The sequence below is a fragment of the Lissotriton helveticus genome, chromosome 6, assembly GCF_964261635.1.
Source record: "Lissotriton helveticus chromosome 6, aLisHel1.1, whole genome shotgun sequence".
NCBI lineage: Eukaryota > Metazoa > Chordata > Amphibia > Caudata > Salamandridae > Lissotriton > Lissotriton helveticus.
In genome coordinates this window covers 1,987,400,553-1,987,544,731 of record NC_136067.1, presented here as the reverse complement: position 1 = coordinate 1,987,544,731, position 144,179 = coordinate 1,987,400,553, and positions in this window count along the sequence as shown.

Here is a 144,179-nt window from a genome sequence, read left to right as displayed (position 1 = left end):
AAGCACACACCATTATTTCCTTGTCATAAATTTTAAAAGCATTCCTTTTCCTCAAAAACGATTTTCAATTCATAATTTGAAAACACTGCACATGGGGAAATGACTTAAAATGTCCTTAAGACACATGAAAGTGTTTTTTGATTGCCTTTGCAGCAATTTTGGGTCATTTTTAACATGGCTATGTAACTCAAAGAATCAAAATCTAAATTTGCCAAGCACAGATGAGAGCATATTTACAAGGAACTTGCCCCACGGAGAAAGGTCTTAAATTAAAATGGGAAAAATAACATCAGAGACACTCAAATGCCTTATAAAGAAGCAGACACCATTATTTCCTTGTCATAAATTTTAAAAGCATTCCTTTTCCTCAAAAACGATTTTCAAGTCAGAATTTGAAAACACTGCACAGCTCCTATGCACAAAAACACCGTCAGTACTAATACTTCACATTTTCTCCAATTACAATTTCTCAAAGAAACAAAATCTATTTGTAAAACACTTGAGACAAAGCAACATTTTAAAAACACAACTTTCTTCATAATTTTCTCCTTAAAGCACACTATTCTCTATCTAAATAAAATACATCTTTTCTCACCTTAGCAAATACTTTATGAGTTTCAAAACAGTCTCAGAAATACACCAATTTGTCTTCAGCAGAACAAAAGGTATGCACTCCAGAGGCTGCAGCTATAGAAAGCACGGAAATGCTGTAATTCATCACACATGTCACCCAATCAAAACTCTTCCCTCACTTTTTTCAAATCAAAACCCTTCCCCCCTCTGCCCTGTCTGCCTTTTTTGCATAGCAACCACCTCCTGGAAGACCTCTGGTGTTTGCAAGTTCACACAACAATGTTTCAATTGAACTCTGAACTCTCAGTGCACCTGCATATCCAGTGCAATCTTTCATTTAATGATTTTTTTTTTGACCATTCAAAATACATCTTTCAAAGAACTCATCCATGCACCCTAACTTTCTGTTTTCAGCAATCAAAATCCACCAATCACTGTTACTGCTTCATTAACACAGAAACTCCACAGTTTTTTCCATTTTAAACTCTTATTGATCATCTGATCACTCACAATTATTTTTTTACTCTAACTTTTTTCACTAATTTTCAACAAAGTACGCTCCCCGGAGCGCTACCCGGTACGCGAACCGGAAGCTAACCGCGTGAAATTTAAAAAAAAAATGTTTTTTCCCCGCACATATGGGCCTCCTCAGCCACCCTCAGAAAACCTAGGGGGTCAAGATACGTCTACCGTACCCCCTTCTACCCATTCTGAACATTATTTGCCCTCCATCTTGTATCTTAATTCAACCGAAACACAAAATGGTGGACTCCCGTAACGCTTCAGGTTCGCGTACCGGGGCGCTCGCCAGTTCGCGTACCGGGGCGCTCCCCGGGAAGCGCTCCATCAAAAAAGGTGGGAAAGTAATTTACAGAAAAACGACTGGAGACACTTTCACCAAATATAGATTAGCTCATACTACATACCAATCCCTACCATTTTCACAAATTTGATTGAAATTCCATTTAGCCATTTAGCCTGTAGACCTCTCTAAATACCGTGAGGTAAATTACTTCACAAAACACATCTGAAGTGTTGGAATTGACAACCAATGAAAATGTTACTTTCATTTTCTACTTTTTTTACCTGACATTTGATTGGTTATATACCTGAATATATATAAAGGAAGAGAAGGAAACACAGCCATTTTGACTACTACTTCCTGGTGTGCATTTCAATAGGATTTTCACTAATCACTTCAACTTCTTTGTAAAGGTAAGTTGTTATTTTAAAAACTGAAGTATATTGTGCACTATAAGTTAATATGGCAAACTTTTTCTGATAGTTATATACTATCCCTCTGTAGTAGTTATAGATTTAGATAGACTTCTCTGTTATAGTTATGGATGGAGTTAGGTTTCTCTTGTATAATTATGAATTTACTTACGTTAAATCACATACACTTTTTTATATTCCTACTTCCACTCCGATACTATACACTGCCCAAAGATAAATTCACATATAAAAACTGCCTATCTAAAATTAATCCCATCAGTGCCCTATCTGTACTAATATATTTTTTTTTTATCCAAATTTCAGGCAAAATGGAAGGCGAACAGAAAGTTTCATTTCAAATTGTCCTGCAAGAGAACAACCAAGAAATAATTGATCCAAATTATATAGAATTTATGGATGAAACTTGGGACCAAGAACTACTGCAATGTGTGGAAGCAGTAGATGTCCTCCTTGAAAATGAGGACATTTTACACACTCAAACATTACAAGCAATGTTCAATGAAAATAACGACATTTCAGACAGTGAAATGTTAGACATTTTATTAAAATTTGAAACACAATCACAATAATAAATAATTGCTTAAAAAATAAAGAAATTAAAAAATAATCAACAAAACAAACAATCAATTAACATACAATATTAGAAAAGTCTATCATTCTTTTTTCCTTTTAGTACGCTCCCCAGAACGCTTCCCGGTTCGCGGAATTTGAGATGTCATCAGTGATGTCATCAGTGATGTCATTTGAGATTTCATCAGTGATGTCATCAGTGATGTCACTGACCATGTCATGAATGATGTAATATGTGACATGATCAGCAGTGGATTGCGGGTGCGCTATATATAGTTAGTGCAACTAACTATATATGGAATTTCAATGGTTTTGTGTGAGTAAAATAAGGTTTTGTAAATGCTCATTCCTAACTATATATGGTCTATAACACATGGTTTTTTCAGTGAATTTTCAAGGTTTTGTAAATGCTAATTCCTAACTATATATGGTCTATAACCTATGGTTTTTTCAGTGAATTTCATTGGTTTTTTAAAAGCTAATATCTATAGCTGTAAAACGTATTCTTCTTTAAATCAAAAAATATATTTTATATGTTTATTAATAAAAAACATTTTTATTATTATGTTTTGGTTCGCTCCCGGTTCGCGAACCGGGTAGCTTCCCGTTAGCTCAATTTGGTGCCGCGACTCGGTACGCGAACCGGTAAACGTTCCGTTTGCGCAAATGGCGCGTTAGAAATCAACATCGTGACGCGTCGCGGAAGCGCGATGTATCGCGTTGTCGCGTAATGCGTCTTGTGACGCGCCGCGTTAGCGCACCCAGAAGTGCTCCGGTACGCGAACCGAGGCGCGAAGCGCAGCTCCCCGGAAGCGATCCGGGGCGCATTGCGTAAGCGCGACGTATCGCGTTGCCGCGTAATGCGTCTTATGACGCGCCGCGTTAGCGCACCCGGAAGTGCTCCGGAGCGCGAACCGGAAGCGATCCGGGGCGCGGCCCGCAGCGCGTAACATAAGCGTAACAGGTCATGTGACTTGTTAATAAAACTTTTCATTGGTTCATTTCACTTTTGGTTTCCTAATGATGTAAGGCTAGGTCATGTGACCTAAAAATAACACTTTTCATTGGTTTAGAACTATTTTTTTTCCAAAATGATGAAAGCCCCCACCTTTTTTCTCACCCTGACTTTCAACTTTGTGAAAGGAAGGCCTATTTTGCTGAGTAGAAAATGGCTTCAGTAGTAGCTGCAGCTGGTGCACCCCCACCACCACCACCACCACCAAGTAAGAGAGGACCACCTCCACAGTTCCTTCCCAACACAGAGGAGGAAGAGGACCAAGAAGAGGAAGAGGAAGTACAGCCAAGCCAGTTTTTACGTGAGGAGCCCCGGATATCTCACCGCAAAAATAGTTTTATTTGGCAGTTTTTTTCTTTTCCTCAAGGACCAAAAAAAGTGAATGCTCGCTATGTGACATGCCTCATATGCAAAGAAGATTTATCTAGAGGCACAGATAAGAAGTATAGTTACGGCAACTATGCTATGCATCGTCATATGCAGAGGTGGCATCCACTAAATTACAGCAGGGCAGAGATGCGTGACCTCCAAGACAACCCCCCAACTCCTGTGGCCAGGACATCGGCACAGGTAACTCTGTCGGGGCCAGAGGCTCGGGAAACAGTGCTAAACATTCAAGAAAATTTTGTGCACATGAAAATAGTGTGTATCTATTGTGGTAGCCTACTCTCATGTGCCAATATGAGTATTCATTTGATAAACAGAGCATATGAAAACCACAAGTGCACAAAACGCCCCCCCAAAAATTTTTTTTTTGCTCCTGTTGAGCCCTTTCTGATTTCTGTTTTTCGTTGTTTCCCCCCAAAAAAACAAAAAAAAACATAAAATTGTTCAAAAAACACAAAAAAAACAAAAAATGTTCAGAAAAAAATATATATAAAACAACAAAAACATTAAAAAAAGTTATTTTCAGAACTACCTCCCCTTTATAAAAAAATTGCTAGAATGTTTAGCACTCTGGCAACCTCTATTTCTTTTGGTTCGCTTCCCGGTTCGCTCCCCGGTACGCGAACCGGGAGCGAACCAAAACATTTAAAAAAAAAAAAGAAGAGTAAGTATAAGGGAAGTAAACAGAGAGTAATGTTAAAAGAAAGACAGCTATAAGGACTAAACCAGAGATACTGTTTAATAGATCTATTTACCGAAGAAAAGATGGAAGAGGGTATAATTGTGAAAAACAAAATAGATAAGGAAGTGAAAGAAAAAAAGGAGAGTAGAAGAATAACAAAGAAGAGTTTCTTAGAGAATATGAGTGAATGTTCAAAATAAGATTAAAAAATGTGGAATAACAGAGAGAAAAAACAGAAAGCAGAAAAGAAGAAGTAACAGAAAAGGAATAATTGAAACAGCAAAGAAATGTAAATAACATAGGGGCATATTATCAACATAGGCAATAAAAGTTTTGCAGCTTTTATCGGCAGAAATGTGTCGCTAAAGCCGCTTTTGCGGCAGAAAACTGCCGCTAAAACCGCTTTTGCAGCAGTTTTCTGCCGATAAAAACAGCAATAATTTTATTGGCTGTGTTCATAATATGCCCCTTAGTGTGCTTCAACTACACAGAGAAAGCATAATGAACAAGTAGTGAAAGAGTGATCAGTCAGAGACAGTGAGAGTAATAGAGACGGAGTGAGTGAACAAGAGTGAGGAACTATGAGAAGAGAGGGACTGAGAAAAGGAGTGGAAGGAGTAGAGTAAGTAAGTAAGTAATAGATAAAGGAATGAGGGAAGTAGCAAAGGCAGGAAAGTGAGGGTTAAACAAATGAAGCAGTGGAACTAATAGTAGTTAAATGTGATAGAAATGTAATGAAAAGAGTACAAAACATTTACCTTATAATTGTCGTTAACTTAGTCACTTGTTATTTTTATACTTTCAATCTGTGAAAGAGAGAACAAACATTTGAAAAATATTAAAACATGTATTTAAAAATTAGAAAAGACAAGGGAAAAGATTGGAGGACAAATAGTTTTTCAACAACTTTGACACTTACAGAAGCCTCTGCTTCTCCAGGCCCCCTACACAGTCCTAAAGGTATACATTTTAAACTAACAGTATCTTGATGCAGATGAAGTGAGGCTTATCTTGGAACATGGTGCATCTTTTGCACTGCTGTTGTCTCACAAAAGTGACGCAATGGCAGCGCAAAAGAGGTGCACAATCATCATAAAACTGTTCCTAACATTTTAAATGATTGTTTCAGGATGGCAATAAGGTGTGTCCTATCCAGACGTTGGTTTCAGGTGAGGCCTACTCAGGGTTGCAGATGAAATTTAGGCTTGTTGAAGAGTACAGAGGAGATAATACATGTGCAGGCCTACCAATAAAGTTCAGACCTCCTCTGTTTCCCTGGACAGGCCTAAACTTCATCTGCACAATGTGATTCGTAATGTTAGGAACACAGGTAATGTATTTGAAAAACGTGCAATTTCTTTTGCTCATTTCACAATCACATCACTTGAATTTCCTTTGGTTAGGTATCTCATTGTGCAGATGTAGTCCAGCATATGAAAGAGTACGCACTGCATGCAACAACTTTGACACTTACTGAAGCCTCAGCTTCTCCATGCCCCCTACACAGTCCTAATTATATACATTTTAAACTGACGGTATCTTGCTGGAAATGAACTGAGGCCTATCTTGCAACATGGTGGATCTTTTACACAAAAGTGACGGAACAGCGGCGCAAAAGAGGCACACAGCCTTCATAAAACTGCCCTTAACATTTTAAATGATTGTTTCTAGATGCTGATAAGGTGTAACCTATCCACAGATTTGTTTCAGGTAAGTCCTACTCAGGGTTGCAGATGAAATTTAGGCTTGTTGAAGAGTATAGAGGAGATAATACATGTGCAGGCCTACCAACGAAGTGAGTCATGTCCACTGCACTCTTGAACAAATGTCAGACCTCCTCTGTCTCCTGGAACAGGCCTAAACCTCATCTACACAATGTGATGTGTAATGTTAGGAAACACAGGTAATGTAATTGAAAAACGTGCAATTTTTTTTGCTCATTCCACAATCACATCACCTGTGTTTCCTTTGCTTAGGTATCTCATTGTGGAAATGTAGTCTATCATATGAAAGACTACGTAGAATGTGAGCACTGTATGCAACAACTTTGACACTTACAGAAGCCTCAGCTTCTCCATACCTCCTACACAGTTCTAAATGTACATCATAAATACAAAAAGTACAGAATTAATTATACATGTTAAATGGTTTATTTTTGCTGTTCTCAGAATGTATCAAATTTCACTAAAAACAGTGACTTGAAGGTATTCACCATATAACAGCGGGAAAAAAAAACACAATCAAAATGATTGTCTTTAAAAAACCCATATAACATAACCAATCAGAAATCAGAACTCCTCAAAAGTAACTTACTTTCCATGACGTCGAAAGATGTCCTATGAACAGCTTACACTCGGTTGTGCTGTTTTTATTTTCAGCCCGCCACTTTCTGAAAGAAAACCTCCATCGTTTTGAAAAATATGTTACATACAATAAATGACTTCTCGCTCTCTACCACACGTTTCCACAAGGCCAAATCATGTAAGAGCCATTTATAACTCTTGGAATTCTTGTAAGCAAATCCCGTCATTTTGTATTTCCGCAACTTTCAGAAAGAAAACGTTCAAGATCACTTTCACAATCCTGGACTAGTAATATCTTACCCTTCTTGCTCACTCATGTTCTACATTTCCTATGACACTGATACTGCTTACTATGAAGCAGACTTACACTACCTCTATGACTACTACAATTATTTAATTCTCTACATCACTTTTAATCACAAAGCAATATAAAACAGTAGATAACATTATATCAACCCCTAGAATCATTATACGACAGTTACCTACCCTAAATTCTCTTTTCTGAAAACAGAAAGTAAGAATATTTTTAAGTAAAAAGGCAACATTGTATCGTAGTCAAATGGGAATAATTTCCGAAACAGCAAATTTTTTTACATTTTCAATAAGCTGTGTAATAAGCGGATCTTGTCAAATGACCATCATGCCATATAATAGCTGCAGTTACAAATGTTCTTCCTAAAATCAACGACTGTGTAGCCACAACATTTGTAATTAAAGTTGAAGACTTACTTTCATCAGGTTTATATAGTTGGATTTTTAAAATGACATTATAATCAAAAGTTTGGACAAATAATCTAGACAGCATTGCAGACTTACATTACCTCTACTCCATGTTTTGATTGGCTGCTTGAATTAGCTTATAAAAAGAAACAGTTTTTCTGAACTCATTCAAAGTGCAGTTATTTTTCCATGACGTCAAGTGTTATGGTAAGAACACCGTTTGCTTTGGGAAATACTCTGTTGTCCTTCAACTAATCTGTGCCCACCACTTTCTGTAAGAAAATCTTCTTTTTTTCCAGGAACTATTTAAAACTCAAAAATAACTTTTGACTCTGTACTACACTTATCCTCAAGGCCAAATCGTGTAGGAGCCATTAATACCTCTTGAAATTCCTCAGAGCAAATCCCGAGATTCCTTCTCTAAAATTTTGGTTTTAAAAACATCAGGTAAGAATTTTTAAGGTCAAAAGGCAATTTTTTTTTTAAAGGTAAAACAGAATCCTTGCAGAATGACTTTAAATAATCTGTGTAATGTCCTGATGTTATTGAAGGACCGTCATGATATATAATTGCTGCAGTTACATAAGTCCTTCCTGATATTGACAACTGCAAAGCCACAACATTTTTAATTAAAGTTGTCAATTTTGTTCCATCAGGCCTACATCGTTGGAACATTAAAATGACATACTGGCCATATGTTCGTATAAATAATGTTGACATAATTTCAGATTTACATTGGCTACACTCCATGTTGTGATCAGCTGCTTTTACTAGCTTATTAAAGGACACTGATTTACTGTCTGGCAAAGTTAAATATATAAATCTTTCTGAGTCTACACTAGTAGTACTTGATACCCTACAGTTCTCGCAGTCATGCTGCCATTGATAAGAAAGCCCAAACAGGTGATCTACATCTACACCTTCAGCATGCAATACATCAAGCATATACATTAAAAACTCCTGACAATCTTGCTGAATATTTTGAGAGAATTGTGTTTGACCTGAACATCTGTCTAACAGATTTCGAATTTCAGACACACTTTCTATTTTTGTTCTATCAGTGCTACATTTCTCTAACACAGAATTTAACAAACTGCAAAATCTTTGATCCGAATTGACCACAATCTCTTCTTTTACATTTTCTAGAGAAAACAAAACATTAACCACTACATTAGCATAGCAGTTGACACCAGAACTGTTTTCAAATTGAAAACCAACAACATCTTCAACAGAATCCTTTTTCTTTCTGCTTATAATTTCAGGTTCATCGACTTTTCGTCTTTTTGCTACAACCTCCCTAGTATTGGTCACATTTCTTCGTTTCCGGCCTACCACACGTTTCTCAAACAAAGGATATTGAGGCAAATGTGGCGCATACTCTCTTCTTAACCTATTGTATTCCTTAACACAATCTAGATCAGCACAAATGTTTGTGACATCACACTCAATCAAGTACAATCCCGATAAAGTTCTAACTCGTGACAATGCCACATATGCCATACCCTCCTTGAACACAGAACTGCCAATATTCACCATTGCACTGTCTACACTTAAACCTTGCGATTTATGGATTGTCACCGCATATGCCAAGCAAACAGGAAACTGCTTACGGCGAGCATATACGTCTTTTACAAGCAAAAATCTAGCAGAACAACGACCAATTAGCTGTACTTCCTCAATGCCATCAAATTTAATTTTTAAAAATTCAATTCCATCTCTATTTCTGTATTTCACAAAATCAACAACATTACCCATTGATCCATTTACCAGACCTCTTTCAACATGTAAATTCCTTCTTAAAATTATACGGCAATTTAAGCACACATTCAGAGTCTTTTCAAAACCTGCAGTTTTAGATATAGTCTTCTCTAATGAATCCAATTTTGTTTTCAAATTCTCAGACAAAATAATTGTTTATTCAATATGCTCTACTCTGTCAATAGCTTCCAGTTTCACAATCTCTTGGTTTTCTAAATGCAACATTTTGTTGTTGAAGATGGCACATTCTGCAAGAGTTGGCATCAAACATATTCCAGATTTCTTCTCAGTAATTTTCTGAAAAATATTCTCAGGCACAACGTCTTGTTCTGGATATAAATTTGACAGTAATCGTGCATTTAAAGCTTCTTTCCCATGCTCGGTCACTTTTCCAATTCTAACATCTTGTAGAATATTCTTGTAATCTTCATCCTTCGCCTGACGCATATTTTCATGCAGTTCAGCATAATTGAAGTTTAACCATATATTGACGTTGCCAATGCTCCCTAGGCACTTCCTGGTATCTTCATGCGTGAGCATTTTGAACACAGGTTGTCCTTTCACTGGTGTCAGCTGCAGAAGATCTCCGAAAACAATGATATGTTTGCCACCAAATACCACATCATACTCTGTTTTAAGAACTTCTTGCATTCTCAAATGCACAAAGGCAAGCATGACATTGGAAATCATGCTTACTTCGTCAATGATAAGAAGTTTCATTTTCCTCAAGACTCTTGAAACTTCACAACAAGCATCTCCAGATAACTTGTGGTATTGTAATTTGTTATCATGCTCCACTGGCAGCATCAGTAGACGATGCGAAGTAATACCTTTAATGTTATGTGCTGCCAGTCCAGTTGGAGCGGTGACAACACAAGACAGCGATGACTCAGTCCTTTTCTGCAAATAACATGAAATTGCTTTAATGAGGAAACTTTTTCCAGTTCCCGCTTCTCCACTCATGTACAGTCGGACAGGCTTCAACGACGTACATGAGCACTCTTTCTTCTCATGACTTAATCCATGATCAATTTGGTTGGTAACCTCGTCATATATTTTCCTCTGCTCAACGTTGAGTTGTCTTTCCAAGTCTTCTAAGTTAACCGCATCCTCCTGAGCAGCTGCCATGGCTCTTTCCACTTCATTCATTGCAGTGGCAGCTTCATTTTCGATAACAGGTCCTCCTAGTGGATCCTGACTCAATGAAATAGAACTCTGACTGTCCTGAGAACTGTCTCTGGCAATCTCGGCTGCAATCGTTGCTTCCTGCTCGATTTCCGCATTCAACATTTCTAGATATTTGGGAAAAACAGGACATTCTATGGTCTCCTTGGCGGCAGTGAAAGAGTCTTCGTAACAGAGGAAATCTCCAAGCAGTTCCTCTTCTGCACGCCAAGGCTTAAAAAGTTGCAAAAGTGCTAAATAGAAAAACTCCTTTTTTTCAGGAGATTCGCCACTCAATTTTCGATGGTTTACCAAGTGGCATTTTCTTTGCTTGACCAGACATCCCTCACTTCCAATTACAGCATACACTCCTTTATCAATATCTTCTTTGATGTTCCTCTTGAATATGTAATTTTATAGAACCTCATACAGACAAACATTCTCGAGGTGACTGCTTCGATTTGGATAATATGTATCCAACATGTTGGTCTTCAAAATATCGGTACTGTTCGGCTTTTTTTCTGCCAAATACTCAATTTCCCGCACAGGTTTCAGAACTCGATTACGCGTTGCAGCAAGACCAAGACTCGCCCAAATGATACTCCTGGATTTGGCATAGAGACTTGCTTAAGACAACCGGTCAGAACATTCGTAAGCTCCGATTTCTCGATGTGACAACATCTTCAGACTGAAACTGTACAACTTCTTGCTGAGGCTCTTTTCATGGGAAATGTCCTCCCACATATCCTTCAATTCTGTCTTTTCTTTTTTGGTGATGTAAGATGTCACATACCGAGCCACAGCCATACAGTTATCAGCCACAAACTGTATATCCATGTTAGCATTCCACATGGACAAAACCACTGTGTTGTAGTCGTTGATGTACTTGGACTCTTCGTTCCTTTTCAAATTGTATGTGTTTTAAGTGATTTCTTCATCACATTATGTCGCAGCGAAGACATCAAACTGTTTACTCTTCCTTTAGAAATCACCGGTCGTGGAAAGCCGAAACGACATTTGGTGTAGAACTGGTCCTTTTTTTCTGAATTTACGACGACAGTACTTTCCACAACGATGGCTTTGGAAACGTAGAACTTGTTCTCTTAGGCTTTTCTTCTCCTTTGCGTTTGGAAAAGCACACGTAGAATACTGTTGTATGAAACTCATCACTAAGTCTTCTGGATCTGTTCGAAATTTAGGTGCATCCTTGATCCACAGCAGCATATGTATATGAGGAGCACCTCTTGCTTGGTACTCCTTTCTCCAGAAGAAATCCAACACCTCTCCAAGAGGTGGATTCTTCTTATTCATGATGAGAGACATCATAGCTTCAAATCTATGATTGAAGTACCTGCATACATTCACTGGATCCAAAGAACACAGTTCTCCGGGTGTCTTGAATTCGATATTTTCAATGTTTCCATTTGCCTCTCGTAGAAATTCAAGTAAGTCTTCCCAGCCATACTCGGCACAGCTCAGAGTGAGGAACCATGTGGGAGTTCCTAAGTATACATTTTAAATCACCATGACGACGGTACCAGTACTCATTAGTACCATGCTGACACGCCATGAGATTAATCATGTGACAATCCAAAATACTGTCTTGCACATTGACTTTATCCATAAAGTCACTTGCAGAGATGTTTTGCATCTGTATACAACTTTTCAAGATGTGGTTCACTGCATATGACAGTCCAGACAGATCGCTTTCAAACAGGAGATGAAACAACTAGGGAATGCATTGTCGAAACCTAGCATCTTCTGCATACAATCGTAAAGTCCGGTATTCAGAAGCAGGAATTTGATGAGGTCGCTCATCATATCTTCCTCCTTGACCTGTTGGAAATAGCTGTGGGAAACACCAAGCTTCCAAACTTTCCTCCCAAACACTAATGGGACTCCCTTTGGCTTGTTTCATTTGAAACAACTCAATAGCATTCCCCATGACTTCCTTGGAATGCAAAGGATGAACACTATAATGTTCATATATTTCTTCACTTTTAGAGGGTTCTACTTCCTCAATTTGACCAGCACACAAATTGCTATCCTCTTCTTCACTTACTTCCTCTTCTGTAATATATACATTCTTATAGTACTTATTATTTTTTTTCAAATACAATGTTGCCTTTTTGACTTTCCTAACATCCACTAAATCTTGCCATATTTTCTTACTCTTTGTCGGAACCCCATTAACTAAGATAACCAGAGGTTCCTCTTCCACTTTTTCTACTCCAATTGTATTAATGTTTTTCTTCAAATCTAGAGGCAAATAAACAACTCTTCCCTTTAATCCTCTCTGTAAATCTGAAGGAGGCAATTTCCCTGTCTTTGGCTCCATTCTTACAATAGCCTGAAAGGGATGGATACTTTGAATCAAAATAGATTCATAAGTATTTAAATCCTTCAATTCAGAAGGAATCTCAACCAATTCCAGATTATTATGAACCGCTCTAGCAGGCATCTGGTTTTGATTTAATTTGTTACAACAATAAGTACACACACGTTGATCTGATCCCAAATCAAAACAATTTTTTACCATCAAGTATGTTGCAAAATCCTTCCATTCACTATTATTTTCCCTTTCACTTTTTGCATATAAATCCACTAACTTAGTCTGATTCTTATAATACGTGCGTCGACAACACAGACAAGTGAAATTATGCCTCTCACTTGATTTCACCTGAAACGTGGCAATTTCCTTCTGAAAATTATCTGTACTGGAAACCTGTACACTGTCTTCCACATTACCCTCTTCTTCTGGGTCAATTTCAACATTCTCCTCTTTACTTCCAAAGTAACAAAACTCAATTTCTTCACAAATATTCTTCACATCTATTTCAGAACCATGCAAAAGAGCAGCGCATAATGTTTTAAGCATAATTGCTGGACTCTTAGCATAATACAACATTCTAACTAATTTCCTCACTTTATTATGATGCACTGCTAGCATCCTGAAATGATGAAAAACACTCTGGCATACTCTCCTGGAAAGACAAGCCAGTGAATGACCATGCAAACCTGTCACTTCTCTCACTCTGCAAGGATCTAATTCTTGCAACAACATCATTTTCTGCTTCAAACTTTTCTTATTAAATGTCCGTACAAAATCACAAAGCAAATTGATGGAATCCTGTCGTACACTGCAAATACTACTACACTTCCAGGTGTACACAGGACCCTTAGGACGTCTTCCTAAAACCTCATTACCTAACACCTCTTCTGTCTCTGTTGTCACAAGTTTTTCTTTTTCAACTGGACAACCATCTTTCACCTCATAAGCTCGACCACTGGTGTCAACTGCATGCACCAAATCATTATCCTGGAAATAACTCTCGTCATTAAAAAATGCCTCACAACTTGAACTATGCATCCATTCTCCGGAAAAAACTTCACAAAAATTACTACGATTAACTATTCTCTTCCATCTACTATTTCTTTTGAAATCATAAATTGCCTTGTTTAGCTTCCTAATTCTATTGATTATCAAAATAAATAACTTTCGTTTAATTTCAAATGCCTGATCAATAACTTTCTCAACTTATTTTTTTTCTCTCATAAAAAAACACTTTCTGTTGACCTTTCTTAATATTTTTTAACAAATTGCCAATTATCCGGTTGCGGAACATTCGTTTACGAATGTCCCTAAACTGTTGTTTCCTTCTACTATCATGCACAGAGTTATCTCTTGCTCTAGCAGTAACATTTTTGATTGGCCTTTCCTTTCCGTTTAAATTGCTTCTCTTTTTATGGACTGAAACATTTTCTGTAGTAATACTTTTTTTTCTACAAATGTTTCTTATGAATGATTTAGTTGTCTTACCCGGTGCTTTCTTGGTGACTTGACGATTTTTTATTGTAGAGGACTGCTGCAATAATTGATGAACCTGCTGTCTTTGACGTTTTGTAGCCTTTCTGATTCTATCCTTAGACGGCATTCTCTACTTTTGAAATGATCTGCAGTTGAATCTGTGGTAAAATATAATAAAAAATGTTATTAACCACTATTACCAAACAGTAAATCAATAACAGTCGTCAAAAACTTAACACACTAATTGTCATTTTCACTTAGAATAATTTTTAGTGCATAGGCAAATTTAGTATTCACAAATAGTAGCAAAGAAATGGAATGCTTCTACATTTTACCTGTGCTGTTTTATATGTGAATCTGATCTAATTTTATGAGCATATTATACTATTTTATTAAAGACACTACACATAACCTGTTTTTGAAGTTGTGTTTCATTTTAAATGAAACAGTTTACATTTTTACTTTTTATTTCCGTTAAATTTTAAAAATAAATGTTTATAGTTCCATAGGCTCAAGCAGGTCAGCTTCCCACCCTATGTCATACAATTCTGACAAATCGGCATCCTCATCATGTTCTTCATCATCCTCAGGATTTAAATCATCTAAGGGATCTACTTCCACTGACGTTTCAATGACAAGTTCAACGATAAGATCGAGATCAACTGATTGCTCATTATCACTCATGCTTGATGTTGTCGTTATCTTTAAAAAAAGAGAACAACAATGAGATGTTGCAGAGTAAGACACAAATCTCAGAGACTATAATAGTAAAATTGTTTAACAAGAGTAACATTTTGCAGCTATTATTTAGCCATATCCAGCGATGCTGAGGAGGTGAGGCCTATGTCCAAGTTTTCAGTGAACAGGACTCATCTCTTCTTAACCTTGGATAAGCCTCACCGACTCTGTGTCCCCTGCACATACTTAAATGTAAAGGGGCAGATTTATGTTAACTGGCACATCCCCAGGGATTCACCAGTTAACGTGCACCGCTGCTCTGCCACCCATGGTGTGCCGCATTTACAATGTGGAGCACCATTGAGTAAAAACAGCACAGATGCGTCACGCATCTGTGCCGCAAAAGCAGCACATTGCAGGAATCACGTCCTAAGCACGACATATCTACTGCAATGCACAGGAGGAAGCCACACATTGCATGGTGCATCACTCCTTAGGCTATTTCAAACAGGCATAAGGATTTGATTCAGCAATGCTATAAAGCTGACTCAGTGAAATCTTCTAAATTTCACTGTGTTAGTTTTACAGGGCTTTCATGCAAATGAATGCCCACCCTGCAACAAAACACCTATATGAAACCTGACGCAGGTTTCATGTGGCACAGGACTTTACAGCATAACACATCTGCCTAGATGCATCAAGTTGTAAATAAGTCACAACATAGCAAATGTTTTGCACCGGCGCAGCATCACAAAAGAGGCACACACCTATCATAAATCTGTCCCTAACATTTTAAATGATTGATTCAGGATGACGATAAGGTGTAGCCTATCCAGAGGTTTGTTTGAGGTGAGGCCTACTCAGGGTTGCAGATGAAATTTATGCTTGTTGAAGAGTACAGAGGAGATAATACATGTGAAGGCCTACCAATGAAATAAGTCATGTCCACTTCACTCTTGAACAAAGGCCAGACCTCTTCTGTGTCCGTGGACAGTCCTAAACTTCATCTGCACAATGTCATTCGTAAACTTAGAAAACACAGGTGATGTAATTGAAAAATGTGGAGTTTCTTTTCCTCATTTCACAATCACATCACCTGTGTTTCCTTTGCTTAGGTATCTCATAGTGCAGATGGAGTCTAGCATATCAAAGAGTACACAGAAGTTCAGCAGTGTATACAACAATTTTGACATTTACAGAAAATTCAGCTTCTTATCTTGTTGGAGATGAAGTGAGGCCTGTCTTGCAACATGGTGCATCTTTAGCATCACTGCTGCATCGGTTTCATGTGGCTCAGGACTTTACAGCATGACACATCTGCTTAGATGCATCAAGTTGTAAATGTGTCACAACATAGCAAATCTTTTGCACCGCCGCTGCGTCACAAAAATGACGCACAGAGACGCAAAAGAGGCACACACCTATCATAAATCTGTCCCTAACATTTTAAATGATTGATTCAGGATGACGATAAGCTGTCGCCTATCCAGAGGTTTGTTTGAGGTGAGGCCTACTCAGGGTTGCAGATGAAATTTATGCTTGTTGAAGAGTACAGAGGAGATAATACATGTGAAGGCCTACCAATGAAGTAAGTCATGTCCACTTCACTCTTGAACAAAGGCCAGACCTCTTCTGTGTCCGTGGACAGTCCTAAACTTCATCTGCACAATGTCATTCGTAAACTTAGGAAACACAGGTGATGTAATTGAAAAATGTGGAGTTTCTTTTCCTCATTTCACAATCACATCACCTGTGTTTCCTTTGCTTAGGTATCTCATAGTGCAGATGGAGTCTAGCATATCAAAGAGTACACAGAAGTTCAGCAGTGTATACAACAATTTTGACATTTACAGAAGATTCAGCTTCTTATCTTGTTGGAGATGAAGTGAGGCCTGTCTTGCAACATGGTGCATCTTTTCCATCACTGCTGCATCAGTTTCATGTGGCACGGGCCTTCACAGCATGACACATCTGCCTAGATGCATCAAGTTGTAAATATGTCGCCACATAGCAAATCTTTTGCACCGCCGCTGCGTCACAAAAATGACGCACAGCGGAACAAAAGAGGCACACACCTATCATAAATCTGTCCCTAACATTTTAAATGATTGATTCAGGATGACGATAAGGTGTAGCCTATCCAGAGGTTTGTTTGAGGTGAGGCCTACTCAGGGTTGCAGATGAAATTTATGCTTGTTGAAGAGTACAGAGGAGATAATACATGTGAAGGCCTACCAATGAAGTAAGTCATGTCCACTTCACTCTTGAACAAAGGCCAGACCTCTTCTGTGTCCGTGGACAGTCCTAAACTTCATCTGCACAATGTCATTCGTAAACTTAGGAAACACAGGTGATGTAATTGAAAAATGTGGAGTTTCTTTTCCTCATTTCACAATCACATCACCTGTGTTTCCTTTGCTTAGGTATCTCATAGTGCAGATGGAGTCTAGCATATCAAAGAGTACACAGAAGTTCAGCAGTGTATACAACAATTTTGACATTTACAGAAGATTCAGCTTCTTATCTTGTTGGAGATGAAGTGAGGCCTGTCTTGCAACATGGTGCATCTTTTCCATCACTGCTGCATCAGTTTCATGTGGCACGGGCCTTCACAGCATGACACATCTGCCTAGATGCATCAAGTTGTAAATATGTCGCCACATAGCAAATCTTTTGCACCGCCGCTGCGTCACAAAAATGACGCACAGCGGCACAAAAGAGGCACACACCTATCATAAATCTGTCCCTAACATTTTAAATGATTGATTCAGGATGACGATAAGGTGTAGCCTATCCAGAGGTTTGTTTGAGGTGAGGCCTACTCAGGGTTGCAGATGAAATTTAGGGTTGTTGAAGAATACAGAAGAGATAATACATGTGCAGGCCTACCAATGAAGTGAGTCATATCCACTTCACTCTTGAACAAAGGCCAGACCTCTTCTGTGTCCGTGGACAGACCTAAACCTTATCTGCACAATGTCATTCGTAAACTTAGGAAACACAGGTGATGTAATTGAAAAATGTGGAGTTTCTTTTCCTCATTTCACAATCACATCACCTGTGTTTCCTTTGCTTAGGTATCTCATAGTGCAGATGGAGTCTAGCATATCAAAGAGTACACAGAAGTTCAGCAGTGTATACAACAATTTTGACATTTACAGAAAATTCAGCTTCTCATCTTGTTGGAGATGAAGTGAGGCCTGTCTTGCAACATGGTGCATCTTTAGCATCACTGCTGCATCGGTTTCATGTGGCACGGGACTTTACAGCATGACACATCTGCTTAGATGCATCAAGTTGTAAATATGTCACAACATAGCAAATCTTTTGCACCGCCGCTGCGTCACAAAAGTGACGCACAGCGGCGCAAAAGATGCACACACCTATCATAAATCTGTCCCTAACATTTTAAATGATTGATTCAGGATGACGATAAGGTGTCGCCTATCCAGAGGTTTGTTTGAGGTGAGGCCTACTCAGGGTTGCAGATGAAATTTATTCTTGTTGAAGAGTACAGAGGAGATAATACATGTGAAGGCCTACCAATGAAGTAAGTCATGTCCACTTCACTCTTGAACAAAGGCCAGACCTCTTCTGTGTCCGTGGACAGTCCTAAACTTCATCTGCACAATGTCATTCGTAAACTTAGAAAACACAGGTGATGTAATTGAAAAATTTGGAGTTTCTTTTCCTCATTTCACAATCACATCACCTGTGTTTCCTTTGCTTAGGTATCTCATAGTGCAGATGGAGTCTAGCATATCAAAGAGTACACAGAAATTCAGCAGTGTATACAACAATTTTGACATTTACAGAAGATTCAGCTTCTTATCTTGTTGGAGATGAAGTGAGGCCTGTCTTGCAACATGGTGCATCTTTTCCATCACTGCTGCATCGGTTTCATGTGGCACGGGACTTTACAGCATGACACATCTGCCTAGATGCATCAAGTTGTAAATATGTCGCCACATAGCAAATCTTTTGCACCGCCGCTGCGTCACAAAAATGACGCACAGAGACGCAAAAGAGGCATACACCTATCATAAATCTGTTCCTAACATTTTAAATGATTGATTCAGGATGACGATAAGGTGTCGCCTATCCAGAGGTTTGTTTGAGGTGAGGCCTACTCAGGGTTGCAGATGAAATTTATGCTTGTTGAAGAGTACAGAGGAGATAATACATGTGAAGGCCTACCAATGAAGTAAGTCATGTCCACTTCACTCTTGAACATAGGCCAGACCTCTTCTGTGTCCGTGGACAGGCCTAAACCTCATCTGCACAATGTCATTCGTAAACTTAGGAAACACAGGTGATGTAATTGAAAAATGTGGAGTTTCTTTTCCTCATTTCACAATCACATCACCTGTGTTTCCTTTGCTTAGGTATCTCATAGTGCAGATGGAGTCTAGCATATCAAAGAGTACTCAGAAGTTCAGCAGTGTATACAACAATTTTGACATTTACAGAAGATTCAGCTTCTTATCTTGTTGGGGATGAAGTGAGGCCTGTCTTGCAACATGGTGCATATTTTCCATCACTGCTGCATCGGTTTCATGTGGCACGGGACTTTACAGCATGACACATCTGCCTAGATGCATCAAGTTGTAAATATGTCGCCACATAGCAAATCTTTTGCACCACGGCTGCGTCACAAAAAAGACACACAGAGACGCAAAAGAGGCATACACCTATTATAAATCTGTCCCTAAAATTTTAAATGATTGATTCAGGATGACAATAAGGTGTGGCCTATCCAGAGGTTTGTTTAAGGTGAGGCCTACTCAGGGTTGCAGATGAAATTTACGCTTGTTGAAGAGTACAGAGGAGATAATATATGTGAAGGTCTACCAATGAAGTAAGTCATATCCACTTCACTCTTGAACAAAGGCCAGACCTCTTCTGTGTCCGTGGACAGACCTAAACCTCATCTGCACAATGTCATTCGTAAACTTAGGAAACACAGGTGATGTAATTGAAAAATGTGGAGTTTATTTTCCTCATTTCACAATCACATCACCTGTGTTTCCTTTGCTTAGGTATCTCATAGTGCAGATGGAGTCTAGCATATCAAAGACTACGCAGAAGGTGAGAACTGTATGGAACATGGCTATGTAAGTCAAATAATCAAAATCTAAATTTGCCAAGCACACATGGGGGTGTATTTACAAGGACCTTCCACCACGAGGAAATGTCTTTAATTAAAATGAGAAAAATAACATCAAAGGGACTCAAATGCCTTTTAAATATACCCAAAGCAACCTATGAAACTGTAGCACTACATATCAAGAAACCTAATTGATTTCAAAAATCGTTTTTAAACACATCATCTAAATCAATTATATACCTACATTCAAGGGGAAATGACTTAAAATGGCCTAAGACACATGAAAGCGTTTTTTTAAGGCCCTTGCACCATTTTTGGGTCGCTTTTAACATGGCTATGTTAGTCAAAGAATTAAAATCTAAATTTGCCAAGCACAGATGGGGGCATATTTACAAGGACCTTGCACCACGGGGAAAGGTCTTAAATTAAAATGGGAAAAATAACATCAGAGAGACTCAAATGCCTTATAAATATGCCCCAAGCAACCTATGAAACTCTAGCACTACATATCCAGAAACCTAATTGATGTCCAAAAACGTTTTAAAACACATCATCTAAATCAATTATATACCTACATTCATCAGGAAGTGACTTAAAATGCCCTAAGACACATGAAAGCGTTTTTTTAAACCCTTGCTCCATTTTTAGATCACTTTTAACATGGCTATGTAAGTCAAATAATCAAGATCTAAATTTGCCAAGCACAGATGGGGGCGTATTTACAAGGACCTTGCACCACAGGGAAAGGTCTTAAATTAAAATGGTAAAAATAACATCAGAGAGACTCAAAGGCCTTATAAATATGCCCCAAGCAACCTATGAAGCTCTAGCAGTACATATCAAGAAACCTAATTGTTTTCATAAATCGTTTTTAAACACATCATCTAAATCAATTATATACCTACATTCAAGGGGAAATGACTTAAAATGGCCTAAGACACATGAAAGCGTTTTTTTTAAGGCCCTTGCAACATTTTTGGGTCACTTTTAACATGGCTATGTTACTCAAAGAATTAAAATCTAAATTTGCCAAGCACAAATGGGGGCATATTTACAAGGAGCTTGCACCACGGGGAAAGGTCTTAAATTAAAATGGGAACAATTACATCAAAGGAACTCAAAAGCCTTGAAAATATGCCCCAAGCAACCTATGAAACTCTAGCAGTACATATCAAGAAACCTAATTGATTTCAAAAAACGTTTTTAAACACATCTTATAAACAAATTATAATCATACATTCATGGGGAAGTGAGTTAAAATACCCTAAGACACATGAAAGCATTTTAGTAAGACCATTGCACTATTTTTGCGTCACTTTTAACATGGCTATGTAACACAAAGAAACAACATCTATTTGTAAAACACTTGACACAAAGCAACATTTTAAATACACAACTTTCTTCATAATTTTCTCCCTAAAGCATGCTATTCTCTATCTAAATTAAATGAATCTTTTCTCACCTTAGCAAATACTTTATGAGTTTCAAAACAGTCTCAGAAACACACCAATTTGTCTTTAGCAGAGCAAAAGGTATGCACTCCAGAGTCTGCAGCCATAAAAAGCACAGAAAAGCTGTAATTCATCACACATATCTCTCATGTCACCCAATCAAAACTCTTCCCTCACTTTTTTCAAATCAACACCCTTCCCCCCTCTGCCCTTTCTGCCTTTTTTGCATAGCAACCACCTCCTGAAAGACCTCTGATGTTTGCAAGTTCACACAACAATGTTTCAATTGAACTCTGAACTCTCAGTGCACCTGCATATCCAGTGCAATCTTTCATAAAATGATTTTTTCTTGACCATTCAAATTACATCTTTCAAAGAACTCATCTATGCACCCTAACTTTCTGTTTTCAGCAATCAAAATCCACCAATCACTGCTACTGCTTCCTTAACACAGAAACTCCACAGTTTTTTTCATTTTAAACTCTTATTTTTTCAACTGCCATTTCATTGCCACACTTCATCTGACTGCAGCAGAACCTTCTCTCACCATGTTTTCTGTCTGGATTGTTGGACATAGTTACATCTACTGGGCTCAGAGGTATGCTGATAACAGAAATTTACCTAACCTCAATTTACAAAATGTGGAAAATAAGGGGATTGGCAACAGAGGATTAAAATGTCACCAATTGATACCATTGGTGAAAACCTTTATGCATTTGCCTAAACCTGACCTGTTAATTTTGCACTGTGGAGGTAATGACTTGGGCACTTTGACTGGGGTAGGTCTGGAAATGCTTTTAAAGGACACCTTTGAGCAATTGATGGCACTTTTTCCTCAAACTGCCTTGGTATATTCAAATATATGCCAAAGACAGAAATGGAGGTGGTCGAACCAATTTTGTCCACAAATTGAGAAGTCGAGGAAGCATGTAAACAAATCTGTTTCAGCTTACATGAGAGACCATGAAATAGGCTCCATGTACAACAATAACTTGCGTTACTACATGCAAGATATCTACAGAGGAGATGGAGTTCACTTCTCAGATGAAGGGAACAGAATTTTCATTTTGAATTTAAGACTGTGCATTGGTACCTACTTATAAGTACCTAAATGTACCATAAACCCAAAAGCTGTTCTCAGAGCTACCCTACATCTGATCACTCACAATTATTATTTTTCTCTAACTTTTTTCACTAATTTTCAACAAAGTACGCTCCCCAGACCTACACCAGTCAAAGTGCCCAAGTCATTACCTCCACAGTGCACAATTAACAGGTCAGGTTTTGGCAAATGCATAAAGGTTTTCACCAATGGTATCAATTGGTGACATTTTAATCCTCTCTGGCCAAACCACTTAATTTCCACATCTTGTAAATTGAGGTTAGGTAAATTCCTGCTTTCAACGTACCTTTGAGCCCAGTGAATATAACTATGACCAACAATCCAGACAGAAAACATGGTGAGAGAAGGTTCTCCTGCAGTCAGATGAAGTGTGGCAATGAAATGGCAGTTGAAAAAATGTGAGTTTGAAATGAAAAAAACTGTGGAGTTTCTGTGTTCATGAAGTAGTAACAGTGATTGGTGGATTTTGATTGATGAAAACAGAAAGTTAGGGTGTAGAGATGTGTTCTTTGAAAGATGTATTTTGAGTGGTCAATAAAAAATCATTAAATGAAAGAAAGCACTGGATATGCAGGTGCACTGAGAGTTCAGAGTTCAATTGCAACATTGTTGTGTGAATTTGCAAACACCAGAGTTTCTCCAAGAGGTGGTTGCTATGGAAAATAGGCAGAAAGGGCAGAGGGGGAAGGGTTTTCATTTGAAAAAAAGTGAGGGAAGAGTTTTGATTGGGTGACATGAGAAATATGTGTGAAGAATTACACCATTTCTGTGCTTTTGATAGCTGCAGACTCTGGAGTGCATACCTTTTGCTCTGCTGAAGACAAATTGGTGTGTTTCTGAGACTGTTTTCAAACTCAAAGTATTTGCTAAGGTGAGAAAATATTTCTTTACTTTAGATAGAGAATAGTGTGCTTTAAGGAGAAAATTATGATTTATGTGGCGCAATTTGCTAGTAAATATGCTCTCACATGTGCATGGAAATTTTTGATTTTGAATGTTTTTGTTATATAGCCATGTTAAAAGTGACGCAACCATGCTGGAAAGCCAATCAAAAAATGCTTTCATGTGTTTTAATGACATTTTAAGTCATTTTCTGATGTGCAGTGTTTAGAAATTATGATTTGAAAATCGTTTTTGTGGAAAAGGAATTGTTTTTAAATTCATGACAAGGATATAATGGTGTATGGTTATTTATAAGGCAATTGACTGTCCTTGATGTTATTTTTCTCATTTTAGTGTAAGACCTTTCTCTGTGGCGCAAATTGCTTGTAAATATGCTCTTACATGTGCATGAAAATTTTAATTATCAATGTTTGTGTTACATAGCCATGATAAAAGTGAACCAACCATGCAGGAAAGCCAATAAAAAAACGCTTTCATGTGTTTCAATGACATTTTAAGTCATTTTCTCATGTGCAGTTTTTTGAAATTATGATCTGAAAATCGTTTTTGGGAAAAAGGAATTGTTTTTAAATTCATGAGAAGGACATAATGGTGTATGGTTCTTTATAAGGCAATTGACTGTCCCTGATGTTATTTTTCCCATTTTAATGTCAGACCTTTCTTTGTGGCGCAAATTGCTTGTAAATATGCTCCCACCTGTACATTGAAAATTTTGATTTTGAATGTTTATGTTACATAGCCATGTTAAAAGTGACCCTACCATGCAGGAAAGCCAATCAAAATACGCTTTTATGTGTCTTAAGGACAATTTAAGTAATTTTCCCATGTGTAGTGTTTTGAAGTTATGATTTGAAAATCGTTTTTGAGGTAAAGGAATGTTGTTAAAATTTATGTTCGCCATATGCCCCCAAATTTCTTTCTCAGGGTTGCAGCAGGGTGTTCTTGAGACACCCCTGCACTTTTGGAATAAATTCCTAATTTGTGATGAGCTAATTGTTAATCGCAAATTGCACCTTCATTTATATGAGCCTCCTAGCCCATGGAAATGAATGGGTAATTTGCAATTAGCAATTTTCTCATCGCAAATTTGGAATGGTAAAGAATCGCTATTTATTCCTTAAAATTCGCTTTTTTGGAAATGCAAAATAGTTATATGATACATATGGCGGTTGATGTCTAACAAGATAAGAAGCTTATGGATACATTTATGATGACTGGTGCAATGAAGTAGAAATCACTTACTTCATTGGTAGGCCTTTACAATAAATTATCTCCTCTGTATTCTTCATCAAGCATAACTTTAATCTGCAATCCTGAGTAGGCCTCACCTTAAACAAACCTCTGGATAGGCCACATCTTATTGTCATCCTGATTTAATCATTTATAATTCTAGGGACAGATTTATGATAGGTGTATACCTCTTTTGTGCCACTTAGAAAACATTGTCCATGGGGAAATGACTTAAAATGTCATTAAGACACATGAATGTTTTTTTTTTAAACGTTTGCAATTTTTTTGGGTCACTTTCAACATGGCTATGTGTCTGAAACAGTCAAAATCTAAATTTGCAATGCACTGGTGGGAGCATATTTACAAGGAATGTGCTTCATGGGGAAAGGTCTTATAATGTAATATGGGAAAAATGACATTAGAGATACTGAAATGCCTTATAGAGAAGCATACACCATTATGTCCTTGTCATAAATTTGCAAACCATTACTTTTCCCCAAAAACGATTTTCAAATTATATTTAGAAAACAGTGCACATGTGGAAATTACTTAAAATGTCAATAATTCAAAATTTGTGATTCCTTAAATGCAATGTATAAAAAAAAAATATGTAAAAAATGATATTAAGGATTTGGAAACTACCACCAACTTGTAGTTTGTGGTAATTTGCGAATTCTTTTCAAAAAGCATTTTTTTTTTTAAAAAAAAAAGGTCCCATATGACGCCCATACATGCCATTAGGGCATGTAGGTGTGCCATGTGCTCCCAAATTTCTTTTTCAGGGGTGCAGCAGGGTGTTCTTGAGATACCCCTGCACGCTTGAAAAAAATCCTATTTTGTGATGAGCTAATTGCTAATCACAACTTGCAACATTAATTCCTATGAGCCTCCTAGCCTATGGAAATGAATGGGTAATTTGCAATTAGCAATTTGCTCATTGCAAATTAGGAATAGTAAAGAATCGCTATTTATTCCTTAAAATTTGCTATTTATAATATGTAAAATATTTTGATGATACATATGGCAGTTCATCTGTAACAAGATAAGAAGCTTAGGGATAGATTTATGATGAGTGGCGCATCCCGAGGGATGTGACAGTCATCCTGCGCCACTGTTCCGCCACCCATGGTGTGCTGCATTTACAATGCGGCGCAGCATGGGGCAAAAAAGGCACAGATGCGTGACGCATCTGTGCTGTAAAGGTGGCGCATTGCTGGAGTTGTATCGTAAGTGCGATGCAGCTCCAGCAAGGATCAGGGGTGCCCCATCTATACAATGCTGCGTCAAGACCTATGCCAGCTTCAAGCAGGCACAGGGTTTTGAAGCAGCTTTCTCCTATCTGATTGTAAATGCGGCACACCATGGGTGGTAAAGCAGTGGTGCACATTAACTGGTGCATGCCTGGGGATGTGCCATTTAATATAAATCTGCACTTTAACATTTGAGTATGTGCAGGGGACACAGAGTCGTTGAGGCTTATCCAAGGTTAAGAACAGATGAGTCCTGTTCAGTGAAAAATTAGACATAGGCTTCACCTGCTCAGCATCGCTGGACATGGCTAAATAATAGCTGCAAAATGTTACTCTTGTTAAATAATTTTACTATTATAATCTGTGAGATTTGTCTCTTACTCTGCAACATCTCATTGTTGTTGTCTTTCTTTAAAGATAAAGACAACCTCAACATGAGCGACAATCTGCAATCAGTTGATTTTGACCTCATCATTGAACTTGTAATTGAAACATCAGTGGATGTTGATCCATTGGATGATTTAAATCCTGAGGATGAAGAAGAGCGTGATGAGGATGCAGATTTGTCCGAATTATATGATATAGGATGGGAAGCTGACCTGCTTGAGCCTTTGGAATTATAAACATTTATTTTTAAAATTTATAATCAATAAAAAGTAAAAAGGTAAACCGTTTAATTTAAAAATAAAGACACCTTCAAAAACAGGTTATGTGTAGTGTCTTCAATAAAATATTAAAATATGCTCATAAAATTAGATCAGATTCACATATAAAATAGCATAGGTAACATAAATATAAATCTCATTTCTTTTCTGCTATTTCTGTATTGTAAATTTGCAAGGACTAAAAAATCTTCTATTTAAAATGTCAAGTAGTGTGTTATGTTTTTGATCACTATTACTGATTTACTGTTTGATAATAATGTTTAATAACATTTTTATTATATTTTTCCTCAGATTCAACTATGCCTACAAAAATAAGAGAGATGAAGGCTGCAAAACGTCAAAGACAGCAGGAGAAAAAAAAAATGCAGCAGTCCTCTAACAAAAAGATTTCTCAAGCGATGAAGAAAGCACCGGGTAAGAGCTCTAAATATTTCATAAAAAATATTTCTAATAAAAAAAATATTAGTACAGAAAATGTTTCAATCCATAACAACACAAGTAAATCAAATGGAAAGAAAAGGACAAATGAAAATGTTACTGCTAGAGCAAGAGATAAATCTGTGCATGATAGTAGAAGGAAACAACAGTTTACGGAGATTCGTAAACGAATGTTCCGTAACAGGATAATTGGCAATTTGTTAAAAAATATTAAGAAAGGTCAACAGAAATTAGTTTTTTATAGGAGAAAAAAAAAAGTTGAGAAAGTTATTGATCAGGCTTTTGAAATTAAACGTAAGTTATTTATTTTGATAATCAATAGAATTAGGAAGCTAAACAAGGCAATTTTTGATTTCAAAAGAAATAGTAGATGGAAGAGAATAGTTAATCGTAGTAATTTTTGTGAAGTTTTTTCTGGAGAATGGATACATAGTTCAAGCTGTGAGGCATTTTTTAATGAAGAGAGTTATTTCCAGGATAATGATTTGGTGCATGCAGTTGACATCAGTGGTCGTGCTTATGAAGTGAAAGATGGTTGTCCAGTTGAAAAAGAAAAACTTGTGACAACAGAGGCAGAAGAGTTGTTAGGTAATGAGGTTTTAGGAAGACGTGCTAAGGGTCCTGTGTACACCTGGAAGTGTAGTAGTATTTGCAGTGTGCGACAGGATTCCATCAATTTGCTTTGTGATTTTGTACGGTCATTTAACAAGAAAAGTTTGAAGCAGAAAATGAGGTTGTTGCAAGAATTAGATCCTTGCAGAGTGAGAGAAGTGACAGGTTTGCATGGTCATTCACTGGCTTGTCTTTCCAGGAGAGTATGCCAGAGTGTTTTTCATCATTTCAGGATGCTAGCAGTGCATCATAACAAAGTGAGGAAGTTAGTTAGACTGTTGTATTATGCTAAGAGTCCAGCAATTATGCTGAAACAATTATGCGCTGCTCTTTTGCATGGTTCTGAAATAGATGTGAGGAATATATGTGAAGAAATTGAGTTTTGTTACTTTGGAAGTAAAGAGGAGAATGTTGAAATTGAGCAAGAAATAGAGGGTCATTTGGAAGATACTGTACATGTTTCCAGTACAGATAATTTCCAGAGGGAAATTGCGACGTTTGACATGAAATCAAGTGAGAGGCCTAATTTCACTTGTGTGTGTTGTCGACGCACTTATTATAAGAATCAGACTAAGTTAGTGGATTTATATGCAAAAAGTGAAAGGGAAAATAATAGTGAATGGAAGGATTTTGCAACATACTTGATGGTAGAAAATTGTTTTGATTTGGGATTGGATCAACGTGTGTGTACTTATTGTTGTAACAAATTAAAACAAAACCAGATGCCTGCTAGAGCAGTTCATAATAATCTGGAATTGGTTGAGATTCCTTCTGAATTGAAGGATTTAAATACTTATGAATCTATTTTGATTCAAAGTATCCATCCCTTTCAGGCTATTGTAAGAATGGAGCCAAAGACAGGGAAATTGCCTCCATCAGATTTACAGAGCGGATTAAAGGGAAGAGTTGTTTATTTGCCTCTAGATTTGAAGAAAAACATTAACACAATTGGAGTAGAAAAAGTGGAAGAGGAACCTCTGGTTATCTTAGTTAATGGGGTTCCGACAAAGAATAAGAAAATATGGCAAGATTTAGTAGATGTTAGGAAAGTTAAAAAGGCAACATTGTATTTGAAAAAAAATAATAAATACTATAAGAATGTATATGTTGCAGAAGAGGAAGTAAGTGAGGAAGAGGATAGCGATTTGTGTGCTGGTCAAATTGAGAAAGTAGAACCCTCTACTAGTGAGGAAATATATGAACATTATAGTGTTCATCCTTTGCATTCAAAGGAAGTCATGGGGAATGCTATTGAGTTGTTTCAAATGAAACAAGCCAAAGGGAGTCCCATTAGTGTTTGGGAGGAAAGTTTGGAAGCTCGGTGTTTCCCACAGCTTTTTCCAACAGGTCAGGGAGGAAGATATGATGAGCGACCTCATCAAATTCCTGCTTCTGAATACCGGACTTTGCGATTGTATGCAGGAGATGCTAGGTTTCGACAATGCATTCCTTATTTGTTTCATCTCCTGTTTGAAAGCGATCTGTCTGGACTGTCATATGCAGTGAACCACATCTTGAAAAGTGGTATACACATGCAAAACATCTCGGCAAGTGATTTTATGGATAAAGTGAATGTCCAAGATAGTATTTTGGATTCTCACCTGATTAATCTCATGGCGTGTCAGCGTGGTACTAATGAGTACTGGTACCGTCGTCATGGTGATTTAAAATGTATGCTGAGGAACTTAGGTACTCCCACATGGTTCCTCACTCTGAGCTGTGCCGAGTATGGCTGGGAAGACTTACATGAATTTCTACGAGAGGCAAATGCTAACGTAGAAAACATCGAATTCAAGACACCCGGAGAACTGTGCTCTTTGGATCCAGTCAATGTATGTAGGTACTTCAATCATAGATTTGAAGCTATGATGTCTTTCATCATGAATAAGAAGAATCCACCTCTTGGAGAGGTGTTGGATTTCTTCTGGAGAAAGGAGTACCAAGCAAGAGGTGCTCCTCATATACATATGTTGCTGTGGATCAAGGATGCACCTAAATTTGGAACGGATCCAGATGACTCAGTGATGAGTTTCATCCAACAGTATTCTACGTGTGCTGTTCCAAACGCAAAGGAGAAGAAAAGCCTAAGAGAAAAAGTTCTGCGTTTCCAAAGCCATCGATGTGGAAAGTACTGCCGTCGTAAATTCCGAAACAAGGACAAGTTCTACACTAAATGTCGTTTCGGCTTTCCACGACCGGTGATTTCTAAAGGAAGAGTAAACAGTTTGATGTCTTCGCTGCGACACAATGTCATGAAGAAATCACCTAAAAACACTTACAATTTGAAGAGGAACGAAGAGTCCAAGTACATCAACGACTACAACCCGGTGATTTTGTCCATGTGGAATGCTAACATGGATATACAGTTTGTGGCTGATAACTGTATGGCTGTGGCTCGGTATGTGACGTCTTACATCACCAAAAAAGAGAAGACAGAATTGAAGGATATGTGGGAGGACATTTCCCATGAAAAGAGCCTCAGCAAGAAGTTGTACAGTTTCAGTCTGAAGATGTTGTTGCATCGAGAAATCGGAGCGTACGAATGTTCTGACCGGTTGTCTTCAGCAAGTCTCTATGCCAAGTCCAGGAGTATCGTTTGGGCGAGTCTTGGTCTTGCTGCAACGCGTAATCGAGTTCTCAAACCTGTGCGGGAAATTGAGTATTTGGCGGAAAAGGAGCCAAACAGTACCGACATTTTGAAGACAAACATGTTGGATACATATTATCCAAATCGAAGCAGTCACCTAGAGAATGTTTGTCTGTATGAGGTTCTGCAAAATTACATGTTCAAGAGGAACATCAAAGAAGATACTGAGAAAGGAGTGTATGCTGTAATAGGAAGTGAGGGATGTCTGGTGAAGCAAAGAAAATGCCACTTGATAAACCATCGAAAATTGAGTGGCAAATCTCCTGAAAAAAAGGAGTTTTTCTATTTAGCACTTTTGCAACTTTTCAAGCCTTGGCGTGCAGAAGAGGAACTGCTTGGAGATTTCCTCTGTTATGAAGACTCTTTCAATGCCGCCAAGGAGACCATAGAATGTCCTGCTTTTCCCAAATATGTAGAAATGTTGAATGCGGAAATTGAGCAGGAAGCAACGATTGCAGCCGAGATTGCCAGAGACAGTTCTCAGGACAGTCAGAGTTCTGCTTCATTGAGTCAGGATCCACTAGGAGGACCTCTTATTGAAAATGAAGCTGCCACTGCTATGAATGAGGTGGAAAGAGCCATGGCACATGCTCAAGAGGATGCGGTTAACTTAGAAGAGTTGGAAAGGCAACTCAACGTTGAGCAGAGGAAAATATATGACGAAGTTACCATGCAAATTGATCATGGATTAAGTCATGATAAGAAAGAGTGCTCATGTACGTCGTTGAAGCCTGTCCGACTGTACGTGAGTGGAGAAGCGGGAACTGGAAAAAGTTTCCTCATTAAAGCAATTTCATGCTATTTGCAGGAAAGGACAGAGTCATCGCTGTCTTGTGTTGTCACTGCTCCAACTGGACTGGCAGCACATAATATTAAAGGGATTACTTTACATCGTTTACTGATGCTGCCAGTGGAGCATGACAACAAATTAGAATATCACAAGCTATCTGGAGATGCTTGTTTTGAAGTTTCAAGAATCTTGAGGAAAATGAAACTTCTTATCATTGACGAAGTAAGCATGGTTTCCAATGTCATGCTTGCCTTTGTGCATTTGAGGATGCAAGAAGTTCTCAAAACAGAGTATGATGTGTTATTTGGTGGCAAACACATCATTGTTTTCGGAGATCTTCTGCAGCTGACACCAGTGAAAGGGCAACCTGTGTTCAAAATGCTCACGCATGAAGATACCAGGAAGTGTCTAGGCAGCATTGGCAACGTCAATATATGGTTAAACTTCAATTATGCTGAACTGCATGAAAATATGCGTCAGGCAAAGGATGAAGTTTACAAGACTATTCTACAAGATGTTAGAATTGGAAAAGTGACCGAGCATGGGAAAGAAGCTTTACATGCACGATTACTGTCAAATTTATATCCAGAACAAGATGTTGTGCCTGAGAATATTTTTCAGAAAATTACTGATAAGAAATCTGGAATATGTTTGATGCCAACTCTTGCAGAATGTGCCAAATTTAACAACAAAATGTTGCATTTAGAAAAGCAAGAGATTGTGAAAGTGGAAGCTATTGATAGAGTAGAGCATATGGGATCAACAATTATTTTGTCTGAGAATCTGAAATCAAAATTGGATTCATTAGAGAAGACTATATCTAAAACTGCAGGTTTTGAAAAGACTCTGAATGTGTGCTTGAACTGCCGTATAATTTTAAGAAGGAATTTACATGTTGAAAGAGGTCTGGTAAATGGATCAATGGGTAATGTTGTTGATTTTGTGAAATACAGAAATAGAGATGGAATTGAATTTTTAAAAATTAAATTTGATGGCATTGAGGAAGTACAGCTAATTGCTCGTTGTTCTGCTAGATTTTTGCTTGTAAAAGACTTATATGTTCGCCGTATGCAGTTCCCTGTTTGCTTGGCATATGCGGTGACAATTCATAAATCGCAAGGTTTAAGTGTAGACACTGCATTGGTGAATATTGGCAGTTCTGTGTTCAAGGAGGGTATGGCATATGTGGCATTGTCACGAGTTAGAACTTTATCGGGATTGTACTTGATTGAGTGTGATGTCAGAAACATTTGTGCAGATCTAGATTGTGTTAAGGAATACAATAGGTTAAGAAGAGAGTATGCGCCACATTTGCCTCAGTTTCCTTTGTTTGAGAAACGTCTGGTAGGCCGGAAACGAAGAAATGAGAACAATACTGGGGAGGTTGTAGCAAAAAGACAAAAAGTGAATGAACCTAAAATTACAAGCAGAAACAAAGAGGATTCTGTTGAAGATGTTGTTGGTTTTCAGTTTGAAAACAGTTCTGGTGTCAACTGCTATGCTAATGTAGTAATGAATGTTTTGTTTTCTCTAAAAAATGTAAAAGAAGAGATTGTGGTCAATTCTGATCAAAGATTTTGCAGTTTGTTGAATTCTGTGTTAGAGAAATGTAGCACAGATAGAACAAAAATAGAAAGTGTGTCTGAAATTCGAAACCTGTTAGACAGATGTTCAGGGCAAACACAATTCTCTCAAAATATTCAGCAAGATTGTCAGGAGTTTTTAATGTATATGCTTGATGTATTACATGCTGAAGGTGTAGATGTAGATCAGCTGTTTGGGCTTTCTTATCAATGGCAGCATGACTGCGAGAACTGTATGGTATCAAGTACTACTAGTGTAGACTCAGAAAGATTTATATATTTAACTTTGCCAGACAGTAAATCAGTCTCCTTTAATAAGCTAGTAAAAGCTGCTAATCACAGCATGGAGTGTAGCCAATGTAAATCTGAAATGATGTCCACATTATTTATACGAACATATGGCCAGTACGTCATTTTAATGTTCCAACGATGTAGGCCTGATGGAACAAAATTGACAACTTTAATAAAAAATTTTGTAGCTTCGCAGTTGTCAATATCAGGAAGGACTTTTGTAACTACAGCAATTATATATCATGACGGCCCTTCAATATCATCAGGACATTACACAGCTTATTTAAAGTCTAGAAATGGCTGGTCATTCTGCAATGATTCTGTTTTAATTTTCAAAAAAAAATTGCCGTATGACCTTAAAAACTCTTACCTGGTGTTTTTAAAACCAACATTTTAGGAAAATAATCTCGGGATATGATCTGTGGAATTTCAAGAAGTTCTAATGGCTCCTACACAATTTGGCCTTGAGGATAAGTGTAGTTCAGAGACATAACTTCTAATCAAAGGATTGGACATCATGGAGATGTATGTGCACTTTAAATGAGTTCAGAAAAACTGTTTCTTTTCATAAGCTAATTGAAGCAGCCAATCAAAACATGGAGTAGAGGGAATGTAAGTCTGCAATGCTGTCTACTGTTTTACATTGCTTTGTGATTAAAAGTGATGTAGAGAATTAAATAATTGTAGTACTCATAGAGGTAGTGTAAGTCTGCTTCATATTAAGCAGTATCAGTGTCATAGGAAATGTAGAACATGACTGACCAAGAAGGGGAAGATATTACTATTCCAGGATTGTGAAAATGATCTTCAACATTTTAATTCTGAAAGTTGCGGAAATGCCAAATGATGGGATTGGCTTACAAGAAATCCAAGAGTTATAAATATCTCTGACTAGATTTGGCCTTGTGGAAAATAGTGGTAGAGAGCAAGAAGTCATTTATTGCATGTAACGTGTTTTTAAAAACGATGGAGGTTTTCTTTCAGAAAGTGGCGGGCTGAAAGTAATAACAGCACAAAAGAGTGTAAGCTGTTCATAGGACATCCTTGGACGTCATGGAAAGTAAGTTAACTTTAAGGAGTTCTGAATTTTATTTTCTGATGTTGTATGGGTTTTTTAAACACAATCATTTTGATTGTGTTTTTTTTTCCCCGCTGTTACATGATGAATACCTTCAAGTCACTGTTTTTAGTGAATTTTGATACATTCTGAGAACAGCAAAAATAAACCATTTAACATGTATAATTAATTCTGTACTGTTTGCATTTATGATGTATATGTAGAACTGTGTAGGAGGCATGGAGAAGGTGAGTTTTCTGTAAGTGTTAAATTTATTGTATGCAGTGCTGCACTTCTACGTATTCTTTCATATGCTGGACTACATCTGCACAATGAGATACCTAAGCAAAGGAAACACAAGTGATGTGATTGTGAAATGAGCAAAATAAATTGCACATATTTCAATTACATCACCTGAGTTTCCTATCATTACGAATCACATTGTGCAGATCAAGTTTAGGTCTGTCCAGGGAAACATAGGAGGTTTCTACTTTGTTGAAGAGTGCAGTGGACATGACTCACTTCATTAGTAGACTTTCACAGATATTATCTCCTCTGTACACTTCAACAAGTGTAAATCTCATCTTGAACTCTGAGTAGGCCTCACCTCAAACAAATCTCTGGATAGGAGACATGTTATTGGCATACTGAAGCGACACTTTTCTGAAACAAGAGCAATGCAAAAGATGCACCATGTTTTAAGATAGGCCTCACTTCATCTGCATCAAGATACTGTTAGTTTAAAATGTATATCTTTAGCATTGTGTAGAGGACCTGGAGAAGCAGAAGCTTCTGTCAGTGTCAAAGTTGTTGAAAAACTATTTGTCCTTCAATATTTTCCCTTGTCTTTTGTAATTTTTAAATACATATTTTAATTTTTTTCAAATGTTGGTTCTCTCTTTCACAGATTGAAAGTATAGAAATAAAATGTGATTAATTTAACGGCAATTACAAGGTAAATAGTTGTACTCTTTTCGTTACATTTCTATCACATTCACCTACTATTAGATCCACTGCTTCACTTCTTTAATCCTCAGTTTCCTGCCTTTGCTACTTTCCTCATTCCTTTCTCTATTACCTATTTACTCAACTCCTTCCACTCTTTTTCTCAGTCCCTCTGTTCTCATAGTTCCTCAGTCTTGTTCACTCACTCCATCTCTATTACTCTTAGTGTCTGTGAATTACTTTCCCAACTTTTTTTTTTTTGGGACCGCTTCCTGGGAAGTTGCCCGGTTCGCAAACCAGCAGCGTTATGGCAGTCCACCATTTTGTGTTTCGTTCGAATCAAGATACAAGATGGAGGGCAAATAATGTTCAGAATAGGTAGAAGGGGGCACGGTAGATGTATCTTGACCCCCTTGGTTTTCTGAGGGTGGCTGAGGAGGACCATAGTTCTTCACTCTTGTTCACTCTCTCTGTTTCTATTAATGTCACTGTTTATGACTGATCAAAAAAATGTTTTTTAAAAAAGAACAGTAACTATAAGGGAAGGAAATAGACAGTTATGTTAAAAGAAAGACAGCTATAGGGAGTAAACTAACGATACTGTTACCTACAATCCACTGCTGTTGATGTTACTGACCATGTCATGAATGATGTAATATGTGAAATCATCAACAGTGGATTGTAGGTAACAGTATCCTTAGTTTACTCCCTAGAGCTGTCTTTCTTTTAACATAACTGTGTATTTCCTTCCCTTATAGTTACTGTTTTTTTAAAAAAAATATTTTTTTGGTTAGCTTCCGGTACGCGTACCGGGTAGCGCTCCGGGAGCGAACTAAGAGAAATACAGGTTGGCAGAGTTCCAAATATTCTACCAATTTTTTTATAATGGGGAGTTAGTTCTGAAAAGAACTTTTTTTTTTATGTTTTTGTTGTTTTATATTTTTTTTAGTATTTTTTGAACATTTTTTTACTTTTTTTGTATTTTCTGAACGTTTTTAAAAAATTTTTGGTTTTTTTGGGGGGGGGGAAACAAAAACGATCCATTATAAAGGGCTCAACAGGAGCAAAAAAAAAAAAAGAATTTATTTTTTGGTGCGTCTTGTGCAAACATTAATATGATTTTGAATTGCTCGCAAAATCAAAGTGATGCTACTTTCTCTGTAGCAGATGAAAGCGCCACATTCCACGCACACTTGTTTTACGTGCCCAAACAACATTTGGATGTTTGCAATCACCTCCCTCGCCTCTGGTCCCGACACCTCTGGAACCACCGATCTTCTTGCCATTTGGAGGGGATTTTGTTGTTGGTCACGTAGCTGGGCAGCACTATAGTTATTTGGGTGCCACCTACTCATATGCCGATGCATAGTATGATTGCCATAACTATATTTTTTATCAGTGCCCCTTGACAATCTGTCACCGCATATGCGGCAAAACACGTAACGAGCATTCACTTTCTTTTGCCCCTCAGGAATTCTGTAGAATTGCCAGATATAATTCTCCTGTCGATTGTACCTCCTGGGCTCCTCTGGCAAAAACTCATGCTCTTCCTCCTCTTCCTCCTCTTCCTGTTCTTCCTCTTCTTGCAGAATTACTTCTGCAGGTGGTCCTCTCTTTCTTGGATTTGGTGGAGGTGGTGGGCTAGCACCAGCTGAAGCTACTAATGAAGCCATCACAAAGTCTCAATAAAGGGTCTTTCTCTCACCAAGATGAAAGTCAGAGTGATGAAAGAAGGAGGGGTTTTCATCATTTGGGAAAAACAAAAGTTCTAAACCAATGAAAAGTGTCCATTTTAGATCACATGACCTTGTATTACATCATTAGGAAACCAAAAGTGAAATGAACCAATGAAAAGTGTTATTATCGAGTCACATGACCTGCTATGTTTACATTACGCGGTCGGCGCCGCGCCGCGGATCGCTTCCGGTTCGCGTACCGCTGCGCTTCCGGGTACGCGAACGTAGCACGTAATATGACGTATTACGCGAGAACGCGAAACGTCATGCTGACGCGAAGCGTCGCGATGTTGTTTTGTAACGCGAGAGGTGCGCTAAAGGAACGTTTACCAGTTCGCGTACCGGGTCGCGCCTCCGGATTGAGCTAACGGGAAGCTAACCGGTACGCGTACTGGGAGCGAAACAAAAAAAAATGCAAAAAAAATTGTATAAAAAACATGTAAAAAATATTTTTCTTTTTAAAGAATAATACATTGTAAAGGTTTTGATATTAGCTATTAAAAAACCAATGAAATTCACTGAAAAAACCATAGGTTATAGACCATATATAGTTAGGAATTAGCATTTACAAAACCTTAAAAATTCACTGAAAAAACCATAGGTTATAGACCATATATAGTTAGGGATTAGCATTTAAAAAACCTTATTTTACTCACACAAAACCATTGAAATTCCATATATAGTTAGTTGTACTAACTATATATCACGCACCCGCAATCCACTGCTGATGATGTCACATATTACATCATTCATGACATGGTCAGTGACATCACTGATGACATCACTGATGACATCTCAAATGACATCACTGATGACATCACTGATGACATCTCAAATGACATCACTGATGACATCACTGATGACATCTCAAATGACATTACTGATGACATCACTGTTGTGATAATACGATGAACCTCTTCAGACTCTAATATAACCTTAGATACACTCAGTGTAAACACAGACTCACAGATTGTCACTCATCCATGAAGTTACACACACACCTAGACAGTCATGCAAACAATCAATCACACCTCCATTTCCTTAACTATACAGTTAAACACACCTTACTTACTTATTCAAACAAATACTAAAACATATTTACTCACTTATACAATCCTGGATACAAGTTCACAATGATCCATACAGCCACTCACACATTCACTGGCTCTTATGCACAGTTATTTATATATGTCAACTCTCACATGTACTGTATTTTACATATGTACTTAATTTGACATGTAGCACTGAGATATCTATTCACTCACCAATACAGTCATGCACACAGTCAACCGCCCATACAGCTGTTTCCAACATGCACTTTTGAACCCATACATCTATGCACAGAGTCATACACTTCCCAGCCACCCACACACACACTCAGTCTCCCATACAAATGCTTGGGCAACCAATCAATAACCCATATAGTTACTCATATAGCTACTGATCAACACATGCAGCAGTTTACAGAACAACAGACATAATGATGCACAAATTAAGACAGTTTAGTCACTAACCCATGCACTCAGTGAGACACATTTAATCATTCACTCATACATTCAGTCATGCACCTACTAAATCCTTCGTCCAGACACTTATACATCGACTCATTCATAAATATGTAAGACATATTTTAACTTTACAGAAAAATACAGTCACTGGATTTTGTCATCAGTGATGTCATCAGTGATGTCATTTGAGATGTCATCAGTGATGTCATCAGTGATGTCACTGACCATGTCATGAATGATGTAATATGTGACATCATCAGCAGTGGATTGCGGGTGCGTGATATATAGTTAGTACAACTAACTATATATGGAATTTCAATGGTTTTGTGTGAGTAAAATAAGGTTTTTTAAATGCTAATCCCTAACTATATATGGTCTATAACCTATGGTTTTTTCAGTGAATATATTACCTACTGGCGGTCGCCAGTAGGTATATATAGTTAGGATTTTTTCTCTATGGGTTTTTTGAAAATTCTATGTCTAATAACTTTGGCGTTTGTGGACGGAATCGGCTGAAATTTTCAGGAAAATGGCACATTTTGTTTCTGAGCAGCCCTTGAAAATTTGGGGGGGGTTCGTCCAGTGGGGGCCGAGAAAAAAGGGGGGTCCCAAAACGTGTTTTTAACATTGAGTTTTCCATAGGGCGGTTGGCCTCACTTTTAGCCCGAACGGCTGAATGGATTTGCACGAAACTTGGCAAAATTGTAGGGACTGGTAGCCCGATGTGCCTTTTGTAGGTCTCAATATATGTGCTCCAGTGGATTTTGAGAAATTAACGTTTAAAAAAAGATATATATCTGTAACAGCGGACCGGTTAGCGCTCTGGTTCGCGGACTTTTCGCGCAACGGAGCTTTGTGAAGCGAAGCTGATTGGTTCTCCGGCGTCTGTCAACATTCCAAACAGTCCGTAGCGGCCGCCATCTTGTCTCTCGGTAGGATCGAGAGACAAGAGGAGGTCAAAACAAAGGGGGAAATAACTATAAGGGGGCATAGTAGATCCTCGCTGACCCCCTAGGTTTGATGTGGAGGTTTTAAAAGGGCCCCGCGGGGCAAAAAAAAATAATAATAATAATAATCGAACGGCTGAATGGATTTGCACGAAACTTGGCAAAATTGTAGGGACTGGTAGCCCGATGTGCCTTTGCTAGGTCTCAATATATGTGCTTCAGTGGATTTTGAGAAATTAACGTTCAAAAAAAGATATATATCTGTAACAGCGCACCGCTTCGCGTACTTTTCGCGTTACGGAGCTTTGCGAAGCGAAGCTGATTGGCTCTCCGGTGTCTGTAAACATTCCAAACAGTACGTAGCGGCCGCCATCTTGTCTCTCGGTAGGATCGAGAGACAAGAGGAGGCCAAAGCGAAGGGGCAAATGACCATAAGGGGGCATAGTAGATCCTCGCTGACCCCCTAGGTTTGATGTGGAGGTTTTAAAAGGGCCCCGCGGGGCAAAAAAAAAAATAATAATAATAATCGAACGGCTGATGACCATAAGGGGGCATAGTAGATCCTCGCTGACCCCCTAGGTTTGATGTGGAGGTTTTAAAAGGGCCCCGCGGGGCAAAAAAAAATAATAATAATAATAATCGAACGGCTGAATGGATTTGCACGAAACTTGGTAAAATATTAGGGACTGGTAGCCCGATGTGCCTTTGCTATGTCTCAATATATGTGCTTCAGTGCATTTTGAGAAATTAACGTTCAAAAACAAGATATATATCTGTAACAGCGCTCCGCTTCGCGGAGATAAAATTATATGTGTATTACCTAGCTGTTGCTAACACCAGTTAGCGACGGCTAGTAGGAGATAGCGACCATCTTGGGTCCCACTTTGCATGTGAGTGATATTTATCACTAATGACATGCAAAGTGGGCATGCCAAGATGTTAGCGACTGGAAACAGTCGCTAACATCGCTATCTCCTATTATCAACTTTTGGAAATATTCGAGATAAGCGCGAATATCTCCAAAAAGTAACAGCTGCCCTGAGCAGTTCTTAGCCATGTTATCCAATGGGAGGTGGATAACATGGCTAAGAGCATTAGCTCGGTAATGCATGAATATCGCGGAGTTTTCAGCGACATTAATGCATTGCGCTCGTTTTTTATCGTATTTGCGATAAACCTTGATAATAGCAAGGTTTATCTGCGATAATTTCTGACGGTAAAAAAATCGTTGCTAAGCATCGTTAGGGATAAATATCGCTTAACCTTGGTAATATGCCCCAACGTCTGTTAACGTTCGATTCGAAGGAAATCAGGAATTGTTGAAAAACATTGTGTGCGCCATCTTGTCTTTTTTCAAATGCCACACTTTTGTCGTGCACGGCAGCCATTTTAGATGCCTTGACCAGATCCACTCTGTGAACGCTGTCGATCCTTAGCATGGCTCCCCACCCTCGCAAGCATCTCCCCCAGGCAGTGGTCACCCCCGCTCTCTGTTTTATGCATGGGTAATAAACCTCCCCCCATCTGCGCTGTTCTTCCCTGAGAATCACACCCTGTGCCCGCCCGACACCTCCCTTTCGCCCTATTCACTACCGCACCCTCTGACACTCCTTTTCCTCTGTGTCCGATTGTCCAGGCCGGTCCTAGGCTATCAGCTAGCCCTGCAGATGTAGTTTATGGCCACAGCTGTAAAGAATCACCCGTCTTCAAAGGAGTTATAGTAGATCAAGGCCCACACTCGATGAGATCCGTCACAGCAGAAGCGTTGCTATTATCTGAAAACCATTCTGTATTGTGATTGGGGAGGGGACCGAGCGTGAAGCGGAAGATTCCAGGGATGACTCTTTGTACATCAAAGTTTTTACAATTATGTGTCATATTAAAAATATATAGCACTCCGACAAAGTAGTAAGATTATAAAACTTTAATAATTTATAAATATATACAAGAAAACAAAAATAGTAATAACATATAAACATTTTTAGAGAAAAACAACGAAGTAGCGGTCGGCTGTGCGAATAGTCCCAACGCAGCACAACGTCCAGATTTCCGGCGTGGGGCGTCGCGGGGGGTGGGTGATCAGTAGCAAACTGTTGTGCGAATAGTTCCAAGGCAGCAGAACGCGCCGAAATCTAGATGACACAAAAGTGATGTCTAGTAAGTTGCCACCCAGCAAATAACGGCGTGGGGCGTCGCGGGGGGTGGGTCATCAGTAGCAAACTGTTGTGCGAATAGTTCCAAGGCAGCAGAACGATGGCACCAAGGTGATGTCCAGTAAGTTGCCGCACTGGTTTTGGTATCCTACAATGCTGCTCCGAATAACGGCGTGGGGCGCCCCGGGGGAGGCGGCGTGAACGGGCCTCTCCAGGTGGAGTCTCGTCTGTTGTAGTGGGGCGCCCCTTTACCGTTTCAGTTGCCATTCCGTCCGCTTTTGGTCCACTGTGTCAAAATCCGCCATTCAGCTGAGTTGCGCCCACTCTTGCGGTGCAGCGATAGGCGGCTGTCACAGGACTCTCAAAATGGCGGCAGGCTGTTTCCTTTTTGGGCCTGGTCCACTGAAATGGCCCTGGGACACCTTGGAAATCGGACGCTTGTCTGCTAGGTCTTGGACCCCATTCTCGAAAGCGTCCCCTCCGCCTTGAGAATTCATCAAAAGTTTTGGGGGCCCCGACTCCTGCAGGCTTCTGGTGGGGAGCGGCTGCCATGATTGCTCGCGGAATGACCACGACGGAGCTACGAGATGGTGGTGCTCTCATGGTGACGCCAGCTTCAGTCTGAAACATCCAGAAACAAGGTGGGGCTTTCATCGTTTGGGGGAAAAAAAAAGTTTTCATCCAATGAAAAGTGTTGTTTTTAGGTCATATGATCAAGCCTTCCATCATTAGGAAACCAAAAGTAAAATGAACCAATGAAAAGTTTTATAAACAAGTCACATGACCTGTTATGCGGCATAGGGTATAAAATGCGGAGAAAATACGTTGGCACGTGAGGCGGCGTCAGTAGCGGACCGATGTGCGAATAGGCCGAAGGCAATACAACGCGCCAAGATCCGGATGGCATCGAGGTGGTGTCATAGTTGAGAGTTCTGAGCAGCGGTTGTAACACTGTCTGAAGCTTATTTGCAGCTGCTGCAGCTTCACTACGCGCCAAGATCCGGATGGCACCGAGGTGGTGTGTAGGAAGTTGCCGCACTGGTGTGGCCATCCTACAATGCTGAAAGTCGGCGTGGGGCGCCCCGTTGGCCTGTGAGTTTGCGTCAGTAGCGGACCGATGTGCGAATAGGCCGAAGGCAGCACAACGCGCCAAGATCCGGATGGCACCGAGGTGGTGTCTAGTAAGTTGTCGCACTTCTGTGGCCATCCTACAATGTTGAAAGTCGGCGTGGGGCGCCCCGTTGGCCTGTGAGATGGTGTCAGTAGCGGACTGATGTGTGAATGGGGCCAAAGGCAGCGCAACAATATTTTCTACTATATTTCCGGTGTAGAAGAGACCACAAGGCGCTGAGATGCCAAGATCCGGATGGCACCGAGGTGGTGTCTTGCAAGTTGTGGTACTGGTGTGGCCATCCTACAATGCTGAAAGTCGGCGTGGGGCGCCCCGTTGGCCTGTGAGATGGCGTCAGTAGCGGACCGATGTGCGAATAGGCCGAAGGCAGCACAACAATATTTTCTGACTGACACCACAAGGCGCTGAGATGCCAAGATCCGGATGGCACCGAGGTGATGTCTAAGTTGCGGACTGATGTGCGAATGGGGCCAAAGGCAGCGTAACAATATTTTTTGTATGGAAGATACCACTAGGCGTTGAGATGCCAAGATTCGGATGGCACTGAGGTGATGTCTAGCAAGTTGGTGTGGTCATCCTACAATGCTGAAACTCGGCGTGGGTCACCCCATTAGCCTGTGAGATGGCGTCAGTAGCGGACCGATGTGCGAATAGGCCGAAGGCAGCACAACGCGCCAAGATCCGGATGTCACCGTGGTGGTTTCATAGTTGAGAGGCACTTCATCTGCAGTGGGGCGCCGAGATCCGGATGGCACCGAGGTGATGTCTAGCAAGTTGCTGTACTGGTGTGGTCATCCTACAATGCTGAAACTCGGCGTGGGTCGCCCCATTAGCCTGTGAGATGGCGTCAGTAGCGGACCGATGTGCGAATAGGCCGAAGGCAGCACAACGCGCCAAGATCCGGATGTCACCGTGGTGGTTTCATAGTTGAGAGGCACTTCATCTGCAGTGGGGCGCCGAGATCCGGATGGCACCGAGGTGATGTCTAGCAAGTTGCTGTACTGGTGTGGTCATCCTACAATGCTGAAACTCGGCGTGGGTCGCCCCATTAGCCTGTGAGATGGCGTCAGTAGCGGACCGATGTGCGAATAGGCCGAAGGCAGCACAACGCGCCAAGATCCGGATGTCACCGTGGTGGTTTCATAGTTGAGAGGCACTTCATCTGCAGTGGGGCGCCGAGATCCGGATGGCACCGAGGTGATGTCTAGCAAGTTGCTGTACTTGTGTGGTCATCCTACAATGCTGAAACTCGGCGTGGGTCGCCCCATTAGCCTGTGAGATAGCAGTTCTTTGGATTTGGGCCTGGCTCGTCTGCTGTAGTGGGGCGCCCCTTTACCGTTTCAGTTGCCATTCAGCTGAGTTTCGGCTGCTCTTGATGCTACAGCGACAGGCGGCTGCAACAGGACTCTCAAAATGGCGGCCTGTTCTTTGGATTTGGGCCTGGTCCACTAAAATGGCCCTGGGACACCTTAGAACTCGGACGCTCGATTTTTTTTTCCTTTCCTGTACATGCAAAAAAAGGTAAATGCCCGGTACGTTACACGCTTCATCTGCCACGATGAACTCTCTAGAGGAACCGAAAAAAAATATAGTTGTGGTAACTATACCATGCATTGTCATATGGAGAGGTGGCACCAATTAATTATAGTGCTGCATAAAAGAGAGATTTGGAGGAGAACCCCTGACCTGCTAGTACATTCATCAAAGAAGTGGCACTGAGAGCTTCAGAGGCAAGGGAAACGGTCCCAAATATTTAGAAGAACTTTGGAAAGATTAAAATGACATGTTTAGATTGTGGCAAATTTATTTCATGTGGACATCTGAGTGTTACTCTAATAAATACAGCATATGAACATCATCATAGTCGATGGTTGGTAGAGACATTTTGACTATATCCTGGACCTGCCCGTCCTCGCCCAAAATGGCGCCAGAATAAATGGGACTCGTAACTCCTTGTTGTGTACTGGTTGCAGAACCTTGAAATCACGAGATACGTATGCAGTTTTGAAGCACATGGCGGGCGGGGACGAGAATTGATTGAATATTTCGACATCCCTATTGATATTAAGTTCTGATGTGTTATTGATTACTGTACTGTTGAAAGTTCGAATTAACGTCACCCATGGTACTTGCCCGCAAATGTATATCTAGATAATTTTATTGTAACTGGCCCTGTCGTATTTTAATTATAAAATGTACGTCCACCGATTCCGTAACTGTTAGACACCTTAGTTCTTGCAACCTAATGGCCCGCCCGTTACGTTCCTCTACAGTGTAAATGTCTATTTATCATATACGATTACAGTTTGCTCCGTGGCCGGCCCACGTGGTTATAGGCTCGTATTTGTATAATGAAATTTTCACAATAAAGGTTTTTAAAAGAAAACATGGTAGTAGTATATACATTGGTAAAGTTTTTAATAATAGTCACTGTTTTAGAATCATTAAAAGGCAAGTGAAATAAAGCAGACCAATTACATGAAGGGTAAAAGGTATAATACGAAGGAACGCAGTAAAGATAAATGGTCAAGGGCTGTTGTGTTTTCTATTCCTGCAACATAAAGTGATCGATAAGAATCTCATATTCAGGCGTATCGGCGACTAAGACAGCAGGTCGACCCTCTTTTGCTCAACGGCTCCGTCATGGGACGAAGAAACGCTCTTTTTCTCGAAAAAAGAATATATTTTACTTGCAGGACAGTTGTAAAATTTCCGGGAAAGTACATTAGCCTGGAACATTATAACATATATTTAAGAAAAAATAATGTTCGGAAGTAATGAAAAGCGTAATTTTTAGGTCATATGACCAAGCCTTTCATCATTACAATAAGAAAAGTAAAATGAACCAATGAAAAGTTTTATTAACAAGTCACATGACTTGTTATGCTTACGTTACGCGCTGCGCGCCCCGGATGACTTCCGGATGCGCTAACGCGGCGCGTCATATGACGCATTACGCGACAACGCAGGTACAGAATATAGTCAAAATGTCTCCACCAACCAGCGGTCGGAACACAACCCCTTTCAGCAGGCTAAATAGTTCTGTTCAATGACAACAGAAGGGACAGGCAACAAGAACCATCAGTCAAAGAGGGGAGGGCTAGTTCTTCTCTACCGGGTTACATTGGGGCGCTACCGGAACTGATCGAATTGGTAGTCTACAGTGTTTCTGGATGTTTCAGACTGAAGCTGGGGTTAGCATGAGAGCAGCACCATTTCGTAGCTCCGTCGTGGTCATTCCGCAACCAATCATGGCAGCCGTTCTTTATCGTTATTTTGGGCGGGGTGGGTGGCGGAGCAGAGCTGTTTTGCAGCCATCATTGTGTGGAGTTCAGTTCATCTCACTAGTTTTGTATTTGTCATGAGGGGTTGTTCCTAATGTTTCTATTTTAGCGAGGTCAAAAAGAGATCCCATTAGTGGCCTACTGATTTTGCTCGATTCCTTTTCTTTTTTTTTACACGATTTTTCGTTATCTGCAAAGACTAAACAGAGTATTGCGACTCTGTGTTTGTTTGTAAATAGAGAATGAACCAAAGAGAACTAATTCTAAAACAGTAAATACTTGGATAACAATGAATCAAATGGAGAGAGAAGCAGGCACGACGGATTACAATGGGGGCAAAGACCTGCGTTAACTACCTTTCACTATCTGCAAAGAGAGAGTACTCCTAATAGAAATGAGGGGGGGGGGCACCATTCAAAGCAGATCAGTGTGCATAAACACGAAAATGTTTTCACTTACCACGTACTTGACATTCGACAGCTTATGATATTTGCTATTAAAAAACCATTGAAATTCACTGAAAAAACCATAGGTTATAGACCATATATAGTTAGGAATTAGCATTTACAAAACCTTGAAAATTCACTGAAAAAACCATAGGTTATAGACCATATATAGTTAGGAATTAGCATTTAGAAAACCTTATTTTACTCACACAAAACCATTGAAATTCCATATATAGTTAGTTGCACTAACTATATATCGCGCACCTGCAATCCACTGCTGATGATGTCACATATTACATCATTCATGACATGGTCAGTGACATCACTGATGACATCACTGATGACATCTCAAATTACATCACTGATGACATCACTGATGACAACATCCAGTGACTGTATGTTTCTGTAAAGTTAAAATGTGTCTTACATATTGAAGAATGAGTGGAAGTATAAGTGTCTGGACAAAGGATTTAGTAGGTGCATGACTGAATGCATGAGTGAGTGATTAAATGTGTCTCACTGAGTGCATGGGTTAGTGACTAAAGTGTCTTAATTTGTGCATCATTATGTCTGTTGTTCTGTAAACTGCTGCATGTTTTGATCAGTAGCTATATGATTAACTATATGGGTTACTGATTGATTGTCCAAGTATTTGTATGGGAGACTGAGTGTGTGTGTGGCTGGCTGGGAGGTGTGTGACTCTGTGCAGATCAATGTGTACTTGTATCAATGATTGTATAACAAGGTAAGTATGTGTTAGTATATGTTTGAAAATGTAAGGTGCTCTATGTTTAACTGTATAGACAAGAAAATGGAAGTGTCATTGATTCTTTACAGGACTGACTAGGTGTGTGAGTAACTCCATGGATGAGTGGCAGACTGTGAGTGTCTGTATAGGTGTATGAGTGCATATGATAGTGTTGTAAAGATGAGTGATTGTATGTATGAATGATAGTATGGGTGAATGAGTGAAGGTGTGTGTAGACGTAGGAATCAGTGAGTGCGTATGTAGTAACTAGTATTGGTGTGTCAATGGTTTCAAAAATTATATTCTGTATTTAACACTGGGTGAAACAGAGGTTATATTAAAATGTGAGGAGATGCATTGTATTGTCACATGAATGATATCATCAGTGATGTGGTCATTGATGTCAAATGAGATGTCATCAGTGATGTCATCAGTGATGTCATTTGAGATGTCATCAGTGATGTCATCAGTGATGTCACTGACCATGTCATGAATGATGTAATATGTGACATCATCAGCAGTGGATTGCAGGTGCGCGATATATAGTTAGTGCAACTAACTATATATGGAATTTCAATGGTTTTGTGTGAGTAAAATAAGGTTTTCTAAATGCTAATTCCTAACTATATATGGTCTATAACCTATGGTTTTTTCAGTGAATTTTCAAGGTTTTGTAAATGCTAATTCCTAACTATATATGGTCTATAACCTATGGTTTTTTCAGTGAATATATATATATATACATATATATATATATATACATATATATATGTATATATATTACCTACTGGCGGTCGCCAGTAGGTATATATAGTTATGATTTTTTCTCTATGGGATTTTTGAAAATTCTATGTCTAATAACTTTGGCGTTTGTGGACGGAATTGGCTGAAATTTTCAGGAAAATTGCACATTTTGTTTCTGAGCAGCCCTTGAAAATTTGGGGGGGGTTCATCAAGGGGGGGCCGAGAAAAAAGGGGGGTCCCAAAACGTGTTTTTAACATTGAGTTTTCCATAGGGCGGTTGGCCTCACTTTTAGCCCGAACGGCTGAATGGATTTGCACGAAACTTGGCAAAATTGTAGGGACTGGTAGCCCGATGTGCCTTTTGTAGGTCTCAATATATGTGCTCCTGTGGATTTTGAGAAATTAACGTTTAAAAAAAGATATATATCTGTAACAGCGGACCTGGCAGCGTCCCAGGACGCGTACTTTTCGCGCAACGGAGCTTTGTGAAGCGAAGCTGATTGGTTCTCCGGCGTCTGTCAACATTCCAAAAAGTCCGTAGCGGCCGCCATCTTGTCTCTCGGTAGGATCGAGAGACAAGAGGAGGTCAAAACAAAGGGGGAAATAACTATAAGGGGGCATAGTAGATCCTCGCTGACCCCCTAGGTTTGATGTGGAGGTTTTAAAAGGGCCCCGCGGGGCAAAAAAAACCCAAAATAATAATAATCGAACGGCTGAATGGATTTGCACGAAACTTGGCAAAATATTAGGGACTGGTAGCCCGATGTGCCTTTGCTAGGTCTCAATATATGTGCTCCAGTGGATTTTGAGAAATTAACGTTCAAAAAAAGATATATATCTGTAACAGCGCTCCGCTTCGCGTACTTTTCGCGTTACGGAGCTTTGCGAAGCTGATTGGTTCTCCGGCGTCTGTCAACATTCCAAACAGTCCGTAGCGGCCGCCATCTTGTCTCTCGGTAGGATTGAGAGACAAGAGGAGGCCAAAGCGAAGGGGGAAATGACCATATGGGGGCATAGTAGATCCTTCCTGACCTCTAAGGTTTGATGTACCATTTTGCCAAGTTTGGTGTAATTCCGTTCAGCCATTCAGGCTGTAGACGTATGTAAATGTCCTATGGAAAATTGCATGGGGAAAACACATTTGAAAGTGTTGAAATTTAGAACCAATTAAAATGTTACTTTGGTTTTGTATTTGTGTGTGATGAAAGTTAATTGGTTATGTATATATGTCAAATGAGAGGAAACCACAGCCATTTTGTGATACTACTGTCTGAGGTACATTTGTGAGGAATTTTTGGTGGTGAATTTCTGGTGTTTGATTTACACAGTACTAACACTTCTGCTACTTTTAAAAAGGTGAGTTGTTAATTTGTAAGGGGAACTATGTTGTACACTTGAAGATAATTTGAAAAATGTTTTCTGTTATTTATTTGCAGTCCTTCTGTTATACTAAATACTTGATAAAGTTAGTTTTATATTATGTATTACTAAAAACGATAAATGAAAGTGATTATTTTTTTCTGCAATTTACAGCAAGCAATTTCAAAATAAAATGGCTCACAATGAAGAGACCGTGGCAATTTCTTTTGAATTGTCCACTACATTGATTGAAATTGAGAGCACCAATAATGAAATATTGTCACAAGGAGGACATGACTTGTATGATTCCATTAGATTGATTGAAATGGACAGCACCAAGAATGAAATATTGTCACAAGGAGATGACTTGAATGATTCCACTACATTGATTGAAATTGAGAGCACCAATAATGAAATATTGTCACAAGGAGGAGATGACTTGTATGATTCCATTAGATTGATTGAAATGGACAGCACCAATAATGAAATATTGTCACAAGGAGGAGATGACTTGAATGATTCCACTACATTGATTGAAATTGAGAGCACCAATAATGAAATATTGTCACGAGGAGATGACTTGAATGATTCCACTACATTGATTGAAATTGACAGCACCAATAATGAAATATTGTCACAAGGAGGAGATGACTTGAATGATTTTTTTGATCAATCTCTTGATGGCGAATATATCGAGTGTTTGGAGACCATAGAGTTACAAGAATCATCATTGGAGACTTTTAATGAGGACATTGCTGATGAGGACATGTTACTAGTTCTTTCAAATTTAGAAAATTCTGAAGAATAAATTTATATTTAGAAATCAAAAATTGTTTGAGACATTATTCATTTTTATTTTTAATTTATGAGGTTGTAGCGAAGTGATTGTAGTATAAAATGAGACTTATAGTATAGAGTGCAACATTTTTATGTTACATGGTAAGTTTACTCATATTTACTTCCCAGCTGCCACTATATTATCTCCAATGTGTATTTGACATCTCTTCTTCATCTCCGGCCTCCTTTCTCTCACTGTGTGTCTCCGATGCATCTTATCGCTGCTATTTTGTGTAATTACAGAAGAGAGTAAAATAAAATAGTTCGGAACGTGAAAAGGGGGCAAAGTAGAGTACTCCTCACCCCCTAGGCCTTTTTAGGCGGTCCCAAAAGGATCAGTTTCTGCTTTCCTGAGAGATTATGGTATGAGTTCCATATACCACAATAACTTGCATTACAACATGCAAGATATCTATCTCCTATTACCAACTTTTGGAGATATTCGCGCTAAGCGCGAATATCTCCAAAAAGTAACACCTGCCCTGAGCAGTTCTTAGGCATGTTATCCAATGGGAGGTGGATAACATGGCTAAGAGCATTAGCTCGGTAATGCATGAATATCGCTGAGTTTTTAGCGATATTCATGCATTGCGGCCGTTTATTATCGCATTTGCGATAAACCTTGATAATAGCAAGGTTTATCTTCGATAATTTCTGACGATGCTTAGTGGTAAAACATTGGTTGGTAAGCATCGTTAGCGATAAATATCGCTTAACTTTGGTAATATGCCCCAACGTCTGTTAACGTTCGATTCGAAGGAAATGAGGAAGTGTTGAAAAACATTGTCTGCGCCATCTTGCCTTTTTTGAAATGCCACACTTTTGTCGTGCACGGCAGCCATTTTAGATGTCTTGACCAGACCCACTCTCTGCACGCTGTCGATTCGTAGCATGGCTCCTCACCCACGCAAGCATCTTCCCTAGGCACTGGTCACCACCGCTCTCTGTCTTATGCATGGGCAATAAACCTTCCCCCATCTGCGCTGCTCTTCCCTGAGAATCACACTCTGTGCCCGCCCGACACCTCCCTTTCGCCCTATTCACTACCGCACCCTCTGACACTCCTCTTCCTCTGTGTCCGAATGTCCAGGCCGGTCCTAGGCTATCAGCTAGCCCTGCAGATGTAGTTTATGGCCCCAGCTGTAAAGAATCACCCCTCTTCAAAGGAGTTATAGTAGATCAAGGCCCACACCCGATGAGATCCGTCACACCACACGTGTTCCTACTATCTGAAAACCATCCTGTATTGTGATTGGGGAGGGGACCGAGCCTGAAGCGGAAGATTCCAGGAATGACTCTTTGTACATCAAAGTTTTTACAATTATGTGTCACATTAAAAATATATAGCACTCCAACAAAGTAGTAGGAATATAAAACTTTAATAACATATAAATATATACAAGAAAACAAAAACAGTAAAAACATTTAAACAACGAAGAGACCGTGGCAATTTCTTTTGAATTATCCAATAGATTTATTGAAATTGACAGCACCAATAATGAAATATTCTTGTCAGTAGCGGTCTGTTGTGCGAATAGTTCCAAGGCAGCAGAACGCGCTGAAATCTAGATGGCACGAAAGTGATGTCTAGTAAGTTGCCGCCCAGCAAAAAACGGCGTGGGGCGCCGCGGGGGTGAGTGAGTCCAGTAGGCACCACAGCTATTCTTACCGGCATTGCAGAATTACTGCTGGGGACAATGCCTGTGCTGTAGCAGGGTCACAGCAGAAACAAAAAGGATTCTGCTGAAGATGTTGTTGGTTTTCAATTTGAAAACAGTTCTGGTGTCAACTGCTATGCTAATGTAGTGGTTAATGTTTTGTTTTCTCTAGAAAATGTAAAAGAGGGGGAGGCAGTCCAAAGTTCCGTTAAAAGGGCAAAGGAAAGGATCGGTGGTTTGAACTATCAGTCAAAAAGGGGAGGGGGTGCAATAATTTTTCCTACCGGGTCACACTGTGCTTTCACCGGAAGTGAGGTCTGCAGGATTCTAGTAATTCAAAGTGAGGCTGGCGCCAGCATGGGAGCGCCGACGTCCCGCGGATACAGTTTCGTCACTCCACGGGCGATCATGGCAGTCATTCCCCATCGGGGGTCGGAGACTCCCGCGGCTCCTCTAGAATCTTCAAGGTCGTGGAGGACTACGGTGGTGGAGTCAACCAGTGACCGGGCCATTTCTTTATGCTGGGCCCGCTCTTGCCAGGTCGACCGCCATTTTGAGAGTTCGGCAGCTACCGGCGATCGCGGGGTCACATGAGCGGACGGGCTCCACCCTGCCGGGCGAGACGTTGCAGCATGGCCACAGTGGAAGAACCCTTTTCCGGGCGCCTGGAGCGCTGAGGGTGCAGCTGGGAAGCCTCCACCTGGGGAGGCGGGAGAGGCCTGTTCGCACCGTCTCTCCCTCCCAGTGCACCCCACGGCGTCTCGCTTGAGATTTGTTATGGCCGGACCAGGCGATGAGGACGAGGGGGGGGGTCGGAGGCATGTGCAAGACATCCCCCCCCAGTGTTGTCGCAGCCATTATAAAAGAAAGAAGTGTCCCGTCCGTCTTCGGGCCGGGCTTCCGGTGGATGTCGGCCGGACGCCCCTGGCTCTGGCCCCATGAACGGGTTTCTTGGTTTATCGGCTGCAGCCGGATCCCGTCGGCCTCGGCCCCCCGACCGTTGGTGGTCGGACCGGAAGAGCATGTGGCGGGACTACCTGCAACTCTCAAGGGCCACCGCGGCCGGACTGGGAGAGAGAGGGGAGGGTCGAGGAGACCATCCCCCCCTGCAACTGTTCAGCGTTGTAAAGGCAATCCCCTGGCCGGGTCCCGCTGGCCTCGGCCTCTCCTCCGGCTACACCCTACGTTAGGATCTCCTGGCCAAGGCGTGGCAGCAGGACCTGCCTTATATGGGCTGCTCCCGGCTGGGCGTAGCCGGAACCCTGCCCCACCTTGGAAGTTTCCAGAGTGGGGGTGGATGTTCTACTGACTTGCATTTTCCCTAGTCTATCGATTTTTTTGGCGTGGCAGGCGGTGGGACAGCGAGGGGTGATTTGGTTTCTCTTACTGTTTTTCTGGTCTCTCACCACTGGCATATTTTAACGTTTTCTTGTTTCTAGGACATTAATAGGTTTTATCATTACGTTATGTTATCGTTTCTTTGTTCGTTGTTTAATAAAAGTTCATGTTCATCAGTGGCCTACTGATTTTCGTTTTCCTATTTTTTTCTTTCCAGGTTGTTTCATGGTAAAGTTTCTGTTAACAGGATACAGTGATCACTTCGTTATTATTGCATATGTCCTTTTCACTAGGGGTGCTCTCTGGTCGGGCCAGATGACGTATCTCTAGTAAATGGTCCGGGTGAAAAAGGTGCATCAATCAGTGGGGAGTAGATAGGCATGACAGATTACAACGGGGGAGAACGGTCCGCATTACGTACCCTTTCACTACTTGCAAAGATTTTCCTACGTTTATTTGCAAACAGGGAATACCTCCAAAAAGAACTAATTCCCAAACAGTCAATGTTCGGACAATCAATCAATCAATGAGGAATGAAATAGGTACGACGTGTTAAAGGCTTGCGTTACCTACCCTTCACTATCTGCAAAGGGAGAGAGAATATTCCTATTCTTCCTCGTTTGCAGGTAGAGAAGATCCTTAAGAGAATTAACTTCGAACAATTCAATGCTCGATTGAAACAATCAACAAGGGGTACTGTGAACACAAAAGAACGCCGCTTATATGCATACGCATTGCTATTTTCAACAGGTTGTTCCTAATGTTTCTATTTTAGCGAGGTCAAAAAGAGATCCCATTAGTGGCCTACTGATTTTGCTCGATTCCTTTTGTTTTTTACACGATTTTTCGCTATCTGCAAAGACTAAACAGAGTATTGCGACTCTGTGCTTGTTTGTAAATAGAGAATGAACCAAAGAGAACAATCAATCAAATGGAGAGAGAAGCAGGCACGACGGATTACAAAGGGGGCAAAGGGCTGCGTTAACTACCCTTCACTATCTGCAAAGAGAGAGTACTCCTAATAGAAATGAGGGGTGGGGGGCAGCATTCAAAGCAGATCAGTGTGCATAAACACGAAAATGTTTTTACTTACCACGTACTTGACATTCGACAGCTTATGATATTTGCTATTAAAAAAACATTGAAATTCACTGAAAAAACCATAGGTTATAGACCATATATAGTTAGGAATTAGCATTTACAAAACCTTGAAAATTCACTGAAAAAACCATAGGTTATACACCATATATAGTTAGGAATTAGCATTTAAAAACCTTATTTTACTCACACAAAACCATTGAAATTCCATATATAGTTAGTTGCACTAACTATATATCGCGCACCCGCAATCCACTGCTGATCATGTCACATATTACATCATTCATGACATGGTCAGTGACATCACTGATGACATCACTGATGACATCTCAAATGACATCACTGATGAGATCACTGATGACATCATCCATTGACTGTGTGTTTCTGTAAAGTTTAAATATGTTTTACATATTGAAGAATGAGTAGATGTATAAGTGTCTGGACGAAGGATTTAGTAGGTGCATGACTGAATGTATGAGTGAGTGATTAAATGTGTCTCACTGAGTGCATGGGTTAGTGACTAAACTGTCTTAATTTGTGCATCATTATGTCTGTTGTTCTGTAAACTGCTGCATGTGTTGATCAGTAGCTATATGATTAACTATATGGGTTATTGATTGATTGTCCAAGTATTTGTATAGGAGACTGAGTGTGTGTGTGGCTGGCTGGGAGGTGTGTGACTCTGTGCAGATCAATGTGTACTTGTATCAATGATTGTATAAGAAAGTAAGTATGTGTTAGTATATGTTTGAAAATGTAAGGTGCTCTATGTTTAACTGTATAGACAAGAAAATGGAAGTGTGATTGATTCTTTACAGGACTGACTAGGTGTGTGAGTAACTCCATGGATGAGTGGCAGAGTGTAAGTGTCTGTATAGGTGTATGAGTGCATATGATAGTGTTGTAAAGATGAGTGATTGTATGTATGAATGATTGTATGGGTGAATGAGTGAATGTGTGTGTAGACGTAGGAATCAGTGAGTACGTATGTAGTAACTAGTATTGGTGTGTCAATGGTTTCAAAAATTATACTCTGTATTTAACACTGGGTGAAACAGAGGTTATATTAAAACGTGAGGAGATGCATTGTATTGTCACATGAATGATATCATCAGTGATGTGGTCATTGATGTCAAATGAGATGTCATCAGTGATCTCATCAGTGATGTCATTTGAGATGTCATCAGTGATGTCATCAGTGATGTCACTGACCATGTCATGAATGATGTAATATGTGACATGATCAGCAGTGGATTGCGGGTGCGCGATATATAGTTAGTGCAACTAACTATATATGGAATTTCAATGGTTTTGTGTGAGTAAAATAAGGTTTTTTAAATGCTAATTCCTAACTATATATGGTGTATAACCTATGGTTTTTTCAGTGAATTTTCAAGGTTTTGTAAATGCTAATTCCTAACTATATATGGTATATAACCTATGTTTTTTTCAGTGAATATATATATATATATATATTCACTGAAAAAAACATAGGTTATAGACCATATATAGTTAGGAATTAGCATTTAAAAAACCTTATTTTACTCACACAAAACCATTGAAATTCCATATATAGTTAGTTGCACTAACTATATATTGCGCACCCGCAATCCACTGCTGATGATGTCACATATTACATCATTCATGACATGGTCAGTGACATCACTGATGACATCACTGATGACATCTCAAATGACATCACTGATGACATCACTGATGACATCTCATTTGACATCAATGACCACATCACTGATGATATCATTCATGTGACAATACAATGCATCTCCTCACATTTTAATATAACCTCTGTTTCACCCAGTGTTAAAAACAGAGTATAATTTTTGAAACCATTGACACACCAATACTAGTTACTACATACGTACTCACTGATTCCTACGTCTACACACACATTCACTCATTCACCCATACAATCATTCATACATACAATCACTCATGTTTACAACACAATCATATGCACTCATACACCTATACAGACACTCACACTCTGCCACTCATCCATGGAGTTACTCACACACCTAGTCAGTCCTGTAAAGAATCAATCACACTTCCATTTTCTACTCTATACAGTTAAACATAGAGCACCTTACGTTTTCAACCATATACTAACACATACTTACTCTCTTATACAATCATTGATACAAGTACACATTGATCTGTACAGAGTCACACACCTCCCATCCAGCCACACACACACTCAGTCTCCCATGCAAATACTTGGGCAATCAATCAATAACCCATATAGTTACTCATATAGCTACTGATCAACACATGCAGCAGTTTACAGAACAACAGACATAATGATGCACAAATTAAGACAGTTTAGTCACTAACCCATGCACTCAGTGAGACACATTTAATCACTCACTCATACATTCAGTCATGCACCTACTAAATCCTTCGTCCAGACACTTATACATCCACTCATTCTTCAATATGTAAGACATATTTTAACTTTACAGAAACATAGTCACTGGATGTTGTCATCAGTGATGTCATCAGTGATGTCATTTGAGATGTCATCAGTGATGTCATCAGTGATGTCACTGACCATGTCATGAATGATGTAATATGTGACATCATCAGCAGTGGATTGCGGGTGCGCAATATATAGTTAGTGCAACTAACTATATATGGAATTTCAATGGTTTTGTGTGAGTAAAATAAGGTTTTTTAAATGCTAATTCCTAACTATATATGGTCTATAACCTATGGTTTTTTCAGTGAATTTTCAAGGTTTTGTAAATGCTAATTCCTAACTATATATGGTCTATAACCTATGGTTTTTTCAGTGAATTTCAATGGTTTTTTAATAGCAAATATCATAAGCTGTCGAATGTCAAGTACGTGGTAAGATTTTTTTTTTTCGTGTTTATGCACACTGATCTGCTTTGATTGCTGCCCCCCACCCCTCATTTCTATTAGGAGTACTCTCTCTTTGCAGATAGTGAAGGGTAGTTAACGCAGCCCTTTCCCCCTTTGTAATCCGTCGTGCCTGCTTCTCTCTCCATTTGATTGATTGTTCTCTTTGGTTCATTCTCTATTTACAAACAAGCACAGAGTCGCAATACTCTGTTTAGTCTTTGCAGATAGCGAAAAATCGTGTAAAAAAACAAAAGGAATCGAGCAAAATCAGTAGGCCATTAATGGGATCTCTTTTGACCTCGCTAAAATAGAAACATTAGGAACAACCTGTTGAAAATAGCAATGCGTATGTATATAAACGGCGTTCATTTGTGTTCACAGTACCCCTTGTTGATTGTTTCAATCGAGCATTGAATTGTTCGAAGTTAATTCTCTTAACGATCTTCTCTACCTGCAAACGAGGAAGAATAGGAATATTCTATCTCCCTTTGCAGATAGTGAAGGGTAGGTAACGCAAGCCTTTAACACGTCGTACCTATTTCATTCCTCATTGATTGATTGATTGTCCGAACATTGACTGTTTGGGAATTAGTTCTTTTTGGAGGTATTCCCTGTTTGCAAATAAACGTAGGAAAATCTTTGCAAGTAGTGAAAGGGTACGTAATGCGGACCGTTCTTCCCCGTTGTAATCTGTCATGCCTATCTACTCCCCACTGATTGATGCACCTTTTTCACCCGGACCATTTACTAGAGATACGTCATCTGGCCCGACCAGAGAGCACCCCTAGTGAAAAGGACATATGCAATAATAACGAAGTGATCACTGTATCCTGTTAACAGAAACTTTACCATGAAACAACCTGGAAAGAAAAAAATAGGAAAACGAAAATCAGTAGGCCACTGATGAACATGAACTTTTATTAAACAACGAACAAAGAAACGATAACATAACGTAATGATAAAACCTATTAATGTCCTAGAAACAAGAAAACGTTAAAATATGCCAGTGGTGAGAGACCAGAAAAACAGTAAGAGAAACCAAATCACCCCTCGCTGTCCCACCGCCTTCCACGCCAAAAAAATCGATAGACTAGGGAAAATGCAAGTCAGTAGAACATCCACCCCCACTCTGGAAACTTCCAAGGTGGGGCAGGGTTCCGGCTACGCCCAGCCGGGAGCAGCCCATATAAGGCCTGCTGCCACGCCTCGGCCAGGAGATCCTAACGTAGGGTGTAGCCGGAGGAGAGGCCGAGACCAGCGGGACCCGGCCAGGGGATTGCCTTTACAACACTGAACAATTGCAGGGGGGGGGAATGTCTCCTCGACCCTCCCCTCTCTCTCCCAGTCCGGCCGCGGTGGCCCTTGAGAGTTGCAGGTAGTCCCGCCACATGCTCTTCCGGTCCGACCACCAACGGTCGGGGGGCCGAGGCCGACGGGATCCGGCTGCAGCCGATAAACCAAGAAACCCGTTCATGGGGCCAGAGCCAGGGGCGTCCGGCCGACATCCACCGGAAGCCCGGCCCGAAGACGGACGGGACACTTCTTTCTTTTATAATGGCTGCGACAACACTGGAGGGGGATGTCTTGCACATGCCTCCGACCCCCCCCTCGTCCTCATCGCCTGGTCCGGCCATAACAAATCTCAAGCGAGACGCCGTGGGGTGCACTGGGAGGGAGAGACGGTGCGAACAGGCCTCTCCCGCCTCCCCAGGTGGAGGCTTCCCAGCTGCACCCTCAGCGCTCCAGGCGGTGGCATCCTAACAACTACAGTGCTGCACAGTTTCGGAACGACCTAGATAACGGTTCTTCCACTGTGGCCATGCTGCAACGTCTCGCCCGGCAGGGTGGAGCCCGTCCGCTCATGTGACCCCGCGATCGCCGGTAGCTGCCGAACTCTCAAAATGGCGGTCGACCTGGCAAGAGCGGGCCCAACATAAAGAAATGGCCCGGTCACTGGTTGACTCCACCACCGTAGTCCTCCACGACCTTGAAGATTCTAGAGGAGCCGCGGGAGTCTCCGACCCCCGATGGGGAATGACTGCCATGATCGCCCGTGGAGTGACGAAACTGTATCCGCGGGACGTCGGCGCTCCCATGCTGGCGCCAGCCTCACTTTGAATTACTACAATCCTGCAGACCTCACTTCCGGTGAAAGCACAGTGTGACCCGGTAGGAAAAATTATTGCACCCCCTCCCCTTTTTGACTGATAGTTCAAACCACCGATCCTTTCCTTTGCCCTTTTAACGGAACTTTGGACTGCCTCCCCCTCTTTTACATTTTCTAGAGAAAACAAAACATTAACCACTACATTAGCATAGCAGTTGACACCAGAACTGTTTTCAAATTGAAAACCAACAACATCTTCAACAGAATCCTTTTTGTTTCTGCTGTGACCCTGCTACAGCACAGGCATTGTCCCCAGCAGTAATTCTGCAATGCCGGTAAGAATAGCTGTGGTGCCTACTGGACTCACTCACCCCCGCGGCGCCCCACGCCGTTTTTTGCTGGGCGGCAACTTACTAGACATCACTTTCGTGCCATCTAGATTTCAGCGCGTTCTGCTGCCTTGGAACTATTCGCACAACAGACCGCTACTGACAAGAATATTTCATTATTGGTGCTGTCAATTTCAATAAATCTATTGGATAATTAAAAAGAAATCGCCACGGTCTCTTCGTTGTTTAAATGTTCTTACTGTTTTTGTTTTGTTGTATATATTTATATGTTATTAAAGTTTTATATTCCTACTACTTTGTTGGAGTGCTATATATTTTTAATGTGACACATAATTGTAAAAACTTTGATGTACAAAGAGTCATTCCTGGAATCTTCCGCTTCAGGCTCGGTCCCCTCCCCAATCACAATACAGGATGGTTTTCAGATAGTAGGAACGCGTGTGCTGTGACGGATCACATCGGGTGTGGGCCTTGATCTACTATAACTCCTTTGAAGAGGGGTGATTCTTTACAGCTGGGGCCATAAACTACATCTGCAGGGCTAGCTGATAGCCTAGGACCGGCCTGGACATTCGGACACAGAGGAAGAGGAGTGTCAGAGGGTGCGGTAGTGAATAGGGCGAAAGGGAGGTGTCGGGCGGGCACAGAGTGTAATTCTCAGGGAAGAGCAGCGCAGATGGGGGAAGGTTTATTGCCCATGCATAAGACAGAGAGCGGTGGTGACCAGTGCCTGGGGGAGATGCTTACGAGGGTGAGGAGCCATGCTACGAATCGACAGCGTGCAGAGAGTGGGTCTGGTCAAGACATCTAAAATGGCTGCCGTGCACGACAAAAGTGTGGCATTTCAAAAAAGGCAAGATGGCGCAGACAATGTTTTTCAACACTTCCTCATTTCCTTCGAATCGAACGTTAACAGACGTTGGGGCATATTACCAAAGTTAAGCGATATTTATCGCTAACGATGCTTACCAACCAATTTTTTACCACTAAGCATCGTCAGAAATTATCGAAGATAAACCTTACTATTATCAAGGTTTATCGCAAATGCGATAATAAACGGCCGCAATGCATGAATATCGCTAAAAACTCAGCGATATTCATGCATTACCGAGCTAATACTCTTAGCCATGTTATCCACCTCCCATTGGATAACATGGCTAAGAACTGCTCAGGGCAGGTGTTACTTTTTGGAGATATTCGCGCTTAGCGTGAATATCTCCAAAAGTTGGTAATAGGAGATAGATATCTTGCATGTTGTAATGCAAGTTATTGTGGTATATGGAACTCATACCATAATCTCTCAGGAAAGCAGAAACTGATCCTTTTGGGACCGCCTAAAAAGGCCTAGGGGGTGAGGAGTACTCTACTTTGCCCCCTTTTCACGTTCCGAACTATTTTATTTTACTCTCTTCTGTAATTACACAAAATACCAGCGATAAGATGCATCGGAGACACACACTGAGAGAAAGGAGGCCGGAGATGAAGAAGACATGTCAAATACACATTGGAGATAATATAGTGGCAGAAGGGAAGTAAATATGAGTAAACTTACCATGTAACATAAAAATGTTGCACTCTATACTATAAGTCTCATTTTATACTACAATCACTTCGCTACAACCTCATAAATTAAAAATAAAAATAAATAATGTCTCAAACAATTTTTGATTTCTAAATATAAATTTATTCTTCAGAATTTTCTAAATTTGAAACAACTAGTAACATGTCCTCATCAGTAATTTCCTCTTCAATCATCTCATCTGGAATCTCCTCATTAAAAGTCTGCAATGATGATTCTTGTAACTCTATGGTCTCCAAACACTCGATAAATTCGCCATCAAGAGATTGATCAAAAAAATCATTCAAGTCATCTCCTCCTTCTGACAATATTTCATTATTGGTGCTGTCCATTTCAATCAATGTAGTGGAATCATTCAAGTCATCTCCTCGTGACAATATTTCATTATTGGTGCTCTCAATTTCAATCAATGTAGTGGAATCATTCAAGTCATCTCCTCCTTGTGACAATATTTCATTATTGGTGCTGTCCATTTCAATCAATCTAATGGAATCATACAAGCCATCTCCTCCTTGTGACAATATTTCATTATTGGTGCTCTCAATTTCAATCAATGTAGTGGAATCATTCAAGTCATCTCCTTGTGACAATATTTCATTCTTGGTGCTGTCCATTTCAATCAATCTAATGGAATCATACAAGTCATGTCCTCCTTGTGACAATATTTCATTATTGGTGCTCTCAATTTCAATCAATGTAGTGGACAATTCAAAAGAAATTGCCACGGTCTCTTCATTGTGAGCCATTTTATTTTGAAATTGCTTGCTGTAAATTGCAGAAAAAAATAATCACTTTCATTTATCGTTTTTAGTAATACATAATATAAAACTAACTTCATCAAGTATTTAGTATAACAGAAGGACTGCAAATAAATAACAGAAAACATTTTTCAAATTATCTTCAAGTGTACAACATAGTTCCCCTTACAAATTAACAACTCACCTTTTTAAAAGTAGCAGAAGTGTTAGTACTGTGTAAATCAAACACCAGAAATTCACCACCAAAAATTCCTCACAAATGTACCTCAGACAGTAATATCACAAAATGGCTGTGGTTTCCTCTCATTTGACATATATACATAACCAATTAACTTTCATCACACACAAATACAAAACCAAAGTAACATTTTAATTGGTTCTAAATTTCAACACTTTCAAATGTGTTTTCCCCATGCAATTTTCCATAGGACATTTACATACGTCTACAGCCTGAATGGCTGAACGGAATTACACCAAACTTGGCAAAATGGTACATCAAACCTAAGAGGTCAGGAAGGATCTACTATGCCCCCTTATGGTCATTTCCCCCTTCGCTTTGGCCTCCTCTTGTCTCTCAATCCTACCGAGGGACAAGATGGCGGCCGCTACGGACTGTTTGGAATGTTGACAGACGCCGGAGAACCAATCAGCTTCGCAAAGCTCCGTAACGCGAAAAGTACGCGAAGCGGAGCGCTGTTACAGATATATATCTTTTTTTCAACGTTAATTTCTCAAAATCCACTGGAGCACATATATTGAGACCTAGCAAAGGCACATCGGGCTACCAGTCCCTAATATTTTGCCAAGTTTCGTGCAAATCCATTCAGCCGTTCGATTATTATTATTTTATTTTTTTTTTGCCCCGCGGGGCCCTTTTAAAACCTCCACATCAAACCTAGGGGGTCAGCGAGGATCTACTATGCCCCCTTATAGTTATTTCCCCCTTTGTTTTGACCTCCTCTTGTCTCTCGATCCTACCGAGAGACAAGATGGCGGCCGCTACGGACTGTTTGGAATGTTGACAGACGCCGGAGAACCAATCAGCTTCGCTTCACAAAGCTCCGTTGCGCGAAAAGTCCGCGAACCAGAGCGCTAACCGGTCCGCTGTTACAGATATATATCTTTTTTTAAACGTTAATTTCTCAAAATCCACTGGAGCACATATATTGAGACCTAGCAAAGGCACATCGGGCTACCAGTCCCTACAATTTTGCCAAGTTTCGTGCAAATCCATTCAGCCGTTCGGGCTAAAAGTGAGGCCAACCGCCCTATGGAAAACTCAATGTTAAAAACACGTTTTGGGACCCCCCTTTTTTCTCGGCCCCCACTGGACGAACCCCCCCCAAATTTTCAAGGGCTGCTCAGAAACAAAATGTGCCATTTTCCTGAAAATTTCAGCCGATTCCGTCCACAAACGCCAAAGTTATTAGACATAGAATTTTCAAAAAACCCATAGAGAAAAAATCCTAACTATATATACCTACTGGCGACCGCCAGTAGGTAATATATATTACCTACTGGCGGTCGCCAGTAGGTAGTTATAGTTAGGACCTAGTTTCCATAGGAAATCCACAACATTCTATTTGGAATAACTTTGACGCCGGTGGACGAATCTTCATGAATTTCACCAAGAAAATGGCCTGCTCAGTTCTGCTCCTTCCCTAAGTTTGGGGGTGATTCATCAAGTGGGGGCCAAGAAAAAAGGGGGGTTCCAAAACGTGTTTTCCCCATGCAATTTTCCATAGGGACCTCTAGCCAGGGCTACAGCCCGAACGGCTGAACGGAATTACACGAAATTTGGCAGAGAGGTAGAGTTCAGTTCGTAGATTGTGCTTTTTGTTAAATGGTGTAAATCCGTTCAGTAGTTTTTGAGAAAATTCATAGCGATATCTAGAGTCGGAGTTCAGTACGCGTACTGAAATCTGTTCAATTACGAGCGCTAGCTGCATGCTGATTGGCTGTGAACTGTCTGTCAACACTCAAAACCAGGAGGTGTTGGTGGCCATCTTGTGCCTCGCTAGAACCGAGTCACAAGAAAACAGTAAAACAAAGTTGAGAAATAAGGGAAGGGGGTAGGGTAGAGACATTTTGACCCTCTAGGCTTGCTCAGGGGTCGTACATTGATGATTAGGCTCTATTTTTTATTTTATTTTTTTAAAGCAAAATCGCGGCGTACGCGTATGTAAATACATACAATTTCAAGCAGGAGCCGCATGCTGATTGGCTGTCAATACTCCAAACCAGGAAGTGTTGGCAGTCATGTTGTTTGCCGGGAGAGCAGAGTCACAAGAAAACAGTAAAACAAAGTTGAGAAATAAGGAAGGGTGCAGGGTAGAAACATTCTGAGCATATAGTCTTGGCCAGGGGGTGGTACATGGATCTTTAGGCTCAATTTTTATTTTATTTTTTATTAAAAATGGCGGGGTACTCGTGCAGTACTTGTACGCGGGGGCAAATTATGGGGGCAATTTTTCTGCATAATGGTGGCTTGTCCGGTGCCCCGAGCACTGGGGAAGAGCACTCCTCAGGATTTTTTTTGAAGTATGTGGGGGGGTTATGGTCCTACTCCCTGTAGTCTCAGTGAGCGGCAACCCTGGGGTCTTTTAAAAAAAATTAATATATGTTTTGAGCTCTCTCTCTCTCCCCGTACACGTCGCGGGGAACGCCACCTTTCTGGGGCAGTGATATGTAAAATGACCTTCCAGCTCCGGGTACCTGCATTGTCTGGAGTTTTTTATTAATGTTGGGAGGGTGGGCTTGATAATATGTCCTTGTAAATTCCCATAGAAGCCTATGTTCTGGTGTCAACATGGGCTTCTATGGGAAAAACCAAGGCCGTATTATGAAGCTCATTATCGCCGTTTTATCGGCAGTTTCTTTCCAATAAAACAGCAATCATTTTAACACCGGTGGTTGATGCTATGCAGCTAAGTTTACTGGTCAAAAAAAAGAGTAATGGGCCATATTATCAAGAAATTGCGATACATTATCGCTGTTTTTATCAGCAGGAAACTGTCGAGAAAGCGGCGATAATGGGCTTGATAATATATCCATGTGAATTGCCATAGAAGCTCATGTTGACACTAGAACCTGGGCTGCTATGGGAATTTACAAGGGCCTAATATCAAGCCCATTATCAGCTCTTTAGCGGCAGTTTTCTGCCGATAAAAGCAGCGATAATGTATCGCCTTTTAGTGATGATATGGCACTGACGGGCATATTATCAAGGACCGGTGTTAAAATTTTCGTTGTTTTATGGGCATGAAAGTGGCGATTAAACGGCGAAAATGGTCTTGATAAAACGCCTTTGTTAATTCCCATAGAAGCCCATGTTCTGGTGTTAACAAGGGCTTCTATGGGAATTAACAAGGGCCTATTATGAAGGCCATTATTGCCGTTTTTATTGGCAGTTACTGGCGATAAAAGCGGTGGTAATGTATCGCCTTTTGTTTATAATATGCCCCTTCATTTCTATGATAGTATGTAAAACTTTCCTTTTTTTGTATAGCAGTTGTACTCTCGTTTTTTTCTTTTTCTTCAAGTTCAACAAACAAAGCTTTCTTTATTTCAGGTATTGCAATTGGAGCTTTGTTTTTTTGGGACGAGTGTGTCATCCGCTGCTGTACTTTTGTAATATATTAATAATCGTATTTTATCTTAATTTATTTGGAATGTAGTGCCGAGGCGCCAAACGTTGATCACGTACTTCATCCACCGCCATTTTAGTAGTTTTTCAACGTTGTTTTTATTACATCTGTTACTTTCATTTTATCGTCCTCCTATTTTCTTTGTGATCGACGATATTTCGAGGCACAGACACTACGGTGTTTGTCCTTAAACTCTGATGTTATCAGATTTGGTCACACGTATACCTAAAAACTAATTTGAAGGACGTACGTCACAGCCATTGCAATACGTGTTCGTCAACAGAAAGACATTATTAAGATTATTGCCGGTTTTATCGGCAGGGCTTGATAATAGGCCCTTGTGAATTCCCATAACAGCCCAAAGTTAACACCAGAACCTGGGCTGCAATGGGAATTTCCAAGGCCCTATTACCAACCCATTATCGCCGTTTTAGCTGAATTTTTGCTGCCGATAAAAGCAGCGATAATTTATCGCCTTTTGTTGCTAATATGCGACTTAGTTCCGTGCCATGCATCGCATTTTGCGATGCAGAGTGCAGGATACACAATTAATTTTATTCATGTATTTGTTTACTTTCCTGCAATTATCCAGATTCCTCTGTTTATAACCCCCCACCCTGCCCCTCCCCCGCCCCATTTGCCTACCTCACCACAACTCCCTCCACGGGCCGTGGCTGAATCAGTTACTTGTACTTACCTTAAGCATAATAAATAATAAAAAAAGTATATATTGTAAAATTGTCACCTGTGGATGATACAAAAAAACACAGTTACTAGATATATTTTACAACACAAAATAAGTTGTAAAACATTTCATTTGCCTTTTTTGCTGTTCTCAAAATATATTGAATTTCACTACAAACAGTGAGTTCAATAGTACTCATCACATAACAGCGGGCAAAAAAAGACAATCATAAGGATATCTTAAAAAAAACAGTCAACATTGTCAATAACAATATAAAAAATAAACAATAGAAAAAATAGAAATAAAATATATCTTAAATGTTTTTTTCTAAGAGCAATTTCTAACGTAAATATAACATATCTCAAGCAATCATAAAATAACAATATATTCTGATTAGTTTTCTTACACTGTAAATAATGTTACTTACCAGTAGATGCTGACAAAATACACAGCAAAAAGTCCTTAATGGTTTCGCACACTTTTCCTTATGGCCAAATAGTATGCATCAAGTCCTTTGTTTGGAAGTTGTTCAATAGTAATCCTGAACGTCTGCCTCCCAGGCTTCTGTTCCAAAACCAACAACATCATCTATGGGTCTCCCAGGACTCATCCATCAGTCTGAAGCTGTTCATCATCTACATGGACACCCTAACACAAGTAGGCCACCATCACAACTTCAACAACATCTATTACACAAAGAACACCCAGCTCATCCTCTTCGTCACCAAGAAGCCACATACCACCAAAAGGAACCTCCACGACACAATGAAGGACGTCACCAACTACATAAAGAGTAGCACTGTAAACACAAACTGGCAGAAGATGAAGGTACTCATCCTCAGACCCACTCCATCAGCCTCAGACAACTCCTGCTACCTGACTACAGTGTGAAGAGTACCAACACCTACTAACCATGTGCACAACATAGGATTCAACCTCAATTGCTCCCTCTCCATGTGTAAGCAAGTCTACACCGTGTCCTTGTACTGCTATAACACCCTTCACATGCTCCGCAACATATACAAGTGGATACTAACCAAAAGAAGAACAGTGACACAGGCCCTCATCAGCAGCAGACTACACTGTGGTAAAACACTCAACACATGAGTTCTAACCAAACACCTACAACAACTACAACAACTCCAAAAGACCACTACCTGACAGATCATCAATGTCCCCGGCTGCACCCACATCACCCACCACCTGATATACCTACACTGCCTCAATATCAACAAAAGGATCACCTTTAAGCTCCTCACTCTCTCTTAAAAAATACTCTACAACACCAGCCTAATCTACCTTAACATCACTAATCCTAAAGGGCAAATTTTGATCTTAACATTTTGTCTTTAAAAATAGTAGGTAAGAATTTGGTAACTCTTTGGGCAAACGTTGCTTAAAAACTAATTGAGTATCATTACACTGTATCCAACCTTTCAGACATTTTAAATAAACAATGTAATGTCCAGATGTGGTAGAAGGTCCATCATGAAAAATAATAGCAACAGCTATAAACGTTCTTCCTGATATTGAACATTGACCAGTTACAACATTTTTAATTATAGTTTTAAATTTTGTTCAGTTCTACCACGTTGCAGCAGTTAAATAACATACTGTATATATTTGTATAAATAATGTTGATGACATTTCTGATTTACATTGGCTACACTCCATGTTTTTACTTGCTCCTCTAATTAGATTATTAAAAGACACTGATTCACAGTCAGGTAAAGTCAAATATATGTAACTCCCAGTGTCTATGTCAGTGCTACATGTCAACAAACAATTTGGACAGTCATGATGCCATTTATAAGAAAGACCAAAAAGGTTTTCAACATCTATACCTTCATCTTCCAGTACACCAAGCATAAACATTAAAAATTCCTGACAATCTTGCTGGATATTCTGCGTAAATTGAGTAGAACCAGAACATAAGTCAAAAACATTTAGAATATCAGAAACACTTTGTATTTTACTTTTATCACTAGTACATTTCTCATAAACAGAATTCAACAATGAACAGAATTTTTTGTCCCGATTTTCTACAATTTGCTGTTGGAAACTTTGAAGAAAAAAAACAACATTAACAACTACATTAGCATAGCAGTTGACACCAGAACTATTTTCAAATCGATAACCAACATTCTCTTCAACACTGTCCTTTGTTTGTTGCTTGAAGGCGCAACTTCATCTTATTTTATTCTTTCTCTACAGTTTCAGAACCGATATTGTCAAATCTTCTTTTTGTACCTACCACATGCTTTTCAATCACTGGATATTGACATAAATTGCATGCATGTTCTCTTCTTAACCTACTATACTCTTTCACACAGTTTGTATCTGCAGAAACCTTTGTCTCATCAAAATCAATTAAGTACAATCCAGATAAAGTTCTGACTTGAGACAAAGCAACATATGCCATACCTTTTTAAACACGGTACTTCCAATATTCACTAAAGCAGAATCTACACTTAAACCTTGAGATTTATGAATGGTCACCGCATATGCCAAACAAACAGGAAACTGTTTTCTGCAGAGATACAAATCTTTTACAAGCAAAAAACGAGCTGCACAACGACTAACTTGTTGCACTTCAGCAATTTCATCAAATTTTATTTTCAAAAATTCAATGCCAGCTCTGTTTACATAATTAACAAAATCAACAATTTTACCCATTGCACCATTTACTAAACCTTTTTGCACATCCAAATTACGTCGCAAAATTACTCTACAATTTACACAAGAATGCTTATCGATTTCTCCAAACAATCCAATTTCCTCTTCAAGTTTTCACTCAAAATAATACTGATTCCCTTATGTTCTATTTTATTAATTGCTTCCAATTTTTTAATTTCTTCATTTTCCAACTTTAACATTTCTTCATTGAATATAGAACATTCAAGCAGTGTTGCCATTAAGCACATTACAGATTTGTTTTCTGCAATTCTCATGTATATTTTCTCTGGGACAATATTTGCATTTGGAAACAAATTGGAAAGTAATTGTGTCTGTAAAGCTTGTTTTCCATGTTCAGTCAATTTTCCAATTCTCATATCTTGAAGAATAGTTCCATAATCAATATCATTTGCTTGTCACATATTTGTAGTAAGTTCCTTATACTGGAAATTTGACCAAATGTTTACATAGCCAATACTCCCCAAAGACTGTCTAGTATCTTCATGCGCAAGTGTTTTAAACACTGGCTGTCCTTTTACAGGAGTATTTTGTAGAAGATCTCCAAAAACTATGACGTGTTTTCCTCCGAATAATTCATCATACTCTGTTTTAAGAATTTGCTGCATTCTTAAATGCACAAAGGTAAGCATTAAGTTTGAGACCATGCTTACCTCATCAATAATTAGAAGATTCATTTTCTTCAACACTCTTAAAACTTCACAAGAAGCTTCTCCAGATAGCTTGTGGTATTGTAATTTGTTGTCATGCTCTACTAGTAGCATTAATAAATGATGTAAAGTAATTCCTTTAATATTGTGTGCCGCCAACCCAGTTGGAGCAGTGACAACACAAGACAAATGCGACTCAGTTCTTTTCTATAGAAAACTTGTGATTACTTTAATTAAAAAACGTTTTCCTGTTCCAACTTGTCCACTGACATACATACGGATAGGTTCAAATGATGAACAAGAGCACTCTTTCTTCTAATGAAGAAATCCATGGTCAATCTGTTCTCTCACTTGCTCATATATTTCTTTCCGCTCAAGATTTAGTTGTTCTTCCAAGTTTCCTAAGTTTGTTAGATGTTCTTGACCTTGATACATTACTGTTTCCACCTCTTCCATAGCAGTTGCTGCTTCATTTAGAACAATTGGTTCTCCTAGTGGGTCCTGACTGAACGGAGCAGGAGTTTGACTGTCTTGAGAACTATATCTAGCAATTTCAGCTGCAATTGTAGCTTCTTGCTAAATTTCGTCAGTCAACATTTTGACTTAATTAGCAAAAACAGGACATTCTATAGTATCTTTAGTTGCATTGAAAGAATCTTCATAGCTCTCAAAATCTCAAAGTAATTCCAATTCTGAACGCCATGGCTTTAAAAGTTGCAAACAAGCTAAATAGTAATATTCCCTTTTGTCAGGTGTTTCGCAACTCAGTTTACGGTGATTAATCAAATGTCCTTTTCTTTGTTTCACCAGACATCCTTCAGAACCAATACTGGCATATATACCATTATTAATGTTTTCGGTAACATTCCGTTAAAAAATATAGTTTTGCAGCACTTCATAGAGACAAATGTTCTCAAGATGATGACTTCTATTTGGATAATATGTATCCACCATATTTGTTTTCAGAATATCAGTACTTTCTGGCTCTTTTTCAGCTAAATATTCAATTTCTTGTACAGATTTAAGAACTCGGTTTCGTGTTGCAGCAAGACCTAGACTCACACAAATGATTCTTCTAGATCTAGAGTACAGACTTGCAGATGATAAGCGATGCGGGCATTCATACGCTACAATTTCTTGATGAGATAACATCTTCAAACTGTAACTGTATAATTTCTTATTTAGATTCTTCTCATTGGAAATCTCTTCGCACACTTCTTTCAATTCCGTCTTTTCTGACTTTGTTATGTACGATGTCACATATCGAGCAACAGCAATGGAATTGTCTGCAACATATTGAATATCCATATTAGCATTTCACATAGACAAAATGACTGAGTTATAGTCATTTATGTATTTTGACTCTTCATTTCTTATTAAGTTGTAGGTATTTTTTGGAGACTTCTTGTGATATTATGTCGCCAAGATGACATAAAACTGTTCACTCTTCCTTTTGATATTACAAGTCGAGGAAATGCAAAACAGCACTTGCTGCAGAATTTGTCCTTAGATTTGTACTTTCGACAACAGTATTTGCTGCAACGATGGCTTTGGAATTGTATGACTTGTTGTCTTACGTCTTTATCTTGTGTACTTTGGGTACTTCACATGTAGCATATTCTTCAATAAAAGACAACACAGTATCATCTGAGTCTGTTCCAAATTTGGGAGCATCTTTGATCCATAATAGCATATGTATGTGAGAAGCACCTCTCGCTTGATACTCCTCTCCAATAGGAGGATTTTTTTTATTGGTGATAAAAGACATCATAGCTTCGAATCTATGATTGAAATACCTGTATACATTAACAGGATCCAAAGAGCACAATTCTCCAGGTGTCTTGTATTCGATATTTGGTATATTTGGATTTGCCTCTCGAAGAAATTAAAGTAAATCATCCCACGCATATTCAGCACAGCTTAGAGTAATGAACCATGAAGGAGTTCATAAGTTCCTTAGCATACATTTGAGTTCTCCATGACGATGGTACCAGTACTCATTAGTACCACACCATCAGATTATTTAGCTGAGTTATCAACACATTATCTTTCTGCTGTACTTTATCCATAAATTCCTTTGCCCAAACATTATGCAGATGTACACCTGTTTTCAATATGTGGTTTACTGCATACGAAAGTCCAGACAAATCACTCTCAAACAAAAGATGAAACAAATATGGAATATATTGTCGAAATCTTGCATCTTCTGCATATATTCTTGATGTCCGGTATTCAGATGCAGGAATCTGCACAGGTCGTTCATCATATTGTCCTCCTTTTCCTGCAGGAAACAACTGAGGAAAAAAACGAGCTTCCAAGCTTTTTTCCCATAAACTAATGGGACTTCCTTTTGCTTCTTTCATTTGAAATAACTCTATAGCACTCTCCATCATTTCTTTGGAATGCAATGGATGAATACTGTAATGTTCATAGATTTCTTCAGGTCTGGACACATCCACTTTTTCAATTTGTCCAGATGGCAAGTCAGTATCTTCTTGTACAGATATTTCTTCTTCTCCCACATACACATTTTTGTAATATTGATTATTTTTACCAGATACAACGTTGCCTTTTTCACTTTCCTAACATCCAATAATTCTTGCCAGATTTCTTACTCTTAGTAGGAACGCCATTAACAAGAATAACTAAAGGTCCATCTTCTACATTTTCTACAACAATAGTTCCAATATTTTTCTTTAAATCTAGAGGCAATTATACAACTCTTCCCTTTAATCCTCTTTGTAAATAAGAAGGAGGCAATTTTCCTGTCTTAGGCTCCATACGAACAATAGCCTGAAATGGATGCACACATTGAATAAGAATAGACTCATAGGTATTTTAATCAATCAGTTCAGAAGGAATATTTACCAACTCAAGATTATTATGCACAGCTCTAGCAGGCATTTTGTTCTCTTCTAATTTGTTATAACAATATTTACAAATACGCTGATCAGAACCCAATTCAAAACAATTCTCTACCAACAAATAAGTTGTAAAATCCTTCCACTCATTATCATTTTCATTTTCACTTTTTAAATACAGATCAACAATCCTGGTCTGATTTTTATAATGAATTAGTCGACAACAGATACCAGAATAATTTGGCCTTTCACCTGAAATCACCTTAAACGGTATCATTTCTTGTTCAAAATTGTCTACACTGCACTGTCCTAAATTCTCTTCCACATTTTCTTCTATTAATCTCTCACTTTCTGCACTGTCTTCCTGAGGACCAAAGTAACTAATCTCAATTTCATCACAAACATTTGTTACGTCTGATACAGATCCACGCAAAAGAGCACTGCTCACCTTTTTTTACATTAGTGCGGGACTTTTCGCGTAATGCAATGGTCTGACAAAATTCCTCATCTGAGTATGATGAACTGCTAACATCCTGAAATGATGGAAAACACTTCGACATACTTTTCTGGAAAACACAAGTTAGAGAATGACCTTGTAAACCAGTATTTTCTCTCACTCTGCAAGGGTCTAGTGCTTGTAACATCTTAATCTTTTGTTTAACACTTTTCTTGGTGTAATTACGTTAGGAATTGCATAAAAAATCAATAGATTCTTGCCGGACACTGCAAATACTACTACAATTCCAAGTGTACACTCAAGCTTTAGGACGTCTCCCTAAAACTTCAGCAGCTAACACCTCTTCTGCATTTCTAGGAACAATTTTCTCTTTCTCAATAGGACAACCATTTCTACCCTCATGAGCACGACCAGTAGTGTCAACTGCATGCAACAAATCATTACTCTGAAGATAACTTTCTTCATTAAAAAAAGGCCCAGAAGTTGAAGTATGTTTCCATTCACCCAAAAAAACTCACAAAAATGACTTCTGTTAATTAGTCTTCTCCACCTACTTTTGCTCTTCATGAGAAGGATTGGTTTATCTAGTGGTCTAATTCTATTGATTACTAAAATAAACAGTTTTCTTTTCAATTCCAAAGCGTTCTCAACTACATTTTCTATAGCTTTCTTCTTCTTATAAAATACAGTTTTTTTTTCTTATATACCTTAATTTCTTTCATTAAATTTGATATTAATCTATTATAAAACATTTTTTTCCTAATTTCTATGAATTGTTTTTTTTCTCCTTGTACCATACACAGTTTTGTCTGCACTTGATTTTCCATTATTCTTTTCTTTATTAGTAGTTTTTATTTCGTTGCTGATACACTAAGGACATTTCTTTTGTTTCTGAACACTACACTTAGTCTTTAGTATGTTCCTCAAAAAAGTGCTCTTGCTCTTACCAGGAGTTTCTTTGAGTTTGTTAAGATATCTCTCTTCATGTAAATCCTCATGGTGAGTTCTCTTCAAATACACACTTTTCTTTCGTTGCATCGGCTGTTGGTACTTCGTTGGCATGATGCAGTACTTTTAGTATCGATAAATTTAACACCTATATTAAAAATATATATGTATTATTACAAAAAAAAATATATCAAATATTCCATTATATTACTTACAAGAAGAGAGTGAGGAGTGTGAGGACAAACTTCGGAGTGTAAAAATAAGAGGACTTACAACAAAAGAACAAGGAGTATGAAGCAAGGAAAATTTAATAAAATATGAGAGTATAAATATACAGTACATTATAACGGAATATAGAAACTGCCGCGGCCCGTGAAGGGAGTTGCAATGGGGCAGGCAGGTGGGGCGGAGGAGGGGCAGGGTGAGGAGTGATAAACAACGGAATCTGGGGGCATATTACCAACAAGTAGCGATATTTATCGCTAAATAGGGTTAGCAACGCTTTTTTTTAACGCTGCCTCTCGCTGGATATGTTAGCGGAGAAAACATGCTATTAGCAATGTTTTTCTCCATTGTGGTAAAATATCCAGCGATAGTGGCAAAATGCGTGAATATCGTTGAGAATACAGCGATATTCACGCATTAGAGAAGAAATGGTCTTAGCCATGTTATCCACTTGCCATTGGATAACATGGCTAAGAACTGGTCTGGGCAGCTGTTAGTATATGGAGATAATCGCGGTTAGTGCGAATATTTCCAACGGTACGCCTGCCTTGCTAATAGGCGATAGCGACGTTAGCGACTGCTTTCAGTCGCTAACTGGTTAGGTACCCCCTCTTTGCATGTCATTAGCGATAAACATCACTGACATGCAAAGCGGGCCCCAAACTGCTCGCTATCGCGTAAAAGCTGTCACTAAGATCAGGTAGCAACAGGTTGCTAATAAGACAATAAAATTGTCACCGCTTAGCAGCCGAAAACGGACAGTAAATCGATGATAATTGCCTCTCGCCCTCTTGGTAATATGCCACCTCGATAAAGCGACGATACTGAGCTTGATAATATGCACTTGTGAATTCTCATACCAGCCCAGGTTAACACTAGAACTTGGGCTTCTATAGCAATTTACAGAAGCTATTATCAAGCCCATTTACGCCGTTTTATCTGCAGTTTACTGTCCATAAAACATCGATAATTTTAACACTGGTTCTTAATATTATTCCCGTCAGTGCCATATTATCAGTAAAGGGCGATACATTATCGCCGCTTTTACCGGAAGGAAACTGGCACTAAAGCGGAGATAATGGTCTCGATAGTATATCCTTGCGAATTTCCATAAAAGTCCAGGTTAACACCATAACCTGAGTTTCTATTGGAATTCACAAGGATATATTATCGAGAGCATTATCACTGCTTTACTGGCAGTTTCCTGTCGATTAACGTCCTTTATTGATAAAATGGCCCATAATCCCTTAATGTACAGAGGCACACAATTATATTAAAGAAAAAAACATAACAGCATGTATTATAGCAAAACACGTTTACTACTATAAAACGTTTAACAACGGACGAATATAGGAGCATATTATCAATACAGGTGATAACATTATGAACACTTTATCACCAGTTTATCGCCGAGTCTTGATAATATACCTTATAATTTGTTAATGTACAAAAGTTCACCGCACAGACGCACTCCCATAAAACTTTTCAACTCACCTTTCAAATTGAATTCAAGATTTACAGGAATACCACTCACACAGTGGATATTCTTCTACAACGTCTCTGGAGTTCAGTGTTTGCAGTACAACCGCCAAATGGAACATTTTCCCTCTCATTTTACGTATACATACATATAAATAACCAATTAAAATCGTGTTCACATTAATCCAAAGAAAACACACATTTTGATTGGTTTAACATTCCAAAGCTTTCGAACTAATAGAACTTTCAACCCTTCCCCCGTTCCACAATCTGCCAGTTACCATAGAAACTCTTCAGGGAACACCTAACTCAGCACACAGGTGAAAAGTTCATCATACATTGTTGCAAATTAAAACAGCAAGTGTGCTTGAATGGAGAATATACCAGCTTATCTTATGTAACGTTCTTTTCTATCACTTTTTCTTAACCAATAAAAATAAGGCTTTTAAAAAAGAGGAACATGGAACCTAGTTTTCTGTAAAATGTTGTCAAACAACCAATCATGTCTTTTCTTTTTTCAAAACTGCATGTTGTCCACCATTTTTGAAAAATCTTACTTTTCAAACTACCATTTCATTTACAGACGCCAACAGACTGCTTCCAGACCTCTCTTCAAAATGCTCACAGTGTGGATTGTAGGACACAGCTATATTTTCTGGAGTCAAAAGTACGCACAACAGAAAATAATTCACAAGGACATAGGTTTACCAAATGTAGACATTAAATGGATTGGCCAGAGAGGATTAAAGTTGCAGCAATTGATGCCATTGGTGAAATCCTTTATGCATCTCCAACACCCTGACCTTATAATTGTGCACTGTGGTGGCAATGACCTAGGCACTTTGACTGGGGTAGCTCTGGAAATGCTCATGAAGGACACCTTTGCCCAATTGATGATACTGTTCCCAAAAACTGTCTTTGTATATTCCTATATATGCCAAAGGCAGAGATGGAAGCGGTCCAATCACTATTGTGCACAGTTTGAAAAAGCTAGTGAATACATCTGTTTCTGCCTTTCTCCGAGTGGGGTCCGTTTACAACAATAATCTGCATTTCAATATGCAAGGAATCTATAGGAGAGATGGTGTACATTTTACAGATATGGGGAACAGAGTGTTCCTCTAAAACTTAAGACTCTGCATTGTAACTTACTTGTAGGTACTAAAATCTCGCAATAAACACAGCAGCTCTTTTTAGAGCCACACAACACATAAATAAATACACCTCATAAATATCTAAAATTATTTTTCGTTTTCTTGGCTACATACGCTTACGCGACGACTTTCAACATTACAGCTGTACGTCGTCCATATTTGGTTGGTACACGTACAATAAATCTATCACCCCCTGAGCAACACTATAGGTTGAGAATGTTTCTATCGTGCTCCCTTTCCTTATTTGTCAACTTTGTTTTATTGTTTCCTTGTGACTCGGCTAACATGACAAATAAGATGGCTTGCAACACTTCCTGGTTTGGAGTATTGACAGCCAATCAGCATGCTGCTCCTGCTCATAATTGTACATATTTCTGTACGTGTACGTCGCGATTTAAAAAAACAAAATAGAGCCTAAACATGCATGTACGACCCCCTAATCACGCGTGATCGTCACCACGAAGCCATTAGCATGCATTTCGGGTCATATTATCAACAAAACGAGCAGGAATATTGCTGTTTTATCGTCACTTTCCTGCTGATGTAAGCGGGGATAATGTGCCGTCTTTTGTTGATATCGCGTTTTGTTGATAATATGGCCCGAAATTAGTTTTATTAATGTAATTGTTTATTTACCTGCAATCAGCCAGATTCCGTTGTTTATCCCCCAAACCCTGCCCCTCGCCCGCCCGCCCTGTGTGTCCAACCGCAACTCCCTCCACGGGCCGCGGCTGAAAGATGCGGTAGCGATCTAGTCATTTACCACAGAGTTGTGGGGAATCCTTGTTGAGGCGCGCGCTCACTAACGAGTGCCCAGTTCACCGAGGACGTTCCGGAGTTCAGACCCGTTTTCAATTGCTCCTTAGACATTCCTGAAGAGAAAGTGGAAATATTTCTGTGAGAGTTAAAGAACTTTGTTTGACTAGTTAGTGAGTAAGTAAACTTACCTGACATTATAGACAATATTGAATGTAGTCAGTCGATGTATTTTCTCTAACTTAAAAGAAGAAACAATAAAATTCGTGATAAGCAAGGTCTTAAGGGAAAAGAACACATTTTGTTAGGAATAGTAGAAAGACTTTTTAATTAAGAAGGAACATTAATGAAAAACAGAAGATATTGAAGGATTGAATGAATAGATAACAAGCAACTGCATAAAAAAAGTTAGTAGAAGAACACAAGGAAATTAATATTATAAAAATTAGAAAATAAAGTGAGAGGCCTAGGTTAATGAATGTTACGTAATTATAGGTTAAAAGCAGTGAGAAAAATAAAGAACCGTAAGCTACAAGGTTGCAGATAAATACTAGAAGAGAGGCTAGTTCGAAAATGGAAGGGGTAGGTAATTAGTAGGGTTAGACTAAGTTATAGACGAGGAATAGAGATAGAGTAAACACATGAATTATTCAAAAAGTAGTGTGATAATGATGTCTAAATGTACACAGATACACAGTGTTGTTCACGACAATGAATACTATCTTTTCCATTATAGTAAAACACACTTACTATTTTGGAAAGGGTAAGGTGAATAGACATATTCAACATTTTTTAATAGTGTATTTTACTATAACAGACTGAGTCTTTTCCTATAGTCATAAGGAGTGATTGCTTTCAAAATTTAAGAAAAGCTAAGAAGAGGATATCCTTATAAGTAATTATAGTTGTATAATTTTGCAAAGGAGTACAACTGTACTAATGGAATGTTATTAGATAAATGTATTTATATAGTATTTGTTGTAGGCCAAAATAGGTGAAAACTGTAGTTTTATATTAAGAAAAGTGATAACATTAACTGTTTATATTTGTATACAAGGAGCAAGAACATAAAGGAAAAATTATGGAAAGAGAACAGCCTGATACTCAGGAGATTTTGGATATTATTTTGAGTATAATTGAAGAACTAATCGTATCTGTCACAGGCAATGAGAGTGAAGAAGGGGAAATTAGTGCTGCAGACATAAATTGTAATTTTGAAGACGAAAGCTTTGATGCAGATTTCGTTGATGTTTTAAATTATGTTGAAATTTTAGAACACATTAAATCAGAACCTGCTGACGAGGAATTGATCTAAATGACATATCTGATTGGAATGTCTGTTAAATTATGAGATGTTACAAGAATAAATTTATTGTTGAAAAATAATAAAGGTTTGAACACTATCTACTATTGTAGTAAAAGTGAATCAGTTATAGATTCAGTTATATATTATTTAAATGTTTGTATTGATTGAAAATATGCGAAGTTGGGTTGAGGGTATCAATTGCTTTAAATCCGTATGGAGTATAGATATAGGGGCAGATTTATGTTAACTGGCGCATCCCCAGGGATGCGCCAGTTAATGTGCGCCACAGTGCGCCACAGCTCCGCCACCCATGGTGCGCCGCATTTACAATGCGGCGCACCATGGGGCAAAAACGGCACAGATGCGTGACGCATCTGTGCCGTAAAGGTGGCGCATTGCTGGAGTTGCGTCGCAAGCGCGACGCAGCTCCAGCAAGGCTCGGGGGTGCCCCATCTTCGCAATGCTGTGTCAAGACCTACGCCTGCTTCAAGCAGGCGCAGGGTTTTGACGCAGCATTGGCCTGAAAGTGACTGAGTGAAATCTTATATATTTCACTCAGCCACTTTCAGGAGGCGTTCCTGCGCAGGAACGCCCCCCCTGCGCAGGAACGCCTCCTTATGGCGCAGGGCTTTACAACGTGACGCATCTCCTAGATGCGTCACGTTGTAAATAGGGCGCATTGTTTGCGCCGCCGTTTCGTCAAATAAAGTGACGCAATTGCGGCGCAAAGAGGCGCAAGGGCCTCATAAATCTGCCCTGTAGTCTTTTTTGTGTCCTCATTGTGCAATTTTATGTGTAAGGAATTGTCGGGTGCCCGTCTCTGTAACATCTGTACCTGCACTGCCCCTTGGGGGCGATCCTGAGTGGGGAGTTTCCCATTGACGGTTGTTTCAGTTGGAGTCCCCTTGTTCCTTTACCATAATCAATAATTCTGTTTATTCGTGAGGGGGGGAGCTAGCCATTCTGGCTACTCAGCGGGTATGTTTCCCGTCTGAATTATTGTCATCGCATAATCATTGGACTTTATATAGTTTGTAGTTAAGTGAGAATTAAGTATTAGTGTGGTGGTGATCTTCCCATATTTCCCAAAAATTATATTTTTTACTAGGTTTTCCTTTCCTATCGAATTTGTTCATTCTCAGGATCGAGTTCAACCACTCCTCATGAGTTGGGGCTGTCGGGCTCACGCAATTTATGCATATCTCTCTTTCAAACAACAGATTCTCCTGTTTTTTTGTTAGCTTACCCATATCGTTTGTACTATTAATCCCAAAGATGACAAGATTTATACTTACATCCAGTTGTTTTCTTAATACCGTGCCTATAGTCTCACCAACTTCCTGCCAAAAAGTATCGAGTTGGGGGCATTGCCGGAACATATGTATGTCATTTGCCTTCTCCATTCCACATTTAGGGCAGATCTTTATTCTGGCTCCCTTGAACTTGGATAGTCTTTTTGGGGTCCAATAGGCCCTGTTTATAGTAAATAATTGGTTTCTTTTTAAGGCGGCTGGTTTTACAGTGGACCAGCATTTCTCCAAGGATATTCTCCAAATGTTTTTTAGGTCTAACGCCTCCTGATAGTTTCTCGAATCAGGAAGTCTTCTTCCCCCGCTGGTATTAGGGCCCAGTACCCTCGAGATATCTCTTTTTTTATGGGCGATTCCTTTGTCATCTCTTTCTCTAGTTCTTCGTTTCCCTTTTTTTCTGTAAGTGAATTTGCCCAGCTAGTGAGTTGGTAGTATTTGAATTTGGATAGTGAAGCATTAGTGATTGAGGTCAGTTGATCCCAGGTGTGAATGGTATTCTCTGTCATCAGTTGGCCCCATTCTCTAATACCAGATGCTTTCAACAGGATGGTCATGCAATCCTTGCGGCAGTCTGGGGTACCTGGGGATTCCCACATGGGAGCCAAAGTACTATAATATGGTATGTTCAGCATGCTTCTTATTTGGTACCATAATTTTACTGCAGTATTATGAATCTTTAGTTTTATCTTTTTTTAAAATTTCGGGTGGCCAAATTTACTTAGAAATTGATCTGTTCTTCCTGTCATTGTTTGTAAAAATTCAGGGTAGTATTGACAGCTTTTCCAAAGTGATCTCATGTTTTTTAAATGAAAACCTCTGTAGTATTCGAATAGGTCAGGACTAGCTATCCCTTCTTGTTCTTTGTTTCTCCTTAATTTACACCAAGCTATTCTTGTTCCTTTGGATGACCAGATGAAACTTGTTAATTCCCCCTGAATTTTCTTTAGAGCTTCCCTCTTGAATTCCAAAGGTATAGTGTTGAACAGGCAGGTACATTTAGGTAAGATGGACATTTTTATTACATTGGATCTTCCCAAGAAGCTTAGTGACAGACCTCCCCATACTTTAAGTAGTTATCTGGTTTCTCCAGCGATCTGGGGCACTTTATCCAGGTCTTTAACCAGGTTTATCCCCAAGTATTTTATCTTGTCTCTGATATATGGGTTATTGAATTGCGTGGTCCAGGTCCTAACCTCAGTCTTTGCCTGGTTGGTCTGATACCCTGACACTTTCCCGAAGTTATTTGGAGTTTCGTCTATTGCTGCAATTGAGTCTTGGAAGTTTTCTGTAAACACCATCAAGTTGTCCGCGTATAGTGCAACCTTCTTGATCCATCCATGGTGTTTAAAGGGTGATATTGAGCTATGGTTTCTGAGGTTGCTTGCTAGGGGCTCAATGTGTAGATTAAAAAGTAGCAACGATAAAGGGCATCCTTGTCGTGTTCCTCTTCTGATTGCTATATTTTTGGTGAGGTTCCCGTTGATTAAGAGCTTAGTTGTTTGTATATGTCCTCCACCATACAGAGAAAGTTCTCCCCCAGATTATGTTTACTGATGGCCCTGCTCAAGAATGTCCAGTTGACTCTGTCAAAAGCTTTGGCAGCATCGAAGGTAATTATAGTTATTTTTTTTTCCCACAGATGGCTATGTCTATTGCCCCAAAGATTTTGTGTGTTATTTCTTGCATTTGTCTGCCTTTCACAAAGCCCTTCTTGTCTGGATTGATCAGATTTGTAATTACTCTTCCTAGCCTTTTTGCCATAATCTGCATAAATATTTTATAATCACTGTTTAGCAGGGATATAGGTCTGTATGACTCACAGATCGTTGGATTTTTCCCTGGTTTTAGGATGATACTGATAGTTGCATCATTCCATGAGTCAGGGATTTCATTGTGTCCTCTGTAGATTGTATTTAATAACTCTGTTATTGGTGGAACCAAGCTCTCCTTTAGATTGATATAAAGCTCATTTGGTAAGGCATCTTGGCCGGCTGCTTTCCCTCTTTTTAGCCCTCTTATCACATCTCCTACTTCTTCATTTGTGATTTCTGCATTCAGTTCTTCTTTTTCTTCTTCCGATAATGCTGGAAGGAACTGGTCATCTAGATATTTTCCCAGCTGTTCCTCAGAAGGATTCGTTTCTTCATTGTATAGATTGGAAAATAATGTTGTGAATTCCTGCATTATTATTTTGTCTTCAGTGCTTGGTTCTATATGATTATATTGCTGAATACTGGATACCTTGTTTCTGGTTTGGTCAGTCCTTATTTTCCATGACGATTCAGAAAAGGGGGTGGTGATGAACAGAGTGTCTGAATTAAGCAGACCACTCTTACCCAGTCCAAAGATCAGGGCCTGATCCATCACCGTTATTTAGCTCACTGCCCCATCCCAGCTCAGAACCTGGCTATATGCAAATTAGTCTGTCCCTGGCCCAATGCATCATGGGAACAGGGCAGACCAAACTACCAAGCCAATTCTTCACCAGAAAGGAGACAAGCTTCCGGGGACCGGTTTCTGCCATTTCAGGCGTCTTCGGCCCGGCTTGCTTGAATCCTGATGGAGCAGTGAGCAAGGGACTCATGTCTGAGTATACCCTGCCACACCTATAGTGGCCAAAAACGATTCAGAAAAGGGGGTGGTGATGAACAGAGTGTCTGAATTAAGCAGACCACTCTTACCCAGTCCAAAGATCAGGGCCTGATCCATCACCGTTATTTAGCTCACTGCCCCATCCCAGCTCAGAACCTGGCTATATGCAAATTAGTCTGTCCCTGGCCCAGTGCATCATGGGAACAGGGCAGACCAAACTACCAAGCCAATTCTTCACCAGAAAGGAGACAAGCTTCCGGGGACCGGTTTCTGCCATTTCAGGCGTCTTCGGCCCGGCTTGCTTGAATCCTGATGGAGCAGTGAGCAAGGGACTCATGTCTGAGTATACCCTGCCACACCTATAGTGGCCAAAAACGATTCAGAAAAGGGGGTGGTGATGAAGAGAGTGTCTGAATTAAGCAGACCACTCTTACCCAGTCCAAAGATCAGGGCCTGATCCATCACCGTTATTTAGCTCACTGCCCCATCCCAGCTCAGAACCTGGTTATATGCAAATTAGTCTGTCCCTGGCCCAGTGCATCATGGGAACAGGGCAGACCAAACTACCAAGCCAATTCTTCACCAGAAAGGAGACAAGCTTCCGGGGACCGGTTTCTGCCATTTCAGGCGTCTTCGGCCCGGCTTGCTTGAATCCTGATGGAGCAGTGAGGAAGGGACTCATGTCTGAGTATACCCTGCCACACCTATAGTGGCCAAAAACGATTCAGAAAAGGGGGTGGTGATGAACAGAGTGTCTGAATTAAGCAGACCACTCTTACCCAGTCCAAAGATCAGGGCCTGATCCATCACCGTTATTTAGCTCACTGCCCCATCCCAGCTCAGAACCTGGCTATATGCAAATTAGTCTGTCCCTAGCCCAGTGCATCATGGGAACAGGGCAGACCAAACTACCAAGCCAATTCTTCACCAGAAAGGAGACAAGCTTCCGGGGACCGGTTTCTCCCATTTCAGGCGTCTTCAGCCCGGCTTGCTTGAATCCTGATGGAGCAGTGAGCAAGGGACTCATGTCTGAGTATACCCTGCCACACCTATAGTGGCCAAAAACGATTCAGAAAAGGGGGTGGTGATGAACAGAGTGTCTGAATTAAGCAGACCACTCTTACCCAGTCCAAATATCAGGGCCTGATCCATCACCGTTATTTAGCTCACTGCCCCATCCCAGCTCAGAACCTGGCTATATGCAAATTAGTCTGTCCCTGGCCAAGTGCATCATGGGAACAGGGCAGACCAAACTACCAAGCCAATTCTTCACCAGAAAGGAGACAAATCTTCCGGGGACCGGTTTCTGCCATTTCAGGCGTCTTCGGCCCGGCTTGCTTGAATCCTGATGGAGCAGTGAGCAAGGGACTCATGTCTGAGTATACCCTGCCACACCTATAGTGGCCAAAAACGATTCAGAAAAGGGGGTGGTGATGAACAGAGTGTCTGAATTAAGCAGACCACTCTTACCCAGTCCAAAGATCAGGGCCTGATCCATCACCGTTATTTAGCTCACTGCCCCATCCCAGCTCAGAACCTGGCTATATGCAAATTAGTCTGTCCCTGGCCCAGTGCATCATGGGAACAGGGCAGACCAAACTACCAAGCCAATTCTTCACCAGAAAGGAGACAAGCTTCCGGGGACCGGTTTCTGCCATTTCAGGCGTCTTCAGCCCGGCTTGCTTGAATCCTGTTGGAGCAGTGAGCAAGGGACTCATGTCTGAGTATACCCTGCCACACCTATAGTGGCCAAAAATGATTCAGAAAAGGGGGTGGTGATGAACAGAGTGTCTGAATTAAGCAGCCCACTCTTACCCAGTCCAAAGATCAGGGCCTGATCCATCACCGTTATTTAGCTCACTGCCCCATCCCAGCTCAGAACCTGGCTATATGCAAATTAGTCTGTCCCTGGCCCAGTGCATCATGGGAACAGGGCAGACCAAACTACCAAGCCAATTCTTCACCAGAAAGGAGACATGCTTCCGGGGACCGGTTTCTCCCATTTCAGGCGTCTTCGGCCCGGCTTGCTTGAATCCTGATGGAGCAGTGAGCAAGGGACTCATGTCTGAGTATACCCTGCCACACCTATAGTGGCCAAAAACGATTCAGAAAAGGGGGTGGTGATGAACAGAGTGTCTGAATTAAGCAGACCACTCTTACCCAGTCCAAAGATCAGGGCCTGATCCATCACCGTTATTTAGCTCACTGCCCCATCCCAGCTCAGAACCTGGCTATATGCAAATTAGTCTGTCCCTGGCCCAGTGCATCATGGGAACAGGGCAGACCAAACTACCAAGCCAATTCTTCACCAGAAAGGAGACAAGCTTCCAGGGACCGGTTTCTGCCATTTCAGGCGTCTTCGGCCCGGCTTGCTTGAATCCTGATGGAGCAGTGAGCAAGGGACTCATGTCTGAGTATACCCTGCCACACCTATAGTGGCCAAAAACGATTCAGAAAAGGGGGTGGTGATGAACAGAGTGTCTGAATTAAGCAGACCACTCTTACCCAGTCCAAAGATCAGGGCCTGATCCATCACCGTTATTTAGCTCACTGCCCCATCCCAGCTCAGAACCTGGCTATATGCAAATTAGTCTGTCCCTGGCCCAGTGCATCATGGGAACAGGGCAGACCAAACTAACAAGCCAATTCTTCACCAGAAAGGAGACAAGCTTCCGGGGACCGGTTTCTGCCATTTCAGGCGTCTTCGGCCCGGCTTGCTTGAATCCTGATGGAGCAGTGAGCAAGGGACTCATGTCTGAGTATACCCTGCCACACCTATAGTGGCCAAAAACGATTCAGAAAAGGGGGTGGTGATGAACAGAGTGTCTGAATTAAGCGGACCACTCTTACCCAGTCCAAAGATCAGGGCCTGATCCATCACCGTTATTTAGCTCACTGCCCCATCCCAGCTCAGAACCTGGCTATATGCAAATTAGTCTGTCCCTGGCCCAGTGCATCATGGGAACAGGGCAGACCAAACTACCAAGCCAATTCTTCACCAGAAAGGAGACAAGCTTCCGGGGACCGGTTTCTGCCATTTCAGGCGTCTTCGGCCCGGCTTGCTTGAATCCTGATGGAGCAGTGAGCAAGGGACTCATGTCTGAGTATACCCTGCCACACCTATAGTGGCCAAAAACGATTCAGAAAAGGGGGTGGTGATGAACAGAGTGTCTGAATTAAGCAGACCACTCTTACCCAGTCCAAAGATCAGGGCCTGATCCATCACCGTTATTTAGCTAACTGCCCCATCCCAGCTCAGAACCTGGCTATATGCAAATTAGTCTGTCCCTGGCCCAGTGCATCATGGGAACAGGTCAGACCAAACTACCAAGCCAATTCTTCACCAGAAAGGAGACAAGCTTCCAGGGACCGGTTTCTGCCATTTCAGGCATCTTCGGCCCGGCTTGCTTGAATCCTGATGGAGCAGTGAGCAAGGGACTCATGTCTGAGTATACCCTGCCACACCTGTAGTGGCCAAAAACGATTCAGAAAAGGGGATGGTGATGAACAGAGTGTCTGAATTAAGCAGACCACTCTTACCCAGTCCAATGATCAGGGCCTGATCCATCACCGTTATTTAGCTCACTGCCCCATCCCAGCTCAGAACCTGGCTATATGCAAATTAGTCTGTCCCTGGCCCAGTGCATCATGGGAACAGGGCAGACCAAACTACCGAGCCAATTCTTTACCAGAAAGGAGACAAGCTTCCGGGGACCGGTTTCTGCCATTTCAGGCGTCTTCGGCCCGGCTTGCTTGAATCCTGATGGAGCAGTGAGCAAGGGACTCATGTCTGAGTATACCCTGCCACACCTATAGTGGCCAAAAACGATTCAGAAAAGGGGGTGGTGATGAACAGAGTGTCTGAATTAAGCAGACCACTCTTACCCAGTCCAAAGATCAGGGCCTGATCCATCACCGTTATTTAGCTCACTGCCCCATCCCAGCTCAGAACCTGGCTATAAGCAAATTAGTCTGTCCCTGGCCCAGTGCATCATGGGAACAGGGCAGACCAAACTACCAAGCCAATTCTTCACCAGAAAGGAGACAAGCTTCCGGGGACCGGTTTCTGCCATTTCAGGCGTCTTCGGCCCGGCTTGCTTGAATCCTGATGGAGCAGTGAGCAAGGGACTCATGTCTGAGTATTCCCTGCCACACCTATAGTGGCCAAAAACGATTCAGAAAAGGGGGTGGTGATGAACAGAGTGTCTGAATTAAGCAGACCACTCTTACCCAGTCCAAAGATCAGGGCCTGATCCATCAACGTTACTTAGCTCACTGCCCCATCCCAGCTCAGAACCTGGCTATATGCAAATTAGTCTGTCCCTGGCCCAGTGCATCATGGGAACAGGGCAGACCAAACTACCAAGCCAATTCTTCACCAGAAAGGAGACAAGCTTCCGGGGACCGGTTTCTGCCATTTCAGGCTTCTTCGTCCCGGCTTGCTTGAATCCTGATGGAGCAGTGAGCAAGGGACTCATGTCTGAGTATACCCTGCCACAACTATAGTGGCCAAAAACGATTCAGAAAAGGGGGTGGTGATGAACAGAGTGTCTGAATTAAGCAGACCACTCTTACCCAGTCCAAAGATCAGGGCCTGATCCATCACCGTTATTTAGCTCACTGCCCCATCCCAGCTCAGAACCTGGCTATATGCAAATTAGTCTGTCCCTGGCCCAGTGCATCATGGGAACAGGGCAGACCAAACTACCATGCCAATTCTTCACCAGAAAGGAGACAAGCTTCCGGGGACCGGTTTCTGCCATTTCAGGCGTCTTCGGCCCGGCTTGCTTGAATCCTGATGGAGCAGTGAGCAAGGGACTCATGTCTGAGTATACCCTGCCACACCTATAGTGGCCAAAAACGATTCAGAAAAGGGGGTGGTGATGAACAGAGTGTCTGAATTAAGCAGACCACTCTTGCCCAGTCCAAAGATCAGGGCCTGATCCATCACCGTTATTTAGCTAACTGCCCCATCCCAGCTCAGAACCTGGCTATATGCAAATTAGTCTGTCCCTGGCCCAGTGCATCATGGGAACAGGGCAGACCAAACTACCAAGCCAATTCTTCACCAGAAAGGAGACAAGCTTCCGGGGACCGGTTTCTGCCATTTCAGGCGTCTTCAGCCCGGCTTGCTTGAATTCTGATGGAGCAGTGAGCAAGGGACTCATGTCTGAGTATACCCTGCCACACCTATAGTGGCCAAAAACGATTCAGAAAAGGGGGTGGTGATGAACAGAGTGTCTGAATTAAGCAGACCACTCTTACCCAGTCCAAAGATCAGGGCCTGATCCATCACCGTTATTTAGCTCACTGCCCCATCCCAGCTCAGAACCTGGCTATATGCAAATTAGTCTGTCCCTGGCCCAGTGCATCATGGGAACAGGGCAGACCAAACTACCAAGCCAATTCTTCAACAGAAAGGAGACAAGCTTCCAGGGACTGGTTTCTCCCATTTCAGGCGTCTTCGGCCCGGCTTGCTTGAATCCTGATGGAGCAGTGAGCAAGGGACTCATGTCTGAGTATACCCTGCCACACTTATAGTGGCCAAAAACGATTCAGAAAAGGGGGTGGTGATGAACAGAGTGTCTGAATTAAGCAGACCACTCTTACCCAGTCCAAAGATCAGGGCCTGATCCATCACCATTATTTAGCTCACTGCCCCATCCCAGCTCAGAACCTGGCTATATGCAAATTAGTCTGTCCCTGGCCCCGTGCATCATGGTAACAGGGCAGACCAAACTACCAAGCAAATTCTTCACCAGAAAGGAGACAAGCTTCCGGGGACCGGTTTCTGCCATTTCAGGCGTCTTCGGCCCGGCTTGCTTGAATCCTGATGGAGCAGTGAGCAAGGGACTCATGTCTGAGTATACCCTGCCACACCTATAGTGGCCAAAAACGATTCAGAAAAGGGGGTGGTGATGAACAGAGTGTCTGAATTAAGCAGACCACTCTTACCCAGTCCAAAGATCAGGGCCTGATCCATCACCGTTATTTAGCTCACTGCCCCATCCCAGCTCAGAACCTGGCTATATGCAAATTAGTCTGTCCCTGGCCCAGTGCATCATGGGAACAGGGCAGACCAAACTACCAAGCCAATTCTTCACCAGAAAGGAGACAAGCTTCCAGGGACCGGTTTCTGCCATTTCAGGCGTCTTCGGCCCGGCTTGCTTGAATCCTGATGGAGCAGTGAGCAAGGGACTCATGTCTGAGTATACCCTGCCACACCTGTAGTGGCCAAAAACGATTCAGAAAAGGGGGTGGTGATGAACAGAGTGTCTGAATTAAGCAGACCACTCTTACCCAGTCCAAAGATCAGGGCCTGATCAATCACCGTTATTTAGCTCACTGCCCCATCCCAGCTCAGAACCTGGCTATATGCAAATTAGTCTGTCCCTGGCCCAGTGCATCATGGGAACAGGGCAGACCAAACTACCAAGCCAATTCTTCACCAGAAAGGAGACAAGCTTCCGGGGACCGGTTTCTGCCATTTCAGGCGTCTTTGGCCCGGCTTGCTTGAATCCTGATGGAGCAGTGAGCAAGGGACTCATGTCTGAGTATACCCTGCCACACCTATAGTGGCCAAAAACGATTCAGAAAAGGGGGTGGTGATGAACAGAGTGTCTGAATTAAGCAGACCACTCTTACCCAGTCCAAAGATCAGGGCCTGATCCATCACCGTTATTTAGCTCACTGCCCCATCCCAGCTCAGAACCTGGCTATATGCAAATTAGTCTGTCCCTGGCCCAGTGCATCATGGGAACAGGGCAGACCAAACTACCAAGCCAATTCTTCACCAGAAAGGAGACAAGCTTCCGGGGACCGGTTTCTGCCATTTCAGGCGTCTTCGGCCCGGCTTGCTTGAATCCTGATGGAGCAGTGAGCAAGGGACTCATGTCTGAGTATACCCTGCCACACCTATAGTGGCCAAAAACGATTCAGAAAAGGGGGTGGTGATGAACAGAGTGTCTGAATTAAGCAGACCACTCTTACCCAGTCCAAAGATCAGAGCCTGATTCATCACCGTTATTTAGCTCACTGCCCCATCCCAGCTCAGAACCAGGCTATATGCAAATTAGTCTGTCCCTGGCCGAGTGCATCATGGGAACAGGGCAGACCAAACTACCAAGCCAATTCTTCACCAGAAAGGAGACAAGATTCCGGGGACCGGTTTCTGCCATTTCAGGCGTCTTCGGCCCGGCTTGATTGAATCCTGATGGAGCAGTGAGCAAGGGACTCATGTCTGAGTATACCCTGCCACAACTATAGTGGCCAAAAACGATTCAGAAAAGGGGGTGGTGATGAACAGAGTGTCTGAATTAAGCAGACCACTCTTAACAAGTCCAAAGTTCAGGGCCTGATCCATCACCGTTATTTAGCTCACTGCCCCATCCCAGCTCAGAACCTGGCTATATGCAAATTAGTATGTCCCTGGCCCAGTGCATCATGGGAACAGGGCAGACCAAACTACCAAGCCCATTCTTCACCAGAAAGGAGACAAGCTTCCGGGGACCGGTTTCTGCCATTTCAGGCGTCTTCAGCCCGGCTTGCTTGAATCCTGATGGGGCAGTGAGCAAGGGACTCATGTCTGAGTATACCCTGCCACACCTATAGTGGCCAAAAACGATTCAGAAAAGGGGGTGGTGATGAACAGAGTGTCTGAATTAAGCAGACCACTCTTACCCAGTCCAAAGATCAGGGCCTGATCCATCACCGTTATTTAGCACCCCTCCCTATCCCAGCTCAGAACCTAGCTATATGCAAATTAGTCTGTCCCTGGCCCAGTGCATCATGGGAACAGGGCAGACCAAACTACCAAGCCAATTCTTCACCAGAAAGGAGACAAGCTTCCGGGGACCGGTTTCTGCCATTTCAGGCGTCTTCGGCCCGGCTTGCTTGAATCCTGATGGAGCAGTGAGCAAGGGACTCATGTCTGAGTATAGCCTGCCACACCTATAGTGGCCAAAAACGATTCAGAAAAGGGGGTGGTGATGAACAGAGTGTCTGAATTAAGCAGACCACTCTTACCCAGTCCAAAGATCAGGGCCTGATCCATCACCGTTATTTAGCTCACTGCCCCATCCCAGCTCAGAACCTGGCTATATGCAAATTAGTCTGTCCCTGGCCCAGTGCATCATGGGAACAGGGCAGACCAAACTACCAAGCCAATTCTTCACCAGAAAGGAGACAAGCTTCCGGGGACCGGTTTCTGCCATTTCAGGCGTCTTCGGCCCGGCTTGCTTGAATCCTGATGGAGCAGTGAGCAAGGGACTCATGTCTGAGTATACCCTGCCACACCTATAGTGGCCAAAAATGATTCAGAAAAGGGGGTGGTGATGAACAGAGTGTCTGAATTAAGCTGACCACTCTTACCCAGTCCAAAGTTCAGGGCCTGATCCATCACCGTTATTTAGCTCACGGCCCCATCCCAGCTCAGAACCTGGCTATATGCAAATTAGTCTGTCCCTGGCCCAGTGCATCATGGGAACAGGGCAGACCAAACTACCAAGCCAATTCTTCACCAGAAAAGAGACAAGCTTCCGGGGACCGGTTTCTGCCATTTCAGGCGTCTTCGGCCCGGCTTGCTTGAATCCTGATGGAGCAGTGAGCAAGGGACTCATGTCTGAGTATACCCTGCCACACCTATAGTGGCCAAAAACAATTCAGAAAAGGGGGTGGTGATGAACAGAGTGTCTGAATTAAGCAGACCACTCTTACCCAGTCCAAAGATCAGGGTCTGATCCATCACCGTTATTTAGCTCACTGCCCCATCCCAGCTCAGAACCTGGCTATATGCAAATTAGTCTGTCCCTTGCCCAGTGCATCATGGGAACAGGGCAGACCAAACTACCAAGCCAATTCTTCACCAGATAGGAGACAAGCTTCCGGGGACCGGTTTCTGCCATTTCAGGCGTCTTCGGCCTGGCTTGCTTGAATCCTGATGGGGCAGTGAGCAAGGGACTCATGTCTGAGTATACCCTGCCACACCTATAGTGGCCAAAAACGATTCAGAAAAGGGGGTGGTGATGAACAGAGTGTCTGAATTAAGCAGACCACTCTTACCCAGTCCAAAGATCAGGGCCTGATCCATCACCGTTATTTAGCTCACTGCCCCATCCCAGCTCAGAACCTGGCTATATGCAAATTAGTCTGTCCCTGGCCCAGTGCATCATGGGAACAGGGCAGACCAAACTACCAAGCCAATTCTTCACCAGAAAGGAGATAAGCTTCCGGGGACCGGTTTCTGCCATTTCAGGCGTCTTCGGCCAGGCTTGCTTGAATCCTGATGGAGCAGTGAGCAAGGGACTCATGTCTGAGTATACCCTGCCACACCTATAGTGGCCAAAAACGATTCAGAAAAGGGGGTGGTGATGAACAGAGTGTCTGAATTAAGCAGACCACTCTTACCCAGTCCAAAGATCAGGGCCTGATCCATCACCGTTATTTAGCTCACTGTCCCATCCCAGCTCAGAACCTGGCTATATGCAAATTAGACTGTCCCTGGCCCAGTGCATCATGGGAACAGGGCAGACCAAACTACCAAGCCAATTCTTCACCAGAAAGGAGACAAGCTTCCGGGGACCGGTTTCTGCCATTTCAGGCGTCTTCGGCCCGGCTTGCTTGAATCCTGATGGAGCAGTGAGCAAGGGACTCATGTTTGAGTATATCCTGCCACACCTATAGTGGCCAAAAACGATTCAGAAAAGGGGGTGGTGATGAACAGAGTGTCTGAATTAAGCAGACCACTCTTACCCAGTCCAAAGTTCAGGGCCTGATCCATCACCGTTATTTAGCTCACTGCCCCATCCCAGCTCAGAACCTGGCTATATGCAAATTAGTCTGTCCCTGGCCCAGTGCATCATGGGAACAGGGCAGACCAAACTACCAAGCCAATTCTTCACCAGAAAGGAGACAAGCTTCCGGGGACCGGTTTCTGCCATTTCAGGCGTCTTCGGCCCGGCTTGCTTGAATCCTGATGGAGCAGTGAGCAAGGGACTCATGTCTGAGTATACCCTGTCACACCTATAGTGGCCAAAAACGATTCAGAAAAGGGGGTGGTGATGAACAGAGTGTCTGAATTAAGCAGACCACTCTTACCCAGTCCAAAGTTCAGGGCCTGATCCATCACCATTATTTAGCTCACTGCCCCATCCCAGCTCAGAACCTGGCTATATGCAAATTAGTCTGTCCCTGGCCCAGTGCATCATGGGAACAGGGCAGACCAAACTACCAAGCCAATTCTTCACCAGAAAGGAGACAAGCTTCCGGCGACCGGTTTCTGCCATTTCAGGCGTCTTCGGCCCGGCTTGCTTGAATCCTGATGGGGCAGTGAGCAAGGGACTCATGTCTGAGTATACCCTGCCACACCTATAGTGGCCAAAAACGATTCAGAAAAGGGCTAATGAGCTAAAAAACGGTGTTGGATCTAGCCCTGATCTCTTGACTGGGTGAGAGTACTCTGCTTAATTCAGAGACTCTGTCCATCACCACCCCTTGTTGTAAATACTTATTTTCCATGACAGCATTTTGCCGCATCCCTCTCCATACTCATACTAACTTTACTCTCTAGGATGTCTGTAAGTGTTTCTTTTTGTTTTTGCCTTTCCTTCTCTAGTTCTTCTTTAGTAGTTGTTGTATTCTCTGCTGCTATTTGTATATCTAGTTATTTTATAGCGTTTTCCAAATCTCTTATTTCTTGCTTTATAATTTTTGATCTGTAAGCCCTCATGCTTAGCAACTTGCCTCTGATTACTGCCTTATAAGTCTCCCAGGTGATTTGTTTCGAGGTCCCAAGTTTATTATTCTCGAAGAAGTAATCTGTCTCTGTCTTAAGTTCTTCTATTAATAGTGGATCTAATAGTATAGAGCGATCAACAGTCCATCTGGTTTGTGAATAGTTTTTTGTCGTTTGCATTGTAAGTTGAACTGCTGAGTGGTCGGATAGGTGCTCTATTCTCCTGACGTTTCCTAGTAGACACCTATTTATTAAGAAGTAGTCAATTCTTGATTTGTGTCCTACTCTTTTATTGTGAAAAGTGGAGGCCTGGTTTTTGTCATCTTTCTCTTTCCACATAACCATCAGGTCTAAATCCTTTGTGTAGTGTCCTAGCCACTCTCTCATTTGTGGTAGGTTTGCTTGTCTTCCTGGAGGGGATCTGTCCACTTTAAGATCTATGATTATGTTATAATCACCCCCTAACACTACTGGGGAGGTTGCTGATAGGAGCTGTGTGTGGAGTTTTTGAAGGGGGGTTGGGTCGTCTGTGTTTGGACCATAATAACCTGCTATAGTAAATAGATTATTACATATTCTTACTCTAGTAATTGCCCATCTTCCTTTGCTGTCCACTTCCGTGTATTCTATCTTCGCTTTTAGCAAGTTTTTAAAAATTATTGCTATGCCCTTAATGTTGCAATCTTGGTTAGTGCATACATAGGCATCGACCCAGCTCAGATTTTTCATTATTTAATCCCACTCTGATTTTAGAAGGTGCGTCTCCTGCAATATGATGATCTCGCTATCTGCTGTCTTTAGCAAAGATCCTCCTCCTTCTACTGGTGGTTCTGAGACCATTAACGGTCCAAGAGTGTATACTAAACTTTGGGGTTTATCTTCATCTTGCTATGTTACCTCTGGGAAACGCATGAATGTGTTCATGTTTACAGGCACTGTAGACTCCTATTGTTTTAATTGATGGCGACATTTTTTCAGTTTTTTTCCTAGTTTGCTCCCCACCCGTGTTCTCTTTTTGTTTTATTTTTTTGCTTTTTTGTGAATTTTTCCATTACCCTCCTTGAGGAAGCCTCCCTTCTTCTTTTTGGGCTGTATTATTCGCCCTCTTCATGCTCCATGCTTCGCCTAGTTTGAGTGGTTTACCTTTCTTATTTTATGTTGCGGTCTGCAATTGATCCTTAATTTGCTCCAGACATTTTTGACCTCCTTGGGGTCCCTGATGTTGTACATTTTGTTCCTCCACATGATCCTCAGATCTGCAGGGAACTTCATCTGCACTGTGGCTCCGAGAGATTTTAGTTCCAGCATGTGCTGTCCTAATTCCCACTGCCTGTCCTGCGTAGCTTTAGACATATCTGAGCGGATTCTGAAAGACCAATCGTCCTTATTGAAAGTACCTTTCCTTAAAGCCTCACTTGAGATTCTTTCTTTCAGGGTGTATGTTTTAAAATTGACTAAAATTTTCCGTGGTGTTTTCCTCTCTTTATTTTTACCAAAGGGGTCACGGTGTACCCTCTGTATATCCTCTTCCAGTTCCGCAGCTTTTGTCCAAGGGAAGTATTCTTCGAGAAGTGACACTATGAATTTTTTTATGTCCTTCCCTTCCTGATTCTGTGGTATGTTTAGGATTCTCAAATTATTTCTTCTGCCTGGTTTTCCAGCGATTCGAGTTTCTCCTTCATGGTTTTGTCGCTGTCTCTTAGTGCTCTAATTTCCTTTTGGTTAGTCTCCACTTTCTTCCTGAGAGCTCCTACTTCTGCTTCTACCGCTGTCACTCTTTCGCCCAGCTCATTTAATTTGCGATCAAGCGTCTCACACACTTCCTGGATCTTGCTCTGATTGGCCTCCGATACTGCAAATTTCTGTCTCATTTCTCCCAGCATCTTTTCCATGAACTTCTCTGTTTGGCTTAGGGTTGGTTGCACTTTGACCATGTTGCTCACTGTTTGTGCTACTGTGGATTCATCAGATCTTCCCATACTGGAGCCTCCAGGTATCTCGGCTTGTGGGTGTGTAGCCGCCTCTATCTCTTTGTTCATATCGGCTCTGTTGTCGCCTGTTGGTACAATGTTATCTTCCGCTCCAGCGTAGGAGTCTGAGTTTTTGGTAGAGTCCGTGTTAAATACTACATGGGGTGAGAGTTTGCTTTTTTCTTGTAGTGCAGGAAGGTTACCCTGCGTTCCTTGAGCCCCTTGAACTTGGACTTGCTGTTGTACCTTGAAAAAGGACCTTGGAAAGGGGGGTCACTCTGATTTTTGGTTCTGCCTGACCTTTCCCCAGGTCTTTCCCCTTTGTTGATTTGCCTTTTATTTTAAGGGTTTGAGATTCTAAATTAGTATTCCCTTTGGGTTTCTTTCTTGTTCTAGGGGCCAGGCTCTGCTTAGTAGAAGGGAGTAGGTTGTGATTGAGGAACTGTCTGTTCCTAAGGCAGTAGCTTGATCTTATGTTATTGCCCTGCTTCTACTAGGTTGGGACCAAATTGGGAGATTTGGGTTTCCCCACCACCCCTCGACCCTCACAAAGTGCACGGGTGGTAGCCTTTACCTCCTTTCCCTCTGTTGTTTGCTTGCTCCCTCTGCAACCCTCGAGTAAATCAACTCCTTCTCCTCCCCCCCACCAAGTACCTTGTTCATAGGCGAGATTGCTGTCCTCCAGCCCGGTCCCGCTGTTTTCCGCCGTTCTCTAGGGCCAGCAAGGATCCTCAGCTTCACCGGGGGCAGTAAGGGGGTAATTTCCTCATAATTAGCCTCTGTTTTAGCCTCTGGTGCCGACGTAGAAATAAGGAAAGGGGGCAGGGTAGAAATGTCCTGACCCTCTAGGTTTGCTCAGGGGGTCGTAAATGGATTTTTAGGGTAAATTTTTATTTATTTTTAAATAATAAAACCGCGGTGTACGCGTATGGTACTCGTATGCAGTGAAAAAGGGGAAAAAAACTAGAAGTCTGTTTTATTCATTAGGTCTCGGGGGAAAATTCCGAGCGCAATTTTAAGAGCTATATTTCTATGACAGTATGTAAAACTTTCCGTTTTTTTTCCTGCATCAGTTGTACTCTCTTAGCATGCGCAGCCTTGTTTTCAAGTGCACTTTTTTTTCTTTTTCTTCAAGTTAGCCAAGCAAACCTCTCCTGATTGTAGATATTAAATTTGCCGCATTCTTTTCTTGGGTTCTGTGTGTCATCCGGTGCTATACTTTTGTAATATATTAATAAACATATTGTATGTATATTTATTTGAAATGTAGTGTTGAGGCGCCAAACGTTGATTACATACTCCGTCCAACTGCCATTTTAGTAGTTTTCCTCTGTGTTTTTTATTATACCTGTTACTTTCATTTTACCCTGTGCATATTTTCTCAGTGAACTATGAGATTTCCTGCCACAGACACCACAGCGTTTGTCCTTGGCCGCCGATCTAATCAGATTTGGTCACACGTATACCTAGAAACTAATTTGAAGGACGTAAGCCACAGCCATTACATCGTGTGTTCGCCAACAAAAAAACATTATTAAGATTATGCGTTTATCATGCGTGGTAAATGCATACTAGTAGTAAAAGCATGTGTGGTAAAACGATATGTGTGCTAATGGTTTTGTAGTGACGTTCACCCGTGCTTATGAACCGGGTCTGGGCGTGGTGGAGTCTAGGGCACCAGGCGGAGGGCCATGCAGCTCCACTCATACAATATAGAAGTAATATAGGATTTTTAAAACTTAAAAAAAAATTATTTCATAATTATCCTAGATTAAGTCTTCTGTTAGTATGTTCATTAAATACATGAATATTTGTTTTTAAACAATTTTAAAAATATTTGACTTTTTTGTACGGGGCTCGGTACATGACGTCACATGGAAGCTTTGATGCGACGCGTAACGTCAAAGCGTATTCGTAGCGTATGCTGAGAATGATTAACAGTAGAAACTATGGTGCGATCACTCTCTCACTGTCAAATCAGAGCACAGGGCGCAATATGAGAATGGTTAGAAGCGGTCACTCATTGGAGATCCAATTCAGGTGTGTGGCTTATCCACAGTATTATAAAGTTATTTTTTAACCTGTTTAAGTTTGAGGTTTGCATGAAATACTATGCTATAGGCAGATATGTATGTTTAGGAAGCACTTATCTCCATGAAGCTTGGTTATTACCATTTACATATAGGTGCCTGAGGGAGGGAAAAGAAGTCTATGTGAATTGGGAGGATTACACAGTTCGGGCTGGACTGTTCCCATGAGGCACAGGGTCAGACTGATTTGCATATAGTCATGTCTGAACTGGGGTGGCAGAGAGGGCTAAAGAACGGTGATGGATTAAACCCAGATCTTTTGACTGGGTGTGAGTGTTTGATTGATTCAGATTCTCCGTCCATCACCACCCCCTTTTGTACCGCTTTTGGCCGCCATAAGTGTGGCAGGGTATGCTCAGACGTGAGTCCCTTGCTCACTTTGCCACTGGATTCAAGCAAGCCGGGCTGAAGATGGCTGGAATGCCAGAAACCGGTCCTCGGAAGCTTGTTTCCGGTCCAGGGAAGACATGGCTTGGCAGTTCGGGCTAGACTGTTCCCATGAGGCACAGGGTCAGACTGATTTGCGTATAGCCATGTCTGAACTGGGGTGGCAGAGTGGGCTAAAGAACAGTGATGGATTAAACCCAGATCTTTTGACTGGGTGTGAGTGTTTGATTGATTCAGATTCTCCGTCCATCACCACCCCCTTTTGTACCGCTTTTGGCGGCCATAAGTGTGGCAGGGTATGCTCAGACGTGAGTCCCTTGCTCACTTTGCCACTGGATTCAAGCAAGCCGGGCTGAAGACGGCTGGAATGCCAGAAACTGGTCCTCGGAAGCTTGTTTCCGGTCCAGGGAAGACATGGCTTGGCAGTTCGTGCTGGACTGTTCCCATGAGGCACAGGGTCAGACTGATTTGCATATAGCCATGTCTGAACTGGGGTGGCAGAGTGGGCTAAAGAACGGTGATGGATTAAACCCAGATCTTTTGACTGGGTGTGAGTGTTTGACTGATTCCGATTCTCCGTCCATCACCACCCCCTTTTGTACCGCTTTTGGCCTCCATAAGTGTGGCAGGGTATGCTCAGACGTGAGTCCCTTGCTCACTTTGCCACTGGATTCAAGCAAGCCGGACTGAAGACGGCTGGAATGCCAGAAACCGGTCCTCGGAAGCTTGTTTCCGGTCCAGGGAAGACATGGCTTGACAGTTCCGGCTGGACTGTTCCCATGAGCCACAGGGTCAGACTGATTTGCATATTGCCATGTCTGAACTGGGGTGGCAGAGTGGGCTAAAGAACGGTGATGGATTAAACCCAGATCTTTTGACTGGGTGTGAGTGTTTGATTGATTCAGATTCTCCGTCCATCACCACCCCCTTTTGTACCGAGGATTACACAATAGCACCAGATCACTCCTTAATTTGTAGACATATATAATTGCATGGCTCTAATTTGGACTGAGTTTTGAAAGGTACTCCAACACCTTTCCTCTCGATGGTGATAGGGGCTCCGGTCATTGAGGAACATGTATGTTCATTCCCACTATTGAATTGGATGGCTGAAATGTTTTCAGATGAGAACAATGAATTTTTGTTGGAGGCTGTTGCTACATACTGTGCTTACACGCTGTTGGATTAAGACTCTGATTTTTCTACGTATTCTTTATTATTTAGCTACTGCTTTCTATCAAAGAGCGAATAACTTTTTTTTGGAAATGTGAACTTGACTCTGCTTTTTAGGCTTGGACTCTGCGTTCCTAATTCGCCCACGTTTATATCACGTGCTTTGATCAAGGAAGGGTGCCGTGGGGCTGAGCCTTGCACTCACACCCTGTTAAGTTAGCATGGGTTTATTAGAAGCTTACACGCTATTTTTGCATTCCTCCTCTGCTTTGCACACAACACGTACTTGTGATATTGTTTAGATAAGGCTGAGTATTTTGCTTTATATGAGAATAATTTGGTATGCTAGATTTGTAAACTGCCTCGCTCGTTTTGTGTGTATAGTGAGAGCATGGAACATCAAGGTTAATTTGAATACTGTGTCTGTTATTCAGAATGATCCTCGCAGATTCGAGCCATAACACATATGCAGCTGTGGCCACCTCTGATACTGGTGCATTTCATAATGCATTGTGCAGGCAAAGTTACACACAGTTGGAGAACATTAGTATCTTGAAAGTTTGTGGAGCACTGCATGTGATCCACTACTGCTGAGTACCACAGGTATGGGTCTGCCCATGTAATCCTATGAGACTTTATTATATAGTTATTATCTAATCTGCTAGGTAGGGAAGGTGAAATGTTGGTTATTTTTAATGTGTTTACCTTTAGCATTATAGGAAGCTTTTTCCATTTGTATTTCATAGAATAGTAACAATGCTGACAACCTTGGTTCTGATAACATTTTTGGTTGTATTATCTAAGGTACTGTGCATGAGATTATAGCATTAGAAATAAACTTTTCAAAATTGCACCTGTCTTTATTTACATCTTGTTTTGGATTGGTATAAGACTATAATGAAAGAGTGTTCTTGTTATCCACTTTACTTCATGTAATCTAAGTCGCTTGTTCTGGGTTGACTAGTAATTGGTGTTTTTGCTCTAGGGAGAAGAACCAATGAGTCACTGATTGCTAGTCTGGAAGGGGGTTTGTGTAGTAAGTTGGGTTTTGGTACACCGTAATTCACTGAGGTCCTAAGTCTTTATGCACAGTTCTGTGGCTCGATAAAGGGCTTGCACTTTGAATATGAATATAAAATAGAAGAATAGTTTATAATCACAGCTAAGGAATGCAGCAATTAGATGTGTAGATGTGTGTATGTGTGTGGATGATGTGTAGATTGAGTGGAAGATGAAAAACGTGAAAAATAAGAAAGACTGGAGAGACGCAAACTACCCACTGCATTGTCAGGGAAGTGGATCTTTGGATTTCCAGCTCATTACACATATATTGTGGTGGATTCCGCAGTGGGAGCAAGAGAACCTAGTACCATATCTAAGAAAGAAAGCTAGCGCATAAAGTACACACAGTTGGGCAGATTTACAAGCTCGAAGGAAAAATGATGCAATAGTGGCGCAAGGGGTTTGTAAACCTGCCCCAGTGTGTGGTAGAAAAGACGCAAGAGAGGACAGAAGTGTGCAAATTACCCACTGCCATTCACAGGTAGTAGTTAAAAAGAAGGCTGAATAAAGGGCCTGCACTTTGAATTTGAATTAAAGAAGAATAATTGATAAGATCAGCCAAGAATGGTAGCAAGTAGGTGTGTGTATTTGTGGTTGTTGTGTTGATTGAGCGGAAGATGACTAAGGTGAAAAATTAGAGAGGTTGCAGAGATGCAAACTTTCCATTTCTTTGTAAAATAATTGGGTGTTTAGTTCCAGTGCATATATATATTCACTGAAAAAAACAGGGTTCAGCCACGTTATAGTTAGGAATTAGCATTTAAAAAACCTTGCAAATTCACTGAAAAAAACATAGGTTTCACACACGTTATAGTTACGAATTAGCATTTAAAAAACCTTGGAAATTCACTGAAAAAAACATAGCTTTTACACATGTTATAGTTAGGAATTAGCATTTAAAAAACCTTGCAAATTCACTGAAAAAAAGGTTTCACACATGTTATAGTTAGCTGGACATTTCACTAATACAAAACCATTGAAATTCCCCCGTTATATATGTTCAGCTAACTATAACTCGCGTGCCCGCAATGCACTGCTGATGACGTCACATTTTACATTACTCATGAAATGGTCAGTGACATCACTCATGACATCATTGATGACATCTCAAATGATATCACTGATGACATCATCCAGTGAATGCGTGTCTTAATGAAAAATAAATATTTTTATATATCTCCTACATCGACGACACCGAGCTCATCCTCTTCCTCACCAAGAAGCCACATACCACCAAAAGCAACCTCCACGACACAATGAAGGACGTCACCAACTACATAAAGAGCAGCTCTCTAAACATGAACTCGCACAAAATTAAGATACTCATCCTCAGACCCACGCCCTCAGCCTCGGAGGACTCCTGCTAGCTGACTACACTTTGGACAGTACCAACACCTACCAACCATGTCCACAACCTAGGATTCATCCTCAACTCCTCCCTCTCAATGTGTAAGCAAGTCTACACCGTCTCCTCATACTGCCATAACACCATCCACATGCTCCGCAACATTTACAAGTGGATCCTTACCAAACGAAGAAGAACAGTGACAGAGTCCCTCATCAGCAGCAGACTACACTGTGGCAAAACACTCTACACATGAATTCCAGCCAAAAACCTATAACAACTAAAACAAATCCAAAAGACCTCCACCTGAGTGATTATGAAAGTTCCCTACTGCAGCCACATCACTCACCACCTGATACACCTACACTGCCTCAATATCAACAAGAGGATCACCTTCAAACTCCTCACCCTTACTTACAAAATACTCTACAACACCAGACTTATCTACCTTAACAGCAGTAATCCTGAAAGGCCAAATGTTGATCTTAACATTTTGGCTTTAAATATATTAGGTAAGAATTTGGTAACTCTTTAGGCAAACGTTGCCTAAAACTAGTTGACTATCATTGCAATGTATCCAACCTTTCAGACATTTTAAATAAACAGTGTAATGTCCAGATGTTGTAGAAGGTCCATTTTTAATTATAGTTTCCAATTTTCTTCCATCAGGTCTACAACGTTGCAGCATTAAAATTACATACTGTCCATACCTTTGTAAAAATAATGTTGATGACATTTCTGATTTACATTGGCTACACTCCATTGTTTGACTTGCTCCTCTAATTAGATTGTTAAAAGACACTGATTCACAGTCAGGTAAAGTCAAATATATGAATCTTTCAGTGCCTATGTTAGTGCTGCATATAAACAAACAATTTTGACAGTCAAGTTGCCATTTATAAGAAAACCCAAAAAGGTTTTCAATATCTATACCTTAATCTTCCAGTACACCAAGCATAAACATTAAACATTCCTGAAAATTTTTCTGAATATTCTGCGTAAATTGACTAGAACCAGAACATATGTCCAAAACATTTTGAATATCAGAATACAACAATGAACAACATGTTTTGTCCCGATTTTCAACAATTTGCAGTTGCAAACTTTCAAGAACAAAAACAACATTAACAACTACATTAGCATATCAGTTGACACCACAACTACTTTCAAACCGATAACCAACATTCTCTTCAACACTGTCCTTTTTCTTTTTGCTTGCAGGTGCAACTTCATCTTGTTTTTTTTCTTTGTCTACAGTTTCACTACAGATATTCCCAAATCTTCTTTTTCTACCTACCACACCCTTTTCGATCTAAATTGGGTGCATATTCTCTTCTTAACCTAGTATACTCTTTTACACAATTTGCATCTGCACTAACCTTTGTCTCATCAAAATCAATCAGGTACAATCCAGATAAAGTTCTGACTCGAGACAAAGCAACATATGCCATACCCTCTTTAAACACTGTACTTCCAATATTCACTAAAGCACTATCTACACTTAAACTTTGAGATTAATGAATTATCACCGCATATGGCAAACAAACAGGAAACTGTTGTCTGCGTACATACAAATCATTTACAAGCAAAAACCGAGATGAACAACAACTAAATTGTTGTCCTTTCAGCAATTTCATCAAATTTGATTTTCAAAAATGTATTTCCATCTCTATTTACATAATTACCAAAATCAACAGATGTACCCATTGCTCCATTTACTAAACCTTTTTCCACAATCAAATTACGTGGTAAAATTACCCTACAGTTTACACATGCATACAACTTATTTTCTAAACCATCAGTTTTACCTATTGATTTCTCTAAAGAATCCAATCTCCTCTTCAACTTTTCAGTCAAAATAATAATGATTCCTTCATGTTCTATTTTATCAATAGCTTCCAATTTTATAATTTCTTCATTTTCCAACTTTAACATTTCTTCATTGGATATAGAACATTCACGTAGTGTCGGCATTAAGCAGATTACAGATTTGTTTTCTGCAATTCTCATGTATATTTTCTCTGGGACAATATTTTCATTTGGAGACAAATTGGAAAGTAATCGTCTCTGTAAAGCTTTTTTGCCATATTCAGTCATTTTTCCAATTCTTAGACCTTGAAGAGCATCATTTGCCTGTTGCATATTTGTAACAAGTTCCTTATACTCAAAATATGACCAAATGTTTACATTTCCAATGCTCCCCAAGACTTTCTGGTATCTTTATGCGACAGTGTTTTAAAAACTGGCTGTCCTTTTACAGGAGTAAGTTGTAGAAGATCTCCAAAAACTATGACGTGTTTTCCTCCGAATAATATGTCATAGTCTCTTTTAAGAATTTGAATGCACAAAAGCAAGCATTAAGTTTGATACCATGCTTACCTCATCAATAATGAGAAGTTTCATTTTCCTCAAGACTCTTGAAACTTCACAAGAAGCTTCTCCAGAGAGCTTGTGGTATTCTAATTTATTTTCATGCTCTACTGGTAGCATTAATAAACAATGTAAAGTAATTCCTGTAATATTGAGGGCTGCTAATCCAGTTGGAGCAGTGACAACAATGGACAAATGCGACTCAGTTGTTTTCTGTAGAAAAGTTGTGATTACTTTAATTAAAAAACATTTGCCTGTTCCAGCTTGTCCACTCACATGATGAGCAAGAGCACTCTTTCTTCTCATGAAGTAATCCCTGGTCAATCTGTTCTGTCACTTGCTCATATATTTCTTCCTGCTCAAGATTTAGTTGTTCTCCCAAGTTTCCTAAGTTTGTTACATCTTCTTGACCTTGATACATTGCTGTTTCCACCTCTTCCATAGCAGTTGCTGCTTCATTTTGTACAATTGGTTCTCCTCGTGGGTCCTGACTCAACGGAGCAGAAGTTTGACTGTCTTGAGAACTATCTCTAGCAATCTCAGCTGCAATTCTAGCTTCTTGCTCAATTTCGTCATTCAACATTTTGACATATTTAGCAAAAACAGGACATTCTGTAGTATCTTTAGTTGCATTGAATGAATCTTCATACCTCCCGGAATCTCCAAGTAATTCCAATTCTGTACGCCATGGCTTGAAAAGTTGCAAAAGAGCTAAATAGTGAAATTCCCTTTTGTCAGGTGTTTCCCAACTCAGTTCATGGTGATTAATCAAATGTCATTTTCTTTGTTTCACCAGACATCCTTCAGAACCAATCACGGCTTATATACCATTATTGATGTTTTTGGTAATATTCCGTTTAAAAATATAGTTTTGCAGCACTTCATAGAGACAAATGTTCTCAAGATGATGACTTCTATTTGGATAATATGTATCCGACATATTTGTTTTCACAATATCTGTACTTTCTGGATCTTTTTCAGCTAAATATTCAATTTCTTGTACAGATTTAAGAACTCGGTTTCGTGCTGCAGCAAGACCTAGACTCACCCAAATGATTCTTCTAGATTTGGAACATAGACTGGCAGATGATAACCAATCCGAGCATTCATACGCTCCAATTTCTCGATGAGATAACATCTTCAAACTGTAAGTATATAACTTCTTACTTAGACTCTTCTTGTGGGAAATCTCTTCCCACATTTCCTTCAATTCCATCTTTTCTAATTTTGTTATGTTGGATGTTACATATCGAGCAACAGCAATAGAATTGTCCGCAACATAATACATATTCATATTAGCATTACACATGGAAAAAATGACTGGGTTATAGTCATTGATATATATTGACTCTTCATTTCTTCTTAAGTTGTAGGTATTTTTGGAGACTTTCTTGTGATAGTATGTCGCAAAGATGACCTAAAACTGTTCACGCTTCCTTTTGATATTACAGGTCGTGGAAATGCAAAACGGCATTTGGTGTAGAATTTGTTCTTAGATTTGCACTTTCGACGACAGTATTTCTCACAACGATGGCTTTGGAATCATAAGACTTTTGTATTAACCTCTTCAGCGCGGCGCAAATTTTCGCGCTGTGCTGAAGATTCGAAAAACGGGTATGGTCATGACGTAACGGTTCCGTTATCAGCACAGCCCAACCGACGCTGATGACGGAACTGTTCCATCATAAGCATCAAAGGGGTTAAGTCCTTATCTTGTGTACTTTTGGGTATATCACATGTAGCATTATCTTCAATAAAAGACAACGCAGTATCATCTGAGTCTGTTCCAAATTTGGGAGCATCTTTGATTCATATTAGCATGTGTATGTGAGGAGTACCTCTTGCTTGATACTCCTTTCTCCAAAAGATATCCAGAACCTCTCCAAGAGGAGGATTTTTTTTATTGGTGATAAAAGACATCATAGCTTCTAATCTATGATTGAAATACCTGCATACATTAACTGGATCCAAAGAGCACAATTCTCCAGGTCTCTTGTATTCAATATTTAGTATATTTGGATTTGCCTCTCGAAGAAATTGAAGTAAATCATCCCAAGCATATTCAGCACAGCTTAGAGTAAGGAACCATGTAGGACTTCTTAAATTCCTTAGCATACATTTCAGTTCTCCATGATGACGGTACCAGTACTCATTAGTACCACACTGAAATGCCATGAGATGAATCAGCTGAAATTCAAAAACATTATCTTTCTGCAGTACTTTATTCATTAATTTCTCTGCCGAAACATTTTGCACATGTACACCTGTTTTCAATATATGGTTTACTGCATAAGAAAGTCCAGACAAATCTTTCTCAAACATAAGATGAAACAAATACGGAATACGTTGTTGAAATCTTGGATCTTCTACATATAATCTTGATGTCCGATATTTAGATGCAGGAATCTGCACAGGTCGGTCATCATATCGTCCTCCTTCACCTGTGGGAAACAACTGAGGGAAACAACGACCTTCCAAGCTTTTTTCCAATACACTAATGGGACTTCCTTTTGCTTCTTTCATTTGGAATAACTCTACATTATTCCCCATCACTTCTTTAGAATGTAGTGGATGAACACTGTAATGTTCGTAGATTTCTTCAGTTCTGGACACGTCCACTTTTTCAATTTGTCCAGATGGCAAGTCGATATCTTCTTCTACAGGAATTTCTTCTTCTCTAACATACACATTTTATAGTATTGATTATTTTTACCAGATACAAAGTTGCCTTTTTCACTTTCCTAACATCCACTAATTCTTGCCCGATATTCTTACTATTAGTAGGAACGCCATTAACAAGAATAACAAAAGAATCATCCTCTACATTTTCTACACCAATTGTTTCAATATTTTTCTTTAAATCTAGAGGCAAATATACAACTCTTCCCTTTAATCCTCTCTGTAAATCAGAAATAGAGAATGTTCCTGTCTGAGGCCCCATATGAACAAAAGCCTGAAATGGATGCACACATTGAATAGGAATAGACTCATAGGTATTTAAATCCATCAGTTCAGAAGGAATATTTACCAACTCAAGATTATTATTCACAGCTCTAGCAGGCATTTTGTTCTCGTCCAATTTGTTATAACAATACTTACAAATACGCAGATCAGAAGCCAAATTAAAACAATTCTCTACCAACAAATACATTGTAAAATCCTTCCACTCATTATTATTTTCCTTTTCACTTTTTAAATGCAAATCAACAGTCCTGGTCTGATTTTAATAATGAGTTCGTCGACAACAGACACAATAATAATTTGGCCTTTCACCTGAAATCATCTTAAACTTTGTAATTTCTTGCTCAAAATGTTCTGTAATACAATGTTGTACAATGTTGTACATTCTCTTCTACATTTCCTTCTATTAATATCTCAACTTCTTCAGAACCAAAATAACTAACCACAATTTCACCACAAACATTCTTTACTTCTGATACCGACCCACGTAAAAGAGCACTGTTCAACTTTTTTAACAGTAGACCTGGACTTTTTGCATAATACAATCTTCTGACTAATTTCCTCATTTCAGAATGATATACTGCTAACATCCTAAAATGGTGAAAACACTTCAACATATGACCTTGCAAACCAGTATTTTCTCTCACCCTGCAAGGGTCTAGTCCTTGCAACATCATAATCTTTTGTTTAACACTTTTATTAGTATATTTGCATAACAAATCAATAGATTCTTGCTGTACACTACAAATACTACTACAATACCAAGTGTACACTGGAGCTTTAGGACCTCTCCCTAAAACTTCATTAGCTAACAGCTCTTCTGCATTTCTAGGAACAATTTTCTCTTTCTCAATAGGACAACCATTTCTAACCTCATAAGCACGACCACTAGTGTGAACAGCATGCAAGAAATCATTACTCTGAACTATGTTTCCGTTCACCCAAAAAAAACTCACAAAAATTACTTCTGTTAATTACTCTTCTCCACTTACTTTTGGCCTTCATTAAATGGATTGGCTTATCTAGTGATCAAACTCTATTGATTACTAAAACAAACAATTTTCTTTTCAATTCGAAATCTTTCTCAACTACATTTGCTATCCCTTTCTTCTTATTATAAAATGCTGCTTTTTTTTTTCATCCTTTAATTTCTTTAATTAAATTTAACACTACTCTATTATAAAACATTTTTTTTCCTAATTTCCATGTATTGGTTTTTCCTCCATTTACTATAAACTCTTTTTTCTGCACTTGCCTTTACATGATTGTTTTCTTTATCCTTCTTTTTCTTTTTTGTTGCAGACACACAAACAAACATTTTTCACTTTGTGCACACTACTCTCAGTCTTTAATATTTTCCTCAGAAAAGTGTTCCTTCTCTTACCAGGACTTTTTTTCTTTTTGTTAACACATGGTTCTTCATGTAAATCTTGTGGATGACTTCTTTTCAAATAAACACCTTTCTTTCGTTGTTTCCTCCTTTGACATTTCGTAGGCATGATACAGTTTTTTCAGTGTTGATAAACAGGATCTATTATTAAAAAAGATATAACATTACAAAAATAAATATATGACATTTTCTATAATATTACTTATAAGAACAGTGAGCACAAATGTGGGACTATGAAAATAAAAGTACTTACAACAAGAGAGGAAGGAGTATGAAACAAGGGGAAATATAAAAAAGGGGAGTATAAACAGACACTGCAATATAATGGCATAAAGGAACTATGAATAAAGTGGAAACTATGAATAGGTAAGGGAGAATATGAAAAGAAAGATGAAACTATGAGGAGAGAAGAAAGAGTATAAGAAGAGAAAAAGACAGTAAGAGGACAGAGGGGGCACTATAAAAAGAGAAAGAAAGATTCTAAAGAAAAAAGAAGGAATATTTGAAAAGACGTGCAACTATTAGAACAAAAAATGAATACTAGCAAAGGGCAGTGGGCCATATTATCAAGAACAGGCGATAAAATTATCGCTGCTTTATCGGCAGGAAACTGCCTCTAAAGCGGTGATAATGGGCTTGATAATATGTCCTTGTAAATTCCCATTGCAGCCCGGTCCATGATAATATGCCCCGTGGTATAATGAGAGAGGAAGGAGTAAGACAAGAGATTAGGGAGTATGACAAGGGAGTGTAGAAAATATGCAAAAAGGGGCGAATTCAGGGGCATATTATCAAGTACCGGTGTTAAAATGTTTGCCTTTTATCGGCAGTAAACTGCCGTTAAAACTGCGATAATGGGCTTGATAATACGCCCTTGTTTATTCCCGTAGAAGCCCATGTTAACATCAGAACATGAGCTTCTATGGGAATTAACAAGGGCGTATTATTAAGACCATTATTGTTGTTTTATCGGCAGTTTTCTGCCGAAAAAACTGCAATAATTTTAACACCAATCCTTGATAATACGCCCCATAATTCCTTAATGTACACACATGCACAGTGTGATATTTGACAAACAAATGAGACCATTCATTTTATTATTTGCTACTAAAAAACATGTAAGTGACTATACATATTCCATGTATAAAATTACTACATTTCAGTGAACAAAACGGACTAATTTTCCAAATACATATGCAATTTACTACATTACTTCTGCCACTATTACATCAAAGAAACTAACACAATAAAACAACAAAGACGCACAAGGGGCTTATAAATCGACCCAGAGTGTATACAGAGGGAGAGAAACGAGAAAGAGCACAGAACAGTATCAAGAAAAAAATGAAATATTAAGAGAAAGGGAAGAAAATGAGGAGACAGGAGGAATAAGAGGAGAAACAGGAAAATATAAAGACAAAGAAGGGCAATATGACCACAGAGCACAACATAAGAAAAAGACATTAGTACCGAGAGAGAGAAAGGAGTAAGAGGAGACAGAGGAGAGTATAAAAACAGAGGCTAGAAATTATGGAAAAAGTGACAAATGTAGGGGCCTATTATCAAGAAAGGGAGACACATTATCGCCGCTTTTATCGGCACAAAACTGCCACTAAAGCGGCGATAATGGGCTTGATAATATGACCGTGTGAATTCCAGTTGAAGCCCAGGTTAACACCATAACCTGGGCTTCTATGGGAATTCACAAGAGCATATTATCAAGCCCATTATTGCTGCTTTAGCGGCACTTTCCTGACGATAAAAGCGGCGATGATGTATTGCCATTTCCTGATAATATGGCCCATAGTTCCTTAATGTACACAGACGCACAATGTGATATTAAACAAAAAAACATAACAGCATGAATTATAGAAAAACACACTTACTACTATAAAACTTTAACAAGGGACAAATATAGGGGCATATAATCAAAACAGGCGATAAAATTAGCCCAGCTTTATTTTGGCCGAAAACTGCCAATAATGCGGCGTTAATGGGCTTGATAATGTGCTCTATGGAATTACAATCAAAGCCCATGCTAGATGTCCTTCACATCTAACATGGGCTTCGATTGGAATTCCATACAGCAAATTCTCAAACCCAATATTGCCGCTTTCTCTGCAGTTTTCTGCCGATAAAGCGGCGATAATTTTATCGCCTGTCTTCATAATATGCCGCATAATTCCTTAATGTACAAAGATGCACCACATACATTCCCATACAACCTATCAACTCACTTTTCAAATTGATTTGTAGATTAAGAAGAATGACACTCACACAGTAGATATTCTTATACAGAATCTCCTTACTTCAGTGTTTCCAGCACAACCACGATATGGAAAATGTTCCCTCTCTTTTAACACATACATACATATAAACAACCAATTAAAATCCTTTATACATTAATTGAAAACGTTAAATACCTAGGGGTCATTGTCTCACCCAAACTGGAGAACATTGTACCAGAGAATCTAACACCCCTGGCAGCCCAAAAAAGGAAAGCTTTACAACAGATAGACAAATTGCACTTAACGCTAGTGGGAAGATGCAATGTTGTCAACATGACTTATTTCCCTAAACTACTGTACTTCTTCCGCAGCATACCCCTAGAATTCACCAAAAATCACCTGCTTAAATTCCAACAAATTTTCACTCAATTCATATGGGCATATGCTCAACCCAGACGCGCCCTTAAACACCTTACTCTGTGCGAAAGAAAGAGGTGGCTGGGCCCTTCCCAACATTATCCTCTATTACTGGGCATCAGTTGCACAGTATAGCTCAGAGCTGGTTATGGAACCTATTCTCTCTACAACCGGGCTGCCCTCTCCCTTCCAGAGCCTACTGGGGGATCAATACTGGGGATGCTTACTTCGAGAAACAACTTATGGTTACTACAACCGGGTCAAATTTAAGACTTTAATGAACTCCTTCAAAGTATTCCGCAACATCCGAAGATCTATGGGATAGGTAGATTTAATGTTTACTCTCCCATACTCAACAACAATAATTTACCAGCTATTTTTGACACGTCATACTTTTCAGAGTGGTATCGGGCCGGAATAGTCAAACTTGGGGAACTGATTACCACCGAGGGAATCAAACCTTTTTCAAACCTACAAGCCAAATTCAACGTGAGAAGCCAAGACTTCTTCAAATATATGTCTATTCACGGCTTTCTTTCCAACAAAGTCGGAGGAGCCTCGGGCTTCTCAGAAGTTGAATTCTTATACACACTTCGAAACACTATCACCCCCCACATCGGCTTTCTGTATAATATGCTCAATAGACAAACCCCCGATGACCTAGAGGCCATTTCTGCAAAATGGCACCTCAAACTTAATTCACCAGAAAGTACCTTTCAAAACTCTCTCGCACTATCACAACAGATTTTAATATATGCCAAGGTGCAAGCACAACATTTCAAAACTATCTTCTTTCTCTACATGACACACAGCAGGATCATCAAATGGGGGACTGGTAAAGGAACACTATGCCCACGCTGCTCTGAAGCTGGGGCCGACTCTGTACACATCTTTGCGACGTGTTTAACCATAGCTCCGACACTACTTAAAATACAGAATACACTTAGCAAAATAGTGAAACATCCAATCTCCTTAAACCCCACAACTATTCTCCTAGGCACTCAATCTGACTCACCAAGAATAAAGGAAGAAGGGCTGGTATTTATCGCTATGGCAATTTGGAGACTATGTATCTCTTCAAGTTGGCTAGATTCAGACTCACCCTCCTACACGCAATGGCTGGCTAGGCTGGCTGCCACTTTCCATTTAGAAAAAGCAGTCTATTCTAGGAAAGGAGGAAGGAAAAAGAAAATAGGGTGGAAGTATGGGAGAGATTTGCCTCCTGAACAGAGCAATGGGAACAATCAGGCTGAGTAAATCTCTAGGAGATTGCTACATGTAAAATATGATGGAAACTCGTATGGCTCTTATCCTTTCCTCAATTCTTTAATCCTTTACTTCTTTTATCCTGGCAACCTTCTGCTCTACCTCTAAAAAAAACAAAACTATTTTCACATATTGTCTTGTACATGCATATTACGATATATATATATATATATATTACCTACTGGCTGTCGCCAGTAGGTATATATAGTTAGGATTTTTTCTCTATGGGATTTTTGAAAATTCTATGTCTAATAACTTTGCCGTCTGTGGACGGAATTGGCTGAGATTTTCAGGAAAATGGCACATTTTGTTTCTGAGCAGCCTTTGAAAATTTGGGGGGGGTTCGTCAAGGGGGGGCCGAGAAAAAAGGGGGGTCCCAAAACGCGTTTTTCCCATGTTAATTTCCATAGGGCGGTTGGCCTCACTTTTAGCCCGAACGGCTGAATGGATTTGCACGAAACTTGGCAAAATTGTAGGGACTGGTAGCCCGATGTGCCTTTTGTAGGTCTCAATATATGTGCTCCAGTGGATTTTGAGAAATTAACGTTTAAAAAAAGATATATATCTGTAACAGCGGACCGGGCAGCGGCCTAGGACGCGTACTTTTCGCGCAACGGAGCTTTGTGAAGCGAAGCTGATTGGTTCTCCGGCGTCTGTCAACATTCCAAACAGTCCGTAGTGGCCGCCATCTTGTCTCTCGGTAGGATCGAGAGACAAGAGGAGGCCAAAGCGAAGGGGCAAATGACCATAAGGGGGAATAGTAGATCCTCGCTGACCCCCTAGGTTTGATGTGGAGGTTTTAAAAGGGCCCCGCGGGGCAAAAAAAAAAAATTATAATAATAATCTTACGGCTGAATGGATTTGCACGAAACTTGGCAAAATTGTAGGGACTGGTAGCCCGATGTGCCTTTGCTAGGTCTCAATATATGTGCTTCAGTGGATTTTGAGAAATTAACGTTCAAAAAAAGATATATATCTGTAACAGCGCACCGCTTCGCGTACTTTTCGCGTTACGGAGCTTTGCGAAGCGAAGCTGATTGGCTCTCCGGTGTCTGTACACATTCCAAACAGTCCGTAGCGGCCGCCATCTTGTCTCTCGGTAGGATCGAGAGACAAGAGGAGGCCAAAGCGAAGGGGCAAATGACCATAAGGGGGCATAGTAGATCCTCGCTGATCCCCTAGGTTTGATGTGGAGGTTTTAAAAGGGCCCCGCGGGGCAAAAAAAAAAAAATAATAATAATAATCGAACGGCTGAATGGATTTGCACGAAACTTGGTAAAATATTAGGGACTGGTAGCCCGATGTGCCTTTGCTAGGTCTCAATATATGTGCTTCAGTGCATTTTGAGAAATTAACGTTCAAAAACAAGATATATATCTGTAACAGCGCTCCGCTTCGCGGAGATAAAATTATATCTGTATTACCTAGCTGTTGCTAACACCAGTTAGCGACGGCTAGTAGGAGATAGCGACCATCTTGGGCCCCACTTTGCATGTGAGTGATATTTATCACTAATGACATGCAAAGTGGGCATGCCAAGATGTTAGCGACTGGAAACAGTCGCTAACATCGCTATCTCCTATTATCAACTTTTGGAAATATTCGAGATAAGCGCGAATATCTCCAAAAAGTAACAGCTGCCCTGAGCAGTTCTTAGCCATGTTATCCTATGGGAGGTGGATAACATGGCTAAGAGGATTAGCTCGGTAATGCATGAATATCGCTGAGTTTTCAGCGATATTAATGCATTGCGGTCGGTTTTTATCGTATTTGCGATAAACTTTGATAATAGCAAGGTTTATCTGCGATAATTTCTGACGGTAAAAAAATCTTTGCAATGCATCGTTAGGGATAAATATCGCTTAACTTTGGTAATATGCCCCAACGTCTGTTAACGTTCGATTCGAAGGAAATCAGGAAGTGTTGAAAAACATTGTCTGCGCCATCTTGTCTTTTTTCAAATGCCACACTTTTGTCGTGCACGGCAGCCATTTTAGATGCCTTGACCAGACCCACTCTGTGCACGCTGTCGATCCTTAGCATGGCTCCCCACCCTCGCAAGCATCTCCCCCAGGCAGTGGTCACCCCCGCTCTCTGTCTTATGCATGGGTAATAAACCTCCCCCCATCTGCGCTGCTCTTTCCTGAGAATCACACCCTGTGCCCGCCCGACACCTCCCTTTCGCCCTATTCACTACTGCACCCTCTGACACTCCTTTTCCTCTGTGTCCGATTGTCCAGGCTGGTCCTAGGGTATCAGCTAGCCCTGCAGATGTAGTTTATGGCCACAGCTGTAAAGATTCACCCCTCTTCAAAGGAGTTATAGTAGATCAAGGCCCACACTCGATGAGATCCGTCACAGCAGAAGCGTTGCTATTATCCTAAAACCATCCTGTATTGTGATTGGGGAGGGGACCGAGCGTGAAGCGGAAGATTCCAGGGATGACTCTTTGTACATCAAAGTTTTTACAATTATGTGTCACATTAAAAATATATAGCACTCCGACAAAGTAGTAAGATTATAAAACTTTAATAATTTATAAATATATACAAGAAAACAAAAATAGTAATAACATATAAACATTTTTAGGGAAAAACAACGAAGTAGCGGTCGGCTGTGCGAATAGTCCCAACGCAGCACAACGTCCAGATTTCCGGCGTGGGGCGGGTCATCAGTAGCAAACTGTTGTGCGAATAGTTCCAAGGCAGCAGAACGCGCTGAAATCTAGATGACACGAAAGTGATGTCTAGTAAGTTGCCACCCAGCAAATAACGGCGTGGGGCGTCGCGGGGGGTGGGTCTTCAGTAGCAAACTGTTGTGCGAATAGTTCCAAGGCAGCAGAACGATGGCACCAAGGTGATGTCCAGTAAGTTGCCGCACTGGTTTTGGTATCCTACAATGCTGCTCCGAATAACGGCGTGGGGCGCCCCGGGGGAGGCGGCGTGAACGGGCCTCTCCAGGTGGAGTGTCATCTGTTGTAGTGGGGCGCCCCTTTACCGTTTCAGTTGCCATTCCGTCCGTTTTTGGTCCACTGTGTCAAAAGCCGCAATTCAGCTGAGTTGCGCCCACTCTTGCGGTGCAGCGATAGGCGGCTGTCACAGGACTCTCAAAATGGCGGCAGGCTCTTTCCTTTTTGGGCCTGGTCCACTGAAATGGCCCTGGGACACCTTGGAAATCGGACGCTTGTCTGCTAGGTCTTGGACCCCATTCTCGAAAGCGTCCCCTCCGCCTTGAGAATTCATCAAAAGTTTTGGGGGCCCCGACTCCTGCAGGCTTCTGGTGGGGAGCGGCTGCCATGATTGCTCGCGGAATGACCACGACGGAGCTACGAGATGGTGGTGCTCTCATGCTGACGCCAGCTTCAGTCTGAAACATCCAGAAACAAGGTGGGGCTTTCATCGTTTGGAAAAAAAAAAAGTTTTCATCCAATGAAAAGTGTTGTTTTTAGGTCATATGATCAAGCCTTCCATCATTAGGAAACCAAAAGTAAAATGAACCAATGAAAAGTTTTATAAACAAGTCACATGACCTGTTATGCGGCATAGGGTATAAAATGCGGAGAAAATACGTTGGCACGTGAGGCGGCGTCAGTAGCGGACCGATGTGCGAATAGGCCGAAGGCAACACAGCGCGCCAAGATCCGGATGGCACCGAGGTGGTGTCCAGCAAGTTGCAGCACTGGTGTGGCCATCCTACAATGTTGAAAGTCGGCGTGGGGCGCCCCGTTGGCATGTGAGTTTGCGTCAGTAGCGGACCGATGTGCGAATAGGCCGAAGGCAGCACAACGCGCCAAGATCCGGATGGCACCGAGGTGGTGTCTAGTAAGTTGCCGCACTGGTGTGGCCATCCTACAATGCTGAAAGTCGGCGTGGGGCGCCCTGTTGGCCTGTGAGATGGTGTCAGTAGCGGACTGATGTGCGAATGGGGCCAAAGGCAGCGCAACAATATTTTCTGACTGACACCACAAGGCGCTGAGATGCCAAGATCCGGATGGCACCGAGGTGATGTCTAAGTTGCGGACTGATGTGCGAATGGGGCCAAAGGTAGCGTAACAATATTTTCTGTATGGAAGATACCACTAGGCGTTGAGATGCCAAGATTCGGATGGCACCGAGGTGATGTCTAGCAAGTTGCTGCACTGGTGTGGTCATCCTACAATGCTGAAACTCGGCGTGGGTCGCCCCATTAGCCTGTGAGATGGCGTCAGTAGCGGACCGATGTGCGAATAGGCCGAAGGCAGCACAACGCGCCAAGATCCGGATGTCACAGTGGTGGTTTCATAGTTGAGAGGCACTTCATCTGCAGTGGGGCGCCGAGATCCGGATGGCACCGAGGTGATGTCTAGCAAGTTGCTGTACTGGTGTGGTCATCCTACAATGCTGAAAGTCGGCGTGGGGCGCCCCATTAGCCTGTGAGATGGCGTCAGTAGCGGACTGATGTGCGAATGGGGCCAAAGGCAGCACAACGCGCCAAGATCCGGATGGCACCGAGGTGGTGTCCAGCAACTTGCCGCACTGGTGTGGCCATCCTACAATGCTGCGCCGAAAGTCGGCGTGGGGCGCCCCGTTGGCCTGTGAGTTCGCGTCAGTCAGTGGGGGCTGTTTGAGGATCTGACTGCATTGGAAAGCAATGTGATGCTGTGCGTCGCCCCCAAGATGGAGGTTCCTCGGCTGCAGTGGGGCGCCCCTTGGTGTTTCACTCGCTATGCAGCTGAGTTGCGTGCGCACTTGTGGCGAATAGGCCGAAGGCAGCACAACGCGCCGAGATCTGGATGGCACCGAGGTGGTGTCCAGCAATTTGCCGCACTGGTGTGGCCATCCTACAATGCTGCGCCGAAAGTCGGCGTGGGGTGCCCCGTTGGCCTGTGAGGTGGCGTCAGTAGCGGACCGATGTGTGAATAGGCCGGAACCAGCACAAGGCGCCAAGATCCGGATGGCACCGAGGTGGTGTCATAGTTGAGAGTTCTGAGCAGCGCTTGTAACACTGTCTGAAGCTTATTTGCACCTGCTGCAGCTTCACTATTGCCCTGGTGTGGCCTAAGATCGCCCATGACATAGGCGGCCACCTCCCGGGGTCCGGCGGAACTTTTTTCCTTTTCCTTTGTGCATCTTGTCCCACAATCCGTTTGACCTGAAGACACGACCAGGTCCCTGAATGTGTGCAGGGGGACGCTATTGATTGAATCAAAATGGCGGCTTCACACAAAGCTGACTCAAGCGTTGCTGCTGATGCTATACAGACAAAAACTGGTTTTCAGTTTGTACATTCTTCAGGATTTTTCCATCCAAGGCTGGTTGAGAGTTTGTATAACAATGGCTTCAGATTTTCAACATACTACTCTTCAACATTCTTCCTAAATGTAACAATGTGAGACTCACTAGGAGAACGGTGTAGTGAGGGCCACAAACGGCTGTTTGTCTTTCCTTTCAAAATGCTGCCAACAATATTTTCGGAATGGAAGACAACACAAGGCGCTGAGATTCGGTTGGCACCGAGGTGGTGTCCAGCAAGTTGCCGCACTTGTGTGGCCATCCTACAATGCTGCGCCGAAAGTCGGCGTGGGCTGCCCGAAGGGGGGGGGGGAGGCGGCGCAATCGAGCCTCTCCCGCTTCTCCATGTGGAGGCAGTTCATCTGCAGTGGGGCGCCGAGATCCGGATGGCACCGAGGTGGTGTCTAGCAAGTTGCCGCACTGGAAAGACGGCATGGGGTGCCCGAAGGAAGTGTCCTTATCCAGGGCATTATCGCTGTATCATGTCCTCCACTAAAATGGCCCTGGGACACCTTAGAACTCGGACGCTCGTTTTTTTTTCCTTTCCTGTACATGCAAAAAAAGGTAAATGCCCGGTACGTTACACGCTTCATCTGCCACGATGAACTCTCCAGAGGAACCGAAAAAAAATATAGTTGTGGTAACTATACCATGCATCGTCATATGGAGAGGTGGCACCAATTAATTATAGTGCTGCATAAAAGAGAGATTTGGAGGAGAACCCCTGACCTGCTAGTACATTCATCAAAGAAGTGGCACTGAGAGCTTCAGAGGCAAGGGAAACGGTCCCAAATATTTAGAAGAACTTTGGAAAGATTAAAATGACATGTTTAGATTGTGGCAAATTAATTTCATGTGGACAGATGAGTGTTACTCTAATAAATACAGCATATGAACATCATCATAGTCGATGGTTGGTAGAGACATTTTGACTATATCCTGGACCTGCCCGTCCTCGCCCAAAATGGCGCCGGAATAAATGGGACTCGTAACTCCTTGTTGTGTACTGGTTGCAGAACCTTGCAGAACCTTGAAATCACGAGATACGTATGCAGTTTTGAAGCACATGGCGGGCGGGGACGAGAATTGATTGAATATTTCGACATCCCTATTGATATTAAGTTCTGATGTGTTATTGATTACTGTACTGTTGAAAGTTCGAATTAACGTCACCCATGGTACTTGCCCGCAAATGTATATCTAGATAATTTTATTGTAACTGGCCCTGTCGTATTTTAATTATAAAATGTACGTCCACCGATTCCGTAACTGTTAGACACCTTAGTTCTTGCAACCTAATGGCCCGCCCGTTACGTTCCTCTACAGTGTAAATGTCTACTCATCACATACGATTACAGTTTGCTCCGTGGCCGGCCCACGTGGTTATAGGCTCGTATTTGTGTAATGAAATTTTCACAATAAAGGTTTTTAAAAGAAAACATGGTAGTAGTATATACATTGGTAAAGTTTGTAATAATAGTCACTGTTTTAGAATCATTAAAAGGCAAGTGAAATAAAGCAGACCAATTACATGAAGGGTAAAAGGTATAATACGAAGGAACGCAGTAAAGATAAATGGTCAAGGGCTGTTGTGTTTTCTATTCCTGCAACATAAAGTGATCGATAAGAATCTCATATTCAGGCGTATCGGCGACTAAGACAGCAGGTCGACCCTCTTTTGCTCAACGGCTCCATCATGGGACGAAGAAACGCTCTTTTTCTCGAAAAAAGAATATATTTTACTTGCAGGACAGTTGTAAAATTTCCGGGAAAGTACATTAGCCTGGAACATTATAACATATATTTAAGAAAAAATAATGTTCGGAAGTAATGAAATGCGTAATTTTTAGGTCATATGACCAAGCCTTTCATCATTACAATAAGAAAAGTAAAATGAACCAATGAAAAGTTTTATTAACAAGTCACATGACTTGTTATGCTTACGTTACGCGCTGCGCGCCCCGGATGACTTCCGGATGCGCTAACGCGGCGCGTCATATGACGCATTACGCGACAACGCAGGTCCAGAATATAGTCAAAATGTCTCCACCAACCAGCGGTCGGAACACAACCCCTTTCAGCAGGCTAAATAGTTCTGTTAAATGAGAACAGAAGGGACAGGCAACAAGAACCATCAGTCAAAGAGGGGAGGGCTAGTTCTTCTCTACCGGGTTACATTGGGGCGCTACCGGAACTGATCGAATTGGTAGTCTACAGTGTTTCTGGATGTTTCAGACTGAAGCTGGGGTTAGCATGAGAGCAGCATCATTTCGTAGCTCCGTCGTGGCCATTCCGCAACCAATCATGGCAGCCGCTCTTTATCGTTATTTTGGGCGGGGTGGGTGGCGGAGCCGAGCTGTTTTGCAGCCATCATTGTGTGGAGTTCAGTTCATCTCACTAGTTTTGTATTTGTCATGAGGGGTTGTTCCTAATGTTTCTATTTTAGCGAGGTCAAAAAGAGATCCCATTAGTGGCCTACTGATTTTGCTCGATTCCTTTTCTTTTTTTTTACACGATTTTTCGTTATCTGCAAAGACTAAACAGAGTATTGCGACTCTGTGTTTGTTTGTAAATAGAGAATGAACCAAAGAGAACTAATTCTAAAACAGTAAATACTTGGATAACAATCAATCAAATGGAGAGAGAAGCAGGCACGACGGATTACAACGGGGGCAAAGGCCTGCGTTAACTACCTTTCACTATCTGCAAAGAGAGAGTACTCCTAATAGAAATGAGGGGGGGGGCACCATTCAAAGCAGATCAGTGTGCATAAACACGAAAATGTTTTCACTTACCACGTACTTGACATTCGACAGCTTATGATATTTGCTATTAAAAAAACATTGAAATTCACTGAAAAAACCATAGGTTATAGACCATATATAGTTAGGAATTAGCATTTACAAAACCTTGAAAATTCACTGAAAAAACCATAGGTTATAGACCATATATAGTTAGGAATTAGCATTTAAAAAACCTTATTTTACTCACACAAAACCAATGAAATTCCATATATAGTTAGTTGCACTAACTATATATCGCGCACCCGCAATCCACTGCTGATGATGTCACATATTACATCATTCATGACATGGTCAGTGACATCACTGATGACATCACTGATGACATCTCAAATGACATCACTGATGACATCACTGATGACATCAGTGATGACATCATCCAGTGACTGTGTGTTTCTGTAAAGTTTAAATATGTTTGATATATTGAAGAATGAGTGGATGTATAAGTGTCTGGATGAAGGATTTAGTAGGTGCGTGACTGACTGTATGAGTGAGTGAATAAATGTGTCGTACTAAATGCATGGGTTAGTGACTAAACTGTCTGAATGTGTGCATCAGTATGTCTGTTGTGATGTAAACTGCTGCATGTGTTGATCATTAGCTATACGAGAGGCTATATGTGTTATTGATTGGTTGCCCAAGTATTTGTATGGGAGATTGAGTTTGTGTGGGGGTGGCTGGGAGGTGTGTGACTCTGTGCATAGATGTGTGAGCAGTTGATTTACTAGGTGTATGAGTTCAAGAGTGCATGTGGAAACAGCTACATGGGCGGTTGACTGTGTGCATGAGTGTATTGATGAGTGAATGGATATCTGAATGCTACATGTCATAGTAAGTACATATGTAAAACACAGTACATGTGAGAGTTGGCATATATAAATAACTGTGCATGAGAGCCACTGAATGTGTGAGTGGCTGTATGGATCATTGTGAACTTGTATCAGGGATTGTATAAGAGAGTAAATATGTGTTAGTATATGTTTGAATAAGTAAGGTGTGTATAACTGTATAGTTGAGGAAATGGAGGTGAGATTGTTTCTTTGCATGACTGACTAGGTGTGTGAGTAACTCCATGGATGAGTGACAGTGTGTGAGTGTCTGTATACACTGAGTGTATCTAAGGTTATATTAGAGTCTGAAGAGGTTCATCGTATTAGCACAAGAATGATGTCAAATGAGATGTCATCAGTGATGTCATTTGAGATGTCATCAGTGATGTCATCAGTGATGTCACTGACCATGTCATGAATGATGTAATATGTGACATCATCAGCAGTGGATTGCGGGTGCGCGATATATAGTTAGTGCAACTAACTATATATGGAATTTCATTGGTTTTGTGTGAGTAAAATAAGGTTTTTTAAATGCTAATTCCTAACTATATATGGTCTATAACCTATGGTTTTTTCAGTGAATATATATATATATATATATATATATATACATATATATATATATATATATATTCACTGAAAAAACCATAGGTTATACACCATATATAGTTAGGAATTAGCATTTAAAAAACCTTATTTTACTCACACAAAACCATTGAAATTCCATATATAGTTAGTTGTACTAACTATATATCGCGCACCCGCAATCCACTGCTGATCATGTCACATATTACATCATTCATGACATGGTCAGTGACATCACTGATGACATCACTGATGACATCTCAAATGACATCACTGATGACATCACTGATGACATCTCAAATGACATCACTGATGACATCACTGATGACAACATCCAGTGACTGTATTTTTCTGTAAAGTTAAAATATGTCTTACATATTGAAGAATGAGTGGATGTATAAGTGTCTTGATGAAGGATTTAGTAGGTGCATGACTGACTGTATGAGTGAGTGGTTAAATGTGTCTCATTGAGTGCATGGGTTAGTGACTAAACTGTCTTAATTTGTGCATCATTATGTCTGTTGTTCTGTAAACTGCTGCATGTGTTGATCAGTAGCTATATGAGTAACTATATGGGTTATTGATTGGTTGCCCAAGCATTTGTATGGGAGACTGAGAGTGTGTGTGGGTGGCTGGGAGGTTTATGACTCTGTGCATAGATGTATGGGTTCAAAAGTGCATGTGGAAACAGCTGTATGGGTGGTTGACTGTGTGCATGACTGTATTGGTGAGTGAATGGATATCTCAGTGCTACATGTCAAAGTAAGTACATATGTAAAACACAGTACATGTGAGAGTTGACATATATAAATAACTGTGCATAAGAGCCAGTGAATGTGTGAGTGGCTGTATGGATCATTGTGAACTTGTATCAGGGATTGTATAAGAGAGTAAATATGTGTTAGTATATGTTTGAATAAGTAAGGTGTGTATAACTGTATAGTTGAGAAAATGGAGGTGTGATTGATTCTTTGCATGACTGACTAGGTGTGTGTGTAACTCTATGGATGAGTGACAGTCTGTGAGTGTCTGTTTACACTTACTGTATCTAAGGTTATATTAGAGTCTGAAGAGCTTCATCGTATTATCACATGAATGATGTCATCAGTGATGTGATCAGTAATGTCAAATGAGATGTCATCAGTGATGTCATCAGTGATGTCATTTGAGATGTCATCAGTGATGTCATCAGTGATGTCACTGACCATGTCATGAATGATGCAATATGTGACATGATCAGCAGTGGATTGCGGGTGCGCGATATATAGTTAGTACAACTAACTATATATGGAATTTCAATGGTTTTGTGTGAGTAAAATAAGGTTTTTTAAATGCTAATTCCTAACTATATATGGTGTATAACCTATGGTTTTTTCAGTGAATTTTCAAGGTTTTGTAAATGCTAATTCCTAACTATATATGGTCTATAACCTATGGTTTTTTCAATGAATTTCATTGGTTTTTTAAAAGCTAATATCTATAGCTGTAACATTTATTCTTCTTTAAATCCAAAAATATATTTTATATGTTTATTAATAATTTTTTTTTAATATTTTTTTTGTTTCGCTCCCGGTCCGCGAACCGGGAAGCTTCCCGTTAGCTCAATTTGATTCCGCGATCCGGTCCGCGAACCGGTAAGAAATCAACATAGTGACGGTATCGCGTTGCCGCGTAATGCGTCTTATGACGTACTGCGTTAGCGCACCCGGAAGTGCCCCGGGGCGCGGACCGAGGCGCGAAACGCAACTCCCCGGAAGCGATCCGCGGCGCGAAAGCGCGACGTATCGCGTTGCCGCGAAATGCGTCTTGTGACGTATCGCGTTAGCGCACCCGGAAGTGTCCCGGGGCGCGGACCGAGGCGTGAAGCGCAGCGAACCGGAAGCTAACCGGGGAGCGTTCCGCAGCGCGTAACATGAGCGTTAGAGGTCATGTGACTTGTTAATAAAACTTTTCATTGGTTCATTTCACTTTTAGTTTCATAATTATGGAAGGCTAGGTCAGGTGACCTAAAAATAACACTTTTCATTGGTTGAGAAGTATTGTTTTTTCCAAATGATGAAAACCACTCCTTCTTTCCTCACTCTGACTTTCATTATTGTGAGAGGAAGACCTATTTTGCTTCTTGGAAGACCTATTTTGCTTGTGTGAAAATGGCTTCATTGATTGCTGCAGCTGGTGCACCCCCACCACCACCTCCACCTCCTCATGGGAAGAGAGGACCACCTCCCCAGGTGGTTACCAACACTGAGGAGGAAGATGAAGAAATGGATGAGGAGGGAGAACAACCACAATTCCTGGAAGAGTTGCCCCGGGTTTCAAGAAAGAAAGCCAGTTTCATCTGGCAGTTTTTTTCCATCCCTCCTGGCCAAAAAAAGGTCAATGCCAGGTACGCAACATGCCTCATATGCAAGGAACAATTGTCCAGAGGGACGGACAAAAAATACAGTTATGGTAATCACACCATGCATAGGCACATGACGAGGAAACATCCCCTAAATTACAGCCGGGCGGAATTAAGGGATATGATGGACAATCCTAGACCAACTCCTGTGGCGAGACCAACAACATCGGTTTCTTTAACACCAGAGGAGGCACGGGAAACTGTGCCAAATATCCAACCAAATTTTGGGCATATGATACATTTATGTATGCACTGTCGTGCATTATTAGCTTGTGGCAACATGAGCATCAATGCACTCAACCTTGCATATGAACACCATGATTGCCCTAACCGCCCCCAGTAATTTTTTTTTGCTCCTGTTGAGCCCTTTTCAACGCCTGTTTTTTGTTGTTTCCCCCCCCAAAAAAAACCAAAAAAAATATAAAATCGTTCAAAAAATACAAAAAAAACAAAAAATGTTCAAAAAATACAAAAAAAATATAAAACAAAAATATAAAAAAAAAGTTCTTTTCAGAACTACCTTCCCTTTCAAAAAAAATTGATACAATGTTTAGCACTCTGGCAAGCTCTATTTCTTTTGGTTCGCTCCCGGGTTAGCTTCCCGGTACGCGGACCGGAAGCTAACCAAAAATTTTTTTTTTTTTTTATAAAAAGTGTAAGTATAAGGAAAGTAAACAGAGAGTGATGTTAAAAGAAAGACAGCTATAGGGAGTAAAGAAGAGATACTGTTTAATAGATCTATTTACCGAAGAAAAGACAGAAGAGGGTATAATTGTGAAAAACAAAATAGATAACGAAGTGAAAGAAAAACAAGCATTGGCATAGCCAATAGGTCTCGCCTTTGGGACCTTCTAAGTATTTAGTTATGCAGCATAATATCCTTGGTGCAGCAACATCAACTGTTGCATGGCTAAACACGTATAAGGTCCCAAAGGCGAGACCTATTGTCTATGCCAATGCTTGTTTCTTAAGTAGAATTGCAATACGTCTGACTCTTCCATGTGAAAAGATCTTATCTTGTGCTCTAAAGATTGCTAAAGTCTCGACAGAGAACAGGCTAGGCTGTAAGTAGGGTAAATTGCGCTCGGTGATCTGTTTGAGGGAGCGTCTGCTTTGCCTGGTGTCTTTGGAGAGCAATTTTGATTGTTATACTGGCCAATATAGCCCTAATGTAAATAACATAGGGGCATATTATCAACATAGGCAATACAAGTTTTGCAGCTTTTATCGGCAGAAATGTGTCGCTAAAGCTGCTTTTGCGGCAGAAAACTGCCGCTAAAGCCGCTTTTGCACCAGTTTTCTGCCAATAAAAAGAGCAATAATTTTATTGGCTGTATTCATAATATGCCACTTAGTGTGCTTCAACTACACAGAGAAAGCATTATGAACAAATAGTGATACAGTGATCAGTCAAAGACACTAAGAGTAATAGAGACGGAGTGAGTGAACAAGAGTGAGGAACTATGAGAAGAGAGGGACTGAGAAAAAGAGTGGAAGGAGTTGAGTAAGTAGGTAATAGAGAAAGGAATGAGGGAAGTAGCAAAGGCAGGAAACTGAGGATTAAAGAAATGAAGCTGTGGAACTAATAGTAGTTCAATGTGATAGAAATGTAACGAAAAGAGTACAAAATATTTACCTTATAATTGTCGTTAAATTACTCACTTTTTGTTTTTATACTTTCAATCTGTGAAAGAGAGAACAAACATTTGAAAAATATAAAAACATGTATTAAAAAATTACAAAAGACAAGGGCAAAGATTGAAGGACAAACAGTTTTTCAACAACTTTGACACTTACAGAAGCTACACAGTCCTAAAGATATACATTTTAAACTAACACTATCTTGATGCAGATGAAGTGAGGCCTATCTTAAAACATGGTGCATATTTTGCATTGCTGTTGTTTCATAAAAGTGTTGCAAGACACTAAAATTTTAAATAATTGCTTCAGGATGCCAATAAGATGTCTACTATCCAGAGTTTTGTTTCAGGTGAGGCCTACTCAGGGTTGCAGATGAAATTTCGAGTTGTTGAAGAGAATAGAGGACATAATACATGTGAAGGTCTACCAATGAAGTGAGTCATGTCCACTGCAATCTTCAACAAAGTCCAAACCTCCTATGTTTCCCTGGACAGACCTAAACTTGATCTGCACAATGTGATTCGTAATGATAGGAAACACAGGTGATGTAATTGAAATACATGCAATTTATTTTGCTCATTTCACAATCACATCACTTGTGTTTCCTTTGCTTAGGTATCTCATTGTGCAGATGTAGTCTAGCATATGAAAGAATACGCAGAAGTGCAGCACTGCATGCAACAACTTTGACACTTACAGAAGCCTCACCTTCTCCATGCCTCCTACACAGTTCTACATATACATCATAAATGCAAACAGTACAGAATTAATTATACATGTTAAATGGTTTATTTTTGCTGTTCTCAGAATGTATCAAAATTCACTAAAAACAGTGACTTGAAGGTATTCATCATGTAACAGCGGGGAAAAAAAAACACAATCAAAATGATTGTGTTTAAAAAACCCATACAACATCAGAAATCAAAATTCAGAACTCCTTAAAGTTAACTTACTTTCCATGACATCCAAGGATGTCCTATGAACAGCTTACACTCTGTTGTGCTGTTATTACTTTCAGCCCGCCACTTTCTGAAAGAAAATCTCCATCGTTTTTAAAAACATGTTACATACAATAAATGACTTCTTGCTCTCTACCACAAGATTCCACAAGGCCAAATCTTGTCAGGGCCATGTATAACTCTTGGATTTCTTGTTAGCCAATCCCGTCTTTTCGCATTTCCGCAACTTTCAGAATTAAAATGTTGAAGATCATTTTCACAATCCTGGAATAGTAATATCTTCCCCTTCTTGCTCAGTCATGTTCTACATTTCCTATGACACTGATACTGCTTACTATGAAGCAGACTTACACTAACTCTATGACTACTACAATTATTTAATTCTCTACATCACTTTTAATCACAAAGCAATGTAAAACAGTAGACAGCATTGCAGACTTACATTCCCTCTACTCCATGTTTTGATTGGCTGCTTCAATTAGCTTATAAAAAGAAACAGTTTTTCTGAACTCATTCAAAGTGCACTTATTTCTCCATGATGTCCAGTCTTATGGTTAGAAGTTATGTCTCTGAACTACACTTATCCTCAAGGCCAAATTGTGTAGGAGCCATTAGAACTTCTTGAAATTCCACAGAGCACATCCCGAGATTATTTCCCTAAAATTTTGGTTTTAAAAACACCAGGTAAGAGTTTTTAAGGTCATACGGCAATTTTTTTTTGAAAATTAAAACAGAATCATTGCAGAATGACCAGCCATTTCTAGACTTTAAATAAGCTGTGTAATGTCCTGATGTTATTGCAGGGCCGTCATGATATATAATTGCTGCAGTTACAAAAGTCCTTCCTGATATTGACAACTGCGAAGCTACAAAATTTTTAATTAAAGTTGTCAATTTTGTTCCATCAGGCCTACATCGTTGGAACATTAAAATGACGTACTGGCCATATGTTCGTATAAATAATGTGGACGTCATTTCAGATTTACATTGGCTACACTCCATGTTGTGATCAGCTGCTTTTACTAGCTTATTAAAGGAGACTGATTTACTGTCTGGCAAAGTTAAATATATAAATCTTTCTGAGTCTACACTAGTAGTACTTGATACCATACAGTTCTCGCAGTCATGCTGCCATTGATAAGAAAGCCCAAACAGCTGATCTACATCTACACCTTCAGCATGTAATACATCAAGCATATACATTAAAAACTCCTGACAATCTTGCTGAATATTTTGAGAGAATTGTGTTTGGCCTGAACATCTGTCTAACAGATTTCGAATTTCAGACACACTTTCTATGTTTCTTCTATCAGTGGTACATTTCTCTAACACAGAATTTAACAAACTGCAAAATCTTTGATCAGAATTGACCACAATCTCTTCTTTTACATTTTTTAGAGAAAACAAAACATTAATCACTACATTAGCATAGCAGTTGACACCAGAACTGTTTTCAAACTGAAAACCAACAACATCTTCAACAGAATCCTTTTTGTTTCTGCTTGTAATTTTAGGTTCATTGACTTTTTGTCTTTTTGCTACAACCTCCCCAGTATTGTTCTCATTTCTTCGTTTCCGGCCTACCACACGTTTCTCAAACAAAGGATACTGAGGCAAATGTGGCACATACTCTCTTCTTAACCTATTGTATTCCTTAACACAATCTAGATCCGCACAAATGTTTGTGACATCACACTCAATCAAGTACAATCCCGATAACGTTCTAACTCGTGACAATGCCACATATGCCATACCCTCCTTGAACACAGAACTGCCAATATTCACCAATGCACTGTCTACACTTAAACCTTGCGATTTATGGATTGTCACTGCATATGCCAAGCAAACAGGAAACTGCTTACGGCGAACATATAAGTCTTTTACAAGCAAAAATCTAGCAGAACAACGAGCAATTAGCTGTACTTCCTCAATGCCATCAAATTTAATTTTTAAAAATTCAATTCCATCTCTATTTCTGTATTTTACAAAATCAACAAGATTACCCATTGATCCATTTACCAGACCTCTTTCAACATGTAAATTCCTTCTTAAAATTATACGGCAGTTCAAGCACACATTCAGAGTCTTTTCAAAACCTGCAGTTTTAGATATACTCTTCTCTAATGAATCCAATTTTGTTTTCAGATTCTCAGACAAAATAATTGTTGATCCCATATGCTCTACTCTATCAATAGCTTCCAGTTTCACAATCTCTTGCTTTTCTAAATGAAACATTTTGTTGTTAAATTTGGCACATTCTGCAAGAGTTGGCATCAAACATATTCCAGATTTCTTCTCAGTAATTTTCTGAAAAATATTCTCAGGCACAACATCTTGTTCTGGATATAAATTTGACAGTAATCGTGCATGTAAAGCTTCTTTCCCATGCTCGGTCACTTTTCCAATTCTAACATCTTGTAGAATAGTCTTGTAAACTTCATCCTTCGCCTGACGCATATTTTCATGCAGTTCAGCATAATTGAAGTTTAACCATATATTGACGTTGCCAATGCTGCCTAGGCACTTCCTGGTATCTTCATGCGTGAGCATTTTGAACACAGGTTGCCCTTTCACTGGTGTCAGCTGCAGAAGATCTCCGAAAACAATGATGTGTTTGCCACCAAATAACACATCATACTCTGTTTTGAGAACTTCTTGCATTCTCAAATGCACAAAGGCAAGCATGACATTGGAAACCATGCTTACTTCGTCAATGATAAGAAGTTTCATTTTCCTCAAGATTCTTGAAACTTCAAAACAAGCATCTCCAGATAGCTTGTGATATTGTAATTTGTTGTCATGCTCCACTGGCAGCATCAGTAAACGATGTAAAGTAATCCCTTTAATATTATGTGCTGCCAGTCCAGTTGGAGCAGTGACAACACAAGACAGCGATGACTCTGTCCTTTCCTGCAAATAGCATGAAATTGCTTTAATGAGGAAACTTTTTCCAGTTCCCGCTTCTCCACTCACGTACAGTCGGACAGGCTTCAACGACGTACATGAGCACTCTTTCTTATCATGACTTAATCCATGATCAATTTGCATGGTAACTTCGTCATATATTTTCCTCTGCTCAACGTTGAGTTGTCTTTCCAACTCTTCTAAGTTAACCGCATCCTCTTGAGCATGTGCCATGGCTCTTTCCACTTCATTCATAGCAGTGGCAGCTTCATTTTCGATAACAGGTCCTCCTAGTGGATCCTGACTCAATGAAGCAGAACTCTGACTGTCCTGAGAACTGTCTCTGGCAATCTCGGCTGCAATCGTTGCTTCCTGCTCAATTTCCGCATTCAACATTTCTACATATTTGGGAAAAGCAGGACATTCTATGGTCTCCTTGGCGGCATTGAAAGAGTCTTCGTAACAGAGGAAATCTCCAAGCAGTTCCTCTTCTGCACGCCAAGGCTTGAAAAGTTGCAAAAGTGCTAAATAGAAAAACTCCTTTTTTTCAGGAGATTCGCCACTCAATTTTCGATGGTTTACCAAGTGGCATTTTCTTTGCTTGACCAGACATCCCTCACTTCCTATTACAGCATACACTCCTTTCTCAGTATCTTCTTTGATGTTCCTCTTGAATATGTAATTTTGCAGAACTTCATACAGACAAACATTCTCGAGGTGACTGCTTCGATTTGGATAATATGTATCCAACATGTTTGTCTTCAAAATGTCGGTACTGTTTGGCTCCTTTTCCGCCAAATACTCAATTTCCCGCACAGGTTTGAGAACTCGATTACGCGTTGCAGCAAGACCAAGACTCGCCCAAACGATACTCCTGGACTTGGCATAGAGACTTGCTGAAGACAACCGGTCAGAACATTCGTACGCTCCGATTTCTCGATGCGACAACATCTTCAGACTGAAACTGTACAACTTCTTGCTGAGGCTCTTTTCATGGGAAATGTCCTCCCACATATCCTTCAATTCTGTCTTCTCTTTTTTGGTGATGTAAGACGTCACATACCGAGCCACAGCCATACAGTTATCAGCCACAAACTGTATATCCATGTTAGCATTCCACATGGACAAAATCACCGGGTTGTAGTCGTTGATGTACTTGGACTCTTCGTTCCTCTTCAAATTGTATGTGTTTTTAGGTGATTTCTTCATGACATTGTGTCGCAGCGAAGACATCAAACTGTTTACTCTTCCTTTAGAAATCACCGGTCGTGGAAAGCCGAAACGACATTTAGTGTAGAACTTGTCTTTGTTTCGGAATTTACGACGGCAGTACTTTCCACATCGATGGCTTTGGAAACGCAGAACTTTTTCTCTTAGGCTTTTCTTCTCCTTTGCGTTTGGAACAGCACACGTAGAATACTGTTGGATGAAACTCATCACTGAGTCTTCTGGATCCGTTCCAAATTTAGGTGCATCCTTGATCCACAGCAACATATGTATATGAGGAGCACCTCTTGCTTGGTACTCCTTTCTCCAGAAGAAATCCAACACCTCTCCAAGAGGTGGATTCTTCTTATTCATGATGAAAGACATCATAGCTTCAAATCTATGATTGAAGTACCTACATACATTGACTGGATCCAAAGAGCACAGTTCTCCGGGTGTCTTGAATTCGATGTTATCTACGTTAGCATTTGCCTCTCGTAGAAATTCAAGTAAGTCTTCCCAGCCATACTCGGCACAGCTCAGAGTGAGGAACCATGTGGGAGTACCTAAGTTCCTCAGCATACATTTTAAATCACCATGACGACGGTACCAGTACTCATTAGTACCACGCTGACACGCCATGAGATTAATCAGGTGAGAATCCAAAATACTATCTTGGACATTGACTTTATCCATAAAGTCACTTGCCGAGATGTTTTGCATGTGTATACCACTTTTCAAGATGTGGTTCACTGCATATGACAGTCCAGACAGATCGCTTTCAAACAGGAGATGAAACAAATAAGGAATGCATTGTCGAAACCTAGCATCTCCTGCATACAATCGCAAAGTCCGGTATTCAGAAGCAGGAATTTGATGAGGTCGCTCATCATATCTTCCTCCCTGACCTGTTGGAAAAAGCTGTGGAAAACACAGAGCTTCCAAACTTTCCTCCCAAACACTAATGGGACTCCCTTTGGCTTGTTTCATTTGAAACAACTCAATAGCATTCCCCATGACTTCCTTGGAATGCAAAGGATGAACACTATAATGTTCATATATTTCTTCACTAGTAGAGGGTTCTACTTTCTCAATTTGACCAGCACACAAATCGCTATCCTCTTCCTCACTTACTTCCTCTTCTGCAACATATACATTCTTATAGTATTTATTATTTTTTTTCAAATACAATGTTGCCTTTTTGACTTTCCTAACATCTACTAAATCTTGCCATATTTTCTTATTCTTTGTCGGAACCCCATTAACTAAGATAACCAGAGGTTCCTCTTCCACTTTTTCTACTCCAATTGTGTTAATGTTTTTCTTCAAATCTAGAGGCAAATAAACAACTCTTCCCTTTAATCCTCTCTGTAAATCTGATGGAGGCAATTTCCCTGTCTTTGGCTCCATTCTTACAATAGCCTGAAAGGGATGGATACTTTGAATCAAAATAGATTCATAAGTATTTAAATCCTTCAATTCAGAAGGAATCTCAACCAATTCCAGATTATTATGAACTGCTCTAGCAGGCATCTGGTTTTGATTTAATTTGCAACAACAATAAGTACACACACGTTGATCCAATCCCAAATCAAAACAATTTTCTACCATCAAGTATGTTGCAAAATCCTTCCATTCACTATTATTTTCCCTTTCACTTTTTGCATATAAATCCACTAACTTAGTCTGATTCTTATAATAAGTGCGTCGACAACACACACAAGTGAAATTAGGCCTCTCACTTGATTTCACCTCAAACGTCGCAATTTCCCTCTGGAAATTATCTGTACTGGAAACCTGTACACTATCTTCCACATGACCCTCTTCTTCTTGCTCAATTTCAACATTCTCCTCTTTACTTCCAAAGTAACAAAACTCAATTTCTTCACATATATTCTTCACATCTATTTCAGAACCATGCAAAAGAGCAGCGCATAATTGTTTCAGCATAATTGCTGGACTCTTAGCATAATACAACATTCTAACTAATTTCCTCACTTTGTTATGATGCACTGCTAGCATCCTGAAATGATGAAAAACACTCTGGCATACTCTCCTGGAAAGACAAGCCAGTGAATGACCATGCAAACCTGTCACTTCTCTTACTCTGCAAGGATCTAATTCTTGCAACAACATCATTTTCTGCTTCAAACTTTTTTTATTAAATGACCGTACAAAATCACAAAGCAAATTGATGGAATCCTGTCGCACACTGCAAATACTACTACACTTCCAGGTGTACACAGGACCCTTACCACGTCTTCCTAAAACCTCATTACCTAACACCTCTTCTGCCTCTGTTGTCACAAGTTTTTCTTTTTCAACTGGACAACCATCTTTCACTTCATAAGCACGACCACTGGTGTCAACTGCATGCACCAAATCATTATCCTGGAAATAACTCTCCTCATTAAAAAATGCCTCACAGCTTGAACTATGCATCCATTCTCCAGAAAAAACTTCACAAAAATTACTACGATTAACTATTCTCTTCCATCTACTATTTCTTTTGAAATCAAAAATTGCCTTGTTTAGCTTCCTAATTCTATTGATTATCAAAATAAATAACTTACGTTTAATTTCAAATGCCTGATCAATAACTTTCTCAATTTTTTTTTTCTCTTATAAAAAACTAGTTTCTGTTGACCTTTTCTTAATATTTTTTAACAAATTGCCAATTATCCTGTTCCGGAACATTCGTTTACGAATCTCCCTAAACTGTTGTTTCCTTCTACTATCATGCACAGATTTATCTCTTGCTCTAGCAGTAACATTTTTCATTGTCCTTTCCTTTCCATTTGATTTCCTTCTCGTTTTATGGACTGAAACATTTTCTGTAGTAATATTTTTTTTACTACAAATATTTCTTATGAAATATTTAGAGCTCTTACCCGGTGCTTTCTTCGTGGCTTGAGAAATCTTTTTGTTAGAGGACTGCTGCGTTTTTTTTTTTCACCTGCTGTCTTTGACGTTTTGCAGCCTTTATCTGTCTTTCTATTGTAGGCATGGTGAAATCTTGAAATGATCTGCAGTTGAATCTGTGGAAAAATATAATAAAAAATGTTATTAACCATTATTACCAAACAGTAAATCAGTAACAGTGATCAAAAACTTAACACACTACTTGACATTTTAATTAGAAGATTTTTTAGTCGTTGGCAAATTTACAATACAGAAATACCAGAAAAGAAATGACATTTATATTTATGTTACCTATGCTATTTTATATGTGAATCTGATCTAATTTTATGAGCATATTTTAATATTTTATTGAAGACACTACACATAACCTGTTTTTGAAGGTGTCTCTATTTTTAAATTAAACAGTTTACCTTTTTACTTTTTATTAATTATAAATTTTAAAAATAAATGTTTATATTTCCAAAGGCTCAAGCAGGTCAGCTTCCCATCCTATATCATATAGTTCGGACAAATCTGCATCCTCATCACGCTCTTCTTCATCCTCAGGATTTAAATCATCCAAAGGATCAACATCCACTGATGTTTCAATTACAAGTTCAATGATGAGGTCAAAATCAACTGATTGCAGATTGTCGCTCATGTTGAGGTTGTCTTTATCTTTAAAGAAAGATAACAACAATGAGATGTTGCAAGGTAAGAGACAAATCTCAGAGATTATAATAGTAAAATTGTTTAACAAGAGTAACATTTTGCAGCTATTATTTAGCCATGTCCAGCGATGCTGAGCAGGTGAAGCCTATGTCTAATTTTTCACTGAACAGGACTCCTCTCTTCTTAACCTTGGATAAGCCTCACCGACTCTGTGTCCCCTGCACATACTTAAATGTAAAGGGGCAGATTTATGTTAAATAGCACATCCCCAAGCATGCACCAGTTAACGTGCACCACTGCTCTGCCACCCATGGTGTGCCGCATTTACAATCAGATAGGAGAAAGCTGCGTCAAAACCCTGCGCCTGCTTGAAGCTGGCATAGGTCTTGACGCAGCATTGTGGAGATGGGGCACCCCTGAGCCTTGCTGGAGCTGCATCGCACTTGCGATACAACTCCAGCAATGCGCCACCTTTACGGCACAGATGCGTCACACATCTGTGCCGTTTTTGCCCCATGCTGCGCCGCATTGTAAATGCAGCACACCATGGGTGGCGGAACAGCGGCGCAGGATGACTGGCACATCCCTGGTGATGCGCCAGTCATCATAAATCTATCCCTAAGCTTCTTATCTTGTTAGAGATGAACTGCCATATGTATCATCAAACTATTTTGCATTTCCTAAATAGCGAATTTTAAGGAATAAATAGCGATTATTTACCATTCCTAATTTGCGATGAGCAAATTGCTAATTGCAAGTTACCTATTCATTTCCATGGGCTAGGAGGCTCATAGGAATGAAGGTTTCATTTGCGATTAGCAATTTGCTCATCACAAATTAGGAATTTTTCCAAGGGTGCAGGGGTGTCTCAAGAACACCCTGCTGCACCCCTGAAAAAAAAATTGGGGGGCATATGGCACACATACATGCCCTAAGGGCATGTGTTGGCGTCATATCGCACCTTTTGTTTTTTTGAAAAAAAGCTTTTTGAAAAGAATTCACAAATTACCACCAATTTACCACAATAGTTTCCAAATCCTTAATGTCATTTTTTACATAGTTTTTGTTTGATACATTGCATTTAAGTAGTCACAAAATTTGCAAATCCTTCAGTGCAATTGCAAAATAAGGAATAGCAAATTTTGCTACTCCTTATTTTGCATCAAACTTGTTTGATACATACCATTTGTCTAATTAACATTCGCAAAGGCCAAAATTCGTAGAATTTTGATCTTTGCGAATGCTTATTAGCTTGATACATATGGCCCCAAGTGAGGCCTGTCTTGCGACATGGTGCATCTTTTGCATCACTGCTGCATCGGTTTCATGTGGTACGTTTTTTTTACACCATGACATATCTGCCTAAATGCATCAATTTGTAATGTTGTCGCCTCATAGCAAATCTTTTTCACCGCCGCTGCATCAAAAAAGTGACGCACAGTGGCAGAAAAGAGGCATACACCTATCATAAATCTGTCCCTAGCATTTTAAATGATTAATCCAGGATGACAATAAGGTGTGGCCTATCCAAAGGTTTGTTTAAGGTGAGGCCTACTCAGGATTGCAGATTAAAGTTACGCTTGATGAAGAATACAGAGGAGATAATACATGTAAAGCTCTACCAATGAAGTAAGTGATGTCTACTTCATTGCGCCAGTCAGCATAAATGAATCCATAAGCTTCTTATCTTGTTAGACATCAACCGACATATGTATCATATAACTATTTTGCATTTCCAAAAAAGCGAATTTTAAGGAATAAATAGCGATTCTTTACCATTCCAAATTTGCGATGAGAAAATTGCTAATTGCAAATTACCCATTCATTTCCATGGGCTAGGAGGCTCATATAAATGAAGGTGCAATTTGCGATTAACAATTTGCTCATCACAAATTAGGAATTTTTTCCAAAGGTGCAGGGGTGTCTCAAGAACACCCTGCTGCACCCCTAAAAAAGAAATTTGGGGGCATATGGCGCACATAATTTTTAACAACATTCCTTTACCTCAAAAACGATTTTCAAATCATAACTTCAAAACACTACACATGGGAAAATTACTTAAAATGTCCTTAAGACACATAAAAGCGTTTTTTGATTGGCTTTCCTGCATGGTAGGGTCACTTTTAACATGGCTATGTAACACAAACATTCAAAAACAAAATTTTCCATGCACATGTGGGAGCATATTTACAAGCAATTTGCGCCACAGAGAAAGGTCTTACACTAAAATGAGAAAAATAACATCAGGGACAGTCAATTGCCTTATAAAGAAGCATACACCATTATGTCCTTGTCATGAATTTAAAAACAATTCCTTTTCCCCAAAAACGATTTTCAAATCATAATTTCAAAACACTGCACATGGGAAAATGACTTAAAATGTCATTAAAACACATGAAAGCGTTTTTTGATTGCCTTTCCAGCATGGTTGGGTCACTTTTAACATGGCTATGTAACACAAACATTCAAAATCAAAATTTTCCATGCACATGTGGGAGCATATTTACAAGCAATTTGCGCCACAGAGAAAGGTCTTACACTAAAATGAGAAAAATAACATCAGGGACAGTCAATTGCCTTATAAAGAAGCATACACCATTATGTCCGTGTCATGAATTTAAAAACAATTCCTTTTCCCCAAAAACGATTTTCAAATCATAATTTCAAAACACTGCACATGGGAAAATGACTTAAAATGTCATTAAAACACATGAAAGCATTTTTTGATTGCCTTTCCAGCATGGTTTGGTCACTTTTAACATGGCTATGTAACACAAACATTCAAAATCTAAATTTTCCATGCACATGTGGGATCATATTTACAAGCAATTTGCGCCACATAATTCATAATTTTCTCCTTAAAGCACACTATTCTCTATCTAAATTAAAGAAATATTTTCTCACCTTAGCAAATACTTTGAGTTTGAAAACAGTCTCAGAAACACACCAATTTGTCTTCAGCAGAGCAAAAGGTATGCACTCCAGAGTCTGCAGCTATCAAAAGCACAGAAATGCTGTAATTCTTCACACATATTTCTCATGTCACCCAATCAAAACTCTTCCCTCACTTTATTTCAAATGAAAACCCTTCCCCCCTCTGCCCTTTCTGCCTATTTTGCATAGCAACCACCTCTTGGAAGACTTCTGGTGTTTGCAAGTTCACACAACTTTGTTGCAATTGAACTCTGAACTCTCAGTGCACCTGCATATCCAGTGCATTCTTTCATTTAATGATTTTTTATTGACCATTCAAAATACATCTTTCAAAGAACACATCCGTGCACCCTAACTTTCTGTTTTCATCAATCAAAATCCACCAATCACTGTTACTGCTTCATGAACACAGAAACTCCACAGTTTTTTTTTCATTTTACACTCTCATTTTTTCAACTGCCATTTCATTGCCACACTTCATCTGACTGCAGGAGAACCTTCTCTCACCATGTTTTCTGTCTGGATTGTTGGACATAGTTATATTCACTGGGCTCAAAGGTACGTTGAAAGCAGGAATTTACCTAACCTCAATTTACAAGATGTGGAAATTAAGTGGTTTGGCCACAGAGGATTAAAATGTCACCAATTGATACCATTGGTGAAAACCTTTATGCATTTGCCAAAACCTGACCTGTTAATTGTGCACTGTGGAGGTAATGACTTGGGCACTTTGACTGGTGTAGGTCTGGAAATGCTTTTAAAGGACACCTTTGAGCAATTGATGGCACTTTTTCCTCAGACTGCCTTGGTATATTCAAATATATGCCAAAGACAGAAATGGAGGTGGTCAAACCAATTTTGTCCACAAATTGAGAAGTCGAGGAAGCATGTAAACAAATCTGTTTCAGCTTACATGAGAGACCATGGAATGGGCTCCCTGTACAACAATAACTTGCGTTACTACATGCAAGATATCTACAGAGGAGATGGAGTTCACTTCTCAGATGAGGGCAACAGAATTTTCACTCTGAATTTAAGAATGTGCATTGGTACCTACTTATAAGTACCTAAATGTACCATAAACCCAAAAGCTCTTCTCAGAGCTACCCTACATCTGATCACTCACAATTATTATTTAACTCTAACATTTTTCACAAATTTTCAACAAAGTACGCTACCGGGGCCGCTACCCGGTACGCGAACCGGGAGCTAACCTCGCGAATTTTTTTTTAAAAATGTTTTTTTTTCGCACATATAAGCCTCCTCAGCCACCCTCAGAAAACCTAGGGGGTCAAGATAACTCTACCGTGCCCCCTTCTACCCATTCTGAACATTATTTGCCCTCCATCTTGTATCTTAATTCGACCGAAACACAAAATGGTGGACTCCCGGAACGCTTAAGGTCCGCGAACCGGGGCGCTCAACGGTTCGCGTACCGGGTCGCTCCCTGGGAAGCGCACCATCAAAAAAGGTGGGAAAGTAGTTCACAGAAAAGCCACTGGAGACAATTTCACCAAATATAGATTAGCTCATACTACATACCAATCCCTACCATTTTCACAAATTTGATTGGAATTCCATTTAGCCATTTAGCCTGTAGACCTCTCTAAATACCCTGAGGTAAATTACTTCACAAAACACATCTGAAGTGTTGGAATTGACAACCAATGAAAATGTTACTTTCATTTTCTACTTTTTTTACCTGACATTTGATTGGCTATGTACCTGAATATAAATAAAGGAAGAGAGAGAAACACAGCCATTTTGACTACTACTTCCTGAACTACATTGCAAGATCATTTTCACTCACAACTTAAACTTCTTTTTAGAAGGTGAGATATTATTTTATAAATTTGAAAACATTTTCAGATAGTTATATACTATCCCTCTGTAAGAGTTAGACATTGAGAAAGGCTTATTTATTATAATTATGGATTGATTTAGGTTTCTGTGGTATAATTATGAATTTACTTAGGCTTCTTCACAGGCACTTTTTAATAGTACTACTTCACGCCTGAAACCATACAGTGCCCATAGATTACTTCTCTGTTATAAACTCACAAGTACCTGTCTGAACTTAAACCCAACAGTGCCCTATCTCTACTGATATATTTATTTTTTATGCAAATTACAGCAATAAAATGGAAGGTGAGCAGAATGTTTCCTTCGAAATTGTTCTGGAGAACAACACAGAAAAAGATATTGAGGACAATGATGACTCAGATTTCATGGATGAATCACGGGACCATGAATTAGTTCAATGTGTAGAATCTGTGGATCATTTACTTCATTATGATGACGGTCAAATGTGGGAACTTATGTTCACTCAACAAGAGGACATATCGGACAGTCAAATGCTAGACGTTCTATTAAATTTTGAAAAACAATCCGAAAACTAAAATTGTATGTAATATTAAAAAATTGTTTGAGTCTTTAATCATTTTTATATGTAATTAATAAACTAGTTAAATGTTAGAAATGTTATTAAATTTTCAACCACAATCACAATAATAAATAATTGCTTAAAAAAGTTAAAAAAATAAAAAATAATCAACAAAACCAACAATCAATTAACATACTGCATTTGAAAAGTCTCTCATTCATTTTTCATTGCAGTACGCTGCCAAGAACGCTTCCCGGTTCGCGGACCGGGCGCTACCCATGAAAAAAAACAAAAAAAAAAAGGGTTTTTTTGCCCCGCGGGGCCCTTTTAAAGCCTCCACATTAAACCTAGGGGGTCACGGAGGATCTACTATGCCCCCTTATGGTTATTTCCCCCTTTGTTTTGGCCTCCTCTTGTCTCTCAATCCTACCGAGAGACAAGATGGCGGCCGCTCCGGACTGTTTAGAATGTTGACAGACACCGGAAAGCCAATCAGCTTCGCTACGCGAAGTTCTGGTACGCTCCCCGGTCCACGAACCGGGGAGCTGCCCGGTCCGCTGTTACAGATATATATCTTTTTTTAAACGGTAATTTCTCAAAATCCACTGGAGCACATATATTGAGACCTACAAAAGGCACATCGGGCTACCAGTCCCTACAATTTTGCCAAGTTTCGTGCAAATCCATTCAGCCGTTCGGGCTAAAAATGAGGCTAACCGCCCTATGGAAAAATCAATGTTAAAAACACGTTTTGGGACCCCCCTTTTTTCTCGGCCCCCCCTGGACGAACCCCCCCCAAATTTTCAGGGGCTGCTCAGAAACAAAATGTTCCATTTTCCAGAAAATTTCAGCCAATTCCGTCCACAAACGCCAAAGTTATTAGACATAGAATTTTCAAAAATCCCATAGGGAAAAAATCCTAACTATATATACCTACTGGCGACCGCCAGTAGGTAATATATATATATATATATATTTTGTACTTCTTATTGCCATTATTTGTGGAACTATCTGCACCGAAGGAACACCGGGCTCCCAGGGGTAGGGGGGGGCGAAAATTAACTCAAAGTTTTTCTGTTGGTAAGATTATTTGTAACTGCAAAAAAAAAAAAAAAAAAAAATGAAGGACACCTTTGCACAATTGATGACACTTTTCCCCCAAACTGCCTTTGTCTATTCTAATATATGCCAAAGGCAGAAATGGAACTGGTCCAACCACTATTGTCAACAGATTGAGAAAGCTAGGAAACATGAGATATAAATCTGTTTCTGCCTTTCTCCGAGATTTTAAAATGGGGTCCATCTACCACAACAATCTGCGTTTCAATATGCATGACATCTATAGGAGAGACGTGTACATTTTACAGATGAGGGAAACAGAGTCTTCCTCTTGAACTTTAGACTCTGCATTGGTACTTACTTGTAGGTACTAAAATCTCCCAATAAACACAAAGGCTCTTTTAGAGCCACCCAACATCTAAACACATACACTTCATAAATATCTGAAAAATATTCTTCTTTTTCTTCCTTCAGTACACTTATGGGACAACTTTCAATCTTCGCACCGTACGTCGTCCATACATGCTTTGTACGCGTACGATAAATCTACCATAAAAAAATAGCCTTTATCGCTAATTTTTTATTATCCCCGAGGACCCCATCCACCGGGACTCCAATGTTATGTTTGGGACCGTGGGAAGAGCCCCAAAGCCTCCACGGTCCCAGCTGGCTCCCCACTTCCTGTGGGAGCCGGCATTGCTTTTTGTCACAGAGCTTACATGCTTCCATTCTACTTTCAAAGATGATTTCAACAGTCATACATTTTATAAAATAATATAGTTCTGTACGCTAAAGGAGAAAAGTCAGCACAATTATAATAGAATATAAAATACAATAAAAAAAATACTTCTACACTCAACAAAGTTGTAAACAGAGTACACAGTTTAATTTAAAAACACCCTACCATAGCTAGTTTTTGAAACGCATTATACAATAAAATGCATCACAAAATAGGCTACATACATGGTGACTGTATCGTAACATCACATAGAAAAAGAAAGCCACTCTTACCCTACTAGTAAAACACAACAACAGTACAAGGCCCAAATTTCCATTCCAGTAATTTCTTAGTTGCAGGTCTAGTTGTCAGATCGACACACATACTCCCTCATGGCTGGTATACACCCACACCACACACATTCAGCACATCGGTCACTATACACGTGACCCTATGTATAAAAAAGACGGAGCGCACGTGTCGTACGCCATTTTAGAGTTGTTCTCAAAGCACCGAACAAGGGGCCCACTACTACATGCATGGCCTCCTTGGTCACTGAGTTAGTGGTGCCCGAAGCACAGAGCGGGTGAAGAACCTGCGATGATGATGATGGGAGCAGGAGTATGTCGTGAGCTATAGAGGTATCAAGACTCGGCACCACGTATGAGACTTCTTTGTTGGAGATCTGGACTACATCATAAAAAAGGTGAACAGTGAGGCATGTGTACGCATCGGAGGGAGTCAAAGGGTTGTAGCAGACTAGATACAAATATGTGACTTAGTATTTTAGAGGAACGCACTCCTATATAGTGTATTGATTTACATGCATACATGTTTATCCCAATAGCAGTAACGTTTTTATAATCACTGCAATGAGCAGAATATTACCAATACAAATGTGAGAATGAACGTGTATAAAAGCACAATGTTATCTAACAACAAATTAATATTGTAACAATTACCAATCATAACATCTTTCTTTTGATATCTTTCAGATGTAGAGCTTCGCGATGGATTATGTAAGAAGTATGACGGCAATTGCACAAGGTGAGCAAAGAAGCCTGTTTCCGGAATAACGACAAGTTATCTGTTAAATGAGAGAAGGTGTAGTATGCAGCAGGAGCGCAAAACACACATTGGGCTAACAGGGCTTCAGCTAGGATCAGATAGCTTCCTAGGCCCACACACAGTAGCACCAGAGTACTTCACAGGTCTTTAAATGACATTTTGCTTGTTAATGAGGCTTTGATGTCCCCCCTTACAGCTCCTGCAGCTCCACTCTTCTGTTTCCTTGAAATTAAGCCTCCCCCAAAAGGAGCGTGTAAATCTGCGTTTGAATTTAAAAGAAAAAATCTCAACTCCAGACTCTGTGAGACAGTGTTAATGTTGTTTCCTCTCTCTTTCTCTCACTCACTCTCTGTGACATCATTTATCTTTCTCTTTTAAAGTTATAGACACTGCTGTCTACTTTGACGTGTAGAAGGAAAGGCGTCTTGAAGTTGTGAACTCTGGTGGCCACAGTGTTTGACCGCACTAAATATACAAGGTAAGCACAGCGGCCTAGATGTACAATGCCTCCATTGCAATGCATTAGAAATAAGTTGGCGTATTTACAATCCCGTTGTGCAACTTTTGCATCAGTAACGCAGTAGGCACTTCCATACAGACACCACTTGAACGCGAGACTAGAACAGAACTGAAATGTACTAGGCACACTACACACGTAAAACTGTAGTCTAACCTCTATTTGTGAAAGGAGAGAGTGGGTAGTGTACAGCACCTTCACTGTGTTGAAATGTATAATTACCTCAGAGCAGTGACAACACAGGATACAACAGTCTGACAAACAGATCTACAAGCTTATTACGCCACTTTTATGTCACTTTTAACATGGGAAAAGTGACGCAAGGAGCTTGTAAATCTTCGTCTGAAAGAAAAAATCTCAACTCCGGACTCTGCGAGACAGCTATAATGTTGTTTTCTCTTTCTTTCTATCTCTCTCTCACTCTCTGTGAAATCATTTCTCTTTCTCTTTTAAACTTATAGACACTGCTTTCTGCTTAGACATGTAGAACAACAGCTAACGTGAAGTTGTGAATTCCACTGGCCGCAGTGTTTGGTCGCAGTTTTTATACAACGGTAAGCACAGAGGCCTGCATATACAATGCCTTCATTACAATGCATTAGAAATAAGTTGGTGTATTTACAATCCCGTTGTACCACTTTTGTGTCAGTAACGCAGTAGGCACTTCCATATACACACCACTTGAACGTGGCACTATAACAGAACTGAAATGTACTAGGCACACTACACATGTAAAACCTTAGTCTTACCTTTATTTGTGAAAGGAGAGAGTGGGTAGTGTGCAGCAGCTTCACTGTGTTGAAATGTATATTTACCTCCGAGCAGTGACAACAGATAGGTTACAACAGTCTGACAAACAGATCTACAAGCTTATTATGCCACTTTTGTGTCACTTTTAACGTGGGAAAAATGACGCCAGGAGCTTGTAAATCTACGTTTGACTTTTAAAGAAAAAATCTCAACTCCAGACTCTGCGAGACAGTTTTAATATTGTTTTCTCTCTCTTTCTCTCACTCACTCCCTGGGACATCATATATCTTTCTCTTTTAAAAATATAGACACTTCTGTCTACTTTGACGTGTAGAAGGAAAGTTGTCTTCAAGTTGTGAACTCCGGTGGCTACAGTGTTTGACCGCACTAATTATACAAGGTAAGCACAGCGGCCTAGATATACAATGCCTTGATTGCAATGCATTAGAAATAAGTTGGTGTATTTACAATCAAGGTGTGCAACTTGTGCGCAGTAACGCAGCAGGCACTTCCATACAGACACCACTTGAATGCGGCACTATAACAGAAGTGAAATGTACCAGGCACACTTCACACGTAAAATCATAGTGTTACCTTGACTTGTAATGCTTCAGCTCATTTACTCACATCTACATAATTCTAAACTCTAATTTATTGTTTTGTTTTGCAGATTACCAATCGTACGTATTTTGGAGTCCACCTCACATTTTGTTTATAATATTTTTCTAGTAGTTTATAATGTAGTTACCATTAAGTTTCGTTTACAATTAT